This window comes from Physella acuta, unplaced genomic scaffold (genome assembly GCF_028476545.2).
Source record: "Physella acuta isolate Inbredline_101_S28 unplaced genomic scaffold, ASM2847654v3 ptg000131l, whole genome shotgun sequence".
Lineage (NCBI taxonomy): Eukaryota > Metazoa > Mollusca > Gastropoda > Physidae > Physella > Physella acuta.
This window is the reverse complement of record NW_026731650.1, coordinates 73807-217985: the sequence shown is the minus strand read 5'-3', so window position 1 is coordinate 217985 and position 144179 is coordinate 73807. Positions and strand designations below refer to the sequence as shown.

General features: G+C 38.1%; 7 protein-coding genes and 1 long non-coding RNA gene across 11 annotated transcripts; 4 read left to right on the top strand and 4 right to left on the bottom strand.

The window, feature by feature from the left end:
* Window positions 1-59381: 59381 nt before the first annotated feature.
* On the bottom strand, window positions 59382-70426 carry LOC131935102 (ATP-dependent DNA helicase Q5). Its single transcript, XM_059291419.1, has 14 exons — window positions 70401-70426; window positions 70113-70222; window positions 68927-69576; window positions 67975-68192; window positions 67553-67715; window positions 67247-67329; window positions 66607-66828; window positions 66170-66308; window positions 65851-65952; window positions 63645-64745; window positions 63006-63113; window positions 62146-62271; window positions 61389-61461; window positions 59382-60661 (listed from the first exon to the last, which is right to left on the bottom strand). Exons 2-14 carry the CDS (start codon window positions 70216-70218, stop codon window positions 60573-60575), a joined length of 3180 nt encoding a protein of 1059 aa, XP_059147402.1. The 5' UTR covers window positions 70219-70222; window positions 70401-70426; the 3' UTR covers window positions 59382-60572.
* Window positions 70427-70942: 516 nt separating this feature from the next.
* Window positions 70943-74581, top strand: LOC131935093 (uncharacterized). Its single transcript, XM_059291407.1, has 2 exons — window positions 70943-71115; window positions 72364-74581. Exons 1-2 carry the CDS (start codon window positions 71101-71103, stop codon window positions 73858-73860), a joined length of 1512 nt encoding a protein of 503 aa, XP_059147390.1. The 5' UTR covers window positions 70943-71100; the 3' UTR covers window positions 73861-74581.
* Window positions 74582-81795: 7214 nt separating this feature from the next.
* Window positions 81796-83940, bottom strand: LOC131935092 (mitochondrial import inner membrane translocase subunit Tim8). 4 transcript variants are annotated; one of them, XM_059291403.1, is made up of 3 exons: window positions 83900-83940; window positions 82547-82652; window positions 81796-82138 (listed from the first exon to the last, which is right to left on the bottom strand). In XM_059291403.1, the coding sequence occupies exons 2-3, from the start codon at window positions 82649-82651 to the stop codon at window positions 81968-81970; spliced, it is 276 nt and encodes a 91-aa protein (XP_059147386.1). In that variant the 5' UTR covers window position 82652; window positions 83900-83940; the 3' UTR covers window positions 81796-81967. The 4 variants fall into 4 exon arrangements, with proteins under 4 accessions (XP_059147386.1, XP_059147388.1, XP_059147385.1 ...); XM_059291405.1 differs by lacking the exon at window positions 83900-83940 and adding an exon at window positions 83618-83624; XM_059291402.1 differs by lacking the exon at window positions 83900-83940 and adding an exon at window positions 82877-82894.
* A 5629-nt stretch (window positions 83941-89569) lies between these two features.
* Window positions 89570-93248, top strand: LOC131935062 (uncharacterized). Its single transcript, XM_059291347.1, has 6 exons — window positions 89570-89678; window positions 91243-91345; window positions 91842-91876; window positions 92066-92223; window positions 92909-93142; window positions 93238-93248. Exons 2-6 carry the CDS (start codon window positions 91298-91300, stop codon window positions 93246-93248), a joined length of 486 nt encoding a protein of 161 aa, XP_059147330.1. The 5' UTR covers window positions 89570-89678; window positions 91243-91297.
* A 1186-nt stretch (window positions 93249-94434) lies between these two features.
* Window positions 94435-101530, top strand: LOC131935095 (uncharacterized). The gene is made up of 6 exons (XM_059291410.1): window positions 94435-94735; window positions 95764-95784; window positions 96944-97105; window positions 97279-97452; window positions 97841-98015; window positions 98449-101530. The coding sequence occupies exons 3-6, from the start codon at window positions 97039-97041 to the stop codon at window positions 98609-98611; spliced, it is 579 nt and encodes a 192-aa protein (XP_059147393.1). The 5' UTR covers window positions 94435-94735; window positions 95764-95784; window positions 96944-97038; the 3' UTR covers window positions 98612-101530.
* Window positions 101531-101628: 98 nt separating this feature from the next.
* On the bottom strand, window positions 101629-105822 carry LOC131935055 (protein lin-12). Its single transcript, XM_059291340.1, has 4 exons — window positions 105642-105822; window positions 103513-103665; window positions 103054-103191; window positions 101629-102812 (listed from the first exon to the last, which is right to left on the bottom strand). Exons 1-4 carry the CDS (start codon window positions 105712-105714, stop codon window positions 102754-102756), a joined length of 423 nt encoding a protein of 140 aa, XP_059147323.1. The 5' UTR covers window positions 105715-105822; the 3' UTR covers window positions 101629-102753.
* A 244-nt stretch (window positions 105823-106066) lies between these two features.
* LOC131935103 (uncharacterized) lies at window positions 106067-108489 on the top strand. The gene is made up of 3 exons (XR_009385902.1): window positions 106067-106276; window positions 107386-107530; window positions 108073-108489. It is a non-coding gene; the product is annotated as an uncharacterized LOC131935103 (long non-coding RNA).
* A 1950-nt stretch (window positions 108490-110439) lies between these two features.
* On the bottom strand, window positions 110440-115738 carry LOC131935101 (ankyrin repeat domain-containing protein 10). The gene is made up of 6 exons (XM_059291418.1): window positions 115346-115738; window positions 114151-114309; window positions 113044-113135; window positions 111767-112203; window positions 111421-111537; window positions 110440-110953 (listed from the first exon to the last, which is right to left on the bottom strand). Exons 1-6 carry the CDS (start codon window positions 115589-115591, stop codon window positions 110817-110819), a joined length of 1188 nt encoding a protein of 395 aa, XP_059147401.1. The 5' UTR covers window positions 115592-115738; the 3' UTR covers window positions 110440-110816.
* Window positions 115739-144179: the final 28441 nt, after the last annotated feature.

Here is a 144179-nt window from a genome sequence, read left to right as displayed (position 1 = left end):
GTTTATGTGGCAAGTTTAGTGTCAAGTATGTCATTGGTCTAAACATCAAGTTTAGTGTCAAGTATGTCATTGGTCTAAACAGTCGTATGTTTATGTGGCAAGTTTAGTGTCAAGTATGTCATTGGTCTAAACAGTCATATGTTTATGTGGAAGTTTAGTGTCAAGTATGTCATTGGTCTAAACAGTCGTATGTTTATGTGGCAAGTTTAGTGTCAAGTATGTCATTGGTCTAAACAGTCGTATGTTTATGTGGCAAGTTTAGTGTCAAGTATGTCATTGGTCTAAACATCAAGTTTAGTGTCAAGTATGTCATTGGTCTAAACAGTCATATGTTTAGTGTCAAGTATGTCATTGGTCTAAACAGTCATATGTTTATGTGGAAGTTTAGTGTCAAGTATGTCATTGGTCTAAACAGTCGTATGTTTATGTGGAAGTTTAGTGTCAAGTATGTCATTGGTCTAAACAGTCATATGTTTATGTGGAAGTTTAGTGTCAAGTATGTCATTGGTCTAAACATCAAGTTTAGTGTCAAGTATGTCATTGGTCTAAACATCAAGTTTAGTGTCAAGTATGTCATTGGTCTAAACAGTCATATGTTTATGTGGCAAGTTTAGTGTCGAGTATGTCATTGGTCTAAACAGTCATATGTTTATGTGGAAGTTTAGTGTCAAGTATGTCATTGGTCTAAACAGTCGTATGTTTATGTGGCAAGTTTAGTGTCAAGTATGTCATTGGTCTAAACAGTCGTATGTTTATGTGGCAAGTTTAGTGTCAAGTATGTCATTGGTGTAAACATCAAGTTTGGTGTCAAGTATGTCATTGGTCTAAACATCAAGTTTATTGTCACTGGTCTAAACATCAAGTATAGTGTCACTGGTCTAAACATCAAGTTTAGTGTCAAGTGTTGCTCACACTATCACAATGTCCATTAATGTGCTGACAAATCTATACGGGGTCGGTGTGGTCGAGCCAGTACAGCTCATAATCACAAAACCGAGTTCGAACCCTCGGGCAGTTGAGGCCCGGTAGCTAGGGAAAGAAACCCACCCAGAATTCGAAACTTCAAATTTAAAAAAAGGTTATGGAAGAAAATCCAGAAATAGCCTATATGTCGCATAACAAGTTAACATGTAATACTTAACTGTGTTGAAGTAAATCCAGTCCAACATAACAATAGGGCTGGTAAGTAGGTCACCAACCAGTTCTATGGCTCATGCAGGTTTTATTGAGTCGTAGAACTGGTTGGTGACCTACTTATCAGCCCTATTAAGAGCGAAAACGTTTGAACTTTGACCAGAAGCATGTTGACCTCTGGCTACCTATGTAACGTAACTGACCATATTCAAGATTTGTGGCCATAAAAAAATGTTCTGTTAAAGTACATGAAAATGGCAGATCAGAGCTGACAGTCACTCTACTTATGTACAAGGGCGGCAAGTCGCGTACCGCACAGGGCGCCAATTGAATTGCGACGCCCCCGTGTTCCGTGTTTTGAATGTTCAAGACTCACCTTCGTGCACTTAACATTTTTTTTTTTTTTCTTCGCGTGCTGACTGCAAAGTTTATTAATAGATTTTGTCTGCGACCATCTATAATGGGAATCTCAGCAAATTAGAATATAAACAACCTCCCTTCCCACATCACGCAAGCTCCCCCACATCCATCCAACCCCACACCCACCATCCAACCTACCCCCATTCCATACATACCTCCCAACCCCCTCCCACTCCTTCCGACCCCCCCCCCCCCTTCCCGCCAGGAAAACAAATGTACCCATGGCTTCCCCTTCTATCCGCTCCAGTTCCCTGTGATAAGAGCGTTGATTACGTCCCCTCCTGTGTTACGCAATGAGACAAGGGGGATAACAACCATGGGCGGCCACTACATGGTAGTCCACTATAAAGTAACATAACTCTCGTGGTAAGAAAACACTTGGTACAAAAGTCAATCTACTGTGTAGGTTGTTGTACTGAAGGTTTTTATGTGAGTGGTGTAGTAGTGGGACTTCTATGTGTGTGTGGTGGTGGGACTTCTATGTGTGTGAAGTGGTGGGATTTATGTGTGTGTAGTGGTGTACTGGTGGGATTTATATAGGTGTATGTGTGGAGAAATGGTGTGATTTATATATGAAGTTGTATTGTATTTTAAGCCCCCTCACCTATCCGGTGTAATTACCAATCACCTTGTCGCTTTTCATCACGTGACCACAACATTTGACCAAAAACATGCTCAGTGGTTAAAAATACCCCAGATTAACTCTCTTGAAGTTGCCTTCTATTGCCAACAATTCGACTCTTTCTCTAACCCTATCTCAACCCTATCCCAACCCTATCTCAGACCCTTTCCAACCCTATCCCTCCCTATCCCAACCCTATCCTAACCCTATCCGAACCCTATCCCAACCCTATCCCAACCCTATTCCAACCCTATCCCAACGCAATTTCAACCCTATCCCAACCCTATCCGAACTCTCCGAACCCTATCCTAACCCTATCCCGACCTTATTCCAACCCTATCCCAACCCAATCCCAACCCTATCTCAACCCTAATCCAACCCTATCCCAACCCTATCGAACCCCTATCCGACCCCTACATCAACCCTATCCCAACCCTATTCCAACCCTATCCCAACCCTATCCTAACACTACCTCAACAATTACATTTAACCCTTTGTAGACCACGTTCACAGGCCGGTAAATTAGACAAATGTCCGGACTAAAGTCCGTATATATGACGTCATGTATAAAGCCAGATAACAAAAAAAAACCATTAACCATTTTGTGGCCGGAAAACTTTCTAAAGATTTAAGGATCCTCCAGCCCACACACCTCCCACACCCACCCCCACACCCCATCATTTCCACATTTTAAAAATATTTTAAATGTGGTAAAAAAATTTTTACAAAATACTTTTTCATCCCGGATATTTCATTTTTTTAGTTTCGTTTTGTCTTTTGTCTTCCCCCCCCCCCCCTAAATGCATTTAAGCCATTTTAAATCTGTGAGATCTATCATCTCAATTTCATCACTTTCATCAGTTTCACTAGTTTTAAGGTGCTTGAGCACGTTCCGTAGCCGGTTCCGGTTTCATTAACCGGCTTCTACACACCCACGCTTCTCACACACACATTTTATATATATATATATATATATATATATATATATATATATATATATATATATATATATATATATATATATATATATATATATATTATACCTATACGTGTACGTGTACGTACGTTCACCCGTAAACTCGGTCCCCTATAAGCACGTCAGTCAGACATTTATTAGATCGTACTCACGATCAACGAGCGTGGGAGCCTCGCACCGCCCTCGCCCCACCTCACACACCACCCTCACCCCCACCCCGTCCATCAAATAAAATGTGTGCCACACGACAGAAATAGCAAAAGTGAAACTGGATTTAGAAGCGCCACTCACAACTGTCTTTGAACCACCTGTCTTTTTATACATGTCGAGGATATCGGCTTGTCTAGCACCCCCCCCCCCCCCACTCTCCACACCCCAATCTCACCCTGCCCCTTTTCTACAGGTAGGGCTTACATACCTCCCCCCCCCCCCCCCCATATTTTCTTCCAATTTAAATCTAACGAGTCTCTAGCAGGCCCCGAGTACCATTCAATGAACCGAGGTCTAATCGGATTAAATTCCACCTCCCTTACCTCCCCTGTATGTCAAGACAAGAGTTATCGCACCTGGTAGTCCCATACACTTTGAACTTCCCCGTACGATGGTAACCAAACCTTAAACCTAACAGCTCGGAATCTCGGCGGTGTATCTTATTTTATCATCCCCTTTAGCGCCACCCTGGTGTGTCCGTGGGGGGGGGGGGGGGGGGGAGGGGCTTGTGACCATCAGCTGACCTTGACATTGAGACTGTTTATCTGAGGTCAGAGAACCAATCACTTCCTCCCCCGGAGAAACACGGCGATGTACTCAACATAACAGAATTCTGTTTCTCCTGGGAAACAGTAATCATATCGATACTTTGATTCGCCCAAGCCTATATCGATGCTCGAATTCGCTCTAGCCTGGAACGATACTTAGCCCAGATCTTAACTTTTAACTATCGTAAATTGGGTTAGAAAAAATTAACACAAATTAGGCAAGAAAAAAAACTTACTTCACCTGTAAGGTTTAAGATGTTGAATGTCAGATGTCATTTTTCATGTCATTTATAACTTGCCAATCTTGGACACAATGACTTGTAAATTAACATGCTGTCTGTAGACAGCTAACCATCAATTACAGTGCTCAGGACAAAAATCCAACATCAAATACACGCCGACAAGCAAATAGCCGACGTAGTATAAAGACCGACAGACAAAAACAAAACTAGAATATTGACTGACGGATAAAACATCGACAAAAAATACAGGCCGACAGACAAAAGCCTCAGTGGAATAAATACCGACGGTCATAAGACCGACACAGAAGACAAGCCGACAACCATTAGTTTGCAGACAATCCCACTACATACCACCATCCAATATTTAACGTCTATGATATACAAGGCTATAAATTGTTAGTTTCATTTCTGAAAAAATGTAACTGTTAAATGAATATTGGCAATACTTCAAAGTTCCTACCATTAGCAACAAAGGTGACATGGTTTCAAACTAAGTCTCTCTGAAATCTCCAACAGTAGGGTAAAGGTAGCGCGCGCGTACCTGTGTAAAATCTAGATCAGGTCATTAATCTATAATATGCATAATCTTAAGCTTGATTATTTTTTTAAACCATAAGCCCCAACTACCCAGCCATTACAGATGGGGGGGGGGGGGGGAGAGGGGGTCATCATGTAGCAAACGCATCTAAAATAAAAACTTCAAAACTTCAAAAACAAATTTCTGATAGGATTAATATGTCTTCGTCATTGGGTATCGATTCCTTATTAAAAATATCGCGATAAGGAATCGACAGCTAACTAGAGTTTAAACAGACATCCTGAAGCGATGCGTCTATTTTCGATTCTCAAATAAATAACCTAACATTAATTAACACTAATTACCGCCTCGATAATCCTCCGTTTGCTATTTCATCCTATAATTTGTATTTTACATCTCCCGTTCCTGATCAAATTCAATACCGTTTATCTTTAGCATCGGGAAATCCCGCTCAGCCCAGCACAAAGCGGTGCGGGCTAATTAGGTGCACTCGACGTGGCCCGCGGCCCGCTTCGGCGGATATTGCGGTTGATTCTTGTCACGTGGCTCCCTCTAGGTTCACAAAAAATAAAATAAACAACGGATGGATGATTTCTTATTTCGGCTGACGGTTGGTGAAATGGCACGCCAAATCATAACAGACCCAGAGCTGTTATGTTATACATCCAAAGACCTCCTAGACATATCAGATTATATATATATATATATATATATATATATATATATATATATATATATATATATATATATATATATATATATATATATATATATATATATATATATATATATATATATATATATATATATATATAAAATCATATATAGTGTATATATTATTATATCATATACATTGATATTGTATATAAGTAGCCTATATATATATATATATATATATATATATATATATATATATATATATATATATATATATATATATATATATATATATATATATATATATATATATATATATATATATATATATATATATATATATATATATATATATATATATATATATATATATATATATATATACACCACACCTCCAGGTTTGATCCAGTCTAACATAAACACGTCATATCTATTTACGTCATATTTCTAATCAACCCAGGTGCAGTATGACAATGAAAAATCTTCACACAGAACTTTCTTGTTAGTTTATGCCCAGGGCATATCCGGGGGGCATCACCCCGGGCATAGGTGGGCATGTTTATAATAGAACCAAACGCCGCGTCACACAGGGGGTGGGGTGAGATAAGCTGCTAGACACGGGTACCACGTGTTGCTGTCGTCACCTCGATGTTCGCGGCTCGAGGTAATTAACGTTTGAATAACGTGCACTCCTTTCCATGACGTCATCAGTTTCGGGGTCTGTCTTCATAAAGAAACCAGACTGTTCTGATATCTAGATTTGTTATTCGTTTATTAAATAATAAATCAATGCATCATCATCATCATCGTCATCTTTTCGCATTCGTAACAATTATACATGGGGCAGTTGAAGTAGAGTTAATGTGTTTCAGCTACCCTGGCATACAAAGGTATAGTGTTGTCAGCACTAGGCCAAGCCACCTTAGTTTCCCCAAAAGTGAGTCAGGTACCCATCAGAGCTGGGTGGATTGAAGGAAGTCCCACGGACTCCAGTCCGGGATTCGAACACGAGACTTTCATACCAGCAGTCGTAAGCTCTACCACCCGACCACGCCATCCCCACGTATCACTCAAACAATAAAACCAACTGTCAAAATTACCCCTTTGTCTGATGTATATCTTATACTTTTTACCTTCCAAACAAATATATTCATCAATTAGATCAATACTGAACAAAGTAATACTCACATCACGTAATCTAGTTTAAACATCTCAGATATCAAAAGTGAGCTAAGTCGATATCCCTGTAATAGTTGACTTGAACATTGTTCACATAGACAAAAAACATTTCAGTCCATTCCGTCTTCAGGGTAGCCGGACATATAAAGTTTCAAACTACAGTCGAACAACAGATATGTTTAACTGCGAAGTAATACAGCGGTACTACAAGAGATATTACATTTTATTTACATCACGGAGATGCTTACACAGCGTATTTACATTCAGTGAGTTTCACATGTGTTTTGATAAGTCTACGGAAGAAAATATCAGAAGAAAAGAACATCGCCGCTGTACAACCGACTTTAATGTCCAGGTATCGCTCATACATCCATCGCACTTTTCCTTAGGTATCGTACTCATTATCGTATTCAGTATCGTATTCATTATCGTATTCAGTATCGTATTCAGTATCGTATTCAGTATCGTATTCAGTATCGCTCTTTTATACCCCCTCCGATCTCCCCCCCCCCCCCCATTCACATTGAACACCCTGCTACCAGAAAATTCAACATTTATCACTCTCACACACACACACACCCTTTGAACATAAAATTCAACATGTATTACTCTCTCTCTGTCTCTCTCTCTCTCACACACACACACACACACACTCACACTCACACACACACATACACTGTGAACAGTAAATTCAACATTCCTCACACACACACACACACACACATACACTGTGAACAGTAAATTCAACATTCCTCACACACACAAACACACAGCCTGTGCCCATATATTTAAAATGTTTACGGCCCAAGAATATCCACAAACAACTACAACAATGACGTGTACATTTTTGTTGTATTTCCAAACCGGCAATTCTAATAGAAGAATGTGCAGACAAAATATGCACTGTTATTGTTAATTAAACACATTTGTTGACCAAATGTTCAGAGCAAAAACAATCAGCTGTTAAAAAACATTTTAGAAAGCAGAAACCTGAAAACTATTTGAAAGCTGGCGTTTACTTTGTTTAGATTTCGCTTTAACTGGTTTAACATAAGGAATGGATCATAATTAAGTCGGTTTAAATTTAGGGATAGGTCAAACTAACTTTAACTGTGTTTAACTTATCAAATTTCCTTTAACTGTGTTTAACTTATCAAATTACGTTTAGCTGTGTTTAACTTATCAAATTACGTTTAAATGGGTTTAGCATAAGGGGCAAATCAAATTAAACCGACGCTTAAAAAATGAATCAGAACGAGAGCATTTAGCTATACGAAACACGGCAAGTTTTTAAGCTCAGCTGAACGACCCGAGCAAAAAAAAAACAAGGGCAAAAAATGACCAGTTTATCCCAATCACTCACCGCTGGGGCACGTGCACATAGATGATTGATGAGCAGTCATTTCACGCGAGAGACTTCACATTTACAAGCGGGAGGTTTGGCCGCTGTGTTTAGATTAATGTAAGGGTTAGTTAAAGGCACAATGGTGTGGACGTGTTAGGGTTATGGCCAGCATCTTGTTTAGGCTATAGATTAAAGGTGGGGGGGGGGATGGCTGCTTAGAGTGTAGGTCTTGTAAGAAGCGATAGTAGCTGTATAAAAGTCTTATATAAGGGTTAATTGTATTAATGTAAAGGTCTCATATAAGGGCTAATTGTATTTATGTAAAAGTCTTATTTACGGTTAGTTGAATTAACGTTAATGTCTTATGCGGAGGTATCCTATGAACTATAACATCTGTACACGGGGATTCACCTATTGGCACCAGGCAGAGAGATGCTACCTTACACATTACACGCTGTTTTATCCAGTTGAATGGACCGCTGATTGGTGTTAAATACTTGTTAAGTGCAGTATGTCAACACCATGCAGGGGGAGGGGGGTGTAGACATAAACTGAGAAAACCGGGGGGGGGGTGTAGACATAAACTGAGAAAACCGTTAATTTACCGCTAAGTGGTTTTTTTTTTCCGTTCTTGTCCAAGACACATGGGGCAGATAGAGTTAATCTGTTTCTGTGACCTCGGCATATGAAGGGATAGTTGGGTCAGCACTCTGCCCAGCCGCCTTAATTCTCCCTAACGTGGGTTAGGTACCCATCAGAGCTGGGTGGACTCAGTAACGTTGTACTGATTTGAACCTGGATTCGAACTCGAGAGTTTCGGGTTAGCAGTCTATTGCTAGGCCATGGTGTCCCATACCGCTAAGTATGGCATGCCATTATGATGACCCTAAAAGAGGTGGTTGGGGGTGTGATGCCCCGGGTTATTGCAATGGATGACACCCCACCTAGTAGCGCCACTGTGCATAAATGGGAAAAGTCTAACAAGAAGAATTCTGTATTCGTGTAATGGTCGTCTTACATATACGTGAAAATGTTGAGGAGTTAGCATAAGGTTTATGGCGGGATCAGGGTAGCCATCTTGAATTCTAGAAAAATCAAAACAAAAATTTGTATCATGGCAACCTACGTCATCAAAAAATGTAAGGGGAGAGTACCAAGAGAGTGTTTCCGGTGATGACTTGAATGTGTAGTCTGTAATGAGCACGAGTTGTCGTTACTGTGTCGTGGTTTGACGGGGGAGGTTTGGTTTAGGCTTTTGGTTTGGTCGTTAGGACGTGGTCGTTACAAGGGGTGGGGGTTAGTGCCAGAGGGACAATATAGAGAGGTGGGTGGATAGGGGATGGGAATTTTATTGGGAGCGGCGGGGGGGGGGGGGAGGTAAACGGACAATAGCTGACTGAGAAGTGGGTTAGAAATGGGGGAGGGTGAACAGCAGGGACAAACTTGTGAGTCGAGTGGAGTGGAGTGGGAAGGGTGAGGAGGGTGGTTGAGTGACATGCATGTAATGTGTGAGTACGGTGGGTGTATGATGGAGGTACGGTGGGGGTACATTGTAGGTAGGGTGTGGGTAGTGTGTGGGTACGATGCGGGTAAGGTATAAGTACGGTGGTGTAGCTACATAACTACATTAGCTGTATGGTGTAGTCCTGTAGCTACACTAGCTGTATGGATCTGTCTTTGGGTGAATGAGTCACGTGACACAGATCCTATAAGACAAAACACACAGCTGTTACTGGCGCGATTGATATCGGCGTTTGTTGGCTTATATCATGGGTTATCTACCCATCTGCTGGGCTTTGGGGGGGGGGGGGTAGTAGAAGGGATCTCTATATATGGTGGGTTGGGGGATCTCTATGGTGGGGAGGGAGGATATCAAAATATGGTGGGGAAGGGGAGGAGATCTAAACATATGGAGGGTGGGGGTGTATAAAGGGATCCCAAACTATGGTGAAGAAGGGTTTTAATATATGGTTGGTAGGGTGGGCTCATAGATAGGGTGTATAGATGTGTATAAAAGTTGCTGTCGCTTTACAGATGGATGTATCTATGAGCACGTGACCTAAGGAAAATGAGAGATGTACCAAGCATTTCTAAAACCACAGCTAACGATTTAGCCAGCACGACACAACGAACGGAACATAGACCCAAGAAATCAACTAGGATGTATTTTTGTTTCTTTTGCTTTTTTTTTTAAATTTCGGTAAATCCATTACATCACGTGACAGGAAAGATGTAGCACGTGATCAGTCGCAGCTTCCTGATTGGTGGAATCCCATGTAGTCTCGAGACGCCCTCGTTTTGAAATCCGACGTCTGCTGAATTTAAAATAAATCGGACAGCTACATCTTATCATGGCTCTAGTTGTTTTTTTTTTTGTTGTTTTGTTTTTTGTTTTGTTTTTTGTGTTGTTTTTTTTTGGGGGGGGGGGGGTGTTTTTGTTGTTGTTTTTTTTCCACATTTTTTTCACTTTTCTTTGATTTTGTCAAATTACTCTTACCACCACACAAAATACCCACACGAAAACCACCACACAAAATACCCACGCGAGAACCACCACACAATTTACTCACAAAAATACCACACACTAAAAACCCACATAAAAACGTAGCATAATAAATGAGAATGACTGAACATTTCTCATTTCCCCAGCTAGACCTAGTGTTTGACGGATTACACTGTTAGTTAAGACCAACAATTGAACTATATTTAGACAATCAGACGCCAAAATTAGATTTTGGGTCATTGACCTCTGGGTCGTTGACTTCAATGTTCCGATATATGTAATGCTGATTTAGGATACAGGATGGGATAAGTAAATAAAACTTTGGAGATTATCAATGGGATACAGCAGGGGTCTCCAAACTTTTCAGTCCGAGGGCCGCATTAACTATCAAATTTCACTTCGGGGCCGTTTCTTCCAGGAATGTCTTTGATTTTTCTAGACAAAATTCCTCAGCCATCACCAATAAACGTTTTTTCCGTGGACAAAAAGATCTCCGCGGGCCGGATGAGATGGGATATATAGGATGGAAATAACAAAGTGCAACCCATAAATATAACCCTTGGCTGCACTTAACAAACAACTAGACACATAGGATCAACGACAAATGCATGTGTCTCATTCAGACAAGTGTGTCATTCGTACGAGTGTCTTATATTATGTCATCACAATTCGCTTCGATTTATTTTCTGGTTACAGAAATATGGCAATGTAAAATCATAACTGATTCGAGTCTTATCCAATGATATCCAACTGAAGACAGATTTAGCCTGACAAGACCACCGCTAACGTTGTCTATGACGTCATCCTGACAATGGCACTGGAGACTCGATGACGACCAACGGTCCGATAATTAACCCCCTCTCCCCCCACCCACACCCCCACGTCCACCCTCACATTCCCCTGCCCCATTTCAGCTATTTCGCAGCCAAGCGTTGTTAAGCCTTACAACTAGCGTGACACCCGTTTTTAAAGGTAAATCTACACCGCTCCTAATTAACCCACTGCGGTCGTTTTTAAGAGGAGAATTTTTTTCCGGATATCCCCATAAAAATGATGCTCCTAGAATTTATCACGAAGTGATTCTTGGACAGGATCATATTGACATAAAATAATAAGCATCTATACTAATCTATTCAACGGGTGTATGTCATATTTGTATCGGGAGTGGGGGTGGGGTGGGAGTGGGGACAAGAGCCCGCCCCTAAAGTCAAGGTTGACAAACAACCCGCCCCTAAACCAACAACACGCCCCTTAAGTCAAGGTTGACAAACCAAGAACCCGCCCCCAATGACAACCCGCCCCTAATGACAACCCGCCCCCTATTCCCTACCCACACCTCGACTCACCTTGTATCCTAACCACGGTAATCCCTGCCAGCTAACTGTAAACCAGATCAGGCGATAATCCACCAGTCCAACCCACAGTTCAGTAACCGGAAGTTGCCACTTTAGGCGTCACGTGTCTATCGTCTGCTGTTTGTAGTCTGCTCTGATTAGATCAGTTGGCGCGCGCTAATTAATTAAACTACACCCCAGATGGTACTTAAAGTCTCGGTCCTAACGGGATTCGATCCATCAACCTCAGGCATTTGTCCAACGTTTTCTTCACAGTGCATGCTCAGAGTAAATGTACACAATTCTTGTACACTCATGTTAGCTGTACACTACATTCATGTTAGCTGTACACTACATTCATGTTGGCTGTACACTACACTCATGTTAGCTGTACACTACATTCATGTTGGCTGTACACTACATTCATGTTAGCTGTACACTACATTCATGTTGGCTGTACACTACATTCATGTTGGCTCTACACTACATTCATGTTAGCTGTACACTACATTCATGTTAGCTGTACACTACATTCATGTTAGCTGTACACTACATTCATGTTAGCTGTACACTACATTCATGTTAGCTGTACACTACATTCATGTTGGCTGTACACTACATTCATGTTAGCTGTACACTACATTCATGTTGGCTGTACACTACATTCATGTTAGCTGTACACTACATTCATGTTAGCTGTACACTACATTCATGTTGGCTGTACACTACATTCATGTTAGCTGTACACTACATTCATGTTAGCTGTAAACTACATTCATGTTAGCTGTACACTACATGCATGTTAGCTGTACACTACATTCATGTTGGCTGTACACTACATTCATGTTGGCTGTACACTACATTCATGTTAGCTGTACACTACATTCATGTTAGCTGTAAACTACATTCATGTTGGCTGTACACTACATTCATGTTAGCTGTACACTACATTCATGTTGGCTGTACATTACATTCATGTTAGCTGTACACTACATTCATGTTAGCTGTAAACTACATTCATGTTAGCTGTACACTACATTCATGTTAGCTGTAAACTACATTCATGTTAGCTGTACACTACATTCATGTTAGCTGTAAACTACATTCATGTTAGCTGTACACTACATTCATGTTAGCTGTAAACTACATTCATGTTAGCTGTACACTACATTCATGTTAGCTGTAAACTACATTCATGTTAGCTGTACACTACATTCATGTTGGCTGTACACTACATTCATGTTGGCTGTACACTACATTCATGTTAGCTGTACACTACATTCATGTTGGCTGTACACTACATATATGTTGGCTGTACACAGAGAGATAAAGAAAAAAAGAGTAAGAGCTAGGGATAGAGACAGAGAGAGAGAGAGGGAGCAACAAAAGAAAATGAGCGAGAGAGAGAGTAAAAGAGAGAGAGTGGCGGGTGAGAAAGAGAGCGAAAGAGAGCGAAAGAGAAGAACAAAGAAAGAGGGAGGGAAGGTACCAACATACAGAACTAAGTTATACAGATTTCGTGGCACTTTACCTTGCGACATTGTTAAGTTTAAACAAATGACGTCACTGTGAAATGACGTCACAACCACCATTGTTATGGACGCATAATGTTATTTTCCAGGGCCGCGCTACCTATAAGGCGAACTAGGCGGCAGTGGCGTAGCTACCGTAAAGCTAGCGTAAGAAAGGCACAGGGGCCCAAGGCACATAGGAGCCCTTTTCCCTCTTTAAAAAATTTAAACTTTTTCATTGGAAATTTAATTTTTTTTTTTTTTTTTTGTAGATAATTTTAAAAATAAAATGGAAATACAAATTCTGTTCTACTCTAGAAATATTTAAAAGTTCCAAAAAGGCGCCCAGTCCTTTCTTACTGTACAGACAATGGCATTCAGTATGGGGAGGGGGGAGGGGTCGAATAGGGCCCATCCCTAATAATAACACTACAGCCGTTGTCGCATTGTCGGGCAAGCCATTGAGAGAATTAGCCTATAAATGACCGACTTTTTTGTGAGATTTTACATGTATCGCAACAAACCTCAACTTACTAGGAAATTACCTACACCTTCCTCCTATCTGTCTGCCCTCCCTGAAATTCCATCTTACTAAGCATCCATAATAACAACCCAGCCATTAAAAAAAAAAATAACAACCACGGACAGTGTTTTAAAAACATGCGAAGTCTAACATTTTCATGATATTTTGTTTTTTTTATCTAATTTATCTTTAATTAATATGGCGCTACTAAAATTTTACGTTTTTGGTTTTCAACCAATCGCCAAGAAACTTTGTAAAGTTGTTGTGAATACTGCATGGTAGTGTTTTTTCCCCAGACATTTTCCTAGAAAGGTACCTGAAAGAAACTGACATTTGAGAAAGATTCTGGCATTCAATTTTTAATTTTATTTCTGTTGGCCCCAGCAGTAAGGCCGCGGCTATCTTAGCATCTGGGGTCCGTTGATTGGGTGTCCGATGCAGCGGGTCAGCGTTACTACTTAATTTGCGGGCAAATTACACAGGCGCATCAGACGGCGCCCCGGTAGTGTAAGCCGGTGCGCCCCGGGCTCCCCCATGAACACTACGGCGCCTATATTCGTTTTAATGAGCGTCATCCACTAGGAATACGGAGGGCTACACAAAAACGATTACTAAATCAAATGAAGGGTGTCCTCCAGCGCATCAGCAGTAGTAAAGGTTGGGCGCCCCGAGAAAGCCAGCGGCTACCTGAGTGCAAGGGATCTGTTGGTTGCGCGTCCTCCATGGGTACTACTTATTCAACTATCAAACTGCAACAGAGGCCTTTACGTTAGATGATTTAAACCGAACCAGGGGTTGCATCCGGTTACCTACGGTAGTGTAACCAGTAACCTTCGCGACGTCTGTAGGCGGTCGCCGAAAGGTATTCAACCTCCCTATTATAGAGGATGATTAACATGCACTCAACGCTTTCATACAGCCCGCCCAAGGAAGTGTGAACGGTAGTGTGGACAAATCCGCGCCCCAGCAACAAAGATCCGGAAAAAAATAGCAGAGGCGATTTTTTTTATATTTTAGATATTTTTAAGCAAACAAGGTCACACGACTAAAAATACAACATTTAGTAACGCGTTGATGAAACCCTTAAATATTGTTTGGGTACCCTGGTATGTGGGACTTGATAACTAGATAGCTGCCAAGCGGGTGGGTACGCTAGTTACGTAAATATATTCTTTAACATTCCACGGTGATCGGGAAGGAAATGTTTATACCTATGATAGAATTTTTAAGTGTCATGCTGTTAATTTGTTATGAAGCAAATTGTAGACATGCCCCTTGGGTTAGTAACTTGGCCATCCTAAGTAGAGATGATACAGAAGCAGCTATAACGGATCTCAAGGAACTTATTATTCATGTTGCAAAGTTAAAAGCATGAAAAAAAATACAACTATTTAAATAAATCTCTAGAAACAAAAACAAGTTAATAAAAAGTCTAGTGACAATTTAAGCGCAATTTCCTTAATTAATTTTTTGTGACCGAACGAAAGGATATTTTTGAAAACTTTCTTCGGCAATATTGTTCTAAATTATGGCAGGAATCGATTGGTAAATGTTTCAAGTCGCTAAGTGGTCTGGTTGTCGAGATATGGGCCAAAAACTGCATTTTTTCGAGGTTTTTTTTTTGGCTTTTCCGGGAAATCCAGGAAGGAATTCCGGGAATTTTTTTGGCCTATGTTCATCCTCGGAACTTGCTTAACACATTTGCTTTTGGAACTAGTCCTCGATATTGCTTCGTTGAGGAGGAGATACGACTTAAAGCTGCGCACATCCATCCATCCATCCAGAAATAACGAGTTAATAATCGCAATTGTCCAGTATGGAAATTGCGCTAAAAAATGTGTTTGGTAAGTGGCGTCACAATGTCGGGTGTTACCCGACGCGTTAACTAAAGGTGTCACCCCATCGTCCCCAACATTTTCGGTTGGGTGTCACCCCTCTCTCACTTATTTTTTTTATTTTTATAGCTGGATACAGCACAGTTTTGACAGTAAATTTTGCAAAGTGTTGTCATGGTGTCATCCGATGTGTAACCCCACTGGTCCCACCTTGTGACGCTACTGTGTTTGGTTAATTTAAAACAGAAAGTAACTGTAAGCCTGTAACATTTTACAAAACTACGGGGCTGTAGGCCTACTGAATCATATAGTATAAATACACAATCAGGACGTTTAAAATACATAATGTGCGGAATATTTATATTTTTGAAAACCCTCCATTAGTGTTTCTTCCAGACTTTTTCTCCGGGGGGAGGGGGGGAGTGGTACTTGATATTTTCGGGGGTAGGCGGTCAACATTTTCCGGGGGGGGGGGTGGCGGACACTGGTAAAAGTATATGTTTTCTATATAAATTCCCTCCCGAAGAGATGCCTGGAAGAAACTCTGCCCTCCATCTTAAGTAACATTTGATTTCTTCGTTTAACTCCATTGTAGCCTAACGACTGACAAAGGGGCCCACTGATAATTTTTGCATAGGGGCCCGAAAATCCTAGCTACGCCACTGCTAGGCGGTCGCCTAGGGCGCCATCCCTAGGGGGGGGGGGGCGCAAAGTGTTTAAAAGCTATTATCAAAAAGTACCTAATAATTAACTTTTATAAAGGAGGAACGATCTATTTCGGCACCCAGGACGAACTATCAATTTTGCACCCCCACCCCAAAATTTGGTCTATATATAGGCCTATATTTATTCGCGATGGTGAAAATGCAACAACATATCCCTAATTTGGAAAGGTCGGGGCGCTTTTTACCAGTCACTTTGCCTTTTTAATTAATTTGGTGTCACATAATTGATGTAGAAAACGATTAAATAAGTTCGTTATTTAAATTTCGATGTGTTCAAAGTATTGTAATTGTTTGGTAAGTTTTGATGCATCGTTTAGATTTGGGAGTAACGGCGGAAGGCTGTTGCTGATATGGTTTTGTAGGTATAAAGTATCGAAGTGTTAAAGTGTCATAGTTTTTATTCGGCTGTTTTGTAGTTGAAGGTCTAGTGGAATCTGATTGGTAATAGAGAAATGATAATGCAGGAGATGAAGTATCGTAGTTCTGGAGTTCTGGAGTATTGATTCTTGTGGTATTAAGGTATCGAATTATATTGACTGTTAAAGTGTAGTGGTAGTAGGTCCAGTGAAGTCGTTGTTTATTGGTAGTACCGTTTGTAGAGCTTGTTGAAGTTAAACGTGTTGGTGTCGTAGTTCTGGAGGATGTTCAAATTTAATTCAAATTTAAATTTAATTCAAATTTATTCAAACAACGGTTACAATTGTAGGCACAAAGGCCTTTTTTCACATTGGCCGTTTAAACAAATAAAACAATTCAATAACACATAGCAGTAACATAGCACTAAAAATGTGGAATAAAGAAACAATGGTACATAGCTATCATACAAAATGAGATAAAAAAAGAGAATATAATAGATGAATGAGAAATGTTACAATGAGTCAGTTAGGTCATTAAATAATTTTAGTTTTAGTTTAGATTTGAATATATTTTCAGATCTAGATAGCTTTATTTTATTAGGAAGATTGTTCCACAAATTAGAACCAGAGTAGGCGAAGCTATGTTTTTGGAAAAAGGTTGAATAAGGGAATGGTAAATTAAGACGACGATTTAATTTTATGTTAAAAGAAAATAGATCTGATAAGTAAGAGGGGGCTGTTTCGTGGAATATTTTATATAAGAAAATTGATTTAGTATATATTATCTTTTTATTTAATGGAAGTATTTTAGTTGTAAGAAAAGAATCCAGACTACTAGACAAGCCAGTAACCAGTTTTATAGCCCTTTTTTGTAAAGAAAGAAGAGGACGCTGCTTAGTTATAAAGCTGCCGCTCCACACTACAGAAGCATAATCCAACCTGGATTGAATAAAAGCCTCATAAAAAACCAGCCTGCTTCTATAGTTGAGAAAGTTTTTTATCCTTGCTAATTGAAAGGTTGTCTTTAATAAGGACATTCTTAGAAAATGAATATGGTCAGACCAAGTGAGGTTGTGATCTATAAACAATCCTAGGCATTTGTAACATATACTTCATGAACAGTGAGAAGCGGAATGATCAGCTCTGTCCTACCACGGTGAGCAGAATTACAAAATTTGTTAAGCTCCTCACTGATTGTGTAATCAGCATCTGTGTTGAGCGCTACAGATGATATAAAATGATTGTTAAAGTCATCAGCAGATATCTGGCAATGTCCAGCTGTATTACATGTGCGTTTTTTTCTAATTATTTGATTTATAGCAGTCCAGATAGATTTGGAATTAGGTTTGCCTGACAGCAGCTTATTAAAATACTCCTTCTTCGACCTACGCACGAGCAGTTTGACATAATTTCGCTGCCTACAAAAGTCCTCAGAAGTTCCTTAACGTTTAAGCCAGTCTCTTTTATTAATTGCAGATTCGATATTGTTGTTAAACCAAGAAGGTTTGTATGTAGTCTTAACCCTTTTAGAGATTTTAGGAATATGTTTGTCATATATAGTATAGAAAATACGCAGCCATTCAGAAATGGCAAGATCGGGACAATTATAATTGTATACATTGCAGAAGGGGGCAGCCAATAAATCCGAAAGAAAAAGATTTTCATTAAATTTTCTAAAAGAGCGATAACTTATAGTTATGTGTTGCCGCGAAGGTACACATAATCTTTTTGTCGAAAAAGTACAACAAACAGGGAAGTGGTCACTAACACCACAAGAGGGGACACAGACCTCTATTAGGTTGCAGTCAGGTGATGCGTATATGTGGTCAATTATTGTACTTGATTTATCATTTACCCTGGTAGCCGTGTGCACAAATTGTTTTAGATTCAGAGAATCAATAATATCTTGCCAATATCCTTGAGGTTTTAATAAATTTATATTAAAATCTCCCAATATGATATATTCATTGTTAGTAGATAAAACGGTATCCATCATGGAGCAAAAACGATCATACCAATCCATGTTTTCACAGGGATTTCTATAAAGGAAGCAAATTAAAATTGCCGGATGGTGTTTGCTTTTTTCGAGTTCAATCCAAATACATTCTATATTGTCCGTTGACAGATCCTTCCTGTACTTGAAACGAATTGAGGAGTGGACATAGACACAAAGGCCAGTTTCTTTGTGTAAGGATGGGTCTCGGCGTATTAGGTTATAATCAGAGACGGATATCTCAACATCATTTATAAAAGATTGTAATCGAGTTTCAGAGAAACCAAAGATATGGAAAGGATTGTTGGAATTGTTTAAAATTTTTAGAACTTCATGGTGTTTATTAAATATGTGGAAAATATTTAAATGGCCCAATTTTAGCCCACTTTGTGAGGGCCAGGATGATGAAAATAGACAATGCATAAAGATAATAAAATATCAATGAATAAGAGATGTTATAAACAAAAATCAATATAATGAACTAATTAAACAGAATCAATATAATTGTCTTACAAATACACGCTTTGTCATCCAATAAACAAACACTCGCTGCTCTTCACACTGCCTTATTATCTTTCTCTCTTTCTCTCTCTTTCTCTCTCTCTCACTCTCTCTCTCTCTCAAAATAAATACCTATATATAAATATATATATAAATATATATAAATATATATAAACAAATATTGCTATATAAATGTACAATAGTATCAGTACGTATTATAATTAAAATAGTACCGTGAGCTCAACTAGTAAATAGTAAGTGAAAAAAGTTAGGTTCCAGGAAGGCGCTTAAGCGACAACATTAGAGCTTGATGAAGCAACAAATGGCTAAAGCCCATTAAGTGATGTAAGCCTGGGCTAGAGTTCAATTGATCTGAAGATATTGTTGGAAGCAAATCAACAGTCGAAACCAAATCAGACCTTGTACCTTTTACGTTTGAAAGTTGCACATGGTCTTTATCTGTTAAGCTGACGGCTCTTTGGGGATACTTTATATTTTTAGCGAGAATGCTGCTTCCAATTTTAGTCAAATGAATACTGTCACTGTACAAGCGTTGTCTCGGGGCACCTGACTTCGCAGTGAAAAAAGGTGTATTGTTTATAAAACAGTATTTATAACTAATGCAGAAAGACTGTAAAAATCTATTATTTATATCTATCAAGTGCCTACCCTTGCCCCGACATGGGGGTACGATGGATGAAAATCGGATTGTTGCGTTGGGAAACTTGTGAGTGATACTTCTCACAATTTCTAGCATATTAGCTTGTGACAGTCTGACGTTAGATAGACTGTCGTTGACACCACAATGTAAGGTTACAGTTGTGGTATTAGAGTCACGTGATCGGCTACTAATAACGTCCCTAATTTTTTCAAAATTTGCCCCAGGCAGCGCTATTACCGATACACGCTCGTAATGATCCGTGGCCATTATATCAGGATGGAGACCTTTAAGTGTAGAGTCACCAAGGATCAGATGGTGTTTCGTTGTTTGGTTGGTGTAGGGGGCGGCGACATGTTGTGTGCTATCTCTATTAGTTATGTTTATGTATTGAAGTTTGATATGTGTTTTAAATGTAGTAGAGTATATCGAGTAGTCGAGTTTATCGTAAGTTAGATGATTTCAATTCAGTACGGAACACACTACAAAGAGAGGTAGGCGTTCTCTAGTTGAAAAATCTTTTTTTAGCAATCTATATTACCACTCTTAAAGTATTAATATATAATATTATATATGGTGGAATTTATAATTATGTCTAACCGTAAACTTTTTGTTTTTTCAAACTATATATTTTTTTAATATTTAATCAATAATTCCAGCAATGTCTAACAGTTAACCGTGTTTGATTTTTAGAAAGACGTCCCTTTATTTAGTGGATCCAAAATTATAAAGCAAAGCAACGGTAAATCAACGATATGTATTGTATGTCATCGAAATTGAATAGAAGTTTGTTATAATAAAGCTACCGTTTTTAGACTTTCAAACAAAGCCTACAGTTAAAGTATTCAATAAGTAAAATATATTATTTTCACAAGGTTAAATAGGTTAAAAAAAAAGGTTTATAATAACTATTAGGTAATGAAATTTAGAGTTTTATTGTGTTTTTCAAACATGCCTTAGTTACACTTGGTTATTTTAGCGATTCTTGTGAAAATTATTTCCCCTGAATAAAATTTTGGTATTTGCATTTTCAAACGGGAGATAATTCGTTGCTTAACTTTACATTCATTTCAAATTCCTGCACCTTAGGTTGACCGCTTACATATAAACTAGCCATCGGTACCCGTTTCACGTGAATTATAGGCCTATATATTTTTAATGTTATACATATTTGGAAATAATAAATTATAAAATAGTTATTGATCAAAATGCAACACTACACGTTGAGATATTAGTAACAAAACAAAAAAATAACTAAATAGCTAAAAATCCGGCACATTTAAAATAACAGACTACCAATACGTATTTGAAAAATTAAAAACCAAATTATGTATATATATAATTCTCTTTTTGGGAGACGTTAGAAAAAAAGTGGTTCACTCTAAATGTTTACAATCATAGAGCCGGGTTTAGTGACGGCTATTAGGGGCAGATAATTTAGTTTGAAACGATATTAAACTTAGAGGAGGTAACTAAGAGGAGGCTGCTTTCACAGGGGGGGCGTATAGGGTAGGGGTTGGGGAAAGGGGGGGGGGCTAGTGTTTTAAAGCAAATATTTTCAGTGGCAACATTGGTACTGTCGAATTCACAAATTATGAATTACTGAAAAGTAGAAAATAAAACAACTAAATAGCGGCAATGTCACTGTCCGCATGTGTCGCCAGTCTACGGTCCTCGGACCGCATCCGGCCCGCTTCTTCAATATTTCCAGCTCCACACCATTGCAGGTTTGTTTTTCGCGATGATTGGGAACACAGCATCACTCACGTTATAAGAATATTATATAACAATATTATATAACAATATTATATAACATTATTATATAACAATATTATATAACAATATTATATAACAATATTATATAACAATATTATATAACAATATTATATAACAATATTATATAACAATATTATATAACAATATTATATAACAATATTATATAACAATATTATATAACAATATTATATAACAATATTATATAACAATATTATATAACAATATTATATAACAATATTATATAACAATATTACATAACAATATTATATAACAATATTATATAACAATATTACATAACAATATTACATAACAATATTATATAACAATATTATATAACAATATTATATAGGCCTAACAATATTATATAACAATATTATATAACAATATTATATAACAATATTATATAACAATATTATATAACAATATTATATAACAGTATTATATAACAATATTATATGTCAATATTATATAACAATATTATGTAACAATATAATATAAAAATATAACGTGTGTTGACGAATTAATTAGCGAAGACATTTCGATGTTATACTTTCTGACCCCAGAGGTGCAAGTTCGTAAAATTGAAACGTAATCTTTTAGTTGTTTTTGGTTGATTCGCTCTTTTATTCACACCTATGAAGATCCCGCAAGCATCAAACACGCGTGAACGTGAGTTACTACACATGCAGCGAACAGAAGGCTATGGAAGCAAATCCAAAAAGAAAAGCAGGCTGAAATCGGAGTCCATGGCCTCAATGGCGCATAACCAGTTGACACGTACCGCTTAATTGTGTTGGAGGCGTGGTCGAGTCGGCAAAAGCTCATGGTTGATATATTCGAAAAAGTCTCGAGTTCAACCCTCTAGCGGATAAGGCTCGATCACTTCCAACACTAAAAATTAAGAACGAAGAAGAAGAGCCGGCTGCAAATGGGAGTGGTCAGTCGGGTACAAATGGGAGTGGTCAGCCGGGTACAAATGGGAGTGGTCAGCCGTCTACAAATGGGAGTGGTCAGCCGTCTACAAATGGGAGTGGTCAGCCGTCTACAAATGGGAGTGGTCAGTCGGGTACAAATGGTAGTGGTCAGCCGTCTACAAATGGGAGTGGTCAGCCGTCTACAAATGGGAGTGGTCAGCCGGGTACAAATAGGAGTGTGCGATTAACGATCGGACGATTGGAAGAGATATGCAAACAATGGCAACTGATACAAAGCTATACACGGGTATCACGTGATTGATGACGCGGTTCAAAAGCTTTTGCTCGTTAATTTATTCGTTGGCACCGAGATCTGGTTGAGAGATTTTTTAAACTTTTGACGTGACTCTCGAGGCAGCCAGCTGTTTTGATAAGATTAAAAGCTCTGAGACTCGGCGCAATCGTCATCTAGATACTGATCCTCGCTCGTGGTATTGGGACCTCAAAGAAAAAAAAATCTCAGGGGGTAAAGTGTTAGTGATATTTTAATTTCAAACTCGCATGAATTTAATCAATTTAAGTCTCAGTCCAGATCAGTATTGACATTAGAGGTCTTCTCTGAGGGTCTTATGTCGGTGGATGGGTCTTTTGTTGATGTATGGGTCTTTTGTTGATGTATGGGTCTTATGATGGTGTATGGGTCTTCTGTCGATATATGCTTCTGACGTTAGTGTATAGGTCATCTCATGGCGTCTTAGCCTTCTTATGCTAAAGTAATCACCTAGTCTCAACCCCTCCAAGGGTTTCTGTCGAGACCTAATCTCTAAGAGTCAATGACCTAAACTCCAAGAGTCAACGACCTAGCCTCAAGCCAACGTGTTTCCCAGAGTTCCCACTCAACCATGAAGTTTGATCACCTGGTAGGTCACGCCTCATTAGGTCACGCCCCATTAACTCCCAGCATTCCACCCCGATCACGTGACCAACGATGTATTAAAAAAACTGACACATGCATCTACCCGACGTTTGTTTACCTACATGGAAACCTTCGTGTTAATTACCTGGCCAATTTACCTGTGCATCCTGTCACCTGATGAACTACGTCATGTGACATCTTTTAAACCCCTAGACCCCCCCCCCTTCCCCCTCATTCCCATCCGCCGACTGTAATGGCTGACCCAGAACTGCTCGCTCCCAAATGCTTTTGCTTACAAGTGTGTTTTGCGAAACAAATTCACGTTGGTGTCATCCAATGCCATATGACATGCTGGTGTCATCTAATGCCAAATGACATGTTGGTCTCATCCAATGCCATCTGACATGCTGGTCTTATCCAATGACATATATGTTGGTGTAATGAAATGACATGTTGGTGTCATCCAATGCCTTATAACATGTTGGTGTCATACAATACCAAATGACATGTTGGTGTCATCCAATGCCATATGACATGCTTGTGTCATCTAATGCCAAATGACATGTTGGTGTCATCCAATGCCATATGACATGTTGGTCTCATCCAACGCTATATGACATGTTGGTGTCATCCAATGCCATATGACATGTTGGTTTAGTCACACATTTCGCTTTAGTCGAGATTCGTCTTGGCCATATTTATTAATCTTGGCCTCGATCCTTCTAGGTCAGTCTTGGCCATCAAACCTATAAATGGCCCTATACATAAATCTGGCCATCAAATATATACATGGCCATGTTTGGCCATCGAGCCAAATCCTGGCCATCGAGGCTGGTCACGTTTATCTCGCCTTAATTCGATACAAAAAAAAATTTAAAATCAATTAGCTTACCTCCCTTGCACCAAGATTCTATTTGCGTTCTCCAAGTCTCGTCTTCGAGAAGAGACCACCCCCCCCCCCCCCACCCTAAGTCCCCCCCCCCCCTCCCCTTACAGACCAGCTAAGACAAACTAGCCCGAAGTGGTGGCCCTTGTTATGCAAATTTGAGCCAAGTCTCGGATTAAAAAAGTAAATAAGGGAGAGAACCCGTAAACAAAGATTTAATCAAAGAAGTTGTTGGGAAGCGGAGGTGACAAGAAAATAGTCCGCCGTGATTGGAATACAAAAAAAGTAGTCCCGCGACTTTTAAGAAAATAGTCCCACGAATTTAGAGAAAATAGTCTCATAAATATTCAGAGAGAAGCGGGTTCAGTTTAGTTTGTTATTGTGAGCTGGTGATTTATTTTAATGGTGAACAGAAAATATACACAGCACGTAAGTTTAACTAAAACAACAACAGTGGTAATATAGAAGAAATAACACATTAGAGATGGCATTTCATGAAGTTAAGCCCGCGCTTACAGTGGACTTGTTTTTTCATAAACATTGCCTCCTCCCTCGTTGGAAACACGCTGATGCATATTTTTAGTGCAGTCAAGCGCATCACGTGACATATAAACATAAACTGGTAATAATACACTAGAAATACGAAAACGATAGGCTTGTGTTTAGTAAACAATAATAAATAAATTTATGGGAGACTAAGCTACCTACATAGAAACTAAGCGAGAAACACGGTCTATTCTATCTAGTTTAAGAGGTGACACACTAGAACACACGCACACACACACACTAGAACACACGCACACTAGAACACAGTGGTATCTACCAATATCTTAGAAAAAATCGGATGATTATAGAGACCGATGTCCGATAATAGCCAGTAAATAGGTGGGTTGGGTTGTTAGTAGTATTGTAATCTCGACTAATTTTATGGTTAGAAATTAGGGTTAAGCGTATGGTAGGACCAGGGTTGGGGTTAGGGACAGGGTTAGCATTGACATTAGCCAGCCAAGTGTGTATTTAGTTAACTACCAGTAACCTAACGCCCCTTTTTAAATGAGAATCCGTTATCGGACACCGGTAATAATATTCTCCCCAAAAATCCAAAGCAGACTAACCTGGTTGTAGAAAGAACCAGAAACATTTGGAGTGAGACGGCCCAGTTCAAACTTTCCCCGTCCTGACGTATCCGTACAAAGACTAGCACACACCGGACGACACAACGTGACGTCAAACAACAACTCACAACACGGTGAGCGAACACTCACGGACGGCTGAGTTAACTAGGACAACAACATGACACACTCACTGCTTCACAACACACCCGGTTCTGATAAAATTAAACCAAATAAAGACCAAATAAAGACCCCCCCCCCACTCAATAAAAACTACCATGATTATTTAGAGTAGGTCCCGTAATAGGGCTTGTGAGTCTGCGGTCTCGAAATCTACTAGCTGGCAAGTACGAGAACGAGAAGTTGTGACCTACTTACAAGCCCTATTACAATTGAGACGATCCTGGCTACGCCACTGATAAACATATAACAACAACATACATATATACAACACAAACATATAAATGACATTTATATATTTAGCTATATAGAGATATAAAACAACGACGTAAGCATATAAAACAACGACATAAATATATACAACCACGATATAGACATACAACAAGCAGATAAAACAACGAACCACACAAGTGGTTATTATTATTATTATTATTATTTTATCTCGCCGTGTTAAATATGACACGATAATCCCTTTAGTTCACGTGACACGGATTAACTTACCGGTTAATCCAATAAATACCAAATAAAACCCCAATCTTCAGTTTTTAATGCCTTCCCCCTCCCCACCCACCCCTCCCTGTAATTATACGACCTCTGAGCCATCTAAAACCCCCACGATATTTTTACTTTTTCGATGACGTCATACTAATTCCACCTTAATTACACGCTTTTAATTACAGCACGGTATTGACGGTGTCTAGCGGTTTAATTAAAATTATACACGTGTTTGCACATTGGGCGCAATTAATTAGCATTAAATTTGTTAACGATCATTAATGTTGGTGTCATTAAATGCCACATTACATTTCAGTGTCATTAAATGTCACATACCCCCCCCAACTTACCACACAAACCCCACCCCCACTTACCACACAGACCCCAACCCCCACTTACCACACAGACCCCCCCCCCCCCCCCCCCACTTACCACACAGACCCCCGCACATACCTCCCCTGTAAACATGAATGAAAACACACGGATATCAAGTAGGCAAGGGTTGATGAATTCGACGAATTTGATGAATTCGATGAATTTGATGAAATTGATGAATTTGATGAATTCGATGAATTTGATGAAATTGATGAAATTTGATCAGATTTATCGAGTTTTGATTATTCTAGATACTTTTAATGAGAAGCGTTGAGATTTTTTTTAATTTGATGAATATAATCAGATTTTATGAATTTAATTAGATTTGATGAATTTGGCAAGATTTGATGAATTTCATTAGATTTGATGAATTTGGCGAGATTTGATGAATTTAATTAGACTTGATTAATTTGGTGAGATTTGATGAGATCTGGTTAGACTTTCTAAAAAAAATTCCTGAGTTTTCATAATGATATAGTGAACGTCGGCTTAACGAATGCAATGACGCGACGTTTACGAATTTAATTATAATTCGCCGAAAATGCCAAAGTACAAAAAACTGCCAAAAGCTGGCGCAGTGTTTATCATAATTAACCAGGTTAATTTAATTAAACAAGTTTGTCAGTTGTTTCGATGAGAGCAGAAAATGGAGAAAAAAAATGTAACTTGCTGCGAAGTACGCATGCGCCAATAAACAGTAATGGCGTCGTTGTGGCAGGCTTAATTGCACGTGCAATTAAACGAGTGGTATGAATACATCTGAAAACAATTTGGTTTATCAGATTTTGTTTATCAGATTTACGCACAGGTAATACTGCTACGGACAAAAAATATTAACGCACTAATCTCAGCGCGCAATAAAATGTACTTTTTTATTGCGTCACCAAGCGGCCATTAATTCAAGGTTTATCAGCAGACGATCATCCTTAAAACATGGGTTGGGTTTTTTATCTGCTGCCACGTGAGTTTTGTCACGCTGGTCACGGCTTGCCACGCCCACCTCGTGATGGTCTCCGATGGAAAGGACCAATCAAATTAAAGCGTCTGCTGGGTTTTAATGTTGACTTCCGGTTTTTTTAAAATTGATTTGAAAACAGATCAGTTGGTGGTAGACTGGCTACTAAAGACGTCCATTTTGTTAATTTTTGCGATAAAAAAGCAGGCAATCTTATCAATAGTTGATTAAAAATCTTGACAAAAGCAAACTTACGATCGTGCCCATACCTAACAATCGTGCCCATAGCTAACAATCGTGCCCATAGCTAAAAATCGTGCCCATAGCTAACAATCACGCCCATACCTAACAATCGTGCCCATACCTAACAATCGTGCCCATAGCTAACAATCGTGCCCATAGCTAACAAACAATCGTGCCCATACCTAACAATCGTGCCCATAGCTAACAATCACACCCATAGCTAACAATCGTGCCCATAGCTAACAATCGTGCCCATAGCTAACAATCGTGCCCATAGATAACAATCGTGCCCATAGCTAACAATCGTGCCCATAGCTAAAAATCGTTCCCATAGTTAACAATCGCACCCATAGCTAACAAACAATCGTGCCCATACCTAACAATCGTGCCCATAGCTAACAATCACACCCATAGCTAACAATCGTGCCCATAGCTAACAATCGTGCCCATAGCTAACAATCGTGCCCATAGCTAACAATCGTGCCCATAGCTAACAATCGTGCCCATAGCTAAAAATCGTTCCCATAGTTAACAATCGCACCCATAGCTAACAAACAATCGTGCCCATACCTAACAATCGTGCCCATAGCTAACAAACAATCGTGCCCATACCTAACAATCGTGCCCATAGCTAACAAACAATCGTGCCCATACCTAACAATCGCACCCATAGCTAACAAACAATCGTGCCCATACCTAACAATCGCACCCATAGCTAACAAACAATCGTGCCCATACCTAACAATCGTGCCCATAGCTAACAAACAATCGTGCCCATACCTAACAATCGCACCCATAGCTAACAAACAATCGTGCCCATACCTAACAATCGTGCCCATACCTAACAATCGTGCCCATAGCTAACAATCACACCCATAGCTAACAATCGTGCCCATACCTAACAATCGTGCCCATAGCTAACAATCACGCCCATACCTAACAATCGTGCCCATAGCTAACAATCGTGCCCATAGCTAACAATCGTGCCCATAGCTAACAATCACGCCCATAGCTAACAATCGTGCCTATAATTAACAATCACGCCCATAGCTAACAATCACGCCCATAGCTAACAATCGTGCCTATAATTAACAATCACGCCCATAGCTAACAATCACGCCCATAGCTAACAATCGTGCCTATAATTAACAATCACGCCCATAGCTAACAATCACGCCCATAGCTAACAATCGTGCCTATAATTAACAATCACGCCCATAGCTAACAATCACGCCCATAGCTAACAATCGTGCCTATAATTAACAATCACGCCCATAGCTAACAATCACGCCCATAGCTAACAATCGTGCCTATAATTAACAATCACGCCCATAGCTAACAATCACGCCCATAGCTAACAATCGTGCCTATAATTAACAATCACGCCCATAGCTAACAATCACGCCCATAGCTAACAATCGTACCCATAGCTAACTAACAGCTCCCGTTACAGCTCCCGTTACAGCTCCAGATTAACGGTTATCTCTCCAGCTCCCGCAGTAGCGCGTACCTGGACAGTAGTGATATTGTCACGTGATTGTCACGTGATTGTCACGTGATTGTCACGTGATTGACAGCAGTGACAGGTCAAGGTCACATTATGTCGCCAGCTGGCTCAATACATTTTTTTAGACAAATTATGAGGCTTATAGGCTACCACCGCTACATACGCATATATATATATATATATATATATATATATATATATATATATATATATATATATATATAAACTAATGTGTCTGTATATATTAAGTATAGAATGAGCAAACAGTGTGTCTAAGACCTAGTCAGCCCACGTTAACGACAGTTTGTTTACCTCACGGACCAGGTTCCGCGCCAGCTCAGCGGGAGATTATGCACGCGCAACTGAGAAAAGAATTTTTTTTGTTTCCGTCGTTCGGATGCTTGGAGAGTTTCAAAATGGCGGACAGGCCCAGGAAATGAGGGGCGGGTCTGAATATTAGTTAATTATAATCGTCTGCTGGGTCTATTTTTAGCCTATCATCCTCCGCCATGCGGCGTGAGTGATTTATGGGCAGCGGGTGGGGGGGTGGGGGGGCGGATTCATGGGGTGCAGGATGATTAGGGGTGAAGAGTATGTGACGGGAGATGATACAGGGAGGGTGTTAGAAACAGGTATGAGGGAGGTGGTTTTATGGAGGTGGAGGAGGCTGGTGAACAGTACTTGGGAGGGGGAGGGGGAGGGAGGGGGAAGGGAGGGAGGCTGCTTGTAAATTAAAGAGAAGTATTTGATGGTGGTGGAAGGGTATTTTAATTAAAGCCAGTGTTAATTAGGCACTTTGTTGTTGTTTAATGAGTTAGCTTATATGATCGTTTTGTCGTGTTTTAAGTCCAAATTTAATTAGAAAACTTTGATGCAAAAATTACTGGTGGATATCATGGGACTTGTAGAGTGATAGAAATGGGAAAGTTCTGGATGGGATTTAGACTGGAATATGGGCAGGTCCAGACTAGTTCATGAAATTAACTTTAACAAAGTTAATCGGAAGGTACCAAATAAAGTTTGGTAAAGAACAGTTCAACTCATGTAAAGGCACCAAATAAAGAACAGTTCTACTAATATAAAGACACCAAATAAAGAACAGATCTACTACTGTGAAGGCACCAAACAAAGAACAGTTCTACTAATATAAAGACACCAAATAAAGAACAGATCTACTACTGTGAAGGCACCAAACAAAGAACAGTTCTACTAATATAAAGACACCAAATAAAGAACAGTTGTACTGATATAAAGAAACCAAACAAATAACAGTTCAACTGATGTAAAGGTACAAACAAAATTACACACTTGTGATATCCCAGTATGTGTGACGTTCATCTCTCCACCAAACTCAACAACAACAATGTAAAAAAAAAAAAAAATAAATAAAACCCTCTAGTTAACTGTAAGCAACACAAAAAAATAATTCACAAACAATAGCAGATGTAGATCTTTACCAGGTGATTCCCTCCTCTCCCCACCCCCACCATCACCATCCCAGTGGAGAGGAACAACAAACTATAACCATGAGGCAGCAACCAAGTTGAGAAAAGTAGGGGAGGTAATTGGTGTAGATTGTTGTCTCATAGCAACCAAGGGCGACAACAAACAAACACAAACAGCAACTGTTCGCAGGAAAGAAACAATTAAACGTGACTTAGATACTCTGCAACCTTCGAAACATTCTTCGTTTATAAAAATAAACACTTTGTTTCAGTCACCCCTCAGATGTGGTAGAGGGGGGGGGGGGGATGAAGACGACTGCCCTCTCTCACGGAGCATGTCCACTGAACCACCCCCTCCCCCCGCCCCCAAAGACAAAATAAAATATAAACTATATAATTTTAATATATTAACAAGAGCCCCGACCCTTTCCCCAAAGTTTTAAGTGCTCCCTTCACCTGAAGAAAAATATCAGAAAGTAACCCTGATTAAAAGACCTCAACAATGTCTTTAGCATTTCATTAAGTCGACATACAGGTGTAAAGTAATCTGCAACTGTATGTAAAGGTACGCGTATATCAGAGTGTAGAGTCACAACTTGATGGCTGTTCATTTATTGATGGTAAAAACCGAGGCCTGATGCCCATACATCTGCCCTAATGCCCGTGCATCTGCCCCACCACCGTAGTAGTGCTCTGTACTTAAAGCCAATCACTCAATGCCCCCTAGATGCCCATTTCTGCCCAGTGCCCTGCTGTTGTCTGGTGGCAGATCCAGAAGTAGCAGTCATTGGGTGGACAAGTGTGTGTGGGGAGGGGGTGTGTGGAGGTGGGAGGGAGGTGAAGGTGTGTGTTTGTGAATGTGAGTGAGTGAGTGAGCTATCCTTCTGTCGTACTAGTTGACGTGATCCTACACTACCTTAACCTCGGTGCACTCCTCCACCCACACTTCCTATCCCCCTCTCCCACCTCCCCACTCCCCCCCCACCCCAACCTCCCACACCTCAGTGCTTGAAAAAAGCCATCCTTTAAAAAAAAAGTCTCCACTAACCATGACCAAGGTAACACCAAAGTCTGTATGATGGTACAATTTCAGCCCAAACCTTCTGCCAAAGTCGTTCACCCCCCCCCCCCCCCCCCCCCACGGGTATCCCCCCCACCCCCCTCCTCCCAGTGCTCCAGAACTCCTTTAAAACAAATCACAACACGGGGAAAGTCTGGAAACAAGGGGGAGCACCCAACCCAAGAAATAAACAACTCTCGTAAACCAGGGGAGCCAACTGGCTACCAGAGCATGAATAATGAAAACGAAATCTGCAAACAATTTCTGAAAAATGGCAGCCATTGTCTGGATAACGCGGGGGATTAGCTCAGCGATTACGGATGTTGCGATAATCTGTGGCGATAATCTCGGGCATTGATTCATGTCAGTTATGGACTCGCAGGATTATAGGATTATGTCTGATTTAAGGGATTAATGGATAGGATCTGGTTGTGGGATAGCTGCAGCTTTTATGTCGTCATGTCCGGCTGATCGGCACGGTTGGGTTTAGTATTAGTGTCCCTATGTCCGTCCGTCTATCTGTCTGTCCGTCTGTCCGTCCGTTGTCCGTCCCTGTGTTTGTTCGTTCGTCCGTTGTCCGTCCGTCCATCCATCCGTCTGTCCCTCCGTCCGTCTTTCTGTCTGTCTGTCTGTCTGTCTGTCTGTCTGTCTGTCTGTCTGCATGTCCGTCTGTCCGTCTGTCCGTCTGTCCGTCTGTCCGTCTGTCCGTCCGTCCGTCCGTATGTCTGTCCGTCCGTCCATCTGACCTACCACCGTATCGATATCCGACCTTGACATTGTATGATTAAATGTCTGTAAACAAACCGTTGTCAACAAGCGAGTTTAAAAAATGAAAAAAAAAGCGAAACAAAAACAACGAAATAATTATTTTTTAAACCCGCCCCCCCCCCCACCCACCTCCACAGGATGGTGGTGAGATCGAGTGGGATGAGCCAAACAGGAAATTAATGAGATGTTTTCGGGATGAGAGGGTTCTGGTTACACTTCAACATCACGTGATCGTGACGTCATCAAACGCCCAACGAGCAGGCCGTGTTGGTGTGTCGTGTCTAGTGTGTCGTCTCTGTGTGTCCTATGTGTCCAGCCTGTGTCCAGTGTGTCTTCATTGTGTAGTGCAGGTCAAAATTGTGACGTATCACCATGATATAAGCACAATTTCACTACCACCATAGCATGTACACACTGTTGCTCCTACCATAACATGTACACAATGCCACCCATCGCGACATGTAGAAATGTACACATTGGCATGTACACTATGAACATCTTGTACACCCCTCGCCCCCCCCCCCCCCTCAGAAGCTGCTCATGGTGCCAAAAGTCGCCTGTTAAAATCCCATCTTCCCCCCACCCCCAAGAGTGCACTTTTCCGTGGGCAGCACGCATTGTCGTCATCCTCCCCCCCCCCCCACTTCCCTCCCTCGTAGATCATTACATTGTAATTATTTCCTTGATTCTCTCTACATGGCCGACGGAGTATTGTAGCCGTCCGACTAAACTACTCTAAACCTCCCAACAAACCATTAACCGAAATATATCTCTGACTTGTAAGGGTACAGACGTTTCAATCAAATGTTTTTGCACATACACAATAATCATGCCGCCCATATGCAACAATATTACCGCACATATCCCATAATAATGACGCACATATCCCATAATAATGACGCACATATCCCATAATAATGACGCACATATCTCTTTAAAATGGCGCACATATGCCATAATGATGTCGCATATATTTAATAATAATTGTGTACATATGCCACTGATATAGCGTCCAAACCCCATAAAGAGGTCGCCTACACCCCATAATAATGTCTCTCACATTATCAAGTCACCCACATCCCATATAGAGGTCCCTATATCCCAGAATGACATCGCCAATGCTAGTAACCCCATTTTTCCTTAGATGTCCCCCACAGTCGTACCCCTCCCACCCCTCACACACAAACATTCGCCTCCATCCCCACACCTCAAATTAAAAGTAAAACTGCCTGCACTCATATACCTGTAGCTGATACTCAGTGATACTCCTCCCTCCTCCCATCTCCCTCCCCACCCCCCTCCCATCTACACCCCCCTCCCCCCCCCCACCCCCCATTAAAAGTAAAACGACCTGTACTCCTGTATACCTGTAACTGAGACAATGATGTCACAGACCACCTGTCTCAAGTATCTCACCTGCGACAGGCACACCGCCCCCCCCTCAACACTACCTGTCTGACCTTGACTTTAACAGTCATGTGATTTCACCCCTATCCAATGTTCCAAAGATTTTATGACGTCACGAAGATGAAAAAAAACAGGAGTTAATTAAATTTCTCTCATTACCCTGTTTAAAATAAATAATGAAACAAAATGTGCGCCAAATGCATGGGATAATAATCAAACGAACTATTTAGCGAATGTAATATCTTAATATCTAAAACCTACAATTTGTTTTAAACAGAATTAGCTAATTATCAAAGTGGTACTTGCAGTTCTGTGTTAAGGGTAGTTAAAGGGAAGTGACTCTCTCCGAATTTTGCTTGAATCCCAATGTGCGTATCGATATCTTAACCAAGATTCCCGGAAAAATGCGAAACGCAAAGATGCTCAAACGGAAACATGCGCAACGGAAAAATGCGCAAATAGATAATCCGCAAATATAAACTTATTATACTATTACACTTTAATTTCGTTATATTTCGCGGAAAAGTTTTTATTATACTACAATGTAGATATGGTCATTCTGTGTTTGTGTCTATAAATGCTCGATTTGTGCGCAGTTTTCCGTTGCGCATCTTTCGGTCACCCGTATCCAAAACAAAATCAAATAAAAATAATTCTAAACGTAAGCTTTCAATAAGCCGAAATACGGTAAACTATAGACCAGTTTTTTTTTTTAAAATAACAAATAGTTATGGTGTTTTATCTTTAAATATTGTCATGGTGTTTTACCTAGGCATATTTTCTTGGTGATATAGCGTGAAAATTATCATTGTTAAATTGTCAGGGATTTGCTATTGTGTTTTAATTTGGTAAATTGTTACGATATTTCAGTTTGTTGTATTGCTATTGTGTTTTAATTTGGTAAATTGCTACGATATTTTCGTTTGCTAAATTACTATTGTATTATTGCTTGGCAAATGTATCCTATGCCGCATGATTCAATTTGGTAAGTGGACGAATCTTTGACTATAGAATGTGAAACCTTTAGATGAAAACATTTACTTTTACCATGAACGCCATGCGACCCCGCTTCAAAACGAAACAAAACACATTATCGCTCGTATCAAAATTGTGTGTTGGCTTACAATTACACCAATAGTGCAGCAATCTCGACATTTTTTATAACTTATTCTGGTTGCGTAGGTTTAGATGTTTTGTTAGTAAAGTAGGTTTAGACAGGTTTTTCTAGATCGGCACAAGTAGGTTTAGACAGGTTTTTCTAGATCGGCACAAGTAGGTTTAGACAGGTTTTTCTAGATCGGCACAAGTAGGTTTAGACAGGTTTTTCTAGATCGGCACAAGTAGGTTTAGACAGGTTTTTCTAGATCGGCACAAGTAGGTTTAGACAGGTTTTTCTAGATCGGCACAAGTAGGTTTAGACAGGTTTTTCTAGATCGGCACAAGTAGGTTTAGACAGGTTTTTCTAGATCGGCACAAGTAGGTTTAGACAGGTTTTTCTAGATCGGCACAAGTAGGTTTAGACAGGTTTTTCTAGATCGGCACAAGTAGGTTTAGACAGGTTTTTCTAGATCGGCACAAGTAGGTTTAGACAGGTTTTTCTAGATCGGCACAAGTAGGTTTAGACAGGTTTTTCTAGATCGGCACAAGTAGGTTTAGACAGGTTTTTCTAGATCGGCACAAGTAGGTTTAGACAGGTTTTTCTAGATCGGCACAAGTAGGTTTAGACAGGTTTTTCTAGATCGGCACAAGTAGGTTTAGACAGGTTTTTCTAGATCGGCACAAGTAGGTTTAGACAGGTTTTTCTAGATCGGCACAAGTAGGTTTAGACAGGTTTTTCTAGATCGGCACAAGTAGGTTTAAACAGGCTTTCCTGGGGCGGCACAATTAGGTTTAGACAGGTTTTTCTAGACCAGTACAAGTAGGTTTAGGAAAAAGGAATGTGGTTTTTTATAGTAATCAAAGTGCTAAACTTCCCTTCAAGAACATTTTTTATCCTAATGCGAGTCGAGTTTCTTTAGTTTTTATAAACACAATTTTTTAAAAAGTTTCTGGTGCTGATTGTATTTAGGTCACAATGCTAGTATGTGGTGGATTGTGTACCTCAGTTTTGATGCATTTCATCCTGACCGATTTCTTTCAAACTTTGCACGTGAATGCTCATATCGACTATAATATTTTATGATATACATTTTGATCTAATTAAAATCACAATTAACAGTTACTGTATAATATAAGACTACAGAAAAGTAACTAAAATGATTAATGGAACATTATGTAATTAGTATAATAATTATTTTCAAATCAATTAAATATCGTCTTGATATATTATTCCATTTTTATAATGTATAAGATCTATTTTCTAAAAGGAAGAAGATAAAAAGTATATAAACATACAAAAGAATAAACGTTTAATTCACTAAAATTAAGGAAATAAAATTTTTATGGTTATAGACTGTTATAGGTCTAGATCTAGAAGTAAAAGAGTTGATGCCTAAAATGTAGAACATAAATTTCTCTATAAACCTAAGCTTTTGGAAAGAAAATGAATGTTTCGTTTCTTTTTTTATTTTCAATGTTAGTGTATTTGAAAGATTAGTATCATACATGTTAGACTGTTTTTCCTCTTTGTGTGTTTCTTTGTATGAAGTTTTTGTATGGCGTGTGTTTTGTATGGCGTGTGTTTTGTATGGCGTGTGTTTTGTATGGCGTGTGTTTTGTGTGGCGTGTGTTTTGTATGGCGTGTGTTTTGTATGGCGTGTGTTTTGTATGGCGTGTGTTTTGTGTGGCGTGTTTTGTATGGCGTGTGTTTTGTATGGCGTGTGTTTTGTATGGTTTAGGTCAGGGGTCTCCAAACTACGGCCCGCGGGCCGGATGCGGCCCGCGAGGTAATTTTATCCGGCCCGCGACGATCTTTTTGTCCACTGAATAAATGTTTGTTGGCGATGGCTGATGAGCTTTGCACAGAAAATTAAAAATAATTTGAAAATGTAGTATTGGGTGCAAATGCAATTGCCCGCGGTGTTGCAGACATTGTGACTTAAATAGCGTAAAATTCAAGCACGTTTCGCCATTTTTCAATTGCAATGGATGAGTCGCTGGGCAGCTGCTCCACCTCTCAACTTCTTGTGTTCATTAGAGGTGTGGATGAAGACATGAACATAACACAAGAGCTGGCTTCCCTACATATAATGTATGACACTGTTACCGAAGAGGATATCTAACCATAGATAGTTCAGAGACAAACACAAAATCGCAAGATTTACCATTTTTCACATAAGCTAATTTTGCGAGAAAATTCTGAGCAGAGTATTAAAGTAAAGAAATAGGTGCCTTCCTGATTGTCTGATGAAGAGTGGGTATAGAAATTGGCCTCTGCTGCAGACATAACTAGTCATTTAAATTTTCTGAACCTAAAACGGCAAGAGAGTGAAATCTTGTGTCTAATCTATTCACCCACCTAAAGGCTTTTAGATACAAACTTGTCATGTTTTTGGAACAAGTACAGGCTAACAACTTGACACACTTTCAGCAGTGCAAGGGTGGGGGTGGACACTTGAAATCTCTATATATTTCTATATAAATTATATTTTGTTGGGGGGGGGGGGCACCACGACCATGAAAAGATGCCGTAAAGATACTCTGGCCCCCGAACTAATATTTGATAGTTAATGCGGCCCTCGGGCTGAAAAGTTTGGAGACCCCTGGTTTAGGTAAGGGTTGACTTCCAGACGAAGATAGATGCCGGCAGGATGTTATATGACCGGAGAGATGCAGGCAGAATGTCAGATGACCGATTGGAAATTCAATCCTCCGGTGCTAGAGATTGACACGTGACCCGTAGAGAGGTCAAACGGAGATTTGGGAAATTAAAGGGCTGGGTTCTGTGGCCACGGGGGAATTGGTGGATTGGTGTGGGTGATTGGTGGATTGGTGTGGGTGATTGGTGGATTGGTGTGGGTGATTGGTGGATTGGTGTGGGTGATTGGTGGATTGGCGTGGGTGATAGGTGGATTGGTGTGGGTGATTGGTGGATTGGTGTGGGTGATTGGTGGATTGGTGTGGGTGATTGGTGGATTGGTGTGGGTGATTGGTGGATTGGCGTGGGTGATTGGTGGATTGGTGTGGGTGATTGGTGGATTGGTGAGGTGATTGGTGGATTGTAAGTGATTGGTGGATCATGTGGATGATTGAATGATTTTTTGTTAATGATTGGAGATTGTTGTCTGAATGATTTGTGTATTTTTGTAAGTAGATGGGGATTAGAGTAGGAAGGACTTGTGGATTGTTGTGTGAATAATTGGTAATATGGTCGACTGAATTGTTAGATTGTTATATATCGGCCTGGAATATTGTAAACAGAAGGATTGTGGGATTGTGGGATTGATGTATGGACAATGTGATTAGCTCTGAACGACCTACAGCTAAGTACATAGAACACATCACGTGACACGGGCGGAAATGACGTGAGTTTCCAACATGGCTAATTGAGACGGCGCTGTGGGGAATTCATGGGGAGGTAATTGTTATGGTTATAGTCGGGTGGTGGAGTGTCGGGCACGTGAGGTTATTGTTATGGTTATAGTCGGGTGGTGGAGTGTCGGGCACGTGAGGTTATTGTTATGGTTATAGTCGGGTGGTGGAGTGTCGGGCACGTGAGGTTATTGTTATGGTTATAGTCGGGTGGTGGAGTGTCGGGCACGTGAGGTTATTGTCATGGTTATAGTCGGGTGGTGGAGTGTCGGGCACGTGAGGTTATTGTTATGGTTTATAGTCGGAGTGTCGGGCACGTGAGGTTATTGTTATGGTTATAGTCGGGTGGTGGAGTGTCGGGCACGTGAGGTTATTGTTATGGTTTATAGTCGGGTGGTGGAGTGTCGGGTACGTGAGGTAATTGTTATGGTTTATAGTCGGAGTGTCGGGCCTAATTGTGGGCACGTGAGGTTATTGTCGGAGTGTCGGGGCTAATTGTGGGCACGTGAGGTTATAGTCGGAGTGTCGGGGCTAATTGTGGGCACGCGCTGGTCATGACCCCGGCGTGTAGGTGATACGCACCAGACCAGGATGGGACGGTTCCTATAAACACACAGGTGTGTGAGAGTTTACCTGTAAGTATCAGGTGAACCAAGGAGGATACAATGTTTACAGTGAGTACATATAAATGTTTGCTCAGCACGTTAGCTAAACTGTGGGTAACCTGTCACTTACCTGTGATTGAGATCGTATGATACGTTCGTTGGGTGATACCGTCAGTAGAAACACTGACCATAAGTAGCACTGACCATAAGTAGCACTGACCATAAGTAGCACTGACCATAAGTAGCACTGACCATACGAACCACCGTACGATATGAAGCCATGACTATAAGATACTGACCATCTAACCAGTGAACCAATCGCGTAAACTGCAAAAACTGGGGCAGCTGACCAATGACCCATTGACCCACTGACCCATTCACTAACTGAACCTTTGTCCAACTGACCTAATAACCAACTGGCTCCTTGACAATGACCCATTGACCCACCGACCCATTGACTCACTGACCCACCGACCCATTGACCCACTGACCCATTGACATACTGACCCATTCACTAACTGAACCTTTGTCTAACTGACCTAATAACCATCTGGCTCCTTGACAATTGACCCACTGACCCACCGACCCACTAACCCATTGACCCATTGACATACTGACCCATTCACTAACTGAACCTTTGTCCAACTGACCTATTAACCATCTGGCCCCTTGACAATTGACCCACTGACCCACTGACCCTTTAACCAACTAACCAACTGACCAACTGACTCATCAATCAAACTATAAATTACATAACAGTGTTTTCTTTATTTTAAAGCTTTTCGCTCATAACATCAACACACCCTCCACCCAAACTTTGAAACATCAACAACTAAAACCACTTAAAACCACAACAAGTCCCGTCCGTTACAATCATCTCCACACCATCACCACCACCACCAACAACCACCATATCGATTACACATTTGTATACATAATCGTCCAACAAATTAATTTAACGATACAGCAAAAAAAAAAAAAAAAAACTTAATCACAAGGAATCGATTGTAAATCAACACGACTATAAAATAATCGATTGTTTTTACAAGGTGGATGTTTGCATTTAAGTGAGAAAATAAAACTAGGTATTATTTTTTAAAGGATTATTTAGAACCGTTGGTTATCAGAATTCATGTTTGACCGTCTCATCTGCATCCTGTCATGAAAATTTGACGATGAAATTAGCCTACTGTCATGACAACTTGACCATGCCATCATCGTCGTGTCGTGACAACTTGACCATGTCATTAGCGTCCTGTCATGAAAATTGGACAATGCCATTAGCCTACTGTCTTGACAAATTGACCATGTCATCAGCGTCTTGTCATGACAACTAAACTAGCGACAGCCTTGGTTAGGGCGTTTTATTAGAACATAGTGAGACTGTGAGACTATGTAAGTGTGCGACTGTGATTGTGTCAGTGTGTAAGAATGTGTGATTGTGTCAGTGTAAGCGTGTAAGAATGTGTGATTGTGTAAGTGTAAGCGCGAATATTTCTCGGCGTGTTTTCCCAACCGAGAGACGAGACCTAAGTCTCTGGGCGCCTTACAGCTCTTGGCATAATTAGAATGTAAAGCTCACAGACGGGGTTAAGCTTAGGGCATTCAAGACACTGGGCTGACCCAGTGTTTCTTCCAGGCATCTCTTCAGGGGGGGGGGGGGGCTTCCCCCCCCCTCCCGATAAAGTCTCGCCCCCCCCCCCCTCCTGAACGCAATGAAATTTATATAGAAAATATATACTTTTTTAAGTGTCCTTCCCTCCCCCCTTCCCCCCTCCCCCCCCCCCCCTCCCCGGAAATTTAGTCCGCCTCCCCGAAAATTTCAAAGAGATGGGTTTTTTGTGACATAAGACTTCGGTGGTTTTTATGACCACAGGTAGGGTGGTTTTTTTTTTTACTCCAGGCAAGAGTGGTTTTTTTATGACATAAGACTGTGATGGTATTTGTGACCTGATTCTAGAGTGGGTTTTTTAAGACTCATGACGGGTGGTTTTTGTGATCTACAACTCCGGTGGTTTGTGAGTTCCATTAACAAATTATGTGGTGGGACCTCTCTCTGTTGAAAAACCTATACAAACAGCTCCCTGTATGAAAGCTGTACGAACAGCTCCCTGTATGAAAGCTGTACCAGCAGCTCCCTGTATGAAAGCTGTACCAGCAGCTCCCTGTATGAAAGCTGTACCAGCAGCTCCCTGTATGAAAGCTGTACCAACAGCTCCCTGTATGAAAGCTGTACTAACAGCTCCCTGTATGAAAGCTGTAGGTACAGCTCCCTGTATGAAAGCTGTAGGTACAGCTGCCTGTAGAACAGCTACAGGCCCAGCTTTGTGCTAGCTGTAAGCCCCGCTCTTATTGTTTTGTTTACAAACTCCGTTTGTTCAACGATTCACACATAACAAATGGTCAGGCCATCTAGGCTATTTTTAGACACCTCATACACATTTAATGAGGTCAATTTGCAAACTTGAGACGGGACATGACGTCACGGATATCTCATTACAAATAAACTTTGTCTGGACGCTTCCATTTCTGACTTTTCTTGGCGAAATTTTTATTTTATACTGAGAAAATACCGTTATTACAGTGACTTCTTTATCAAAAACATTTTTTTTTAAATCAATCGACAAAATTCTCTTACATGTGTAATCATGATGTAATGGACTATACCGCGAAAGGTCAAGAGATGGATCACGATGAATGGGCAGGCTGTAATCTCTTCACTGTAATCTCTTCATCTAATACCCCGGTACGTGCCTTCAAGTGGATCTCACATTACTGGCCGCATCCATCGTCTCCTAAGGCTAAAGCCAGCCATATTTAATCACTCAGTCAGTTGCATGAAACTGCGCGCGCATATTTGACGTAATACGTCACGTTTTTCGTTGGCATATGCAAGAATGTGACGTAATACACACACTTGTCGCACACAATCTCGTGATATTAACAATTATTTCCGCAATCGTCTGGCAAATTCAGGGCGATAAATCAGAGCAATACATGCTTACTCCGAGACTGGTGGGGGGGGGGGGGGGGGGGGGGGGTGTCGTGATGACGGTGTGTGACGAGAAGGAAGGGAGAGGGGGGAGGTGGGGCGAGTTTAGATAATGTGAGATCAATTTTCATTTAAAAATGAAGTTTTTTTTAATTGTCATTTATTTTAACTTTTTTTTTAGAATTGCACCAACGACAATACAAATAGATCAGTTATATATTTAATGTTCACCGCTCAGTTAGTAAATTTGATGGAAATCATTATTCAAAATATAAAAAAGTATAATTTATAAATATAAATAACATAATATGTTATGTTAATTTATTATTATAAATATATAAGTTATAAATATAATGTCAAGTCATTATGCGGAGGGGGGGGGGGGAGACGACGGTGTGTGCGTCGATTGGAATAAATAAAATTACCTAGCCCCCACCCCCATTAAGGTGACGTCAGTTATGAACGACCCCTAGGTCACGAATATTGCTTAAAAACGCGGACACTTGCAGGGTGAATGTAAATGATTGTTAACGTCACGTGGAAAGGACGTTCAAAGTCTGATGTACTCCATTCTCAACCCCGCAACCTCCTCACCCCAACCCAAGTCTTTTAGCTCTTCCTTCTAGCTTCACTCATTCCCCCCCCCCCCCCACATACACACACCCACACACCATCAGAACATCTGTGAACCCCAAATAAGTAACCTACTGAACAAAATACCGTAATGTAACACTGATGTGACGAATTGTCACCTGTCATTATACGTTTGACACTGTCACTTACCAGTGACTAACCATGAGGCCGTCCCCCCACCACCCAAAAGATTTCATGCCCCCCCCCCCACACACACGTACACGAACTAATTAAAATGTAAGCGTTTATATGCGGTTCATTGATTCCCAGCTATACTTTCCAAACTCAGTTCCCGGTTTTTAGCTAAACTTATGTTCCCCAGCTATAGCCATATGTTCCCCATCTACAGCCATATGTTCCCCAACTACAGCCATATGTTCCCCAACTACAGCCATATGTTCCCCATCTACAGCCATATGTTTCACAGCTACAGCTATATGTTCCCCAACTACAGCTATATGTTCCCCAACTACAGCCATATGTTCCCCAACTACAGCCATATATCCCCAGCTACAGCCATATGTTCCCAGCTATATGTTCCCCAGCCATATGTTCCCCAACTACAGCTATATGTTCCCGATAGCAACTACTCACGTGCATAAATTAACATCCAAGTTCGAACAACCGTCGTGGCACCAGTTGCGGTTGACCCCCGACCCCTGTGTGACCAGGTACTTTTTCCCGTGGGGGGGTCAAGGAATGAAAGCAGGTACTCCTCGTGAACACAACATGGAGTGAAGTGACAGACGCTCACCCTCGGCGCCAGACAATAGCAGGGTGCGCGCGTGCGTGCGGCAGTGTAAGCAGGTGCCGCCAGTCCCCGGGCTTGTGTGAGCGAGAGTTCACGCTGGTCGGTGGGGGAGGGGGGTGGGGGGATACAGTTTAACTACAGCGAGGGATATGATTACCTCCCTAATCTATCGAGGTAATTACTTCCCCTTAAATAACAGAACTGAAAAATGATAACTTGGTAGGATATTTAGAGGAAGGGAGAGAGAGAGGGGGGGGGGGGGAATAGAGCGATTACGACAAGCTCATTTGCCTTAATGCTGTGGTGCTCCCAGGCAAGTAATCCTGTAGGGCTCTCCCATTGCTCACACACCAAGCATGGGCTCCCCACCCACTAGGCTCCCCACCCACTAGGCTCCCCACCCACTAGGCTCCCCACCCACTAGGCTCCCCACCCACTAGGCTCCCCACCCACTAGACTCCCCCACCCACTAGACTCCCCACCCACTATACTCCCCACCCACTAACCTCCCCCACCCACTAGACTCCCCACCTACTAGACTCCCCACCCACTAGGCTCCCCACCCACGACTACTGCTCCTGTCTAGAGCTTACTTGATATCACGTTACTGCACGTCATGTGACTGCAATATTGTTACCAACACTAAGAATTATATATATATATATATATATATATATATATATATATATATATATATATATATATATATATATATATATATATATGTATATATATATATATATATATATATATATATATATATATATATATATATATATATATATATATATATATTATCCTGCCTCCCTGCCTCCTTATAGGCCTATAACATCCTACCTACATATCATTTTGCATTCATATGTCATACTGCCTACATGCATATTATCCTGCATACGTATATTATTGCCTACATGCATATCACACTTCCTACATAACACCACCCTACGGTCCTACCTACATACAGCATCTTGCCTACACTAAACACACAAACCAGCTTCACTACTTCCTAAAACTCATAATGTTGACCAAAAAAGCGAAACTAAACTCAGCTAAGAACGGTTGTCGACATCTTGTGTAGAACAAGGGGATTAATTTGATCGTTACGGGGTTTTCTCCCTTTTTTGTTTTCACATTTAGCTACGATATACCGGAAATTGTGCTATTTATGCAAAAACTTTAATTTTTACATTGGCTAATAAATGCCATAGCAATTCTAAAAATAGAATCGTCTAAAAAGAAATAAAATAATGATATGTTAGCGTATTTTATAGCGGGTGGATGAAGGAATGCGGGGGGGGGGGGGGTATAAGGAGTTGGGGGGGGGGGGGAGGATTCAATCTAAAAAGCCTATCTGAACGTGTATCGTTGATGACCTTTAGACCTAGGAGTCAGTGTATCTGACGTCACCAAAATGGGCGACCAACGTTTTAACTGAATTTCCTTTCGTTTTTTGTTTTTATGGAACGAGGCCAGTTCTATCCCAGAAAAATGTATAATTATTCGAGCGTAGGCTCTAGTCTACTAGACTATATATTGTTGTATTAATTTTAGCTGGGGTGGCTTTTTTTCATAGCATGGACATGATAAGACGTCACAACATGGACATAATATGACGTCATACCGCGGACATAATATGACGTCATATCATTGTTTACGATTTTAAATAAATTAACAATAGCGGAAGTAACTTTTCTATTATTTTATTAAAACGTTTTTCTTAACTCAGCTTCGCGTTTGTTTGTTTGTTTGGTTGTTTGGATGTTTGTTGTTAAAATTGACATCGAAAATTAGCCCACTTCTGATTGCTCTAGAGACCTGAAATTTGGCATGCATGCTACTTTCGCCTAACAATTTCAGATGCAATCATAAAAACTAGCAATTAGTGACCGTAATTAGCTTAATTTAATTACGCCCCAAGGACCATAAAATTGAGGACATGATTTCTAAAGATACCGACAAGACTTGAGGCCTATTGACACAGTTACTTCGGCCCCAATCGATGTGAGCGCGCTGGCCGTGATCGTATAGTGGTTAGTACTTCGCGTTGTGGCCGCGACAACCCAGGTTCGAATCCTGGTCGCTCAAGATTTTTTTAGTCCGTGTATTTATAAACACTTTTTTAAAAACCACGTTTTTCATGTGTAGCAACGGACTAAAAAGGAGAAAATAAAATACTTAAAAAAAACTTTTTAAAAAACCACGTTTTTTATGTGTAGCAACGGACTAAAAAGGAGAACGGACACGGTAACACATTGTTAACGGTGACACGGTTGGTACGCTGGGCATGCTAAAATACACATAAACACGTTTTTCCTTAACTCAGCTTCGCGTTTATTTGTTTGTTTATGGGAGATTTGATCACGTGATTCGTGAGTAGATCTCCACGCCAGCAACGTAAATTACACCCTTTCTCTGTTTAAAGCGTATCGGTCGCTCAAGATTTTTTTAGTCCGTGTATTTAAAAACACTTAGTCAAGTCATACTTAATCAAGTGATTAGATAAAGTAGAAAATAAACTATATAAAAAACTTTTTAAAAACCACGTTTTTCATGTGTAGCAACGGACTAAAAAGGAGAAAATAAAATACTTAAAAAAAACTTTTTAAAAAACCACGTTTTTCTTGTGGACTAAAAAGTAGAAAATAACTATTTACATACATTTGATGACAAAAAACGTGGGTCGGGCAGATGGGTCGGGAAATTTGATGGTGAACGTACCCACGTTTTTTGTCATCAAATGTATGTAAATAGTTATTTTCTACTTTTTAGTCCACAAGAAAAACGTGGTTTTTTAAAAAGTTTTTTTTAAGTATTTTATTATTGTTTGCTGGCAAGTACGAAATCGAGAAATGGGTGACCTACTTACAAGCCCTATTCAGCTAATCGTCAGTTTTTTGGAATACCTACCTTTATTGTCTCTGGGTTGTAAAATTAGTCTAGTAAGGAATGGTTATGGTTTAAGTAAGTGTAATGGGTATTACAGGTTGTACGATGTTTTCTTTTTTTGTTGTAGTGTGGGGTGTGGGTTATTTTGTAGTGTGTTTTTTTTTTATTCAAAGAGTACTATATAATAAGATTAAATATTTAGATACTTGATTTAGTGTTTCCGTTTTAAAATTTTAAAATTATACTTAGATTTTTTTATCGAAAGACGCCTATAACATTTTTGTTTTCTTTTTTTTCCCCAGGCACTCCATCCCTTTCCGCCTCCATCCCTCTCCACCCCCACTTAGCCGCTCCTTGACGTCATACCCTCGGTGCATTTATTTTTAGAATCAAATCGGAAATCCCCGCTAGTCTTAAAGTAACTGCCTTATTTGCATAGATTGAGATTCAGGTCGTGAGATGGGCAGGCAAGCAGCTAGCTTTAATGGTCACTTTAATGGTCACTTTAATGGTCACTTATGGCGTGGGTTCAAGTCTTGTCTCACATCATTGGCTGGCCTGGAGCAGCCTATTTATAGCTCATTTCACGGTTCATTGCCCCGCGTGTTTTGCTGCCTCTGTTTAACGAAATCCAAATGGAAATTTGAAACAGATAAGGTCGTTGGGAGGGGGAGGGGCGAGGGGGGGGGGCGGATTTTTTTTCGGGGGGGGGGATTTTTTCGATGGGTTTCAGGGTGATAGGGTATCGTATCGACAAGATAAGGGTGTATTGCTTTTATAATGTATAGAGTATCGTTGTGATGAGAGGTATCGATGGGATGCGTATCGAGGTATCGTTTGAGTAAGTAGAAAACCTAGTGATTGGATGTTAGGTATCATTGGAGTTTAGGGGAGTATCGTAGGAACTAGAGGGTATTGATTGGGAAGGGGTATCGATACTTGACAGGATAGTTGTGGCGAAGGGGTTTCGTAGAGAAAGGGTGATGTAGATGGGGGGGGGGGGGGGATTGGCGTTGGCATTAGGGGCATTAACTCTTAATGGAAAATATCTATTGATGGGTAATGGGGTAAGGCTGCATTACTGGATTATGGGGTATCAGAAACAGGTTGAAAATCCTGCACAGAGTTCGCTATAGCTATCTTATTCCTGGCGTTTGGTTATCGTGATGGTCATGAATACGACTATGCGAGTTAACTATAACAAAAAATACAAGCGGAATGTGTGATTATCTCCCTGAGATTAGCTGCCATCACGGCATGACGTAAGAGCTGACAGCTCCATTAAGCTCAATCGTCTGCTGAATTTTACAGTGGAGCTGGTTGATAGTGGACTGAGAATTGTGTCACCAGACTTTAATATTAGGGAGGGGGCGAGGGGGGTGGGGGTGACGAGGGGGGGGAGGGGCGAGAAATAAGAGTTGTTTAAAAAGGGTAGGGGGAGATTAGGAGAAAAGATTAAAAGATTAAAAGAAAGAATGGCACCGTCGCTGGTGGAAAAAAAAAGAAAATGTCTTCAGAGTTGGGATATGACGTCAATAGGTGTTTTTTTTTCTAGAGGATGTGACGTCACCTGGGAAATGTGACGTAAATTGGATGGAGAAGCCTGCCGCACCTGTAGCGCTGGAATACTCAACCACGCTACACACACATTACACTCCACACACACATTGCGAGTGGGGGGGGGGGGGGGCAAAGAGCTAAGAGCTTCTACCCCCCCCCCCGCCACCCGTCGAAAATTTCATTTCAAGTCCCATGAGAAAAAGTTTGTCGGAAACACTGGCCAACACATTCAAGCAAAAGACCTACACACATCACCACAAACCACTAAACACCACCACCACCCACCACATACATCAACCAACCCCATCCCATGCCCTCCAACCACCTAGATCAACCAACCCCATCTCATGTCCTCCAACCAGATCAACCAACCCCATCCCATGTCCTCCAACCAGATCAACCAACCCCATCCCATGTCCTCCCACCAGATCAACCAACCCCATCCCATGCCCTCCAACCACCTAGATCAACCAACCCCATCTCATGTCCTCCAACCAGATCAACCAACCCCATCCCATGTCCTCCAACCAGATCAACCAACCCCATCCCATGTCCTCCCACCAGATCAACCAACCCCATCCCATGCCCTCCAACCAGATCAACCAACCCCATCCCATGCCCTCCAACCAGATCAACCAACCCCATCCCATGTCCTCCCACCAGATCAACCAACCCCATCCGATGCCCTCTAACCAGATCAACCAACCCTATCACATGCCCTCCAACCAGATCAACCAACCCCATCCCATGCCCTCCAACCAGATCAACCAACCTCATCCCTTTACTTACTCGTTGACACTTAAAAGAAAATTATTCGTTTAACCATTAACCCATTAATGACTAAATTAGAAAACAACCTTAACCCTCTGGCAAAAACGTGTTTTACATTGCAACCAATTCACCATCCCATAGAAAAAGTTTTTTGTTGTGGTTTTTTTTAAAGTAGAATATTTTGTTTTGTTTCTAATTATTGCAAACATTTTCTTCAAGGGAGTTCGTGTTTTTAATGAGCACGAAATGGACCGGGTTGTCTCCCGCTTTGAAGTTTAAATTCTCCCTTGTTCGGTGGAGGTTTGCCAAGCCCACAAGTGAATGGTTTCTAATGAAGGCTGCCCAGACAGCTAGGGGTGGGGTTGGGGGGGGGGGGGGAGGGGACTGATCGCTCAAACTACTCCCAAGCTTCATTTTGACGTCAAAAAGAACAAAGTCACACGTTTGTTTCGTTACAAATGATTTCAAATTTTTTATACACCGCGGCAAATTCATTAGTCTGGCCCAGAAAGTTTTTAAATATCTGGCAACAAATCCCGCGGTAATTGTTAATTAATTATTTTAAATGATGAGAGTCGGTGGTATTTTTTGAGAAGAAAGGGTAAGCTACTGCAATCTTAATTTGAAAAGTTAACGTTGCCGTTGTCAATGTAGTACTGGGGGTGGTTATAATTGTGTCTTATTTGTACTGACTGTCTCATGTGTCTTTAAGTTATATGTTGGGTGTGTCGTTATGTCTGTTGTCTTTCTTTATGTTAGCTGTCTGTTGTGTCTTTATGTCATATATCTCATGTGTCTTTATCTTAACTGTCTCATGTGTCATTATGACAGCTGTCTGTTGTGTCTTTAGTCCAGTTGTGTCGTGTGTCTTAATGTCTGCTGTCTTATTTGTCTTTATGTTGGCTGTCTGCTTTGTCTTAATGTCTTCTGTCTCGTGTCTCTTTATGTCAGCTGTCTCATGCGTCTTAATGTCTTCTGTCTCGTGTGTCTTAATGTCTTCTGTCTCGTGTCTCTGTATGTCAGCTGTCTCGTGTGTCTTAATGCTCTATTTTCAAATCTCGTTTCAGCGTGTTAATGCGGCCTTCTTGTAATTAGCAGTTAAAAAAAACTTGGAACAAAATCTTTTAAAAACCGCCCGTGCCTGGCCTAGATCACGTGATGCTTCAATGGCCCGGGTCACGAGCGGAAGGACATCTCCTGGACAACGCATGCGCAGTTACTGTTGCAGCAAATAAATTTTTCAGCGATTAATTGTGGGAGCGCACACCATTTCCAGCGCGAATGTTTATTTATAGCAGCTGCATGTAAAGAACAATTTGATTGGTCAGCTCCTAAGGATCGGGGATGTCACGTGTTCCAGGCGTTAGAAAATGTTGACTTCCGGTTTAGGACGTGACAGGACATGGGACAGGAGGAGTAGAGGACGCTGGTCAGGACAATGGTCATTATGAGAGTGGGTCAAGGTATTAGTGGAGCATAGCGAGCTACAGGACAAGTGTTACAGGTGGATACAAGTGGATAGAGATGGATACAAGTGGATAGAGATGGATACAAGTGGATAGAGATGGATACAAGTCAACAGAGATGGATAAAGTGGACAGAGATGGATAAAAGGTGATAGAGATGGATACAAGTGGATAGAGGTGGATAAAAGTAGATAGAGATGGATAAAGCGGATAGAGATGGATAAAAGGTGATAGAGATGGATACAAGTGGATAGAGATGGATAAAAGTGGATAAACGTGATAAAGATGGATAACGTGGATAGAGATGGATACAAGTGGATAGAGATGGATAAAGTAGATAGAGATGGATACAAGTGGATAGAGATGGATAAAGTGGATAGAGATGGATACAAGTGGATAGAGATGGATAAAGTAGATAGAGATGGATACAAGTGGATAGAGATGGATAAAGTGGATAGAGATGGATACAAGTGGATAGAGATGGATAGATGTGGATAGAGATGGATAGATGTGGATAAATGTGATAAAGATGAATACAAGTGAATAGAGATTGATACAAGTGGATAGAGATGGATACAAGTGGATAGAGATGGATAGATGTGGATAGAGATGAATAGATATGGATAAATGTGATAAAGATGGATACAAGTGAATAGAGATGGATACAAGTGGATAGAGATGAATACAAGTGGATAGAAATGGATAGAGATGGATAAAAGTGGATAGAGATGGATAAAAGTGGATAGAGATGGATACAATTGGATAGAGATGGATAGATGTGGATAAAAGTGGAAAGTGATGGATACAAGTGGATAAAGATGGATACAAGTGGATAGAAATGGATAGAGATGGATAAAAGTGATAAAGATGGATAAAAGTGAATAGAGATGGATACAATTGGGTAGAGGTGGATACAAGTGGATAGAGGTGGATATATGTGTCATGTGGACATTTTGAAATGCTCCTCTCCCCACCACCAGCCTGAGGTTGAAATAGAAAAAAATAAAGTAACATACGTAACATATACTTAAACGCGTGTACGACCCCGCGAAAGCTTCAAGTGCCACCCCCTCCCTCACACAGGATAAAAATGTCTGAAAGTAACCTTGGATACATGTGTCGCGTGGATAGGCGTGGATAGAGGTGTCAGACAAGATATGTACGTTTGTCTTGTGGTAAAGATGGATATTGGTGTGTGAAAGTTGTGTTGGTGTGGAACATCCATTAAATGGTGTCATGTCGAACAATGACGTCAAGTTGATTTCATTAGTACTGGTACTAGGTCATGACATTATGACCGTATGACAATAAGGCCGTATGACAATGACATTAAAAATGAAACAATATTGTTTTCAAACAGCATAAAAACGGTAGAAATTTTTTTTTTTTTTAGAAAATTATCCGAATAAAACAAATGTCTAGCTAAATAGCCGACATTGTCCTATTTGGCAACTCTGTATCTGGCCACATTCTTTATCTGCTGCATCCCGAGCCTAATTGGGAAAGTGCTTGCCGCATGTTTATGTTCGATAAAAATCGAAACGTCGGCTTGGAATCGATACTGCCAAACGTCTAAAATGTCGAAGAAGACATAAGGAAAAAAAAACATTCTTTAACGCTAATTGCCACAAAGAAGTATCGATTTCAATTCTCTTAACGTTATTGATATCTATATCGTCTTTTTAAAAGGATTACAACTAGGTATGAGCGGCTAGACAAACAAGACGATTCCCGGTGGATTCGATAATGCCCACGTGGATGCTGGCAATGTTTACCCAGGCTATCGTGATCTGGCCATCAGCCGGGGCATAAATAACATCCTGGCCCGGACCTAATGGGCCAGATTGGCCGGCACAAGCCAAACCAACACAAGACCAACGTCACACTGGACTGGCCACTCAGGGGGGGGGGGGGGTTGTTGTGCTGGTGGTATGAATAAAATAGGAAGATGTTGGGAGGGGGGGGGGGGGTGATGCACCTGTCTACTGTAATACGTAGTATGATCCTAACATTTCACCGCACGGCGGGGGGAAAATGGCGCAATTATTTCGTAGCTCGAGTCACGTGACTAACGAGAAATGATGGGATACACGTTGGTTTCAATTGTCGTCTGAGAGACAGAAGGGGGGGGGGGAGTACAGCAAGATGGCGGGTCTTCACTAACTCGATTTATTTGCGCGTGTAGCACATAGGGTCTCGTGACACGCGGTCTGAAAGTCAAATGTACGTCAATGAAAATACATCTAGGATGATAAATAAAGCTTTATAAATTAGCTTGTTGTAAATGTGCAACATCGTTTTATAGATTAGTAGCAGGCGCTAGGTTGTAAATGCCAACATGGTTTTATAAACTAAAAACGGGCCTATGTTGTAAATATGCAACATGTTTTTTTTTTACTGTGCACAGTTTTCCGTTGCGCATGTTCGGACACCTTGTAAAAAGGAAACAGATTTTTATACTATCTGGATGTCATCGCTCGCTCTACCACGTGACCAGACCGTCCCATCACCTTGGCTGCTTGAGATTATAAGTATACCCCACAGTAGTAGGACTGACGCACTACACTAAAGTAGGCAGAAACAATTATTTTTTTTTACAGAATTTGGCACCGAATAGCCAAGTCGACTGGTCAGACCTCATTACTCAAAAGCTGGCAAGCCACCATTACCCTCCGAGTAGCGTTGTCTTCCCTGCACCGAATCACCCGCTCGCGTGTTCCGAGGCTGTATCACGTTAGTATCCCAGCATTCCCCGCCCCCCCCCCCCCCCCAGTGGTGTAGCAGTATAAAATCAACTACTGCAACTGACGAACTACCCGTAAATTACCAGCCCGCTACACACCATCTCGGGAAGGGAATTTATTTGTGTGTACACAGCTGTAGTACTACTTGGCAAGTCACGTGGTATGTGACGCCACAGCGTATCTGGCAACCTGGAGCATGCTCCGCGCGTGACCTTAGCAGACGACATCGTATTTATGCTCAGTGCAAGACTCATCATACTATATCATCTGCTTGAAGTTACTATAGGAAAAAATTCACCATTGTTTTCCCACAGAAGAAAGCAAGAAATATATCAAAAAACACCGAAAGGTGTACACAAACTAAGTTTACCGTAACACAACCGGAGCAGTGATGTAATTACCGAAACATAGATAATGTTTATTTGACAGGTTGTCATGACAACCTCAGCTGCGATGTGATTCCTGCAGGTTGTTTATATGACAACCTGTCGGGTTGGTCATACATCTCTTGGATTGTCAGGTATAAGATTTTACCTTTCTTCACATCAATCACTTTCAACCAACAAAAATTGTCACCTACAGAAACCAATCAAGACAACGCCAATAATTAATATACTCTGGAACATGTATAAAAATGTAATTTTTTTGTTTTGTTTTTTGCGGGGGGGGGGGGGGGGGATGAAGATGAAATTTCTATTTTAAAAAAATAATTTTCTATTAATTATAGAACAAATCAAATATTCTCGAACTCATAACTAAAACAACTTCGTGTTTGCTATTTTTTCTTTATTTGTTGTGTTGACCTTGACCTCAAACTGACCTACATTGAATATTAAAGCGTATCGATACTTCTATAATATCCTCCAACCATTATCGCCAGATACAAGACGATAATTTAACAGCAACAACAAAAAGTGATGCATAATTATTGCCCGTTAATTTTATTATAGAGAAAATTAACAAGGATCTGAGTGATGGAAATATCTTGTAATATGGAAGCTACATTTAAAACAAATGGCGCCCCCCCCCCCCCCCCCCCCCCCCCCCCCCCCCATTGCCTAGCGGCACCTCATCTTCAGACAACCCTCACAAAAATAAAAAAAAGGATGAAATGGATGTTGACAGCATCTAATCAACTCGTGTTTTGGCGGGAAAACAAGGGGTGATAACTCTAATTTTGCTAACAACGATAAAAGTATTAAAACACGTATGCTGAAAGCTCGCTGGAGTACAGAAATATGGTATTAACACGAATTTATGTTATATTAAATTAATTGTTATAATATTTCAAGTAACACCTTTTTAAAAAAAAAGGCTAAGAAGTTAATTAGATCTAAATATTGTTAATTTATTAGGCTAATGTACGAAGGGGGTGGGGGAAGCTACAAGAATTCATAATTAGTGTTTCTTCCAGACTTTTTTCTCCGGGGAGGGGGGGGGGGGGGGGGCACTTGAAAAAAAAATTTCGGGGCCGAAGAGATGCCTGGAAGAAACTCTGTTCATATTCCCGGATGTTTATTTTCTGCGCATGCGCAAAATGCACAGATTCAATTGTCGCCGGGTGAAGCTAATTTATTTGGATTTGTAGGTTAGGTACAAGGTAAACCAACATCCCACAATAGAACTAATCTCTGGGTTAGACATGGGTTGGTGGATTTTATACGAGGTACCGACATCTAAACCAACATCCCACAATAGAACTAATCTCTGGGTTAGACATGGGTTGGTGGATTTTATCTGAGGTACTGACATCTAAACCAACAGCACTTAATAGAACTAATCTCTAGGCTGTTGTACATTTGAGCCCAAGATAAAAGATACATAGACACATATTTTCGATTTTCGCTCACTATTGTAGATTCTATATACTTTAAATAAGGACAAAATAATCACCCGGGGCTGAACCCCCCTCCTCCCGCCTTAGCAACGACACTGCCCTACAATCAATAACCAACAGATGAGCTCCATTAGCGTCCTAACGTTCCGAATCTACATCCGACAATAAAACTTTATTAGTTAGCCCTGCATACACTGTAGGTTACAACCGGAAGTGGTGTTATGTTTATAGACTAGCGGGTTTATTTTCTTGTTTTTTACTTTTGCCGTTCCGGCCAGGAATTGCTCTAGCTATATACTATGTAATATTGTTTCTTTCTTTAATTTTTTTTAATGCTATGTTATTGTTATGTCTTTACTACTTAATTTATTTTTTCTTAAAAAGTTGATATTATGTTTTTTAAAAACCGGCCAATCTGAAAAAAAGGCCTCCGTGCCTACTGTTGTTACGGTTATTGAATAAATGAATAAATATAGTCTATCACCACACCATACTATTGAAGAATTGTAAAAAAAAATATGTTAATGTTAATGACTGCGTAAAAATACTTGCTACTTATTAGCACGCTTATATATATATATATATATATATATATATATATATATATATATATATATATATATATATATATATATATATATATATATATAAAGAGATAGAGAGAGAGGGAGAGAGAGAGAGAGAACTGATTATGATAACAATGATTAAAATAAAAATACGTGAATGTTCTAAACTTGATGATATACGACACAGTTTATCACCATGGAAACATACATTTAAAAACGCTTCTATTTTCCAGCTACATGTAGCCCAATCTGCCAGATTTTATTTATGTAATTTGATTCTAAAAATAGCCCACCAAGCAGATCTCTAGATGTTTGAGTGGCCAACCTGTCATATTAATTTGTTCTCCAGAAGGGAATGAAAGGCCGTGTGTGGGTCATGTGACATGTGTGGGTACAGAGAAAAATATGCCTGATTGGATGCCTTGACAGCTTAATAAAACCAGGGAATCTTTATCTCCACAATGTTGTTTTAATTTTTTTTATAAGGAAGTTAAGTGAAACGAACGTCATGACTTCAGTGAGAAGTATTGACGGGTGTGCTGACGATAATTTTACCCACAGGTCGATAGCCGATTGTAACCTATACAGATGATAATGTATTTTTTAACCATCTTTAATTACTAGAGGGCCGATTTGGCTAATCACGGAGGCACTTGCATCCGTTTTATATGCATCCAAGCACTAGCACCCACTTGATAATTCATTCAACGACTAGCACCCACTTTATAATTCATTAAACGACTAGCATTCTCTTTATATATCGAGCTATTGTAGGAAAAAAGCCTTATGGTTTAGTGCAAATATCAAGAATTGGATGATGGTTTTCAGAATACTGTTAAGCTGCATACCATTGTAAAGGTAAAAGTAATGCGTTTAAAGAAAATCATTGAAAACATATGTTATGATGGCATTTTTAATAGAAGATATACCTTCGTTTCTTGATACATGCTGTTTTTGATGTTGTTTTTTGGCTCAATGTTGTTTTCTGTTATACCTCAGTAGATGCAGTTAATTTATTTCAGACCTGCGTCACGCGACAATAAATACATGCCAGTAAAGCTGACCACCCTTCTTGTCAGATCTAACGGTCAGCTGGCCGGTCAAGCCCTCGCAGTGAAACGGCTCTGGTAAGATTATGTAGGTACCTGCGTCTCATTGGTTGTTTCCATCCGTCATTTTTCTTAACCTCACCCAAGACATGCTACAAATAACAACTACCGCACATTACACTATAGCGAGGACGCAGGGACAAAACCTTCACAGGCACAACATACAGACGGCAGCGATGACGAGACAATCTGGAACGATTCCATCTTTTTCATCGCCCTGTCAACCTGGGCACCCGCTCCTCCGTCAGACGTGAGCCGAGCCAATGAAATGCAATTACTTCCCCTGATTCGGGATTGTCGTCCCTGGCCCTGGCGCCATTAGTTCCGCTGGTGTTGACCGGGAAGGGCCACTTCCGGTTCGCCCCAATTATGTCACCAAGTTCAAGCAGATATGAACGGGCTGCGACCAGTGAGGACGCCATCAGCATAGGAAACGGCTTTGGCTTTTCAAATAACCATTAATATGTGTAATAAACGAGACATTTATTCAGACGTGGTTAGCTTTTACCAACACCAACCATAAATACTTGCTTATTCTAGGTAAAACGATAAATACATTATTTTTAAAACAATGAATTGATCGAAACAATGTTTTTATATTGCACTGATAAAATGGAAAGATGATTTCAGCACTAGTAGTTAAATTTACCAGATTTTGTTGTAGTCTACACAATAAGGTTCCAAGAAGAGTTCCATCCCCTGAGGAGAAAGGGCCCATATGGCTTTTTTTTTCTTTAACAATCAATAGTCATGTCAGGGAATAGGTAGCTTCTGAGATTGGTGTGGGGTGTCAAAGAGTTCCTCCCCATTTATATCTACTATTTCACGTAAATAAAAGCTCCCAATCTCGCCAAAATGGAAAGCAGTGGCGTAGCTAGGGGAGGGTGGGTGGGGTGGCCGCCTCTGGGGCCGACTCTAAGGGAGCGCCAAAAGAGTTGAAAATTAATTTTAAAAGCTATTTATTGAATTATACACAAAGTTACGGAAAAAAGAACTACAAACTACACAGCTTTGCCACTGGTTTAACTGTTTTCTAAATAGATTTTGTGGCACTGAAATATAAAATGTTACGGGATAGTAACTGGTAAGAAGCGCCTCAAATTTTCCAACTGGGGGGGAGGGGGCGCTTTTTCACAGACAGGAGTATATATATATATATATATATATATATATATATATATATATATATATATATATATATATATATATATATGGGAGGGTGGAGGCGCAAAATTGATAGTCCGCCCCGGGCGCCGGAATAGTTAGCTACGCCTCTGATGGAAAGCCGGGGGCACATTTTATTTTTTCCATTGACTTTCCGTAACTGGTTTTTATTTTGGTGTCACTCTATGTAGAAATCAGTCCGAAAAAAACAACAACCGTATAGCAGTCTATTGTCTTAACTGTGTGTATACGGTAGTTAATTAATGTAATGCAGCCCAGGGTGAGCTTTTTATTTTTTTTCTACCCCTAGGGTCAGCCCCAATACCCCAGCTTAGCCTCTGGGGAGGGGGGAGACGACACTGGGATAGCAGTTGTTTTCGACATCTGAAAACGGTAAAAAAATTCCCTGTTGGGCCACATGTAATGCATTGTTCCTTAAGTCGCGGATATTGGATCACTATCTACCAGTTGAATGTTCACGGGATGCTGTCCCGCGGCTATTGACATTCAAAGAAACAGCTCCGTGACGTACGCTTAAGTCTAGCATTACCACTTGAAATATGGTTGCGGGGAAAGGGTTCTAGGTAGTAACAATTGTAGGGGACATAATAGTTCAAACTTGTGAAATTAATTCTAGATTGTCTCCCTTTACTAAATAACGCAAAGAGCGACAAAAATTTTTTTTTTAAAAAAGCAAAAATTTTAAAATTTTCAGACGTAAGGAAAAAGGAAAAAAAGCCAAAAAAAAAAACTTAAAATGTTTCAATTTTTTAATAAAATACAACAATGACAGGAACATGAAATAATACAGGAGTTGACGGCAAAATGTTTTTGTGTTGGTCCAATACATTGCACTTCTAGGAACACAGCAAAAGTACAGGTTCATTCTTACAGTAGGTTGGTAATACAGCAGTGGGACTATTACACAGTTCAGTGTGTAAGTGTAAGCAGAGTTACACAGTTCTATGTGTAAGCACAGACACACAGTTCCTAAGACAAAACTCCAAATCCCGTTTAAATTTTTAACACTTTTAGAAACATAAACTCTTGCCCTAAGCCCAACACCCCATTCAAATAAAATCAGCTTGTAAGTAGCAGCAATCAGGCTACTCTGGGTAGAACTAACCAAAGGTAGCACTAACCAAAGGTAGCACTAACCAAAAGTAGCACTAAAGGTAGCACTAACCACAGGTAGCACTAACCAAAGGTAGCACTAAAGGTAGCACTAACCAAAGGTAGCACTAACCAAAGGTAGCACTAACCAAAGGTAGCACTAACCACAGGTAGCACTAACCACAGGTAGCACTAACCAAAGGTAGCACTAACCACAGGTAGCACTAACCAAAGGTAGCACTAACCAAAGGTAGCACTAACCAAAGGTAGCACTAAAGGTAGCACTAACCACAGGTAGCACTAACCAAAGGTAGCACTAAAGGTAGCACTAACCAAAGGTAGCACTAACCACAGGTAGCACTAACCACAGGTAGCACTAACCACAGGTAGCACTAACCAAAGGTAGCACTAACCAAAGGTAGCACTAACCACAGGTAGCACTAACCAAAGGTAGCACTAACCAAAGGTAGCACTAACCAAAGGTAGCACTAACCAAAGGTAGCACTAACCAAAGGTAGCATAAACTTTGAACACTAGGGTAGCATTCCCACAGCTACCTCACAGCTAGCGTCTATGAAAGGTCAAGGCTGCAGGATGTGAAGCTACGTAGCCATGGCAATAGTCAAAACATCAGCATTGTCATGTCAGTGGGCAGGTCGCTGGGTTAAACCTCTGGTTAAACTAGTTAGAGGTGGGCTGGTTGTTGGGTTTAACAAATAAGAGGTGGGGGTCAGGTGGGTGGTACCAACTTCCCGTAAAACAAGAAGGGACATAAGAATAGGAATACAATCAACAAGGGGGGGGGGGGGGGGGGTAACAAAGACTAAATGTCTTATAAGGTTGAACAAAAAAATTTAATTGGGATTTCATTGAGTAAGAATAATTAAAATAATAATTTGATTAACAATTTTAGGAGCTGACTTCCCTACAAACTATATGTATATGAAAATTCGGTAATGTATAGAATAAAAATCTTTAGAATATTTCTTGTATTTTAATAATTTTACAAGGAGAAATGCTTTAATGATTACTCGAGAACACACATCCAAATCATAAAATCAGTGAATTTTAAGTCCCAGTTATAATCTATGGAAATGTCAGGAGTATGACAGATGACATTAGATTACACCTGAAATGTCAAGCTTTATTATGCAACAAATGCTCCTTAAGAGCACATTTCTTATTACGTTATTATTTGTCAACAGTTTTCATAGCAACACCAAAAAATTGGTTCTATTAAAAAAAGTTGCATCTCAAGAAGAATCTAGAATTGAATTTACTTTGGCAATATTATTTTTTTTTTGCATAGCCAAAAATTTATAAGAATCAACAACAATCACAACAGTGTCTTCAATACAAGTACAGCAAATATGGTCTTAAGACAGGTACAGTAACCACAACAAAGTCTTCAATACAAGTACAGCAAATATGGTGTAAGACCATATTTGCTGTACTTGTAGGTAAAACAAAATCTTAAAGGCAGCAAAAAAAAAAAATAATAATAATGTACAATCAAAGGGAGATAACAATGAAAATGTTGGACCACCAGAGGGCTTGTAATTCCTAGCATGTGGTCAGACAAAACACTCATAGTTAGTAATACTGGACGCCCCAACCTAATTAGGAAAGTAGACCTTGTATAATGGTCAGGTTCAATGACATAAACATTTTTAATTCCTATAGCACACAAACTTAAGATTTCCAAAAGCACAGACTTAAGATTCCAATAGCACAAACAGGCTTTAGATTCCTGTAGCACTATTAGCACACAGACCAACTTTCAAGTGTCTTGTAACATGGACATCTATTTCCAACACTTGATTCTACCAAAGGCTGATGTGTCGGACCAGAGTTTAAAGGATGGCTTAATCTGTTACCTACGACAACCCTTAAGGTCAGTCTGACCTACAGCCAGCCCTTAAGGTCAGTCTGACCTGTTACAGCCAGTCCTTAAGGTCAGTCTGACCTGTTACAGCCAGCCCTTAAGGTCAGTCTGACCTACAGCCAGCCCTTAAGGTCAGTCTGACCTACAGCCAGCCCTTAAGGTCAGTCTGACTTACAGCCAGCCCTTGAGGTCAGTCTGACCATTGACCTGCTTGTGTTCCTCCATGTACTCCCTGACCAGACGCTTGGCCTCCTCTTTCCCTGCAAGTAGACAAGTGGCAGGCACTGCTTACAGGGACTTAGACAAGTGGCAAGCACTGCTTACAGGGACTTAGACAAGTGGCAGGCACTGCTTACAGGGACTTAGACTTAGACAAGTGGCAGGCACTGCTTACAGGGACCAAATGATGCCAGGTACTGATTTAAACTAAGTGGACTCATAAAGCAATGTCTAGCTCATGACAGTATGGGAAACATGGTTAGGACAGGATTCAGCTAAATTAGCTTTCATTAATTTTTTTGTTTTTGCAAATAAATCAGTAATGTTTGTTAAATCCACCATCTAAAGTGAGTGGTAGTTTAAAATTTATAACTGCTGAACAACTCACCATTTGTGGGAAGTCCCTTGGTTGTCTCAATGTTTGTTAAATCCACTATCTAAAGTGAGTGGTAGTTTAAAATTTGTAACTGCTGAGTAACTCACCATTTGTGGGAAGTCCTTTGGTTGTCTCAATATTTGTCAAATCCACTATATAAAGTGAGTGGTAGTTTAAAATTTGTAACTGCTGAGTAACTCACCATTTGTGGGAAGTCCCTTGGTTGTCTCAATATTTGTCAAATCCACTATATAAAGTGAGAGGTAGTTTAAAATTTGTAACTGCTGAGTAACTCACCATTTGTGGGAAGTCCCTTGGTTGTCTCAATATTTGTCAAATCCACTATATAAAGTGAGTGGTAGTTTAAAATTTGTAACTGCTGAGTAACTCACCATTTGTGGGAAGTCCCTTGGTTGTCTCATGGACCTGCTGTGTGATGGCTTTAGCCACCATTTTAAACGTGTCCTGGTCAACATTTAAAAACAAAAAACACAATTTTTTAAAGCAACAATAGCAAGTACACAACATCAAGTATTCACCACTATCTAGCATCAACTGCTTTCTCTCTTGTTTAAGATACTAGTAATATATTTACACATATATCTAGACAGGTCAAGGAAAGGGAGACCACAAAACTATTGACTGGCGAGAACCATGATCAGAAATTTATTTTTTTCCCTACCCCATGTACAGTTTGCCAGCACCACAAATAAGCTAAAATACCAGCAGTATTAATGTGTGTTTTAGGTAAATTTGATATCCACCTTAGTGTTAGAATAAAATATGTCCCAAAGCAACTAAAGTTATTTGGTCCTAGAATTATCTCCCTTTTTTGTTATATGCTGTTGGGCTTTAGCCAAGGTAACAGTCAAGGGGAGGTAACTGATATTACTTTTCTATAAATAAACAAGTGTCTAGGAAAGTGCTATCAAGCTTTGGTCCTAATTGTCCCAAATGGAAGTCTGCTGGATCAACAAAGACAGTGAAACAGGCCCCAATTAAACATTTATCCTCTACTAATGCCAGGTTTGGTTACATTTTTTTTCAAAGGTCAGTTTCAAACCCCAAAAGCTAATACACAGTTGTAGCACTATGAGCAAGTACCTTGTGAACAAACCTCCCCAAACTGGTACCACAATGAGCACTTACCTTGTTAGCAAACCTCCCAGCCTTGTAGTATGGGGTAAGGTACTTGACCACGTTGTCAGCTATCACTTTCATCTGTTTGTTCTCCCTCATCTTCTTCTCCTCAGCCTCAGATACAGGGGGAGGTTTCTAAAAACAGTCAGAGTTGACATCAATAAGGGGAACTAATCCAGTGGGGGAGGTAATGGGGCAAGTAGGGAAGGTGATGGGGATAATAAGAGGAAATAATAGGGACAAGTAAGGGAAGTAATAGGGGCAAAAGGGGGAGGTAATGGGGACAATAAGGGGAAATAATAGGGACAAGTAAGGGAAGTAATAGGGGCAAAAGGGGGAGGTAATGGGGACAATAAGGGGAAATAATAGGGACAAGTAAGGGAAGTAATAGGGGCAAAAGGGGGAGGTAATGGGGACAATAAGGGGAAATAATAGGGACAAGTAAGGGAAGTAACAGGGGCAAAAGGGGGAGGTAATGGGGACAATAAGGGGAAATAATAGGGACAAGTAAGGGAAGTAATAGGGGCAAATGGGGAGGTAATGGGGACAAGTAGGGGAGGTAATGGGGACAAATAGGGGAGGTAATGGGGACAAATAGGAGAGGTAATGGGAACAGGTATGAGAAGGAAATACGGACAAGAAAAAGCGGTAACGGGGATCAGTTAGGATGTAATATAGACAGATTTTTTACTAAATCAATATCCAAAAAACAGAGTATCCTTGAATCACTTAGAAAGTGCAGAGGCTTTTATACTTCAAGAAGTAACTTTCTTTTACAAGTCACACAAAATGTATTGATAAATAAAGCATTAAATGATCAGATATTGAAAGACCAGCTTTGTATCAATCAACAAAGCCAATACCTTAACCTTGGTGGAGACTTCCTGCCTTTTCTTGCTGACCTCATGCTCACTGGGACCTTCTTGCCTGGGTTTTTTGCTGATGTAAGCATCCAGTGTGTGCTGCATGGCTAATTGCTGGGGGAGATGAGGAGGTAAAAAATTTTTTATTAATTGTACATTAGCAACAAAAATATGGATGAATGGATGGAATGAAAGTGCTTAAATTTTATCCATCTAGTTGAATTATTTTTATACTGACCTGGTTTACCACATATCTAAAATACTTTTAGCAAAAAAAAAAATTTAATAGACATAAGCTTAAACATTGAATATAAGAAATAAACTATATAAAATAGGGAACAAAGAAAATAATAGAGTGATATTTTCATCAATTCATTCTACTCTTACTACCTCTACTTGTTTTTTTTATAATATGTAACATTACTGGTACAACAAGAACAAATGACAAACCAAATGAGGAAAATACATTTACATAATCAAAGAAATGATAACAATGTTTTGTTAGATATCTCATAGATTCTTGCTATAATGTGGTTATTGTTAGATATCTCAGGGTTGAGGGATGTTTTAATTAGGCTTCAGAGAACGAGCTATAATTAGACTATCATGATATACTTAAAAAAGTGCATAAAAAATTTAACTTACTTCATCAGATATTTTTCTTTTCTTAGACTCAGCTTTTTGAGATGGCTGCTTGCTTCTACCTTCATTGGAAAAACCTTTATGTTTACTGGTGGAATGTTTAATACTGGCTTGTCTCCCTTCCTTCTTGGCCTCTGTACCGGTTCTTGACTGACTAGCTTCCCCTTTTGGCCCAGCTGAAGAGTGGCCCCCCTTGGGTGAGCTGGGCCCACCCTCACTAACCTTCTCAAAGAAACAAAGCACCTTGGGCTTGTGCTTGGCTGTGTTGGAATCCTGTGAGTGGCCAGGGGTCACTTGCGGGCTATCACAGTCCATGCTGTCATCCTGTGTGTCTATGACCAGAGAGTTCTTTGGCTCAGCTGGCGTTTTGGTGCCAGAGAAACCATTTTTGTCCCCAAATAAAATGGAGAAAATATTGTCCCGGATGGACTTGCCAGCACTGGGGGGTTTCTCTTCTTTAGCAGGGTTTTGAAAATCTGATAAAAACCCACCACCGGGAATTGCTGCAGCGTTCTGGAAGTCAGATAACAATCCATTGAGTGGATTTGTTGCGGAGTTCTGGGATTTGTAGACAGCTGAAGCAGTTTGAAAAGAGGGTGCTGTGGGTGGGGGGGCTGAAGGCGGGGATTTAGCTTGGCTCAACAAAACAGAACTGGCTGTCTGAAAGCCTAGACTGGATGGCGTGGGGGAGGGTCGACTGCTGCTCATCTGTGAGAACAGGTCGCTGGCCCGCACGAAGACATTGTCCGCAGCTCTGTCTGGCCTGCTGACCGGCTCACGTGTGTCAAGATCTGACCTCTCAGACTTCTCACTGCTGGTCAGTCTATCAATGCCATTTGACGGAACAGCCGACTCCCCCTTTTTAAAGCAAGCGTGAGCTTCGTTGTTCTGTGTGAGCTTGCGTATTTCTGAGACCAGTTTGGTGACAGAGGACTTGTACATGGGGGCCAACTTGCTGGCCAGGAATATCTGGTGCTCCAGGTCCAGGGCGTTGGTGCGGGGCTCGTAGTCTCTGGCTCGAATACGCTGGTCCTCCTCAGCGTAGACACGGATGAAATTTTCATACAGAGATTTCTCTATCATCTCAAAGCAATGTTCCCTGGTCTGAGGTAAAAGTGAAACACTGACAAAATTTAACAAACTCAATCAAATTTTGATATATTGTTTTATAATCGGCACCCTGGTACTTAAACTGATTTTAATACATCAATCAATATTTCCATTTGTTAATATTGAGTATTGAGAAATAAGCATGGATTCCTAAAATATTGTCTTTGAAGTTATTTAACAAAAAGCTTCATTTTTATTTCAATAGATTTTCTAATAATTTATTCATTTTAATTATAACATAAATGATAATATGATGAATTATCATTAGTATTTTGGAATAAGCTCAGTTTTTTCTGAAACTTGACAAAATATCATTAATATAGCACCAAGTATCAAAACTAAAATATCTACAGACATATTTTGATAAAGTTTACTACAGACATAGTTTTATAAAGTTTACTACAGACATATTGTGATAAAGTTTACTACAGACATTTGTGATAAAGTTTACTACAGACATATTGTGATAAAGTTTACTACAGACATATTGTGATAAAGTTTACTACAGACATATTGTGATAAAGTTTACTACAGACATATTGTGATAAAGTTTACTACAGACATATTGTGATAAAGTTTACTACAGACATATTGTGATAAAGTTTACTACAGACATATTGTGATAAAGTTTACTACAGACATATTGTGATAAAGTTTACTACAGACATATTGTGATAAAGTTTACTACAGACATATTGTGATAAAGTTTACTACAGACATATTGTGATAAAGTTTACTACAGACATATTGTGATAAAGTTTACTACAGACATATTGTGATAAAGTTTACTACAGACATATTGTGACAAAGTTTACTACAGACATATTGTGATAAAGTTTACTACAGACATATTGTGATAAAGTTTACTACAGCCGTAGTTTGATAAAGTTTACTACAGACATATTGTGATAAAGTTTACTACAGCCGTAGTTTGATAAAGTTTACTACAGACATATTGTGATAAAGTTTACTACAGCCGTAGTTTGATAAAGTTTACTACAGACATATTGTGATAAAGTTTACTACAGCCGTAGTTTGATAAAGTTTACTGCAGCCATATTGTGACAAAGTTTACTACCTATGGAAGTCCACAACTGACCTTCACAGTTAACTTGGTCACCCTCTGGCTACTGGCATCACGGAGTGGACAGTCTGCAGACGGGGGTTCAAAGTCATCTGACTTCTCTTCAGGAGCTGATTTCTGGTGGAGGAAAAACAGAATTGTATTAGTTTTATGAGAAACAGAGAACTGGACTAGTTACACAAGCAACAAAGACTGACCTGATGTTTACTAGTTCCACAAGAACATTAACTAGAAAGCAAGCTACCACGAACAGTTTACTGTACTTGAAATAACTTGACAGAAAATAACATGAAAGAGTAGATCTACTGTACAAAACATAAAATTGTGGACCTACATTAACAGCTTTCCTTTTTTCAAATTCTTTCATGATGATGGTGGTTCTCACTTTCTTCTGTTTCTCTGCCTGTTTCCTCTCTCTGTGGTACTCCCCCTCATCCTCACTTCCCTCCCCTGCCTCATACATGTCTGTTTCCCTGTTCAACATACACATACATAGTTTTATAATAGCTGGTATTTTAAAAGCTGATCTAAAAATGCTGCTGTTGTAAACAAATGTTGTACGTACAACACTTAGTTAAAAATTAAAGAAAAACAAGCTGTCAACAGGCCATATGGCGACAAAATATTGACACATAATACTTAACTGCACTGGAGGAAATTCCCTTCAATAACACAATCACGAATGAAAAAAATAAAGAGTTAAAAAGTTGAGTAACTTAACCCTTGAGGTGTGGTCTAAAGTTGACTGATGACAAGACCAAAAATGTTTACCTTTTAGCTCCCTTGCGCCCCCCTTCGTACATATCAGTGTCGTCCTCGTTGATTACCATCATAGCCCCGCCCAGAGCTGTCCTCATCTTGGTGTTGATGAGGCCGCGCTGCATGTTCAGGATGTCCATCTCAACCTTCTTGGGGTCGCAGCAAACATCGCAGGCACGCTCGCAGTTGGGCTTATCATCACCAAAATAACTAGCTATGGACCAGTGGCGACACCTTACGATACAGATAATAATATTGTTACTTCTACATTTTCTTTGTGAAAACTGTATATATAACTATACATTTTTAAAAAAAAATTATACATAGATCTTTATAGTTTTTGTGAAAACTTTATCTAAATATCTTTTGTTAAAATTATACACAGAGCTTTATATTTTCGTGAAAACTACACTTTACTATAGCTATATATCTTTTGTTAAAATTATACATAAATATACATATCTTTCACAAAGTGTGATGTACAACAAATCTATGTCTAAAAATATTTAACAACTGAATAAAATACTTAGACTTAGACAATAAATTCAAATAATTTTTCAAATTGTTAGATAAAATTTCATTGGAAATATTCTGAAATAATTTATAAAATGTGCTGATATCTGATCACAAAATGAAAGTGATGCCAACATACTGCAAGGTTTCACAGAAACTAACAAGGGCTGAAAAACTCTCTTCTGATGACTTAGCTTGAAGTTTTGCTAACTCAGCACTTTTCTGCACAAAGTAAAAAAAAAAAAAAATCATTCAGCATTAGACATGGGGCTAACTCTATAAACACTATTTTTAAATATTTCTTTCTTTGATTATAAATCATAATCATTGATTATTGTGACTGACAATGTTTAAATGACCTAACAATTACAAAATTTAAGAATTTAAAATCCCTTACAGTAATAGCATATGTTTAAATGCCCTGCAAAGACTGATGACAACTTACGTTTAGTCTATTGTTTTCAGTAGAAATGAGAAAAGCTACAGTGTCTTTCTCTCGATGCGAGTAGTAAAGCCGACAGAAGGAAGGTCGCCCATCCCTGCCGGCACGTCCAGACTCCTGGTAGTAGCCAGCCATTGACTTTGGCATTGTCCAGTGTGCAACAAACCTTGAAAACAAGCACAGCATTTAGGGCTCTGTGATTTACCACTCTCTATACATAGCAAGCAAATGTCAACAAACTTTGAAAACATTAAATTTAAGAGTAAAAAAAATATTTAAACTAATCTGTAGAAATTGATTACAGCCCTGCCTTAAAATCTAACACTATAAAATGATACTCATACTGACAACATTTATTTAGCAAGTTTAAAAAGTCCACACTCTATGACTATACACCATCTTTCCCCGGGTCATGTAATACCTACCTGACATTAGCTTTGTCCACTCCCATACCAAAGCTGATGGTGGCCGCTATAATGGGCACACGCCCCTCCATCCAATCATTCTGGGTCTCCTCCCTAAGTTTACCACCTAAGCCTGCATGATACGGCCTGGTAGGAAGTCCTTTTCTGCTCAAATGACTAGCAATTTCATCACAGCCATCGCGTGTTCTACAGTACACAATACCACATCCTTTGTCATTCTACACAAGGAGGCAGACAATGAAATGATGGATTCAATACAAACACTTAGTAATTAGGTAGAGTACACAGGACAAGTGCAAGAAGCAAAACAAATCTTAGGTAAGTAGTGGGAGAGTTAAAGAAATACAAATCATGAAAAAAGCAGGAAAGTTGGAGTTAAACTGGACATATATATTATATGGTGCATAACATGTTCAAACATAATACTTAATTATGCAGGAGAAAATCTTAATTACCTCCAATAATACAAATAAGAAAAAAAAATGAAAAAGAAAAGAAAAACAATCAAACACCAATGGAAGTCTGGACATTAACTAGTATAAACTTTATATGCCATTTTGCAGCAACCATGCAGGCTAATAGAACTCACATCAACATGTATATTTCTCAACAGCCATTGCACACATACAACTTAGGACTACCTGAATTCTTATCAGCATGTGTATTACTGAATGCAAATTTTAAAAATACCCATCAAAAGCAGGAAATGGTTTTCAGTAGAAAGTCCTTGACCTTAGTCAGCTGTCTGACAACAGTAGGAAGAGGTCAAGTTAGGATACAAAGTGGTCAAAGACTGGAATTGTAAGCTATGGTGGCCATAAATGATTATGATATTTAGTTTGTCATTGTGGTGGGGGGGGGGGGGGGGGGGGAGGTCCATTATACTACTAATATTCCAGCTCATCATACTTAGATAAACCAAACAATATGGAATATTAAAAGAAAAACATACCCATGTCTCTGAATCTTCCAAGGGACCACCCAAACACTTAAGAGCAAATTTACACAAATCCATGTACGGATCAGGTAAAAAGTCTTTCATACAAACTTCATAATAAAGATTGCTTCGGAAACTACTGGTTTTAAATTTAAGCACAGGTTCTTTAAGCTTGAGCTGGCTTGCTATATCCTTAACAACCTGTGGTGTGGCGGTTGCTGTCAATGCTATACACGGAATCCCAGGAATCCTTTTGCGGAATTCACCAAGTTTTAAGTAGTCTGGCCGAAAATCATGACCCCACTGAGAAACACAATGGGCTTCATCTATCACAAAATATGATATCCTCCCTTTAGAGAAAAGAGAGTCTACAATACTCTGGAACCCATCAGTGGCTGCTTGCTCCGGTGTGATATAGAGCAGTTTCACCTTGGAATGTTTGGACAGAAGTTCAGACACAACTTGTTTCCTTGCGCTGGCTGAAAGCTTAGAATTAATTGTCTCTGCTCTGATCCCTAAAGCCTCTAGGTGATCCAGCTGGTCATGCATAAGAGCAATAAGAGGGGAGACAACAATTGTGACACCGCATGCCAGAACAGCAGGGAGCTGGTAGCACAGTGACTTTCCTGCACCAGTTGGCATCGACACATACACATCATTTTTGCCTGCAAGTAACAATGATAATAAATACAAATAATTTATCAGAAAACTTGTAGGCTGTAAGTTGAACAATTGTACTTTGTTAGGCCTAAGTAATAGTACTAATCTAGTAAGTTACTTGGTTAGTTACTAGATCTAGATCTTGAATAGGTAACTGTTAAACTAGTAGATCAAAGTTAGTTGTCTGTCTAGATAGTCTAGTAAAATATATGAGCCAACCCGCTGACTAGCATACACCGTTGTTTAGTTGTTTTATATTCTACTTTTCAGTAATTCATAATTTGTGAATTGGACACTACCCTCCCTCTTCCCCCCCCCCCCCCCCCCCATGACAGATCTAGACTAGACTAGTTTCAGATATAGGCCTAGTTATTAGTATATTTATATTCAATATAATATATTGGCCTATCTACATTGAAACTAGTAGATCTAGATCTAGTAGTAGTAGATCTAAGGTCTAAGTCTAGTCTAGATCTACATTGTTTTTTAAATGAATGCTCACTGATTTATTAGTACAACCTGGCAATGTTGTGAAGCTTACCATTTACAACAGCTTTCACTGCTTCTTTCTGAGTAGTTGATTTAAAATCTTTGTGTTTGAAGACTTTGAGCAATATGCTCATAACATCTTTCTTGTCAAAGGACATTTGACTAATGGAAAAAAAATGAAATATTTATGTAATTAAAAATTATACATTGATAAGCCTCATTCTCATTAAATAGATCTAAAGATCTAGGCTATAAAAGTCCTTTCGCTTTCACACAAATGGGCTAAACGAAAAACTTGCAAATAACAAGAAAATCAATCAACAGTTGTCTATTTACATACTTCTGGTTCAAGCAGTACAAAATCGTTTTCTACATAGAAGAAATTATATTGGCCAGATTCAAGAAAAATAAACAGGTTAAAAATAAAATCCCCCAAGTGTTCAATACTTTTTGACATGGTTAATTTATGGATAGGGTTTTCTCTTAATTCATTATTTTAAATATAAAATAAACTTGAAATATAGAAATTTAAACACTGAGAAACATACTGCCCTATAAAAGCATAAAATGTAAGTGTAAGATCACACAGCCTTGTCTTTGGGCTACACTAACTTGTTTGCATCGATCTGCATTATATAGGAGAAAAATGGTTATTTTTAAGAAAGGTTAATTTCGTTAGTCATATTCTTTCGAAAACTTTTTATTTTAAAATGTATCAGCTTTTATTTTTAAAGATGTAGTGGAGCTTAAACTGAAAAGTAAAAGCAAATGAAATATCTTACAGATCTAGGTTAGGGCCTATATTGTTTTTGACTGCTGCAGTTTCGTAAAGGTTCAATTAAACTGCCGTCTATTGACACACTTATTATTACTTGGCGAAAATGGCAAACGCCCTTGTTGATTTTTTGTGAAAATCCACACAATTGTGGATTTTGTTTTTCTGATTTTCGATAATAGTCAAGTTTAATACAACTTAAAGTTCAATGGCTATACGCTTTTTGCAATTTCGGTAACACAATCTGTATCACGAAGGAGTAAACATGCGTTTCAAACAGGTGAGCAGTTTTAGGTACTCACGCAGTTACAGTAACTCATCATTTGACAGAGCCCCAAATCAGACAAAATGGAAGTTAACATTTGTTACCCATTGATAACTTTAGCATTGCCATAATAAGGATAATGACATTTAAGTATACTTAGTATAGTAAACCAATTGTAATGAATTATTATACCCAGCCTACATCAATTCTAGTCTAGATCTTCTGCTAAAATTAAGGCCCTTTCTATAGGCCTAGATCTAGGCCTAATATAATAATATTCTATTTCATTTAGAAATCTAGATTATTTTCAGGTATATAGGCCTAAATTTTAGAGAATCTAGATTAGATCTAGACTTCTATTACTAAGAAAAGGAGTGGTAGAATCTATTCTAGATCTCTAAAACTAGTATTCTTTTTCTAGTTGTTGCTTTTTAAATTTAATTGGCCTGATAAATTTTGCTCTATTTTTTTTAAGATTAGTACAATTTTTAAAAAATCTTTATTGATGCTCATTTTTCATAATCTCATGTTTAGTTATTAATAGTCTGCAAAAGACTATAATATAGATAAAGGTCTCTATCCTCAAAACTATCATCCCAATTCTCATTTTTGACAAAAATGTTGATTAGAAATGTACTGACCTGGTTAATTGTATTTGTAATTTATTATCAAGTTCAAGTTTGTACTAGATCTATGTTAAAATTAAGAAATGGTATAAATATAAAAATTAACCAGTCTGTTACAATTATTTCATAACTAAATAAACTTATTAAATTGCAATATCTAATCATTACAAGTTATCAAAACACCTAATCTAAGGCCCAAACTGATTAATTCAGTGTCGGAAATTATTCAAAAAAAAAGTTCTATTATAAAAAGTTCTTCAACTTTTCTCATCTTGGATCATACGGTGAATAAATGTGTACATTTTAGTTTTATTCTTAAACTATTTTTAAAATATGAATGCATAGAACAACTTAAAGAAAGAAGCTAATTCTGTTCTGTCTTTACACCATCTTGGAAATGACACAAACTTTCTTTAATTAATCTGTTGTATTTGGGGGTTTTGTTTTTTTTGTATGTTTTTTTTTTAATTGGGTATATCTAATCAATGTACCTAGTGTACTGAGCTGACAACTTATATGTATTAAGATATTTGTTTAGAAAATTTAACATTATTCCTAGCTAGCTAAATTCCTAAGTTTTAGAAGTTTTTTTGCTGGATCAATGTGACTATAATGATTTTGTTTCTTCTCAAATTAGACAAAGCCTCAACATGTTAAAAAGAAAGAGGGAGAAAGAGATCAGTCCAGTGGGTTGAGTAGTACGCACACTGAAATCCTTGCACACTGCAGCGATACAGAATGGGAAGGATATGACTGCATTGACGGAGATATGGATTCTGTGAAACTGAAGATGAACTTATTAGAAGACCATAACCCGAACATCCAGCTAAATGGACAGTCCGAAGAACCAGTGATGGACTTGCGTCCTATGCTGGAGCTATACAGTAATGACGAATGCAATGGGTCAGCTATTTGCCATGAGGACATGCTGGATGACCCACCAACTCCTGCGGCAGCAGAAAATGATGTTATAATCCAAGGGAGACGACCTATTTTCTCAGAGTCTGAGGAATCCAATATAGCAACCCAACTTAAACAATGGAAAGAACAGGGCATGAAGTACACAAGGCTTGATGTTGTCAAGATGGCTTCAGAGTATGCTGTGCATCTTGGGAAGCGTCCACAGGGGAGGCCACTCACTGTAAAATGGTTCCGAAGCTTTTTGACACGCCATCCAGAATGTTACATTAGGAAATCTAGAAAAACTAAAAACGAACGCCCAGAGAAGCAACACTTCAACCAGCTAGATATGATACTTACAACATACAACATGAAGGAGAGCCCACATTGTATCTTTAGCTTGGTAGAGCTGCCTCTGACAATGTTAAAGAATGGGGAGATTTCTATTCCAGAAGACCTTAGTCTTAACGGAGCAAGTATGAATGGAGGCAAACCACACAAAAAAATGACTTTTCTTGGCAAAGTACCATCCACAATTCTTTTTTGTGGCAGTGCTGCTGGCCAAGCCCTGCCTCCTTTTCTCATCTTTTCAGGCAAGACCTTGGATAAATCAATTTTGTCTGGCGTCACACCAGGTGCCGGCGGCATAGCTTGCCACTCTGGGCGCGCAACTCCCGAGGTTTTAATCTCGTTTCTCCGAGAGCACTTTTTGTCCCAAGCCCCTGGTCGTTCAGGAGACACGCTCATTCTCTTGTTGGACTCCAACCTTGGTCGCTGTTTGAACCAGGCAGTTATTGACCTGGGGTCAGCATTCAAGGTCGTGTTTGTGACAGCTCAAACCACTCTCAACCCCCAGCTCCATCCAATGGCCATAGGATGCTGCAACACATTTCAGCGAGAGCTGTGCTTTGAGCTGCAGAAACCACTCTATTCATCTGAGACAGCATCCATATCATCTTTCTCAATCTGTGAGTTCTTGTGCCGGCTCTACCACCGCAACATGTCGGCAGAAAATCTACACTCCACTTTCCGGAAAGCTGGCATCTTTCCTTTCAACCCCTCCATTTGCAGAAAGAGATACGGCTCCGCAGTCGTCCGGCCAGCTATTGCTTCTGGTCAGTCGAGTAAGTATAGAGAACCAGTGACCAGCGATCTCCAGCCGTACTTGAGGGCTTGTGAGGAGGAGGAGGACATGGATGGCCCTCCAGCAGACGACGACGCAGACCTTCAGTAAGGTTGAGAGCAGACTTGATGTTGTCGGTTCCGTTGTCTTTTGTGCACTTTTTACTTTTTTTAAAAATCTACTTGCAGAATTTTTTTCAAAATTGTTCATAAAACTTTTTTTTTTCAAAATGAAACTCATTTTTAACCCATAGCCAATTGACTTAAGTAATTATAATCTTGGCAACAATTTTGCTGTTTACAGTAAGAGCCAACCTTGTTTTTGGGATCTCAAATGCTCAATTTACACAACCCCTAATCTAGTCGTGTATCATTTTGGCGGCCTGTTTTTATTGTTTATTTTTATTTCACTGTTTTATCAATCACATAACCCTGCTCATTTGTGTGCAATTGTTTTAGTAGGACATCAACATACATTTACATGTCCAATACATTATTATTGTTTGAAATCCTATTCATAAAATGTCTCTAAAGATTGCTACTTTTAAAATGCATTAACACATTTAACTATTCAAGGCTTAATCTTTTTTACGAAACAAACTTTTCAGGGAATTATTTTTAAAAAAGCTATTGAAATTGTTTACCAAGACTTTAAAGGAACAATTAAGTTAATTTTTAAAATGTATCATGTACAACGAGTATAGATTTACATTTCACTTTTATTACATGTTAATTTGTATACAGTATTTCAATCTTTAAAAAGATTTTTCAATGATTCCCTTTGTCTATAAAAACCAGGTTAACTTCATCTAAGACAGTCAAAATGTTTATAATTAATTTTTTTAATAAAAACATTTTTTTTTATGTTAAAGTAATAACAAAATTCAGAATTATTTTCATCTTACCATACTAATTTGAATATCTCTGTTTAATTATTTGATTCTAAAAGTTTTCTATAATGAAGATAATAGGTTGAACTGTCTTTAAAGAATTTCAAAGGTTAAACTATCCCAAATGAAAATCAAGGGTTATACCATCTTTATTGAAGACCACCGTTTTAACTATGTTTAATGAAGATTACAGGTTAATCTTTAAATTCTGTCAGTTTACAGAGTATAACTGTCTTTAATGCAGATCACGGGATAAATTTACTTTAATGAAGATCACAGGTCAACCTTTCATTCTGCCAGTTTACAGAGTATAACTGTCTTTAATGTAGATCACATCATAAATTTACTTTATTGAAGATCACAGGTCAATCTTTCATTCTGTCAGTTTACAGAGTATAACTGTCTTTAATGCAGATCACGGGATAAATTTACTTTATTGAAGATCACAGGTCAATCTTTCATTCTGTCAGTTTACAGAGTATAACTGTCTTTAATGCAGATCACGGGATAAATTTACTTTAATGAAGATCACAGGTCAACCTTTCATTCTGTCAGTACAGTTTAAGATCAGACTTTTAATACTTTTTTCAATCCTACATGTTTCTTTTAATGTTTATTGTTTTGCCTTTGTTGACTATTTTATTTATTCTTTTAATGTTAACTGTTTCTAGTCATCTGAACATTATATTTTTATACAGCTGTTGTCCATGCTGAGCTTTGCCTGTTTTAATAAGCTTCAAGCTGAATACTGTTTCATTGATATGCTCACCTTCTTTTCTTTGTTATATTCTGAAATCCATGACACCTGTTGCACTTTAATTTTTTTTTTCTATCTTTCTGTTTAGAGATTTTAACCCAAGGCACATCCTAGTTGCATAACAGATAACCTTTTTTTGTATACAGACAATCTCCATTTAATCCTTGCCTGGTTGGATGCTGTTTTTATTGATTATTATGTCTTGTACTTAATAGGTCATTCAGAACTTGTTAACGTAGTTTTAAAAAAATATTTTATCCATTCATTGGGGCCTTGTTGAGTGCCGCTTGTCTCTTGCAAATCTAGACAATGGGTCGTAATTTTGTTCACCTTAAAGTTGTCATATAGTTTATCATTATGTAAAACTTGCTCAAAATGAATATAATGTTCACATATTTGTATTATAAACTATAAAACTAATATTTATAACGTGATGAAATTGTTTGTATGTGCTAACAGTTTTGCTAGAGGATAGGCTATTGTTCCGTCATTGACATGAATCCACTGATTTAGGCCAATCTGTTTTTAAGTTTAGCTCGCTTGTTTCTATTGGTAAAGGCATTCATTTAATTAAATACAGCAACATAATTTAGGTAGTCTTAGTCATTTTTAATGAATACTTGTCTTCTAAAAGTCTTTTTTTTTCCTATTTTTATACTGTTGCTATCTTATAATTTTATAAAGCTTCAAGAGATTTTGTTCAAACTTATACAATTTTCCCCTTATAAAATAATGATTAAAAAAATATAGCTTAGTATATAGTTTCATATATATTTTTATTTACTAGAAGTCTGTTTTTAATTTATTTGTTTCAAATCAACTGATTTTTTTTTTTAAATTCATTACTTTTGATGGTTTATAAATAATTTATCTAAAAATGTTTTTAGTAGTTAATGTTAGATTAGCTAACCATCAGAGCAGTAGAAATGTATTAAGTGCCATCAATGTTCAATTCTGCCTTGTGTAACTTTTTTTTTTTTGCCAAATCAAAAAACTTTTATCCAGTGCCTTGCCACAGAAGCCAAAATATATTTTTTCATTTAGTCAAAATATTACTATATTAGGAAAGATTCCTCCGGAGAGACGATATTTTATTATTGTATTATTGTTCTAATTCTTAGAAGATAATGATGGGAAAAGCTTTTGTGATTGTCTCCATAAAATTATTTGGGATAGTGCCTCATTTACACTATTGATTTCATTTTGTTAGGTTTTCTAGTCACAGGTTAATAATTAAAGCTCAACAAGTTTACATTACTATCTAGTCTAAATGTGTATTGAAGTTTATTGTCTTTTTTCAAAGCGTTTTTTTTATATTTCAGAATTTTCAATTTCTTGTTAACTATTTTTATTTTCTTTGACTGTCAGCTAATTTTTAGACACTCTGATTAACATTTTTACTGTGATAAACAATTGATTTTGATTTTTTTAAAATAACAGTTTCATGTTTAATAATATATGGTAATAGAGCAAGTGCAATTTTAACAGCAAAAATAATTTATGAATTATTTTATTTTTATCTTAATAAGGATAAAGTCTTAAAGTAGAAACTAAAATGGTATAAAAAGAATATTTTTATAAAGGTTGCATAATAAAAGTTAAACTAATTACAATAAAAAACTTGTATATGAAGTGATAAAATTTAAAGCTGTCTGACTTGTGATAGAGTGATTTAAGTTGCTTAACTCTAAAGGGAAGTGATTTACAGGGTTGATACTGAATTGTTGTTTTTTTTAACATTTAAAAAAATATATACTTTAAGTTTTCTATACTTATCTGTGAAAGACAAGCATAATAGCATATTTAGACTATTTACAAATGCTACTGTGTGTTACCAACTCTAGTCAAAGCTTATCTGTCAATGTGATGTTCTTTCATACTCTCTTGTTTGACTGTTGTGTTGATGGCAGCATCTCAATGCTAAATTCATGTACAGTACATCCGCTTGTATTTTTCTAATTACTTCTCTTTTATTACGGCTTTTCTTTTATGCAATTTTTGAGACGATGTATATGAAGTATAAATGGAATGTTGGCGATGTGTAGGAGAGGACATGGCCAGAGACATCTGTGATGTAGTCAGTCTCTAAACTAGCCATGTAATGAGGAGCCTCTGCTGCTGGATCAATGCCGAGATAAGACAAAAAAAACAGAAAGTGTTTGAAAGACAAATACAACTGACATTTTGACACAGACTTTTTATTTTGTACTGAAGAAAACTTTGTGTTGAAACACCATTTGTAATTGTCTGTACATTGTGAGGATACTAACATTTTCTGTTGTTGTTTTTTTTAATAAATATTTATAAGATTTAGCTCCTGGATGCTCCCATTTTTATCCATTCTTGAAAAGTATTGCAAGCAGCTATGGGGTTTATTTAGTTTTAAAACTAGTTTAATTCGATTTTTTTTCAGACACTGCTATTCTAATCGCAGTCTTTATGTAAAATTCAATGTAGTCTTTGTAAGTCAACATATAAAAACACACTTCTTTTAATTAAAAACAAACACTAATTTTAAAAGTTGCTTGATCCTTTCTTGCTAAGAGATTTGAAATGTGTTTTAAAAGGTTGTTTTAAATTTTATTACCAACGTATCCGCCATAACCAAGTGCCTAAAATTGTTTCACCATCAGGTGAGTTTAAATTTTGCTAAATCAGGTTCACGATTTATCAACCAAATGTGATTTTTTTTTTTAAAGCAGGTCTACTATCTGAACTAGCTAATCTTATGACTAACAGTCTAGTTAAAGAAAATAGGTGGTCATTGAAATACACACCCAACCGTACTTAACCCGTTATCCATATGTAAATTTCGTCATCATACCTGGACTCAGGTTTTTGAGCTTCAGTCACGGACTCTCTTCACCTCAAATTGTTGTCCAACAGTGTGTCTATCTCTAACTATGGTGCTACAAGCTTAATGTTATGGTAGTTATTGCATTGTTTTTTTCTTGTAACCATCATTTTCCTGTTTTGATATCGGTATTGTAAATAGATGTAAACTTACTACTCAAAGAATTTTATAATATTTTACAATTGATCTGAAAGAAATCCACCTGACTGGTTTGTGGATGTCTGTCTGTTTGGCTTGGACTTGTAGTATTTTTGATTAAGGGATTTATTTTTTCATGATTAACCCCTTAGCTGTGTGTATCTTAGGGGTGTAAATTTACAACTTTTTTTTATCATAGGTGTTGGTATTAAATTTATAATTTGAACAGAATTGTTTTCTAGAGTAAATTAAACTTCAGTTAACCTGGAGATTTATTTGTAGAAATCAAGTAACTTAGGAATAGTGTATGTGATTTCTTTTTTTTTAGCAGATGGTAAGAATTTATACAAACTCAGCCATTGTCTGTATTTTAACAAAACTAAATGGTATGTATAAGTGTGTCTGTGAAAATATATGCTCACATTTTTTTATTAATATCCTAGTCATTCATCAGTTTTTTAGCACTTTTTACCTTGTTGCATCCCCAGACCATGACTGTTTTTTTTGGCACATTTTCTAGTCATAGATATGTTGGCCAGATTTTTGTAACCAACAGTGCTCAATGTCTAAATAATTTTATTTTTGCCCAACCTTGTTTCTGTCACAATGCTTTCGCACCATGCTAGATGCATACATTTTATCATTAAAATAAACAATTTTGTTTTAAATTTTTTTTTAAATTGATGAACTCTGTAGAAACCAACAATTACCTAAAAATGGATTCCCAAATGTTTTTAATCCAGAGTTTGTCATTTGCTGGTTCATTGCTCATGTGTAACCTTTGTGTTATTGGGTGACAAGGTGTTGATGGTTACTGTGGATTATATCACTCAAATATTTGCCTGCACATTCTGCTTGTTTCAAACATTTTTTAATACGATTATTTATTTTCACATTTATTTTGCTCAGAGACCAATTTTTAAACTGATTTTTATTTTTGTTCTTTGTTTTAATCATACATTCATGCGTCTATGATTTATCTGTTTGAATTAATCCCAACCATTTCCTCTTACATGTGAGGAAACTATCTACAAATGGAAAATAATTTTTAAATGTTATTTCCATTTCTTTTTACTAATATAGTCATGTTTTTATTTTATTTTTAAATAGAGAGCTCAACATTAAAAGCTGCACAAACTTTTGTGTATGTTGAACTTATGTGACAGACACATGAATGTAGAAAGACATTGAAGTACTGTTTGAACCTACACACTGTCAGTTGTTTCTATATATTTTACCACCAGTTTACTAACGAAGGTTTGCATTAACCACCAGGTACCTGTTTCGCTCACACAGGTGACTTGTACACACAGGTGACTTGTACACACAGGTGACTTGCGCATCAGCCTTTAAATAGGAAAAAAAATGTTTTCAATTTACAGATAACACCCAATCAGTGCCTGATTAGTACATTTTTACTGTCAGCTTGTATTTTTTCTAGTCCATACTCAAACTAATGTTGATTCCGCTCACATGTCAAATTAAAGCAGAAATATTTTTATTAAAACTGAGTAATGTTAAGTCCAGAAATTAACTTAAAAATGGTTTGAAAGCAAAGAAAAGTACTTTTTGCAGGGAACTTAAAGATAAAATGTGACAAGTGCAATGATAAGAAAATTAATTTTAAATTATGAATTATTCAATGACAGTAATAAAAATGGCTTTTTAAAAAGTATTAAATCTTCTTATATGCTAGTCTTCAACTAGCTTATTATTGTTATTGAGATTTATTAAGAATCAGTTTAAAATGTATGCTCAATATAGATTTAACTATTTTAACTGTTGATTATTGTAGAATAATTGTTGTTCTCAGATATTTCATTTTCCATTGTGTAAAGCACTAAAAGTCTTTTGTAATTTATTTGAACTGCAAAGTATTAGTGGGGAAAAATTATTTTTTTTAATAAAATGTTACATCTTAGGCATAGTCAATAACCTTAGAATTATGTATTAAACAGAAACTGCAAGGAACATTACACATAATAAACACTGATTTATTTACTTTGGTTTTCAAATTTGAGCTATAAAATCAGTACGTTTTAGGAAAGAAAAATATCTTTAAGACCAAATTCAAATTTTCTGTCAATTATCTGTTGTTTTTATCATCACTGCTGTTTGATTGCAAATTAAATATGCATTGCAGATTTATTCAGGGTTATGCATATTTTAAAAGAATAAATAAGAAACTTAAGCAGTAGTTTGTTTTATTCACTGAGCGACAACTTAGTGTATCATTGTGGTATAGAAAGATATTTCATCAGCATAACAAAACATTTTCCTTTTGATTATCCACCTTGTGTTGAGTTAGAAACTCAGCTGTTATGTCACCCTTGGCTCTAGAAATGATTTCCCTCAAGTTTTTTTCAGGCAGGTCACTTTGTGGTTACTAAAGAGCTTGTAGTTTTATGTAATTGACTTAATTACCTACTAATCGCATGCATCAGTTGTATAACTTTTGTGAAGTTTGATGTGACCCAGATTTAGCATGTCCAAGTGCACATGCTCCATCTCAATTTGTGATGTTCATTTTTTTCTCCTTCACTGCCATTTCATATTGTATCATGTAACCATGACAATGGTTTTTTTTTTAAATACTTTTTGTTCTATTTTTTTTTTATATAAATGATAATGGAATTTAAAGGAAGGGGGTAGTAGATGTTGAAATAGTAAAACAAAATATATAATTTTTATCTACCATGTTCACAGTCAAAGTGTACTTAACTAATGCCATATTTTTCACTCTATTTATGTTGTCTTGGTATTTTGGTACGGATCTCAGATCTACTTGATTGTGTACCACTCTGTGGTTTTTGTATTGTCAGACTTGCGCCAAGCACTTTCTTACACCAATACCTTTGGCTAGAGGGGAGGCAGTAAATGTACTCTACAACCATTTTACTTCAATAATAAGTAGGAATTTCAGAGAAAAAACAAATGAAAATTGATTTTTTTTTATGCAAATTTTTTTTTTGGTGTCATATTTAATCACCATGATGGTTTAGGTTTTTTGGGATGGTTGTGGTCAGTTTAATGTTTCTCTAACAGAGCCAAGAGGTAGCTTACAAAACTCAATGTTTACTTAGTCCTGTTCTGTGAATGCTTCATGGTTGTCTGATGTCACATTCATGTATTCACAGCTCTTATTTCAATTAAACATTTAGAAAAACTTTTCACTCTCTTGTGTTTTTATTTGCAATTGGTTTGTAACCAGTTTTTTTGTCTAATTTGGGAGGCATTGAAAAGAAAATTGACGAAACCTACAATTGTGGTTAGCTTCATAAAAAGCTTAAACTTTTGACTGGTTGGGAACCAGGATAGGTGAAACTTGCTAACAGATTACAGGTCAGCTGTGTCAAGTCAAAAATAGGGATTTAACCTATTCAGACATCTTAAAACAGAAAGAGTAAAATCTACAACATAATAATCATTTTTATTATCTATTCAATGAATCATCCATTTATAACTGAATCTCAATCTGCAACAATCACTCAAATTCAGAATTACACAATTTTTCAGTTTTATTTGCTAAGAAATATCAGTTTTAAAAAAAGCTAATAAAATAATGAACACAGAATAAAGACTACATGTTTGCAGCTCCCTGCAAAAGCTTCTGAAACCTGGTAGCTATAGTTAGTGACGTGTCAATGAACCTCTCCACACAATTTGACACACAGTTTTCTGTCTTGCTGTCTAGTTTATCACGTGGCCTGTCTACACATTGCTCCCAACAGACATCTGCCAACTTGTGAACCTGAGAAAATATAACAACCATTCAATGAAATCAAAACAGCATAACCATTCAATGAAATCAAAACAGCATAACCATTCAATGAAATCAAAACAGCATAACCATTCAATGAAATCAAAACAAGATAACCATTCATTGAAATTTTTCTAAACTACCACTACCAGTGTAAGTTTAAATTTTTCAACAATTTTTTAAAGGAAAACAAAACTGCAAGTATATTAATTTTATGCACAAGTTAGAGATTTTTCAAAACTACCAGAAGGAAAGTTTAACATAATTCCCTATGGAATCTATGGGTTCTAATGAGGAAAAACAATATAGTGATGTTTACATAGCATTTTTCATAGGGGGGAGGGGTGAACATAATTTCTGTGATATTTCAGGTGTTTGTTTACTGATTTAACTTATTACCTGAGCTTGTAATTCTGCCTTTTGTGATTCAATCTGAATAAAGTTGGCAACTTCAGGATCCACTTCATCTTTATGGGGCAGAGAATCAAAGGATGACATTTTCATTCTGAAACCAAGATAAGTAAATGAGTCTAAATGACATTCAATACATGTATTTTCAATGTCAAAGAACAAACAATTTGGTTCACTGAGATGTGTTTAGATGGATTAAATAAAGTCATTTGCCTATAGTCTAAGTCTATAGGCCGAGTAAGACATTCTTTTTGTCTATTCTCAGTAGATGTACTATATAATATATCTTTTATTTTACTATTTTAAGTTTAACTTTACCCATACAAGTATAAGCCCATAATTAAATAACCCTGTTGGCCAGTGTAGCAGAAGTGGGGAGGGGGATTGCTGATAAGTATTTAAATTATTATTTGGACATTTTTAGAGTAGTGATAGATCTAGTATTAAAAACAGTAGTAGTAAAGTTCCCCTTTGTTTTAGAGTACTAATAGATCAGATCTAGGTATTAGTTAAAGCTCCCTGTTCTGTAACCTCACCATATGAAGGGATAGTGTGGTATTTTGGTAAGCACTTTGCCAGCAACCAATATTTTCCCTAATGTAAGTCAGGTAGGCCTACCCTCTGAATTAGGTTGGACTCTGAGATGTGCTAAGAAATAACTAAGAATCTAGCCAGGGACCCTTTAATAGTTAGTAATACTAAGTAGGCCTAAGTACAATATTAAATTATTAGCCTAATGAAAAGGTTAATAGACTAACTTTATTAATTTAATAAATAGTAATCGCACTAAAAAAAAGAGTACATTACAATTACTAGATTAGATCTAGTCTAGATCTAGATTATTTTAATATTTACCAGCCAAAGTCTACAAAAATATTAGGTAGATATCTCTAGAGTCTAGACAAACTAATAGATCTAGATCTAGGTCTAGTAATAGTAAATTTAGAATAGGCGTAATTTTAGTAAATTAATACATCACTATCAATATCAAATTAAATATCAATCAACTATCAACCAAGTAAAACTGATTCAAACTAAGAAAATAAGAAATAATCTTACGACTTATGACTTATGTATGACTTAGCCTATGTATGACTTAGCCGACTTAGATTAGCGCTTAGCAGTCACTAGCAGTTAGCCTGGGCTGTAGGCCTATTCAATTATTAATATTAGTCTTATCTTAAGTCTTAAGTTTTAAAAGTAAAAGGTAACGGTATGATGTATCGTATCCAGAGTAACTAAAAATCTAGACTGCTCTAGACTAGCGTTACGTCTAATTATTAAAAATAAAACTAAATGATGAGAAGTCAAATTTCCATTCACACATTTCACAAGGTCGACCTTTCAACTTTTATTACGATGCGGATGGGGCCTGAACTGCTAGTTTAGGAAGGATTAGATTTTAATTTTAGAAGCTGAGTTGTAGTGGAATATACTTCTATAGAAGTATAGCATAGATAGGCCTATGTCGTAATAAATATATATAATTTTGACAAACAAAATATAGATCTAGATCTACATACATTTTTTTTTACGTTGCTTAGCCTGACTTCTTAAGATTGTTTTGCGTCAGTCTTCTTCAATGTGTCTGTTATATTTTTAATCTACCAGATTTTTTTCCTCGGAGTTATCTTTTCTTAGGCTTGTCATGTATGGCTAGAATTAGGGTTAGCAAACAAATTGCCCTTTACTCCGGGAAAATGAATCTGTCAAATATACTGCCCTTACTAAATATTTAAAATGTCGGCCTAGATTTGAACAAAATAAATTAAAAACTAATGTCAACTATAGTCTAATATTTCTTTCAATGTTTCTTTTAACTGCCTGTTTCTCTGCATAAGGCTTTGATTCATAATTTTAGTATTGGCCCATAGATAGATCTAGATCTTTGCACTTTTTTTTTGTTGTAGCCATAGTTTCTTACGGGCATCTCCACGGGGGGGGGGGGGGGCACTGCCCACTCCCCCCCCCTCCCATCCCCGAAGCATGTCAACCGCCCTCCTCCCCGAACGAAATAGAATTTATAAACAAAATATATACTTCAACCCAGGGGCGTAGCGAGGGGGGGGGGCGGGGTGCGAACCGCACCGGGTGACACCATTTAGGGGGTGACACCAAGGCAAACAATAGCAAAATATATACAGAAAAATGATAATTTCACTTAATTAAATGATAAATCCCGGCACGAGTGGAGGGGTGGGGGGGGGGGGGGGGGTTGACACCATGACGTAAACCTGCTAATGATATAGAAAACATGCAACATCCAGCTGAATTTATAACTGAATATAGATTCAAATCACTAGTATTATCTGAGCACAGTTGAAAGCAATCACCGTGGGATTGACGGGGGGGGGGGGAGTTACATCAACTCAACGTTGCAATATATATGCCTGAGGAAAACGGGTTGGTTGAGAATCGTAATAAGCTTTGTTAATCCGTGTACGGGGTGGGGGGGGGGGGAATCAAATACTTCCAGAAGAAAAAAAATACTTGAATACATATACACATGCGTATACACATACTTACAAGCAAGTGTATTTGTAATATATATATATATATATATATATATATATATATATATATATATATATATATATATATATATATATATATTCCTTTCGGGGGGGTGGGGGGTGACACCATTAGGTGCCGCGCCGGGTTACACCCGCCCTCGCTACGCCACTTTATACTTCAACCAGTATTCACTCCCCTTGGAAATTGAATAATTACTAATGGTGTAGCCTATATAACTCTAATAAGCAATTAAATTACTCGGAAAAGCAGATTTTCCTATGAATGAAATAAAATGAGCTAGATTTCGTTGTGGCACATATATAGAACTATGCGTGAGTGTGTGTGAGTGCCTGTGTGTGTGTGTTTAAACGCAGACATAACGTAGTCTCGAGTTCGGATCCCGGGCTCGAGTCTGTATGTGCCTTCCCTGGGCCCATTCATCTCTGATGGGCACGCGACTCACGGTAGGGAAATAGAGGCCACAATATATGCCGAGGTCTGGCCCGTGTGTCTTGGACTCAAAAGGGATACGATAATTAGAGAGGGGAGGGTTCAACACCCGAAACACCTCCTGCCTACGCTACTGATAGAGAAACAAGCAGTGTTTCTTCCATACTTTTTTCTCCGGGGGGGGGGGGGGGGGCACTTGAAATTTTCGGGGGGGGGGGGGGGGCGGTAGACTTTCTTCGGGGGGGGGGACTGTTAAAAGTATATATTTTCTATATAAATTATATAAATTTCATTTCGTTCGGGGGGGGGGGGGATGCCTGGAAGAAACTCTGGTACAAACTTGAACATTCATCCTCATCTTTTCTCTTCTGTGCCCAAGACACATGGGGCCGCCACAAAAAGCTCTTCCCACCTTTGCTGGTCCCAGGCAATTTTTGTTGGCAGTCCCTTAAGACAGAGGCGTAGCGAGGGGGGGGGGGTGCATACCGCACCGGGTGACACCATTTAGGGGGTGTGACACCAAGGCAAAAAATAGCAAAATATATAGAAAAAAAATGATAATTCCACTTAATTAAGTGATTGATTCGAGTGGTAAATAGTGTTTTAAGAGGTGCAAATCGAAAGTTTGAAGGGAGGGGGGTGCAAATCAAAAGTTTGAGGGAGGGGGGGTGCAAATCGAAAATTGAAAGTTTGTCCCAGGGCGCCGGGAAGGGTAGCTACGCCTCTGGGGGGTGACACCATTAAGTGCCGCGCCGGGTGACACCCGACCTCGCTACGCCACTGCCTCAAGATAGTCCTGCCTTTGTCCGTTGTTTTTTTTTTTCTTCTGTGCACATCCACGTCGCCCTTGACCTTTCCCGTTTCATTTTACCTATGATGTAATCTGGATTCATCAGTCATAACATTATTGTCTTAAAATTGTCTTAAAATAAGTCGACAGAAAAGCACACAAATACCATCCGCTTGTGAGACTTACATACATCGCGTTTACCTTGCGACATGTATTCTATACATGTCCAGAGTAGGCTCCCCTATTTATGTTCTGATTAGATTAACTTATGGCGAAGTCCAGATTGAAGATTATAGTGTAAAACGGTTCTGAGGTCATCCATAAATGACGTCACGCTTTTTGACGATTTTTACCTCCCCTCTCCCCTCCGTCACGCATCGTCACAAAAAGCCAGAACCCCCCCCCCCCCTTCCTAAAATGACGTCACACCTCAGCCTACAACCTCACTCAAAATTGCAGTTGAATTTTTTTGCGCAATTTCCATACTGGAATTGCGATTATTTTTTTTTAAACATCGATATTTTTTTTAAAATCTTGTCTGAACTCTCTCAATATAGAGTATTTTAATCAATTCCTTTTGCAATTTATTAAAACAGTTTTCTAAAACGCGAAATAACGTCTAAAACTCGTTTTCTAACATTGCTTTTTTTATAATGCAAAAGTGTGACGTCGCACCATCTGAACCCCCCCCCCCCCTCATCACACACCGTCACAAAATTACGGACCCCCCCCTCCCCCTACGAGTGTTACGTCATTTATGGACGACCCCTCTACAAAATATTATTATTATTCTTTACAAGTTAGGCCTATTTTTAACAGATTTGTTGGTTTTATTTTTTTCATTCTTAAGGCCTACATTATAGTTTGATACACACATTATTTTACTTCCGTGTCTATTCAAACGTTTTTGCGATAGCAGTTTAAGAAGACATGCACAGGAACGCATTCAACTGAGACAAGTGGGGGAAAAAAATGACAGACGCAATTTAATGTTGAAACTGTCATGGACGCTAACCGGTCTTTCAGAAAATATGTCTATCAAACCGGAAATTTAAAGTGCACTCTCTGGTTTCAAATTAACAACGAGAAAAATGTCCGAAAGAAACCCCCTTCCCCCGAGAGCACGCCAACCCCTCTCCTCCGAACGAAAAAGTAAAAGTATTACATTTTTTTATAGAAAAAATCTGACACTGATGGTGGTGCCAACGCCAACTATTTTGTGATTTTACAAATAAAGTAGGAAAAAGAATAAAAACTGTAAGAATTATAGGACTACGGTCATTTTCGGAGAAGACAGGGAAGTAACTTCGTATTAAGGAGAAGAATGTGATTTTAGTGACGTTATAAGGGGGCAAGGTTAGTTGGCGTACGTAGATGCAAACATATGATAAATGGCGTCACTCTACCAGGCCGAGTAGATGGGGGCCTTCGTGTGACGAGGGAGTGGGTTTGTTAGAAAAAGTCAGAAACACTGCAGTCGGCTAAGTTATTTTATCGCTTTAGAATAGCCTAAATGTTTTGTTTCATGGGTCCAAGAAAGGGCAGATCAGGTTTAGTCTTCACTGTTCATTTCCATCGGCAGTCATCACCAGTGTTTCTCTCAGACTTTTTTCGTAAAAGTATTTTTTCTATATAAATCCTATTTCATTCGACGTCCCCCCCCCCTCCCCCTCGAAGAGATGCCTGTAAGAAACTCTGGTCATCACCCCCACCCACCAGAGGCGTAGCGACCCCTCCCGGCGCCCGGGGCGAACTTTCATTTTGGCGCCCCCATATATATATATATATATATATATATATATATATATATATATATATATATATATATATATATATATATATATATATATATATATATATATGTATGTATGTATATATGCGTGTGTGTTTGTGTGTGCGACAGTCTGGACAAAAATTAACAATTACGCTGATTGTCGTTCCCTAAAACTTCACTGGACGCCAATTAAATTCCCCTTAAGATGCCGAAACGAATAAAAAGTAGAAAATCAAAAGAGCTAGAACAGTGGGCTCCATCGAACTCGAGAGGTTCGGTAATTCCGTCTCAGGGCTTCCGCGGATGTCAAGACCAGAGTTTCTTCCAGGCATCTCGGGGGGGGGGGGGGGGTCGAACGAAAAAATTCTACCACCCCCCCCCCCCCCGAACGAAATGACATTTATATAATTTATATAGAAAATATATACCTTTAACAGTGTCCATCCCCCCCCCCTCCCCGAAGAAAGTCTACCCCCCCCCCGAAAATTTCAAGTGCCCCCCCCCCCGGAGAAAAAAGTCTGGAAGAAACACTGGTCAAGACACACACCCGACTCATAGGATTCACGATCGGATTTTGTCATTGTGGACGATACAACTATTAAGGAGGGTTCGGTGGTTGCGCATATGAAACTGGTTGGGTTCAGTACTCCAAAAAGTTAAGAACCACTGCTTTAGAGTTATTTTGTAGAAGGTGCAAGCCTTATTTGGTCTACTTTTGGTCGTGTCTTTAGAACAATTTCAATAATAGTAGGCCAATATTGCAATTTAGAATTATCAGTTAGGTTGAACAAAGTAATAATCAGTACAATATACTAATTTTCTTCTCTCTTAAAATTTTGGCAAAGAGTGTCGCTTCCCATCCACCCGCTCCGACAGTCTGCTAAATCTTTTTTATGTTACACAATCGTAAAATACCCTTTAGTTCAATGGGTTTCTTTTCTGGGTGATATCGGTTATTTATTCCTTAATCCGGTGTGAATTTTTCAGATTTTAGCCTTCGAAAAAGCGCCCCCCCCCCCCATCTAGTAAAGCTGGAAAGCCGTTTTTCCAGTCACTGTTTATTAAAGATATACGTTTTACAGTTACACAACCAAGGTAGAAAACAGTTAAATCAGTAAAGGCTCCCCGCCGTTAAATTTCTTTACTTTGACTGTTTATGATTCAAAATTGCAGCTTAAAATGAGCTTTTAATTTTTTTTTCTACCCCTTTTGGCGCCCCCCTAGGGTCGGCGCCCGGGGCGGCCGCCCTCCCCGCCCTCCCCTAGCTACGCCCCTGCCACCCACCACCAAATCTCTCATGATCCCGTACCACTATCATTATTATTATTAATATTATGATATGAATATAGAGGAGGGCCTGCTATTGATTGTATTATTTGTATGGCACGTTTTTAACCCCATCATACAATGGTGAATTACATCATAGTTGTATTTATAGCTTCGGTTTTTCCGTTAGGCTAAAAAAAAAATTAGGTTACGGAAAACGAGTTGTAAACAACCGAGCCACTTTACAACCAGCGATTCTGCACATAGTGTCACACATCGTGTTGTAAAACTATTTGTAGCCTGCTAGATCTAGATTTTCATATAATGTAAGTCATCTTCTTTTTAAAACGTCGCATTTGATTCTGTATAATAAACGAATAAGAATATGGAACATCGACATTGTCAATTAATTAAAGTTAGACGTCATTATTAATACTAAATAAATATTTATAGAAGAGAGACAAGATCTATTTTCAATTTTGTTAGTGGTAGACCTAGAGTAGATCTTTTTATTTTTAGTTCCCGGATGCGGTCTCTACTGACTTATTAGCTCGATGACTCAACATCTATAATTCTAAAAATCTTTGATGAAAGAAAATATTTAATAACAGCAAGAAAAAAAGAACAACAACAACAATACAAAAAAACAACAACAAAAAAAAACAATGAACAGATGATTATTATTTGTATTAGTCACTATTTAGATCTAGTGATGGATTAATTTTAACCGCATGCTCTTAGTCTAGACTCTAGAGTCTAGGCCACTCTGGGCTAATCCTTCTTTAGAAGTGGGTCAAAATTGAGTTACAAGATTACAAGATTTGCCACAAAACCACAAACAGACATTGTGAACTAAATAAAAACGTGTAAAAATGTTACAGCTATTCTTAGAGGCGTAGTGAGGGTGGGGGTGCGGACCGCACCGGGTGACACCATTTAGGGGGGGGGGGGGTGACACCAAGGCAAAAAATAGTAAAATATATAGAGAAAATTTGAGGGGGGGGGGGAAGGTGCAAATTGAAAGTTTGAGGGGGGGGTGCAAATCGAAAATTGAAAGTTTGTCCCCGGGAAGAGTTGCTACGCCTCTGGGGGGGTGACACCATTAAGTGCCGCACCCAGGTGACACCCGACCTCGCTACGCCACTGGCTATACTTATACTATATTATAGTACAAGCCATGGGCCTTTGGAAGTCATGTGAGTGGGGTCAGGGGGGGGGGGGCAATTTTAGGAAAACCAAAGATATAAACAAATCGGAAATTAATAGTGCCACCATTTATGGAGAACCTCTAATATAATAAATATTAGACCATGTGTAAGCCATAAGTGGATTTTAACTTTCAGTACTTCCGGGAGGGCTTGATGCATATATAGGCCCATGTATATATATATATATATATATATATATATATATATATATATATATATATATTTGTGTGTGATGTGTATGTGTGTGCAAGCCTACAGTAAAACCTTTCTTTCACATTACTAGCCTCTGCCAATTTTATGTACCTAAAATGATGAATTACCATTGCTCCACATAAGTTAACCAAATGACAATCTACTAAGTATTAAGAGTTTGTATTTGTGCGTTTTTCTGTTTGTACATTTTTTCAGTTGCACATTTTCCATTTCACTTTTTTCTGGTAACCAAAACTTGGTATTTATAAGCAAGACATCATCTCCCCTGTTGGTGAGCAATACTTCATTGTTTTGGGTTTTAAAGTTTGATTATAAAGTTATATAATACATCTAGCTGACAGGAGGAAAGCAGATGTCAGTTGCTATGGACACCAGATAATCAAGCTTGTAAACAAACAACCTTTTTGTTGATAATTAGTCCTGAGTCATTGTATACTTTTACTAAAATCTTGTCATTTTATACTTCCAGATTGTAGACAGGAAAACATAGAGTTAGAGAAACTGAAGCCAAACCGGAAAGCATAATGAATATACAATTAAACCTAGTTATATTATTTATTTTCCTAGCACAGGTATGTCATCCTACATTGTCTGCTTTTTTCTTTTAATACTCACAGTCTGTATGCTTGGAAGGGGAGACACTCTTCACAGGAAAATAGCCAAATATCAGTTGATGTTCCTATTTATAGAAATATTAATCAGATTGCTTTCCCCTTGGAAACACATGTTCAGGGGAATTAAGACATCGGATGTTGCTAAATAGTAAGGGAGATAAACTAAATAAAAAAATGAATGATTTAACCTGCTTAAGGGCACATGACGGAGAAGCTGCAGGCAGAGGCAGGATTTTTTTGGGGGACTGCCAGGAAAATTGCAGGTGACTGACAAAAGTGGAGGGCGCTTTCTGTGGCGGCATCATGTGTCTTGGGCAGAAAAGGGAAAAAATCACGAACCTGCTTAATATTCCAATGAAAACATTCAGGATGAGCTTAGTAATGCTGAAAAACTTTTCAAGTTCAATTTCTTTTTTCACTTGAGCCTTATAAAGTTGTAAATATCTCTTTTCAGTTTTTTGACATAACTTGCACCAGCTGTCCTAAATTGTAAGTTTTTTTGTTCTTTTTTATCATTGCATTGCTTTTTTTTCTATCTAACAATTGTATAACTCTGTACCTTAACGCTACTGTTGTTGTTATAGATCCCACATTTTTTATACATTTAAAAAAGGATCAGACCATCAATATGACCCACCTTTATTTACCTAATTATATCATTTTAATATTATTTTTTAGTACAATTGAGAACAATAGCACCGGGAAATGTATGGACTGTAAAATTTGTCAAAGCAACAACTCCATAACACAGCACAATGAATGCAAACAAAAACATCCTGAGGAAATAACAGGTCAAGGCTTTGCTTGGTGCACTGGCTTGGCTGACAAATCACCAAGTAAGTTGTATTTAAAAGCATCCAGCTATCTTAAGCCAGAATCACATTGTTTTACTTCATTATCCCTTTTATGTAGTTGTTTGAAATAACCCAATATTGCACCCCCCCCCCCCACCAAGTATATATTATTATGTTTCAAATAATATATTTCTATTGTAATTATTATCATTGCAGCACTCTTCTAATCTATGTTGTAAAAATTAGAGAAAGTTGAAAATGAGGGGGCCTCTACAACCCCCCCCCCCCCTCCCCTCCCCCATGTCTTGCTAACAAGATGGATCAGTCATTTAATAAATCATTGTATGCTGTATGTATGTACTGAGAGAAGAAATTTTTAAGGCAACATATAATACATATGCAGGGCTTATTGGGCCTATTATTAGCTGCCAGGTATTCCAGAGATAAACCGTATTCTGACTTAGTCCCCAATCCTAACCCTATCATTAAGCCTAAATCAATGAAAAAAATAACTGAGCATAATATTGTATTGACTTGCCTTTGATCAGGAAAGTAGCACATAACAGTGTCAGTCTATTTAATAGTTTCCCATATTTGATTTTTAATATTTTTTTTAAAGTTGTAACCTAATATCTGTATTCCCCAACATTTTCATCATTGAATGTTATAAATATTTTATTCTTCATCATGTTTATCTTTGAATGTTGAAAATATTTTTCTTTCCCAGATTGCTCAAAACTGATTGTTAAATATGGAAACGTCAATTGTAGCAACTATTTTTATGTGTATTCAACGTGCGAAGTCCTCTGTAATGCTGGGTACTCCATTGAGAACAAAATTGTAACAACCTGTCGTGACGATCTCCACTGGAACGTATCAGCTAGTGACTTGACTTGCATCAGGAAAGGTTGTGTTTTGTTAACAAATTTTAATTCTTTGCCAAAAGCTGGGATATGGGAAGGTGGGGGGGGGGGGGGGATGTATACGCGCTGTTCACGGGACAAACCTGTATTCACTGATCACCATATACATTTTTGAAGTATTCATAGGTTTCAGAAGAGGAATAAGAAGTAATTAATAGGCCTTTGTTAAATAAATATTTAAAAAAAAAATAAGCATATCATTATTAAAAGTTGTTCTTTAGACTTCTTTTTCAAAATGTAGAAAGATATATTGACACCCATAAAATTTTAAAGCCTTAATACAGACTTCCCATATAGGTAGATAAATTTTCCACATATTTATTTAATGTAACTTACTAATATGGGGTCATCCATAAATGACATCACACTCGTAGGGGGAGGGGGGGGGGGTCCGTAATTTTGTGACGGTGTGTGATGGGGGAGGTTTCAGATGGTGGGCTACAGGACATTACCCCCCTGGATATTTCCCCCCCCGGACATTTCCCCCCCCCCCCCCCCGTATTTACCCCCCGGAGCAATTACCCCCCTGTCAATTAACCCCTGTCAATTACCCCCCTGGGGAATTACCCCCCTCCCCCCCCCCTCAAGTTAAAATCCTAACTAACTAGAATTTTATACCTATATACTACTTTAATCCAAACCTTAAGAAAAAGACCAAAACCTAAGCATCCACCTTAGCCTAAAACTTCACACAAAACCAAAACCAAAGCTAGACACAACCCTAACCCTAAAACTACCTCTAACCCTAACCCTAGCCTTAACCCTAACCCTAACCCTAATCTTAACCCTAACCCTAACCCTAGCCCTAACCCTAACCCTAGCCCTAGCCCTAGCCCTAACCCTAAACCTAGCCCTAAACCTAACCCTAACCCTAACTCTAACCCTGTCCGGGGGGGGGGGGGGTAATGTCCTACTGGGCGGAGGGTAATTGACAGGGGGGAAATGCCCTGTTCCCCAGATGGTGTGACGTCACTTTTTTGCATTATAAAAAAGCAATGTTAGAAAATGAGTTTTAGCCGTTATTTCGTGTTTTTGAAAACGGTTTTAATAATTTTTTGTAGGAATTGATCAAAATACTCAATGTTGACAGAGTTCTAACAAGATTTTGGAAAAATATCGATGTTTTAAGAAAAATTCAACAGCCATTTTGAGGGGGGTTGTAGGCTGAGGTGTGACGTCATTTTAGGGGGGGGTCTGGCTTTTTGTGATGACACGTGAAGGAGGGGAGGGGGTAAAAATCATCAAAAAAAGCGTGACGTCATTTATGGATGACCCTTATATATATATATATATAATGTTTAAGTTTAATCTAAATTTATCACCTAACAGCCAAAATCTCCTTACAGTTGTGCCTGACCCGCCTACTATCTCGTCTTCTCATCAAACTGCACTTGTCAGAGAATATACTGATGTGACCTTGACCTGCAATAACAAAAGTGACCTTGTTGGTGATGTGTTCTACACGTGGACGTTTAAGAATGAGATTCTCAGTAACAGGCAGAAAACATTGACACTCAACCCAGTCAGGCTATCAGACGCAGGGTCATATTACTGTACAATTGTGGACAGGTTAGGCACCTCACGGCCAAGTATAGGATACTTGCTTGATGTGAGCAGTACATTTGATAAAGGTGGGGTTTTTTTTAGTTTAAATAATTCTAACTGAAATTATTATTTTAAAAAGAAATGACACAATTGATTTTTATTTTTATTATTAAAAATAAAAACAATATTTAAAAAAACCGGGAGTGATCTCCCCTAAACTTTCTCGAATATTCTTATATAAAATAACAGGGGATGGGAACTCGGGCTATAGACATGATTTTTAATCCATTTTAAATACTTAAAGTTTTAAAAATAGAATAAAATCTCGTAGACAAATTAATTGCACACCAAGTGAACGCGAATAAAAAAGCGCATAATAGTGCGCAATATTATTAGTACTTTTAAAATTTACATTAGTTTTTTGAGAAATCGGAAGTAGCGTAAATAAGTACTTCCGGTCAACGAAAAATTCTCAAAATTTGACAGAAGGTAGAGAATTAGATCTTTTACTTACATATCAAATTTCATTTATCTATCTGAAATAGTACTCAAGTTATAGGCTTTTGAAAAATTCAAAGTAGAAAAAGTACCACTTCCGGTTATCCGAAATCGCTCAAAAGTTGATACGGATCTACGATTTTGATAAAATACTTATATATGAAATTTCATCAACCTAGCTGTAACGGTACTCAAGTTATCGTGTTTACACACGGACACACACACACACAGACACACAGACATACGGACAGAATCGCAAAGCCCAGTTTTTCAGACTGGAATACGCATAAAACCTTTTAATTTTGATAAATCTGGATTGATAATTTTTGCCCGATTAAAATAAGTCCTCTATACTTCGGATGTGATGAAGGACTGAGGTGTAATACGGTGAAAATAGTTAAAATTTCAAGTGATTTTTGTGCACGATTACAATACTTTCTCTATACTTCGTATATACGAGAAAGTAAAAAAAGAAAAATGTCTTCACATAACAGTTTTTTGTGTGGTTTAAATCTATTTATCTGTTTAATTTAGTTGTCAGACTTTTATTAGAATTAATTTAGAATTTAAATGACTGGCACACCATTTATAAATTTTCAAAACTTATTTTTGACAGATGAGCTGTTTTGGAAAATTTGTAAGTATAACTAAATCTTTCTTAGTAAATAATTATTAACTAATGAAGTCAATTAGAAATAATCAAGACAGTATTCTCATAAAAAAAGTAAGCAGAAAAGTGCATGTAAATGTAAAATACCAGCTCACACCTACCTTCAACACCCTACCACCCCCACCCAGCCTTCACCACCCCTACGCCCAGCCCACACTTTACCACCCCTCCACCCAGCCCACCCTTCTCCCTTCTCCAGCCCCACCCATCTCAGCTGGCAATAATCACAACCAAACAAAAAAAGCAACCTAGCTGAACACAACTCAACAAATAATACAACACAATCTAATTCAATAGGATACTTTTAAATATTCTTAAAACTAATATGAAATGTAGTACCCATTACTTTTAAATATTCTTAAAACTAATATGAAATGTAGTGCCCATTACTTTTAAATATTCTTAAAACTAATATGAAATATAGTACCCATTACTTTTGCACATGTTTAACATGGAAAGCTCTCTATTAAAATAAGCTGTCAAGAAAGCACCTGCGCCCCTCCCCACCCTCCCCCACCCTCTCCTAACTCAAGGCCCATTGACTCATGTCCAGCCCCATTTGCTGACACACCCCTTTTCACAGGAACCAACCCATTTTCTCACAACATGATCAAATATTATTCTGTCCTATAGGATCCTCTACAAAACACTTTAGCTCAGATTGAAATTGTAATACATCTCTTTAATGCACCTTTTGTTTACTCTAATACTAGTTAATTAAATACTGTAAAAACTTTATCATTGGTTCCTGTGCTGATATAAGTAAATCATAATGATGTAAAAACTTCAAGAAATGACAAATCTTGTTGAAATCATTAAAATATGAGAAATATAGTCTTGTTCTTTTTGTCTTATCCCCTAATTAGAGATTACTGATTCTTTTGGATTATTTTTATTACTTATTCTAACAGAGACCTTAAAGACCTAATACACCATTTGTTTCGTAAAGATAAGACAAATGTTTGATTTTCTTATATGGAAAATATATGTAGAACCCTATGTTCATTTCTCAAACACTGTTTTTGGTTACATATTCTTTTTTTTGCCCGGTAAAAAACTAGTTCATACACTTTATTTAACATACTGAACTTTTGCTTATTAGGATTTATCTCATCCATCTTCACAGTTGCATCTATTGTAAGTGCCGTTTTAGTAACATTTGCCTTGTTGCTGATCATATTTTGCGGAAGAAAAATTAAGCACCATCTTCACTGTGTTTATATGAGATGTGTTGAGTGTAAAAGCAAGAAAGAAGTGACAATTGAATTGGGAGAAATTAGTTCAGTTGGTAAGTTTTCAAGTTACATTTCCATTGAATTCAGTTGGTGAGTTTTTAATTTGCATTTTGGTTGAATTCTGTTGGTAAGTTTTCAATTTGCATTTTGGTTGTTAACTGAAGTATTTTTTGTTTAAAATTATTCTGGTACAGTTAACATTTAAAACTTTTATCCCCCACTTTAGATAGTGTTAACAGTGAGAAGAGAGATCCGAACTCTTCCTGTATGGGTGCTTGTCCAGATCCACCTGATGACCCTAGACGTCCATTTCTGGAAGAACCAACTCACCCCTCATCTGAAACATATTTAAAAACCCCTTTTTACGTTCAACCAGATAACCCAAGCCCAGAAGAATTATGTATGTAGCATTTGATTTTTTTAAATTCATGTATGAAAAATGTAATTTATTAAGGTTTTATGTCAGTATTATTTTATTTTATAATGATAAATGTAGGCCCTACTTAACTTTTAATTTCCTAATGAAGTGCACACATTTTAGTTCACTTTGTTGAGTAGTTTTGTGTTTAACAACTTAAGAAAATGTGCATTCAGCTAAACCAAACATGAACAGGTTCTCAAAGATTCTTGAAATAAAAAATATCTTAGCCATGACGGCAAAAATAAATATGCAAATTTCAAATGAATTGTTTTTTTCACTATGATTGAACATTATTAAACTCATTTAAATTTAGCTTTTTGTTTTAATTAATCTTAAAATGTAATTGTTACCTTAATGGTATTCACAGTAGCCACAGCAAACAATGACCAAAAGGCACTTAGGAAACTACTTAATAATGCCGATATGTTGAAGGAGATAAAGAAATATCTGGACCAACAAGCAGACAGGAACAGAGACAAACCAACTTTTATTCAGTTAGCAGAGTTCATGAAGATGGATGATGATCGGATAAATAACCTAATGTATGCTATTATTTAGATAAATAATTTAAAAATTAAAAATTAATGATTAATTAATCATAATTAATAAGATCTTACTAATCAGCTAGAGATGAATCAGTTTGATCCAGAAGGTTTAAAAGTAATTATTGTTCTCTGTGATAAAACAATTTATTTATGTGTATATGTTAAGTAAATTAGACACAATTTAATTTATTTATAGTTCATAATTCATAATTTTAGTAATAGTAGACTGCTTTGGTCAGATGAAATAAATTTATTGAAAGTTTAATTCATAATTTTAGTAATAGTAGACAAAGTATTCTGCTTTATTGATTTTGTCAGTTGAAATAAGAGGGTCATTGAATTTATTTAAAGTTTAATTCATAATTTTAGAAATTGTAGACTGCTTTATTGATTTAGTTTGCGGTGGTAAGTGTGTTGTTTTTGTTTTCAGATATTGTTGCACACGAGAGGCTGGCAGTCCGACCGAAGAATTGTTGAGACTAATGTGCATGGCTGGACATGGAATCAACTATTTGTATTCATTTTTAGAAAAATACCCTTCCTTGCATGAACTTAAAGAATCTATAAACAGCTCATTTTTGCCACCAGAGTGACAAATTCTTTCTGAATATAGTTATTAGCTAAGGTTCGATAAGAGTGGCAGCACATCGTGCTAGATAAAGCACATGACAAAGTGGCTCATGACAAAGTGGCTCATTATAAAGCTGCACTGCCAATTAGGCTGTGATTTTCAAGGACCCAGCAACCATTTCTCTTTTGGTTGTTGTAAAACTGGCTTCAAGACCTTGCCAGATTTTTTCAACAATGCATGTAAACAAAATTGCTAAGTTGTTATAACTTCTTCAGGACATCATATCATACAGGAACGCAACAACCAATTATATTTGCTTGTAAAACTGGTTCAAAATCTCAGCCAAACTTTAAAATAAATGTAAGATATTAAATTGACCAGAGTTTATAAATGTCTAGAGCCCTACATGGATTTATCCAGCAATGTCTACATATCCATTGGATTAATTTTATAGACAAAGTCACACCATCATCTCAGCTCCTGTACCAGAATCCCATAATTCCTTGCAGGTCAATGACATTGTCAACAGACTTGATGCATTTCAAGGGTGCATAATTGTATGCTGAACTTTCAATTGATGAAAATTGATTTGTGATTATTTAAAAAATAAATAGCTATGAACTGAGTCTGACTCAACAAGTCAAGCAAGTAGCATTATACTTGGATAATTAAACATTCCACAGAGAGGTACTACCCTCATACTTGCCAAAGATCATTTTAATTACAGCCTATTAAAAAATTGGATAAAGCCAACTTGCTATGTTCAGTTGATTGTAATTGTTATGTATCTAATCAGTACCTGTTAAACATTTAGCCTATTTTGTCATCTCGCTACCCTCTAATGTGAAGAGCCAGTTGACACATATCACATGTAACCATATATATATATTTTTTAAATGATAACATTTTACTTATTTTTATTTTACTTAGCAGCTTTGTAAAAACTCAATTGTCTCAATTTGCTTAATTGTCTGTTTTTTTGACAATAATTAGGAAATTGTATATGACACTTACGTCCATAAGAAATAAAATTTGTTGTAGATAATATTTATATACACCTATTTTTGTAAAAAATATTTAAATATTTGATTTTGTACAATATACACAATATACTTAAATTTTGTGTATAAACAAATATATTATTACAAATAAAGCTAAGTGTTTTGAGAACAACAAATTTCTGTTCTCTATAGGGCTGGTAAGTAGGTCACCAACCACTTATATGGCTCATGCAGGTTTTATTGAGCCATAGAACTGGTTGGTGACCTACTTACCAGCCTTATAGTGAATAAATGTTATTTTGAATAATCTTGTTTACTTAATGCAAATCTGTAATGCAAACATATAAGTACATTTTGTTGTTAAATGTTTAAGCAGTTTAAACTATTTTTACATAACAGATTCTACTTTGTTTTACTCCCTTTAAAACATTGTTGAGAAAAAAAAAATGAAATAATTATGAATTTACTTAACTGTATTTCAAAAGGATTTTATTTAAAATTATCTAATTTTTGCATTAAAAAATAGCAGTCTGTGATGATGGACTAATCAAAACATTGTTCTTCTGCAGCTGATAGATAAACTTTAATTTACGTTAAATATCAAAAAGGGTGTTCCTAGGGAAGCGGGGTTTGAATCATTTTGTAATTGTGTTAAAAAGTGTTATTTTGAACATTAGAGAGAGAAATGCTGTACAACAATCAGGTGGTCAAGAGCAATGTCTATGTTTTACTGATGACCTTTTAACAGCAACATGAAATCTGTTGTCTTTGATTCTGAGACTTGGAGAGTTACACAAACAAATCACAATATGCCTTTTGTAAATTAATGCCTGTGTTATATGTTGAAAAATACCAACACCAAACTATGGAGAGAAAAAACAGGCAAGAAACAGAAAAGCTCAAAAGGAGATTAATCTCGCACACCTTGCAAAATCCAGCGAACCTTGCTAGACAGGCATTAGATTGGAATCCTTTAAGAAAGTGAGAAGTTAAGAGGAAGAATCACATGGAAAAATCAATTGTCTGAACCACAGGAATGATGATGATGATGAATTTTGTATAACAATTTTTTTAACTGATTGTTTTTGTGTGTGAAAATGACTGGTATGCAGCATAATTGTATGCACTAGGAAATGACGCAGCAATCATCATTTCCACCACAACTAAAGAGTTCCTATTGACCATATGTTGATGTAACACGCTGATTGGCTAGTATGTTGTTAACTGCTAGAAATGCTATAGTATATTGGACCGCATGTTGAAATGTAATCCTGCATTGTTGGATGCAAGAATTGGGTAAAAATGTACTATTTTTTTGTATTATCCAACTGCTAAGCCTCAACATAATTTATTAATATTTTTATATATATTTTACAAATATATATTTTACAAATAATGTAAACCTAAATTATTTTTTAAACTTTTTAACTATGTATAATGCTTTTACAAAAAAATAAGTTTTTTTATTCTATTTGTTGAACAATTCGTTTCGGTTAAACTTACCACACCTTGTAATAGCTCCAACACACTATGTCTGGAATTGAACATATTACAAAAATTCTGTGTCAGCCACATATTGGATATTTTACTGCTCTATTTTAAAATTTTCTATTCTGCATTATTAAATAGTCCCTTTTCCCAAACCACATTTATTTTTTTAAATGTAAGATGTGTATCTCATTTTTATGCAAAAAGTGTTTTTTTTTATATTTTTATAACAACTGTTAAATTACAGATTTTATTAAGCTTATTTATTTACGTTTTCAAAATTTGTAACAAAATGTTTACAGTACCTACAATGACCAGTAATGTTGAACTTTGTCTTAACTATTTGATATGTAAATTTTAGATAGTTAATGACCTACCAGTAATAAAAAATAATGCTTTATTTGATTGTTGGAGTCATTATAGGTGTAAGGAGATTCTTTTTAAAGCTTGTGTGATCAAATATTGATCCAAGGGGAATCCAAATAAATATAAACAGGCTCCATTATGTACAATTAAAAAAAAGGTTGAGACAAAAAAAAACCGCTGCATTTTAAAAGTTTTTATTTATGTAAAGTTACCACAAGTATATATTTTAATTAAGTGTTACAAAAATATCAAATTAAGTCTTTAAAAGCAAGCACTTCTGTTAAGTTTTATCTATTGATGTGCTTACACATGCACAATTTTACAATGAAGGTTTCAGCAAAAACTTTAAAAAAAAAAATTGGTTTAAATTTGGTTTCACTTTTATCACCTCAACACATCAATAATAGTTGATAATATAAATAACAATGTTAATTAAGTACAAGTGCTGGAATGATTATACTCTTTGATACAGTAATACAATGTGTACAAGTTTTATTTACAATAAAATAATCAGAAACAAATAAACTGATTAACATGGAATGGGGTAGCCAAGTAAACAAATCCACCAAAACTGTTTAAATCCAGATACTAAGTTGGGACTTTGAACACATCCTTGCAATGTTCTCATTGTGACATAGATCTAGTATTAGTTCACAAAGTAATTCATGCATGTACCTGTTTAGAACTGACAGACAGTAGAACAGAGGAAATAGAGCTCACTTGTTTGTAGAACTCTCAAACCCCAGGGATGTGCTACAGATTCCAAACTCAGAGGTGTACCCATGTGCTCTACTTCTCTGCCATGCCATTCCAGTGTCAGTTCATGGGATCTTCTAACACTGACATAGCTTCAGTTAAACTGAACAACACATAGGAATGTACACATCTACTTCCTATGAAGACATGCCCTGCATGGGTTCTCTTTAAAAAAAATATTTAAATAAGTTAAATGCTCATGTAACTTGTTATGGCCAATTATAGATTTAAAATAACATGACTATTAAAAAAGTGGATGTTTTAATAAAGGGTTTTACTGGTAGATATTTGTTTTTTAAATAGTAATTTTCTGACTAGGACTGGATACCAATTATTTATTGCAAGGTTTCGAACTAATCTTGGCAGTTATCAGTTACTTACATTTGCTAAAGCAAAGATTTAAGTATAAATATTTTCAGCAAATTGATATAAACCGGTATAAAATAAATGCAAGCATAACAATTTATATTTGATATAAGTATTATAAGGCACTAAGTATACAACATAGTTCTACATAGTTTAAGTAGGCAAGTTTAGTTGGCAAGTTTGCCCATCAAATTTTAAGGCATGGCAGAGTTTTGGGAGCTTTTGCTGACAAATCTTTTGGGCATCCTGTGGAGGTAATTATAAAATATTCAGTTCTAGATGTTAGAAAGTTATAAAAAAGGTTGTAACAAAATATTAAGTTTCCAATGTTAGAAATGCTGTTACAAAATACTAAGTTTTCTATGAGAAAAGGTATTTACAAAATAAACTTTGGATATTTTCAAATGACTTAGTGAGAGTTCTTTAAATTGAACTTTTTGAATCAAAATTAATGTGAGAATTAACAAAAAGGAGAAAGTCAACTTACTAATGTGGCATCTCTTCCCATAGAATCCAGTGTTGGAGCATTCACACTTATAGGTTCTTGTATGATTCTCCGTCATTATAGGGGAGCAGACGCCATTATTTTTGCAAGGCTTCATTCGCTCACAAATGTTACTCTTGCCTAAAACATATTTGAAATATTTTCATATTAATTTTTTCCACCCTTATTTTTATTAATGTTAAAATAATTTTCATTTAGTTAATGTATAAAAACTAATTTACAAAGAAAAAACTACTATTATATCTGGCAAAGAATATCAGTATGATAATGAACTTTCACTGGGTTAGGCCAAGTCTGTTTTTTTTTAAATTATTATAAACTGCAAACGTAAAGCTGTTATAACTGTGTTGATGACTTGAAGAGCAGTTAGACAAACCCCTGGTCAAGCCCCGATTCAACACGCCAGTTAGGAACTAGCTGCATATTTCATTATGATCTCACCATTAAAATCATTCATGCATTCTTTCAGATTGTCATAAGGAAAAGGATTTTCACATCCAACAGCTACTCCTTCAACGCAAGATCTTTTTTTATAGTCAACTTTGAACCCCTGGAATTTTCTACTGCATATGTAGTCCTGAATAGTCTCTGCAACTTCAAAAAAATTTAAACAATCACAATTACAGCAAAGAAATAGAATAAAAAAATTATTTAAAACAAACGGAAGCAAAAGAGAATATCTTTGGGAACATGTAGGTGAGAGGTGGTAGAGGAGATGCAGGCCACAGGCAAAGTCTGGCATGAGCTCAGGTGGCTTGCCAAGGACAGGGATATTTAAAGAATCAATAACATAAAACTTGCAAATGCAGAGAACATGAACAAATGTTTGCTTTGAGAATTTGTTTCAGTAAACCAATTTCCATGGTAAACTTTGCCATATTTTAATCAATTTTGCTAATATAAATATTATAAAAAATAATTGGCCTACTTAAAATGCATATGCGACATTTCTATTTTCTTTATGATTTATGCTAGCCAATCGAACTGCATTATGTTTATGTCTTCATTACCAGATGAATATGAGGAAAACCCTAAATGTTTTTGTCTTTAAAAAATCAATAAGTCATAAAACTTTAAAAGCCTGATCTACAATATCTATATTTATGTCAACATATGTTAGAACTTGACAGTGAATCAGTTTTAGTCTTAGATCTAGTATTTTCAGGGGTTTAGGCAAAATGTGAGGCGCAAATTGATGAGGCAGTGAAATGCGAGAAAATATTTGCGGAACAACAGATTAAGACACACTTTGTGAAACATTTATTTTGATTTCATGCTTTTGGCTGTTGTTTTCTTGGGATGTGCGAGAAGAAAAGTTATAAAATATAAACTAAACAAGTAGATTAAGTAGATCTATCAATCAAGAGTGTTGTATGCTTTTTTTTGTTTTTATTTTCTTGATCTAGATTCTAAAATCTAGGTCTAGATTTTATTTTAAATTAAAAAAAATTATGCCAAATCTAAACATTGTTGCTCCTATTTCCACTGATTTTTTAAAATATATAATGTGCCTTTCAAACATTTTGGAGGCTATTCATTCAGGGTTGGGTCCAATGGTTTGGCTGGGCAAGTCTTTAACTTTTATAAACTTTTAACTAGACTAGCTAGACCTAATCTAGATCTAATTTTTACATTATTATTAATAAATAATAAAATTAGGCCAGGCCCTAATTAAAAATTAAATTAATAATTTCAATAAGTAGGTAATAATTAATTTTTTAGCTAGCTGCCACAGCTGGGTTTTATGTTAGAGTGTTAGTAATACATTAACATACTAGTGACTTAAGTCTTAACTTAGTCTTATCTTAAGAGTAAGACTTAAGAAGACTTAAGGGGTCATCCATAAATGACGTCCTGCTTTTTTGACGATTTTTACCCCTCTCCTCCCCTCCATCACACATCGTTACAAAAAGCCAGATCCCCCCCCTTAAAATGGCCTAAAATGACATCACACCTCAGCCTACAACCCCCCCCTCAAAATTGAAGTTGAATTTTTTTTAAACATTGATATTTTTTTTTAAATCTTGTCTGAACTCTGTCAAAATGGAGTATTTTAATCAATTCCTATTAGGATTAGGCCTACAATTTATTAAAACAGTTTTCTAAAACACGAAATAACGTCTAAAATTCATTTTCTAACATTGCTTTTTTATAATGCAAAAGTGTGCCGTTGCAACATCTGAACCCCCCCCCCCCCCCTCCTCACAAAATTACGGACCCCCCTCCCCCCTATGAGTGTGATGTCATAATTTATGGATTATGGATGATCCCTAAGTGCCCTAAGACTGGCTAAGAGTAAGGAGACTTAAAACTTTTACAAAGTTTTTTAAGTTAAAAGTAAAAGAGTTAAAAGAGAGTTGAGTTTGAGTAGAGACAGTAGACTCAGTAGAGAGTCGACTAAGACCTGAGACGCATAAGGCCTAAGACTGGTCTGAGGCTAAGACTAAGTAAAGTTTAATTAAACTAAGAAGTTAAAGTTAAGACTAAGAGTAGTAAGTACTAGATCTAAGTAAAGTAGTAACTAAGAGTGAGCAGAGGCCTATCAAAAATATTAAAATAATTTAACCTACAGCAAGAGCTGATCAAAATAGAGGTTGCAAACACAAGTAAATGCATATTAGAGTTTCGCTTATAAAAGTTCATACTGGATTCTGACAATATTTCAAACAATTTTTTGGAATTCCTTAGACCACTAGTCACTAGACTTAGACTACGGATCTAGATCTACTGTCTCTACAGTAAACAATTTGTTTCCGTATTTGAAATCAATTTACCAACAACATTCAAACGACATTTATTGCTTAAAAATAATACTGTTTTGAAAAATCTCTAGAATCTAGCTATATTTTAAGTCGAAAATTTACAAGTATGAACTACGCAACGATTTTTTCAAAGATGGATTGATTTAGAGAGTTTATGTCTAAAGTTGCACGTAGTTTACGTTAGGCCTTTGCTTTCGTGCTTGTATAATTGATTTTAACAAACGGCCGTTACTCTGCTAGCCTAGTTGTCACATTGGTTTCTAAAAAGAAGAGCGTGTGTAGCGTAAGTTGACATTGGGTTAGCTAGAAGTAATTTTTAATAGAACAGCAATAGGGCCTAACTTATCTACCAAAATATCTAGATTCTAGTCTAGTTCATCACACATTGGCAAACTTGGGAATTTTTGGTGAAAAATCAAGGAAGCTTATTAAAAGAAGAAAAAGTAAGTAAAGTTAGTAAAGTATAAAAGACTATTAAAAGAAGATCTGGGGTTGAGGAGTAATGCGGTTATCCCGATTTTTTTGGACTTAGATCTAGAATCTAGATCTAGAATCTATATTGTGAATGGAGGCGAGCGAGTTGACGAGATTCCTTCTATAATGTTGTTGACATGGAGTAAAAACGTGCTTTTTAGATTTAGACCGTAAAAAAAAATAAAAAATAAAAACTTAGGCCCCTAAGCCTAAAATTAATTTAGAAATTTTATATTTTTAGAATAAATGCTATAAAAGTTGCAAATCCAGAGAACTTGAAAATAATTTGTTGAGTTTAAGGCTACATCTCTATTTATTTTCATCAAGCCTAAGTTTAAACCGGATGTTTCACTTTCGTAAGACAAATATTGATTGGCTGTACAGTAACTTAGTGATCGATAACTATTTGTTTACAAAACTTTGCAGATCAAGTTTTTAAATAACAATGCAAATTTAAAACCCCATGACCGAGTTTTCTATTTTTAGCTTACAATGTGTACAATAAAATCTATGCCGGCCTATCCAATAGCAGGATGCCATTGTTTATGTCGCCATTACACGTGAAAACCAAATAATTTTTGCTTTTTTTTTAAATTTTATTTAGTTACCGAAAATATTAAAAACATCAAATACGTCCAATCTTTAGTAAAGTCCAAAAATAACCAGAAAGACAGGATTTTATAACCATATTAATTGTAACTACGCCGTGCAAGATTTTTAAATTAATTTATGCACCTCTCAAATACCTTTGAGACTTTTCTCGCTCGTGTCCATTGTGGTTGATGCAATTTGTGCAGATGTTTTCCTTCACCTCTCATATGGCTACCCCTGCCCTTTTGGCTTTTAGTTTTACCTTTGGCGATGACCCCTATGAGGATGCCAGTCTGCATGGCCAGTCTCCACAAAGTTCAGTCTTGAGCCAGCAGCTCCCACATGCTGTTCTTTTGACTGTTGCCTTAACTCAGGATTTGGTCTCGTTAACACTTTACAATGAATTTACAGTTTAATTTACAGACACCTGTAATGAACTAATTTTAAAACCTAGGTCTACATGTTTGAGTTTATTAATTTTTTACAGATTTAGAAAATGTTTAGAGTGCAAAGGGCTGGCGGTGACGGTGAAGAAGAGAGGAGAAAAATGGAGGAAGAAACTAAACTAGCTCGATTGGTTACCTATAGGAATATAATAGCTTTTGGCATTTTCTGTGGTATAATCAGAGCAAGTAGGTTTAAACCTTTATCTTTATTTCTCAATAATAATCTTTTTAATGTTTTTCTTACCTTGCCATCTAAAGCTCAATTATTATTAAACATTTACTTTTAATGTACAACTATTTATGATTTAGAACTAGACTCTAAGTGCCTGTGAAGAATAAAAGGCATTCACTGTCCCAACATCTCCACTGATAGATTACTAAGAGAAATGCAAATAGAAGCCATTACAGAAATAAAAAAGATGGCGCTGGTTGGGTGCCGCACGTCTTGAGGATGAGTTCAGATGTTATTACAGTTACAGGAATAGCGCTTAGCTGGGCACCACAGGGGAGAAAAAAAAACAAGGCGGGCCAGTGAAGGCACACGGCAGAAAAACAACTGACAAAGGCATGACTATCTGGGGGAACTGCCAAGAAAATAGCCAGATACTGGCAAAAGTAAAGGGAGCTTTTTGTGGCGACCCCTCATATGTCTTGTGCACAGAAGGGAAAAGATGATGCTCAATAACGTGACATATTCTTTAATTTTTTTTTTTTTTTTTAAATTTCAGCCCCATGGGTCCTGAACAAGATGTAAGTTTCTTTGGATGTGAACATACTGAAGCTGCCAGTCCCCGTGTTTTGAAGTTGTTCCTGGCGCACTTTGCAAGAAAAAAAAACAATGATTGTAGATAACTTGGCATTTTAAAACGATTCTCTGTCTCTCAGTACTATTTCTTAGACTACAGCAAAAATGTTTTTAAAGTGATTAATTTTATACATAAGGTACATTTTGGTAATTTGATTATTTCACTGTAACTAACCATATAGTCATCAGATTTTTTTTTTAAGTTAATCATTAAATGAAGTTCATGAATATTTTATACAATGTGATAAATGATTAAGGTATCTGACCTTGTGACAAGGTAACATGACTTAACAGGAAGTTTGGCCTTGTACAAATAAACAAAAAAAAGCTCTCACAAATACACATTTTTTCCTTTCATTATTTGCTTATACTGGAATCTGTTTGTTGTCTTTGGCAATTAGTATTGTTTGTATTTGTATAGATTGTCAATGTTCTAGCTCGCATATTATTCTAGCAATGCAAATAAAAACAACAGTTCAACATAGTCTGGGCACAACATTTTAATATTTTTCATTATTTGAAAAGAACAAACTATATTCTGGTGAAACAAGATTAGCCTAACATGTTATTTTCAACTCTTTAGAAAATCAATGTTTTCATTTTTTTAATGCAATTATAAACTTTTCTATATTTAAAGTAAATAACAAAGATTGTTTATTAATCAAAGCACACAAATATCACTGTCCAATCAACATTTACACTAAAATGGTGTAAAAAAGTATACAATGTGGTCTTTACAGTGCTTGCTACTAAACACAAGGTAGATATTCTATTTAAATGTGTTTACATTTATGTAAAGCATCTCTGAGGCATACCTAGAAAAAAATAATTTAATGTAAATAAATTGGGTATAAACCACAAGAAAAGTGCAGGAGAGACAATATAGCACACAATAGAAGCAAACCAAAATAATATATTTCATAGGATATATATATTGAGACTATAGAGACAAATTTTGTAAGGCCTATTGTGCAGCAAACACCATAGCAAAGATGTGATCAAAGCAGTTGTGTCACATTTGATATAAAGTGGGGAACAGTGATAAATATGTATGCAATAGCACACAAGGAGTAACAAAACTATCAGTTAATCAGCACTTGATTCATTTGTTAAATTTCCTAACAGACAACCAATTTACCACGATTCATTTTTTTTAAAAAAAGATACCCGAACAAAAATCATAGGTGACTAATATACAAGATAAGTTTGAGAGATTCTTAAGTTTATGATCTATATATAATTTTAAAAATACTAAAATTGAGAAGCTTTGTAAAGATTTTTTGCAGCATATCAATCACAGAATTACCCTATTCAATGCTGTGTCCAATGTTTCGGGGGTATAATATCTGCATATCGTAAAAATTAAGCAGAAATTGTGAATAAAAATATATAAACATTCTAAAAGTGGTTTTCACTTTACTTTATAAAGAAAGATCTGCTTCCATCAGAAATATAGTCTTGAGGCCTCAAATGCAAAAAAAATATGTATGTACATAAAGTATCAATATGATAATAGACCACTCTAGCATTGACAGGCAAGTCTGTCTTTAAAAAATTAAAATGTCAGCAGTTCAAAGTCGCAAACAGTTTGAACAAATATATTAAATATGTCATTAAAAGATTTTGATATATAGCACCCTAAAGATTCAACATCAAATAAAATTATCATCAGCTTCATGCATATCCATCAACAGAAAATTAAAGTAACCTAGCAACCATCTGGTTTCTAATGTCAACAAAGGCTCTACATAAAAGTGAAATATGGAATAGTTTTTTTTTTTTACATCAACACGCACTAAAAGTAAAAAAACTGTACAATGGAAAAAAATGTACACAGCATAAACATTAAAATTTCTATGTACACATTTGTTTTTTAAAAAGTTAATGTCTTTTTTTAAAAAATGACATTCATTTACAAAAATTGATAAAAATTTGTAATGGCAAGCAAACATGTTATATTAGGTTTGAACAATATCAGAGATCAGATAAAAACTGACAACTTTTGATATTTGGGTATAACAGATATATTTAAAAATAAAGCTAGGAACACAATATATTGTTTACAGCAGGGGTCTCCAAACTACGGCCCGCGGGCCGGATGCGGCCCGCGGAGTCCTCTCATCCGGCCCGCGGAGACCTTTTTGTGCAACGGAAAAATCGTTTGTTGATGATGGATGAAAAACTTCGCCCAGAAAAATCAAAGACATGCCTGGAAGAAACTGGCCCCCGAACTGAAATTTGATAGTTAATGCGGCCCTCGGACTGAAAAGTTTGGAGACCCCTGGTTTACAGTATGGTCAAATAAACTGATAATGACCATCTGTCAACACTATGAACTTAAGTAATCTTGAACGAGGATAAATAATTATTTGTTTCAGAGAAAGAGTGGGGTAAAAAGGAGAACTTTCAAAGCACAGAAGGCTACATATTTTCCTTTAAACACACAACAGACCTTAAACCAGATTACACTTGTCTGTTATCAAACAATAGGCCAAACTGTCAAATCTGATAATTATTACAAGATTTCTTATGTGAAGTTTAAAAAGTGTAAACATTGGTGTTCTTAACAATATTCTATAATCTAATCTTTATTAAAAGTACACCCCTTCACAGGCTGGCTCAGAGGAGGAGTAGTCAGTTTTTTTAAAAAGTCTGGTTAGTTAAGGGTTAATGGAAAACACTGCTCATTGTGTTCATGAGGGTGCTATCGTAGCCCTGCTGTGCCAAGACTGATGCCTGATGCTCCATCATAGAAGACTGCTGTGTGACAGGACTGCCAGGCTTGATGGTAGTTGGAGGGGAATCTGAAAAACAAAACACCAATACTGTAGCAGTAGTTAAACACCAATATTGTAACAGTAGTAATAAATAGGATAACTGCAACTATCAAAAACAATCTATAATTTACCAAATCATCATAGGAAGTAATAATTAAACTTTTAAGAAGGCCTAATATTTTAATTTATAAAAATATATAACCTAATTAGGAGACACATAGATCATATTTTCCAGTTTGTGCCAAAGACAAATGGGGCAGATGAAGTAGAGTTCATCTGTTTAAACTACTTCTGAATACTGGGGATAGCGTGGTCAGCACTATGCCCAGCTGCCTTTGTTTCCCTGAGTCTGGTACCCATCAAAGCAGGGTGGACTCATGGGCATCATATGGACTTGAGCCTAGGATCCGAACTCAAGACTTTTGAGTTAACAGTCTAGTACTCTACCGCTATGCCATCCCAACATACACATACATACATAGATATAGACTTACCTGAGCAGATTTTTAACGGCTCAACTCTCATTGCAAGCACCCCGCTGTAGGACGATATGATGTTGTTGTTGCAAGCGTCTCCATATCTTTCTGCATGACTTTTCTGTGATGCAGGAACTAAAAAAACAAAGTCACAATGTAAGTTATTGTTTAGGCCTTGTATTTCAAGGAACAAAATTTATTTATTACAGTATGACATTCAAAACTAATCTGTACTTTATTCTCGTCATCACAGAAGATTGTAAATAGTAGTCACATTCAAATAAATGATGTACTCTGTAATGTAAACATGTGAGAACATTTTTTTTCTCTGCTCATCACAAATTAAATTAAGACAGGTACTTACCAAAACACCTGCGCTTCTGGATATGTGTAATGACATCTTCCTCATCATCAAATGACCTTTTCATTCCTCCAAAACATTTCCCTAACAAAGGCCCATCACTCTCAACAACTTGAGAACAATGCTCAGTCATTTCCTGTTCCCCCTCTTCCATAGCAGAGGAATCTGGTGCATCTCTGTTGGAAATCAGCTCACCATTCATAAAAATATTAGAGTCCGACATATCTTTCATTGTGTGGGAATTAAACATAGATGAGGAATGGAATATGTTGGGTGGGGAATGTGTCAAGCTTCCGTTGAGCTCAGAAATAGGCAGCGGCCATGAGTTGGAGCTGTTGAACTCTGCCTGTTCTAGCGCTCTCCTTAAAAGCTGTGCCAGCGCCGGGTGGTTAGACTGCTCCGCTACATCAGACGGGACAAGGCCTCTGTGGTTTTTCATGCTGGAGAGAACACAGAGAATCTTAATCAACAGGTAAATACACCATCTAGGTTTAATATACTTGAATGAGCAAGAGAAATAATTAATGGGAGACAACCAACAGTTGCTAACTGAAACAATTTCACACGTGAAAGTAAATGGCATGGCCAATTTAATCTTGCATAAATTAATTGTTAAAACTTCTGAAATAATGTAGTACTACAGATGTGACTAAAATACCAGAAAATTATAAATCAATTAACTAACATTAAAGAGCTGCTTCATGCATATTTAATTGATGTAGGTATTACTTTTCATTTAAATGTTAAATGCCAATGTGTCGCAGACACTATAAGCAGTTAGACCTCACTATTTAGAATCTTAATGTATCACAAGTTTAGATAATTAGAAACATACAATGGTGATTTTAAAGTAACAAAATAGAATTGTGTACTTTTAAAATGTAAATTGCTAGTCAGTATCAGTCAGTGATAAAATAACATTTTAAACCAAGTTGGCTACAGTTAAGAAAATTACTTCTAATAATATGTTATCAGCCACTTTATTTAAGCCTTTTATTTAAAGTTTAACACCCAGAAAGGTCTGGAGTTCAGATCTTGGTCCAGATCCAGGACTGTAGGACATCCCTGAGTACATCCAACTATGTTGGTTACCTGACTCACCATGGGGCAAGTAGTGGCAGATGGGCATAGTGCTGACAACACAGTCCCTTCATATGCCGAGGTCAAGAAACATGATAACTCTACTTCATCTGCCTATGGTTCTTTAGGTCTGAAAGGGGAGCTTTACTTTATTGTTCTAAGAAAGAAACTGAAAGTAAAATGCACTTAAATCAACTTACTCTAATGAAGCTCCATGGCTGACCAACAATGCCACACAGTCTGTGTTGCCAGCTTTGGCAGCCTTATGGAGAGGAGTCTCTCCCATAAAATCCTGGACAGGAAATAAAAATGTTTAGCATGATGATGATAGCTAACTAAATTTCCTTATAAAATAGATGTTAGTGTTTGGCTATGGCGTGATGGGGTAATTAATCAGATTGATTAATTATGATAGAACCAAGTCTAGAAGCATCTGTTGTTAATTGTGGCAAGCTGTAGACAGGTGTTAACAATATGTAGAAATAAAAATAGGATGACAAAGTTTCTATCACTTTTGAATATCACAAAGTGACACTTTAAACATTGAGTACAAAAGATATATATCCATTTCAGAAGAAATTCACCTGGCTTAACATAGTAAAAACTATAGAATAACCATAGATCCAGCCATAAATATTTATTGTGGCATTTATATATAACTGATTCAGCAGTTCAGGTGAGAACTAGTAATGAGTCCTTATTATATCACCATGGCTGATTGAAATGTCCATGACTCTCTAGTAAAAACAACTGTGTTCTTTAGTAAAGCTACAGAGGTCAACTAGAGAATAATAGAATAATTGATCCCATGAAACACCTAGCCCTAGCTGAATCTATCAATCATATTCCTTTAGTTAGACATCAGGGAACAGCGAATCACCTAGCTCTATTGCCCAACAATATGTTCCTTTAAATACCTGTTTCTTCCAACATTGTGAAACACCTAACTCTATTGCCCAACAGAATGTTCCTGTAGTAAATACCTGTTTCTGCCAACATTGTGAAACACCTAGCTATATTGTACAGCAGAATGTTCCTGTAGTAAATACCTGTTTCTGCCAACATTGTGAAACACCTAGCTCTATTGCCCAACAAAATGTTCCTGTAGTAAATATCTGTTTCTGCCAACATTGTAAAACACCAGCTCTATTGCCCAAGAGAATGTTCCTGTAGTAAATACCTGTTTCTGCCAACATTGTAAAACACCAGCTCTATTGCCCAAGAGAATGTTCCTGTAGTAAAAACCTGTTTCTGCCAACATAGTAAAACACCTAGCTCTATTGTCCAGCAGAACGAGAAGTAAATACCTGTTTGTTTCTGGCAGCACCACACTGCAGAAGGTACTTGAGACAGAGGACAGCGCCAGACTGTGCTGCTAGATGTAGAGGAGATGTGTGGGATCTGTGTGTGGGAATGTCCACACAACCACTGTGCTGTTTCACATGCAATTTCATCAAACAACTCAACTAGTGGGATGAAAAAATATGGCAAAAATAAATATTATGACCCCAAAGCAATTAATATAGTCATTTGGCATAATTTTTTATGTTTTACAGTGAGAGAGTACCGAGGAAGGAAGCAGAGGTATAACATTCATTCACTAAACCTAGCAATCAATGTTAGTAGGTCTTGGCCGGACAAGATAGCTTTGGGCCTAATAATTTAGGATAAGTAAATAACTACAATGTGATTCAACAAACACTGTAAGTGATTAAACTAAACTTTCAATCTAGTTCTATAAATATACACCACTTTAGACTCTGTGGTGGCAGTGTTAAGTTGCCACTTTGGACTTTAGCATATTGCAGTGTTAAGTTGATGCTATTTAAGTAAGGTCTTATAATCTTTTTTCCTTTTCTTTCGTTCCTTGCAGATCAAGTCAAGTCTTATACACATAGGCCGACCAATTTAGTATTTAGTAGTTTTTAGTGATAACTGACAGTTCAGTAGGTAGTCAGTTCTCGGGTGGAGATAAAGCCTGAGATGCCAAACAGACTTTAACAAGGCATTTTTATTTTCCTGTTTACAACTATATGCAGGGTAGGCTACCTTCTGGTAAAAAGTGCAGAAATGTCTGCGAAAACTTTCCAGAACCTGAATTCAAACACCCTTTTATTTTGATGGCAAGTGTTATTATCTGTAATGATCTGTAATCTGACATTTAATGTTTTTGCATTTGACCACTTTGTATTGTTGCCATTTTGCATTTTTTGCCTAAAACCCTCACCACTTAGCCGTGTTAGGCCACTCTTAGGCTAACTTAACTTGTTTAACTATCTCTATTATCAATTATCTAGTTAGTCTAGATTATGTTTAGATAAGAAGATCGACTTATTATTAGACATCAGATCCTAAATCTATCCAGTATTCAGATTTAAGTTTAAAATCATTAGATCTCTACTTTAAAAACTACTATGACTTAGTCTTTGTTGTTAATTTAAGTCAGAGATGCTGAGTTTTACTGAGTGTTACAAGTACAACCAGTGCCAGTGTGTTACTTACCTGTCCATAAAACGCGGCCCAGTGTGCTGGTGTCCAGCCGTTCAATGAATCTTCTTCAGAAATCAAAGCTCCAACACAAGCAGAAGATGCATCGCCGTTATTATTGTTATATAACAATGCACGACCAATAAGTGTGTCAAGCAGATGCCCGTCTCCGACATAACATGCGTAATGAAGAGGGGTCTGCATCAAAATTTGTTGACTTACTTCATCAAGCAGAAGTGGTGACTGCTTTTCGAAGTTCATTATTACAAAATAACTAACTCGAACTGAACGATTGGAGAATAATATCAAACGCTAAATCAGTCTATAGCTTAATGTTTAGCTAACTTTATTCAATCCAAATAGACTAAGCGTGACAACCACAATACCGGCTTCAAACTTCTTTGTTGTGTTTTGATTCTGGAGCATAAATACTAAATACCGAACTAACATTTGACACATGTGATATTCTAAGACGCAGATCTACAACATTAATAAAATTAAATGTAGTGAGATATATTTTATATAAGGTATTATTATAGATATATGATTCAGACGAATGTATACATTATAATCACACATAAAATTGTTGTTAAAGTCTGCATATTACTATGGCGCCACGTTTTTCGGCATATATCACATTTTACATCATATAACATTTTATTTAGTATTTTATTATCTGTTTCCTCACCAGATTTGATTAAGTCAGTTATTATAGTATCGAGTTACAACATAATGACAAACTATATATTTCTTAGAAATTAAATAAAATTTCCTAATGTGTTGCAATTTTAATTCCTACGCATTTCTGTGTATAGAAGGAAGGGTAGCGGATCCGGTCGTCAACCCTAGGGGTGGAGAAAAGGGTAGGAAAAATAAAAAGCTGTGTCAGAGTTAAGAGAATAGACATTCGCATTTTTGTACAGGTAGATTAACTATTTCCACATTAACTATATGGCAAAAAAATGTTATATGAAAATAATCAGTATAAAGCACACTTCTTTAAATTATTAAGATTGTATTATTAGAGTTTTTTAAAAAAGAATCTAGTAATGTTCAATATGCACGTACTTTTAAGAAATGCGGCAACTATATTTGATAGCAGACACGTCATGTTTTCATGAGCCAGCTCACATAATTTGAATTAGATCTAAATGCTATACATATCTACAAAATTAACCGGAGCCTGGTGTGGTTATCTCTTTTAAAATAATCTGCAACTATCTTTTAGGGGCTTTTTCGTCGAAAGCGTTATCAAATATAAATCTTTTACAAAACCAATTTTATTTTAATAACTATGTATAAATACAGCACTCATTTTGTCAATTTAATATCAGAAAACCACGTAGAGTATTTATGAATAGGCATGTTATGTTGTTAAAGTTTCGTGTTAAGATGGTGAATTTAAAACAATATATGAGAAGTACGTCCCCAAGATTATGGGATTTTCAACAAAATAAAATTTAAAGATAATTTATTACAATGTACTTTTTAAAAATATATTATTTACAGATTGTTCAATTTTATTTACGAAGCGACTGCTCGGAAAAAGGGAGATTTCGTAGTTTTTCGTCGTTTGTACAAAATTATTGGTATTTAGACAGCTCCGTTCACAACCATGTATGTCATAAATAAACAGGCCTAAACATTGACCTACTTTTCTTTAGGCCGGAAGATATTTTTGCCGCTTTACCTTAGCCTAGTATTTTTGTGCTATGACTGAGGTTGCCTTATTGGCTAATGTTTTCTAACTCTCTTTTTAGTTATCTTTTTTCATCTTTCAGAAAATATATAACATCTTTATACACAGTCGATCCAATGTCTAGAGTCTAGACAATCAAAGTGTAGCTGCGTTTATCATACAATAATTTTTTTTAAAAATCTTTCTTATAATATTCAGTTTTTAATAATTAAAAGCATAACATAAGCAAAATTTAATTAAAAAAAATAAAACACACCAAACAATCACAATACATTTATTCTACAACAAAAAAAACAAACTAATTTATTGATCTAAGAGCTTGATTTATAATAATTAGTATACAATCAATTCAATTAGACTGAACTGCATATGCTAGTGTTTTGTAACGCTAATCTTTGGCGACGAAATAAATATGACCTGACGATATTTTATTTTAAATTATTTATAGGCTTATTGTCTGAGTTTGGTTATAACATACGAAGGCATATAATTCGTGCCTGACGCATGTCATTACACGTGTTTATTGAACCATATACTACACAAAAACAGGGAAGTATTACTTGCTACACAGGGCGACGTGTTTGTATCAATCTAAAGGCTAAAAATATTAAATTATGTTTATTGTGGAAAACGTTTTAAAATTATTTGACCGAGTTTCGATTAATATACTTGGCTATCTTAATTTATGCCCGCGTCAGTGCTGTTAGTGCAAGGTTTTGTTTATAAGCACTTTTAATTTTACCTTCACACTAAAAAAAAAAAACAACACAGCAGCAACATCTAGATCTAGATCTATTATTATTGACTGCTTGGAACTTCTTGTTTTGCAGTTTTTTTATTTAACGTATGAGCTGATTTTAAATTAAATAAAACTTTTTATTCTGTTGTTATTGATTGTTTCTCACAAAACAAAAATCTAACATTCTTTTATTTCCTAACCAAATCTAAAAAAATAAATTAATTAATTAATGAGAAATAATGAATTTCAAATAGTTCACTTAAAGGGGAGGTAATATTGTCTTCTTAAAAAGTTACTCATTCGGATCTGGAGGTGTTTAAGGCAGATGAAGTAGAGTTTACCTATAGTGTACTCTCGGTAGTTCTGGGGATAGTGTGGTCAACCACCTTTAATTACTCTCACTAAAGTGATTCTGTTAGCCATTTGAATTGGATGAGCTCAGGGACATCCTACAGACATTTATATAATATAAGGTTATTTATATATAGCAGTCAATATAAACGACTTAAAGTGACTGTCATTTTGGGCGTAGACCCCTATTTGTGTGTGTTGGGGGGGGGGCGTCTTGCCAGAAATTAGTTTTGTCTGAAAGAACTCAATGCTGTACCTAGTGATGGGAAATGGGTGGGAGTGGACTCATTGACGTCGTTTTATTAATCTCACTGGGAAATAATTTGAATTAATATTTTTTTAAAGCTTTTAACAAATGTATATTTTTCTAGGCGAGAGAGCAGGGGAGTTTACATTTCTGCGTCTGGATTTTGTGACTTACTGACGCATGTGTGGGGAGGATGGGGTACACGACGAGCGGAGTCACACGTGATGGAGGATGCGTCAAAAAGGCAGGCGGAGACAGCTACGGAATGACGCACGTTTGGAACACATGTCCGCGTGTTTGGCTCTGTGTGGTGTAACTCGAGACTTTCGGGTTTGTAGTCATGGGCTCTATCAACCGACCCGTCGTTTCATATGGCCTTGTAGAACAAAGATTTGAACTGACTATTGTTAAATCATGCCAGGCTCAGGTAGAGGAGCAGAGGTGGATGATGGCAGAGAGTGGCAAGTTTAGATAATGGCAGATACAGATAGTGGCAGGATAAGACAGTGACGAGTAGTGTGGCAGGTGTAGACACAAGCAGGCCGTATTTCCGTATTTCTTTCAGGTATCTCTTCGGAGGGGTTCACACCCCCCCCCCCCCGAAGAAAGTCTACCCCCCCCCCAAACGAAATGGAATTTATATAGAAAATATATACTTTTACCAGTGTCCGCCTCCCGTTAAATTTATTCCGTCCGTCCCCCCCCCCCCCCTTTCCGGAGAAAAAATCTGGAAGAAACACTGCAGGCAGGTAGTGGCGCAGGTGTAAATAGTTACAGGTATATACAGGTATAGATAGTGGCAGGTTTAGACATTGGCCCGTCAAATGTGTAGATAGTGCTTAATTGGGTGCAGTGGCGTAGGCAGGGGGGGGGGGGTTAGGGGGATCATACCCCCCCATAGACCCCTCGGTATATATATATAAAAAGTATGTTGAGGGGGGGGGGTGCAAATCGAAAATTTGAGGGGGGGGGTACAAATCGAAAGTTTGAGGGGGGGGGGGGTGCAAATCGAAAGTTTAAGGGGGGTGGGGGGTGGTGCAAATCGAAAGTTTGAGAGGGGGGGTGCAAATCGAAAGTTTGAGGAGGGGGTGCAAATCGAAAGTTTGTCCCCGGGTAAGAATTGGAACCCCCCACCTTGAGACGATCCTGGCTACGCCACTGATTGGGTGGCATTATCATTCCCTCCTCCCTCCCTTTAATCAAATGTTTCAAAGTAACTAGAAGTCATAAGTGTTGGTTGTTCAAGGGAGAAAAACCTTGTATTTTTTATTACAGTCAGGAGTTTGTTGAGTTATCTCGCTTAAAAAAATAAATTCCAATGTGTCGTGGAAGAAAATTATGATCGATGGCTAATTGACTGGCGGTCACGTGACAAGTTCATCTGACACACTAACCGGACTGACAGATTAACAGTCGTCCGTCATGCTAGAGTGGTGGAATCTTGCAATAAATTTTTAACTAACTTAACTAGGTCTATTTCTGTCAGACTGGTAACAAACGTCTATTCCCGATTACAAGGCTTTTAAGTATAAAAATTCAGTCAACATTAGGCATAAGGAGTTACTTTCACGGGAACATTTTCAGTTTCTCATCTAACTCTCTAAATCATCATCATCATCATCATCATCATCATCATCATCATCATCATCATCATCATCATCATTATCATCATCATCATTTTCATTATCATCTTCACCACCACCTCCATCATCATCAGCATCTTTATCATCATCATCATCAGCAGCATCATTACCAACATCCTCATCAGCAGCATCATCATCATCATCATCATTACCATCATCATCATCATCATCATCATCATCATCATCATCAGCAGCAGCATCATTATCATCATCATCATCATCACCACCACCATCATCATCAGCATCTTTATCATCATCATCATTACCATCATAATCATCAGCAGCATCATTACCATCATCATCATCAGCAGCATCATTATCATCATCATCATCATCAGAATCATTATCATCATCATCATCACCACCACCATCATCAGCTGCATCATTATCATCATCATCACCATCATCATTATCTTTATCATCATCATCATTACCATTTATGTGGACCCTTGTGTGTTATAGGGATGCAAGCAGATATTGCCTGAACTCGATTTTCTGAGATTTCTTCAAGTTGGGTTCCCTCTGCTTCCGCTTCCTTGACAGCTGATCTTTTCCAGAATGTTCTTGGTCTACCTACTTTCCTTTTTCCCTGAAGTTTCAAGTCTTGAGCCTGTCTGGTGATGTTGCTAGTTGGTTTGCGCAAGGTGTACAATCCATCCCCATTTGGGTTTTTAAAATTCTTTGCCAATAGGATCTTGTCCAGTTATTCTCCACAGTTCGGTATTTGTAATTTTTTTTCAGGCCACCCGATGTTCAATTTGTGACGCAGGCATCCTTTAATAAAATTCTAAAATCTGTTGTCATTAGTTTGTGTTACCTCTCCCAGTCTCAGAACCATACTGGAGAACACATTTCACATTGCTGTTGAACAGTCGTGTTTTGTAAACATTGCTCTCGGTCCAGGTTATGCGAAGTGTGTTGATTACATACCTGACCTTGCTGGTGCGGTTTTTGATGTCCTCGTCTGCCCCCCCCCCCCCATCATTGCTTACTACACTTCCTATTATAATAATATGTGAAGCGGTCCAACTCCAAAATAGACATTTCTTAACTCTCTAAGTGCTTAAAGTAGATAATGAAACACACATAAAACATTTGTGATAGACAGCTTATAAATGCATTCAAACAACAAACTCTGTTTTATTTGCAATCGCAGTTTTTAGCAAAAGCATTAGTCGCTTTAAAAAATCTACGACACATTAATGCTCAACGCTTCCACAGTAGCCAAGTGGTTCTGAACCTTTTTGGAGGTACCGAACCCCACCCGACTCATATGTGCATTCACCAAACCCTTCATAATAGTTCTTTTGTCCGCTATGACAAAATGTGATCGTGAATCATATGAGTCGGTTACGTGTCTCCACCTACACCCAACCCCTGAGACTGACTCACCGAACCCCTGGGGTTCGATCAAAACCAGATTAAGAAACACTGCAACAGATAAAGAATATTGATACGTTTTAGTGCATCGCGTGAAAACCTTGTTGTGATAACGTTGTTTTTGAATAAAGCTACACTATCTTAGTCACGACAGTCAACTGTTTGTTAATACCACACTGGGGAAGGCCTGGGCCCTAATAACTATTTCAATACGCCGGTTCTTAGAATTTTTTCACGAGGACAATTATTTGATACTTCTTTTCAAAATGCAGAATCTATCATTTTCTTAGAACGCCAGAAAAGAACTCGCATTTTCTTTTTGTGTGCGCGCAGAAAGCCGAACGACTTACGGTGAAAATTAGATCAATCTGCAGACAATCGCTGCGTAGAATCGATAATCTACACGGAATAAAATTTCCCGTGAATCTATTTTTAGCAGCCCAGTTAACTCCCCTGATAAATTGGCAATTAAAATGTTTAACCTGTAAGGGACAGACGAAACAATTGTAGCGTTTGATTTTTATCACTGAGAGAAGCGGTAAACGAAAGGTGAACTGAGGAAGGTAGTCTAGGAACATGTAGTTTTTAGACAGGTAGTCTTTAGACAGGTAGTCTTTGGACAGGTAGTCTTTAGAGAGGTAGTCTTTAGAGAGGTAGTCTTTGGACAGGTAGTCTTTAGACAGGTAGTCTTTAGACAGGTAGTCTTTAGACAGGTAGTCTTTAGACAGGTAGTCTTTAGACAGGTAGTCTTTAGACAGGTAGTCTTTAGACAGGTAGTCTTTAGACAGGTAGTCTTTAAGCAGGTAGTCTTTAGACAGGTAGTCTTTAGGCAGGTAGTCTTTAGGCAAGTAGTCTTTAGACAGGTAGTCTTTAGGCAGGTAGTCTTTAGACAGGTAGTCTTTAGACAGGTAGTCTTTAGACAGGTAGTCTTTAGACAGGTAGTCTTTAGACAGGTAGTCTAGACAGGTAGTCTAGACAGGTAGTCTTTAGACAGGTAGTCTTTAGACAGGTAGTCTTTAGACAGGTAGTCTTTAGACAGGTAGTCTTTAGACAGGTAGTCTTTAGACAGGCAGTCTTTAGACAGGTAGTCTTTAGAGACAGTTAATCTTCAGAGACAGTGTCTTGGGCCAGGTAATGTCTTGGGCCATGTAATGTCTTGGGCCATGTAATGTCTTGGGCCATGTAATGTCTTGGGCCATGTAATGTCTTGGGCCATGTAATGTCTTGGGCCATGTAATATCTTGGGCCATGTAATGTCTTGGGCCATGTAATATCTTGGGCCATGTAATATCTTGGGCCATTTAATGTCTTGGGCCATGAAACATTTCGAGACAGGTGTTTAGCAATACCTCCAATATCCGGCAAGATATCCCCACCTGGCCAGGTAAGTCAACGATAAACTTCGACTCAATGGTTGCTAAGGTATTTTTATTGAGACAACAACTGCGGTTGCTAACGGGTGTATCAGTCATAAAGGGATCGTACGATTCACAAACTGACTAAATTATGATACTCCGGGTTTAAACTCGGCTACAAACTAGAATTAGTATCACTCGAGAGAATCGATCAGACTGATAATGATTGCACGATTGACGCCGCGCGCAAGCCACCCCCCCCCCCCCCCTGCAACAAAAAATCTAAAAATTTCCACACTGTCGAAATATAAAACGTCTTCTAGAACTATCTCACCGCTACCCGGAAATTCCAATGTCATCCGGATCTAGGTTAGCGTTGTACTTTCATACAGATGTAGGCAAGCGTTGTACTTTCATACAGATATATGCAAGTGTTATACTCTCGACTGGTCAGAAAAACATTCAATACTATATACCACTCAGCCAGTGGCGTAGGCAGGGGGGGTTAAGGGGGTCATAACCTCCCATAGACCCCTCGGTATATATAAAAAGTATAAGGGGGGGGGTGCAAACCGAAAGTTTGAGGGGGGTGCACATCGAAAGTTTGTCCCCGGGTAAAAATTGGACCCCCCCCCCCCCCCCTTGAGACGATCCTGGCTACGCCACTGCACTCAGCTAACATCCTTTGTCAGAAATTAAGGTCTTAAGTTCACCTTCCCCATTGCCGACAACTGATACCCACCCCTGTGTTTAAATGGTGAAAAGGGGATGAGGGGGTGTTGAGACTGATACACCTGTATAAATTGGCCCCCATCTTTTTAAAGTTCCAATAATTGAATGTTTTTAACCGTAGTATCGTATCTTTTCATAGACAGTCTCCATGTCTTTGTCAAGTAATACAATTTGTAGACAGAACAAGGTAACACTGGGGGAAATATCGTCCCACACTGCCAGTGTCACACATTGTCACTTCCTCCATATTTGTCACATGTCGCGAGCCATATCTTCGGGAGCCTTTTCTCAGTCATCGAGAGTCGATATTGAAAACGTACTTCAAAAACCAACTCTAAAATATTACAGCTCTGGTAGAATTCTAGACGCTTCTAGACAATTTTCATCCTAAGTATTGGCCAGAAACTTAGTTCCCCTGTCCCCACCCCCCTTCATCATATCCCCTCCCCCCACCCCCCAACAGTCTCGATTAGAGTCAGGATTAGAGTTAGGATTAGAGTTAGGATTAGAGTTAGGATTAGAGTCAGGATTAGAGTTAGGATTAGAGTTAGGATTAGAGTTAGGATTAGAGTTAGTAGAGTTAGGATTAGAGTTAGGATTACCTCCGCTTGCCCCCAACGCGTTGCTTTCTTTGGTCGCGGTCTGTGTATTCAGTCGCGCACGATGTTTGCGCACCCCGCGCACCCACACCCACGTGACTAAGTAGGTCAAGAAATGTAACAATCCTGTCAAACCACGTGACCGTGTTTACTGCCGGTGGGGACCGTAAATCTACGAGCGGGCTGCAGAGTTTATGATCGGGTCGATAAAAAAGTGGGACCATTTCTTACTGGCCAGGTGATAGCACCACGACAGGCCAAATATAATTTATACGCGGGTCATTATGCAGATTTCGTTGCACAAGTCACGTAATTATAGGAGGGAAAGATTTTTTTGATTATAGTCACGCGCGCTGGGTCAAGGTCATGCGGATGACGTCACTAATGAGATTGACACACAAAACATTTGATTGTGTAACAATGTCGAAGTGCATTAAGTGTCACAATTTCAGGAGGAGATTTTTTTCTGTTTGGTCTTTCTATACCCGGCCACTCCCACAATCAGAGATTCTTTCAGGCCCCCCCCCCCCCCCCCCCACCCCCGAACGAAATGAAATTTATATAATTTATATAGAAAATATATACTTTTAACAGTGTCCGCCCCCCGAAGAAAGTCTACCGCCCCTCCCCCCCCGAAAATTTCAAGTGCCCCCCCGGAGAAAAAAGTCTGGAAGAAACACTGGAGTAGAGTACATGATGATTCTTTACCTCGGCATATTAAGGATAGTGTTTCATCATTATGAATGAAGTTTTTAAAAAAATCCTGTTTATATAAAATGTATACTTAATTAAGCCAGTTTCCACCCACAGAAATGTTAGTGCGACTCCCCCTCCCCCGGAAATTAAAATTTTTAAATTCCCTCTACCCCGGAAATTAAAGTTTCAAATGCCCATCTCTCTTCTCGGAAAAAAGTCTAAAAGAAACACTATACGGCATCAACTAATTAAACCAGAACAATGGAATAGTCACACCCTCCCCCCCACCCCACCCCCGTGAGGCATGCATTACACATACATAAATTACTAAGTCATAAGCACGTGGCCAAAATCACGCGACACCAGGTGTGGCCAGATAAATCATGGCTTTTGTGGACACAAAACGATGACGTCATGGATTCATCAGAACAAGGGAGACGAGCCGGGCTGTAAACAACATTGTTCTCGGGCCTCTTTTTAACACCAGTACATCCAGTGGCGTAGGCATGGGGGGGTGTTATGGGGCTAACCGCTCCCTATACGGATCTTAAAATAGCCATCTCACGTTAACTTACAGCTACTGGGGACAACGCGATCGTGTGGCTTTTGACCCTTACTTTTTCAAAATTTTAAATGTAAAAGAAAAATATCTCGGCGCATGATTACCTTTTTGCTGCAGGGTTTGGAAACTTATTGTCTTAAAAAAAAATGACTTGTCAAAAATCTTGATAAAACTACGGCATGTTATGATAATAGATCCGCCTTTAGTTGATTGAAATATTCTTCAAGAATTTGCTCTAAAAAAGAATGAGAAGGTTGCGAGTGTGACAATATGTGATTGTGACATCGTGATAATTGATGATAGGAAGTGACATTTGGTGACAGTGTCAAAATGGGTGACAATGTTTTTTTTTTTCAATGACAGGGAATGGCGCTTTAAAAAATCAAAAGGTTATAGGGCAATATGGTACATTGCAGGGGCGTAGCGAGGGGGGGGGGGGCGGGCGGGGGGGGGGGACATATGTCCCCGGGCGCCGACCTTAGGGGGGGGGCGCCAAATTGAAAGTTTGAGGGGGGGTGCAAATGAAAAGTTCGAGGGGGGGGGGTGTGCAAATGAAAAGTTCGAGGGGGGGGGGGGGGTGCAAATCGAAAGTTTACTCCCGAGGGGGGCGCCAAATTGAAAGTATGTCCCCGGGCGCCGGGAAGGGTCGCTACGCCTCTGTGGTACATACCATGTTGACACGTAATATTTACTTGTGTTGGAGGAAATACCCTTCAATGTTACAATTAGAACGGAGCAGATTTTGTTAAGCTGAACTACATTGCTGGATCATGGAAGTTAAGTCCTGATAAAATAGTGATCTCATTTTCAACAAGACAAAATTAATTCAAGCAAACAAGGAAGATTTGTGGCCTTAAGCCCCTTCAAAATTTCCAAGATAAGCGCAATTATCGAAGAAAATCTAATGCTTAACTACATTGTTTCAACTAGTAAAAACATAATTAAAAACTCCTCCTCCTCCCCCCACCCGAGTCCTGATAAAAAAATGATCTCATTTTCTACAAGACAAAAATTAATTAAATCAAACATGAATGATTTGTCTCTTCAAAATTTCCCGGATAAGCACAATTAGATCTTTAAAAAATCTCGTTAGGCTTATTAAATTAACTACATTGTTGCGACACGCAGAAACAGAATTGAAAGGTTCTTCCGTGTTCCTAATAAAAATAGCGATCTGATTTCCTACGAAATTAAATTAATTAAATCAAACGTGGAAGATATTATGTGGCCTTAAGTCTCTTCAACATTTCCTGGATAAGAAGATATTCACCTTGTGTTATAAATAGTTATGATAATTCACGGGGGGGGGGATAGCTGAGGTATATGTGGGGTTGGGGGGGGTATGACGCATGACGGGACAAATCAATCGATTTGGTGATCAATGGTTCGATTGTAAGGCTGCTGTTTATGTCTCCAATGTACGCGAACTGTAATTTGGGTTGATCTAACGAGGCGCCACGTAGGTAGTGGACCAGTGGGGCGCCATGTGGGTAGTGGACCAGTTGGGCGCCATGTGGGTAGTGGACCAGTGGGGCGCCATGTGGGTAGTGGACCAGTGGGGCGCCATGTGGGTAGTGGACCAGTGGGGCGCCATGTGGGTAGTGGACCAGTGGGGCGCCATGTGGGTAGTGGACCAGTGGGGCGCCATGTGGGTAGTGGACCAGTGGGGCGCCATGTGGGTAGTGGACCAGTGGGGCGCCATGTGGGTAGTCGACCAGTGGGGCGCCATGTAGGTGGTGGGCCATTGGGGCTCCAGGATGTTAATGAACGAATACATGGCTGAAAGGAAACAACATCGGGACGTTTGAATGGTGTGTGTTTGTGTGTGTGTGTGCGTGCGTGTGTGTGTGTACACAGAAGTTCTATAATCGAGGATTTTACTTCCTGTCACATTATTATACAACAGGTTTTTATGGAGTTATTGATTTTCTTTTTTTTTTTTTTAAAACAGACTGTAGGTGGTTAATTGAAGAACGAGGACGGATCGTTAAATCAGCTTAGGACCTAGTCTACAGGTAACCTCTTGTAGATGATTATCCTATTTTTAAGTCAAGGTCTGCTACAAATGAGGAGTCAACTGCTTCAGTCTGTCTGGATGTCAGTAACTGTAACAAAAGGACCACAGCGTCACGTGACCATGAGTTGCTCAAGCGGCGCTACTCTGCGGTTCCAAACGTCACGAAACACACACAAGGTGTGGCGATGCGTGCGCAGGTCATCACGCGGGCTAAAAATAGCTGGGAATCAAGAGCACCTGCACCGGCAGTCAACTGTGAAACATCGGCTGATTCCGGTAAACTCCGGGCGCGCTCAGCGCTAGAATAAAAGAAAGTGGCTTCGGATTGGGTCAGGTAGGAGAGGCGTACGGCCTTCGATGAATGATTGATTCGGAAGTGAAAGGTATTTGATTGTTTGGTGTAAGGCTAGCACGAATTGAGAGAGAAAGAAGTGTCAGTTCTACAACACTGTAAGGGAACATTCAGAATAAAAATTTGTTTGGAGTGGGATTGGTTGCTTTCTTACATTGAAGTTTTAAAAAGGTAAGTTTATTTTTTGCAGTGTGTTTTAAATTTTGTTTTGTGCATATATTTATGTTAAAGTTCTAAACTGCGCGAGTTCCGTTATACGTTAAAGACTGTAGTGCGTCTCATGACTCTATAGGTATCTGACTCTACATGACTCCATGGGTACCTAACTCTATGGGTATCTGACTCTATGGGTACCTGACTCTACATGACTCTATAGGTACCTGACTCTATGGGTACCTGACTCTACATGACTCTATAGGTACCTGACTCTATGGATACCTGACTCTACATGACTCTATAGGTACCTGACTCTATGGGTACCTGACTCTACATGACTCTATAGGTACCTGACTCTATGGATACCTGACTCTACATGACTCTATAGGTACCTGACTCTATGGGTACCTGAATCTATAGGTACCTGACTCCACATGACTCTATAGGTATCTGACTCTACATGACTCTATGGGTACCTAACTCTATGGGTACCTGACTCTACATGACTCTATAGGTATCTGACTCTATGGGTACCTGAATCTATGGGTACCTGACTCTACATGACTCTATAGGTATCTGACTCTACATGACTCTATGGGTACCTGACTCTATGGGTACCTGACTCTATATGACTCTATAGGTACCTGACTCTATGGGTACCTGAATCTATGGGTACCTGACTCTATGGGTACCTAACTCTATGGGTCACGATCAGTTTATATCTCAAGGTCAATGAAACAGATAGACTCTACTCCATCTGCCGCGACATCATTTCCAGAATAGCATTTTACTTTCTCGTATGACGGCTAAAGCCAAGGTTAGGTTTAGCTTTGAGTTAGCTATACTGATCCGACTTGCGTACATTTATTTTAAACCCGAAGTGCGGGCCAAGTTTGTTATAACCATTTGTTCGGACATGAAACACAATGCAGTAAAAGTTGAATTAGGAGATCCGTTATTTCATTCAAGAATGTTTTTTATCCCTCTCTTCACCGTGGTGTAGGTGGTACATTCTTTGCCACATGCGTTCGACTTCGATATAATCCGATCCACCCCCTCCACCCCACCCCCCCCCACCCCCCCCCTCACCCAACCAAACAAACAAATTTGATACATTCTATTTTTAAACCCTGAACTTACTTTGCTACACACACATATATATATACACACACACACTCAAACACACACACACACTCAAACACACACACTTCCAGATGTCCCAGCATGTAGACAGGATATTCAGAACTTTTTAAAACTTTTTTTTTATCCAATGGAATCAGGGGAATGTACCCTTCCTGTCCCAACCTGCAGCTTCCAAAATATTTCCTTGTTGTTAGCTCACGTCTGCTTTGAACTTTTCCAGACAGGAAGCTGTTTTTTTTTAATACATGTTTCAGAGCGTTTTTTAGTCAAAAAAAACACCAAAAAAATAACAGTTTCGTAAAGAAATTTTTTTAATACGTATTTTAAAGAAAGTTTTTTTTTTTAATTATAGAAAGTTGTTTGTAAGAGGGTTTTTAAAGAAAGTTGTTTTTGAATACTTATTAAAAACATTGTTTTAAAAATACGTTTTTTAAAAACAAAGTTGCTTTTTAATACATTCTCTAATTTACTCCCTCATTTGCTTCTTTGTTCTTAATTTTTAGTGTTGGAAGGGATCCCCTCCAACACAATTAAGTACACGAGTTATGTACCAAGAACAAACTACAAAGCAGCAGTTGTTTAATTTATGAGTTTTCTTTCCTAGATGGGTTGTTATCCCCGCTATCGAGCCTCATCTGCTCGAGGTTCGAACTCGAGACTTTTCAGATTAGCAACCATGAGCTTTACCTACTCGACCACCTCATTATCTAATTTACCTATTCCTCATCAATATCTCATCTTCCTCATTTGATTAAAGACATAATTTATTTCTTAGTTGTGATTCTTGCAACTTCTTTACGACTCTCTTGTGACTCCTGTACGATTCATTCGTCTCTATTGTGACTCCATTATGACTCAGATGTCAAGTGTCTGACTCAGTACTGACTCTAGTATAACTCAACATTGCCTTTACCTTGACTCCACTGTACTTGACCAGAAATGCACTACTTGCTGTGATCCAATCACCATGTTTGAGTAGAGAGTCAAATCTCTGTTGCATACATCATTTGGAAACGTACATAACACCCCAACCCCGGGGACGGGCGAGCGGACCCAGGGGGGGGCGGTCGCTAGGAATGAACGGGAGAGTTAACAAGGGGCGGTAATTATTTTGTGTTTACACCACTGTCGATTAAAAAAGACCGCCGATGATTACGGGGAACTAACCCAGTTTGCGGGACGTGAAATGCACGCGCATGTGTCGTATTAGCTAATGAATTTTCGTGTATTCGCACGCATGTCCGCCATGGGAAAAATGGGGAAAACCACGTTTGCTGATGTCGGCTGGTTTGATGATTGGTTATGATGGGTTTCCCGGTTAAAAACAACCAATTCATGTTGAGCAACAGTAGCTTCCCTTTGGGAGCGGTTCATTTTGTGATATCAGGTTTTTATGGTGTGCGTAACGTGATAAAACGTTTCGACCATTGGTCTTTGTCAGCAGATGCTCAAAGAAAAAAAAATCAATTTCTGCACTGATTTTATTGTCGTTATTCGTGTAACAGCGTCACTGAACACCCCCCCACACACACACACACATACGTACACGCGCACATACACACATATGTAAACACGCATATACACAAATGACACGTGTGAAAACGACACAATCCTTACCCTGCACTGGCCAGTTCTTTAAACACGTTAACGACGATGACCGGAAAAAAAGCGCAACGGAAATGTTAACAATGTCAGATTGCGCATAAAAAATGCTTATAAGAATTTTCTGTACATCGATAATTTAAAAAAAAAAAACAACGTTAGCAAACGTTAGCAAAGAATTAACACATGTCAAATGTTGCATAACTAAAAAAATTCCACGATGTATTACCAAACGGGGAAATGTATTAGTATAGTTTGTAATTGCTCAATTTTTTGTTGCGCATTCTTCAATTTGCGCAATTTTCAGTTGCTCATATTCTCGTTGTGCAACTTATCTTACAGTAAATCTAAAATCATTAATTTCAAACAACAAAAGAAGCGAAATTTATTTTAAAAAATCTGAAGTTAACGTACTTGTTGACAAGTTCGGATTCAGCACATTTTTTTAGCGCAATTTCCATACTGGACAATTGCGATTATTAATTCGTTATTTCTGGATGGATGGATGGATGGATGGATGTGTGTCCGCAGCTTTAAGTCGTATCTCCTCCTCAACGAAGCAATATCGAGGACTAGTTCCAAAGCAAATATGTTAAGCAAGTTCCGAGGATGATTGTGGGCCAAAAAAATTCCCGGAATTCCTTCCTGGATTTCCCGGAAAAGCCAAAAAACCTCGAAAAAAAAATGCAGTTTTTGGCCCATATCTTGGCAACCAGACCACTTAGCGACTTGAAACATTTACCAATCGATTCCTGCCATAATTTAGAACAGTATTGCCGAAGAAAGTTTTCAAAAATATCCTTTCGTTCGGTCACAAAAAATTGCTGAATATATGATTTATCTCGATTTAAAATTGTTATGTATAACAAGGAAATTGCGCTTAAATTGTCACTAGACTTTTTATTAACTTGTTTCTTCTTCAAATCATTAAAAAAATATTACTACCTCCTTGCCAATAGGCATAAAAAGTCTATGTAATCATAATAAATTTTTGAAAAAAATCTTTTTAAAAATATGGCAAGCGATAAAATTATACTTACATTTGTAAAAATTAAAGCCGTTTGGGAACCATCGATTACACTCATTTTTATATTTTTGTATCAAATATAAGCCATTTGAATTGCCATTTTAAAATTATTTTATCAATTCAAATATTTTCAAAAACTGCCCTCAACCTCTCCTTAAAGTCAATCGGAATGGCGAGGGAGAGTAAAACAAATAAAAAGTCAGAACAATTGTTTTCTTTGATAAAAATTCACAATAGTGCTCTATGGTATTTAGCGTAGTATTGTATTTATATAATAACATCCCCAATCACCACAACACCCTGACTCTACTAATGATCCAAAATAATCCAAATAAAATATATATGTGTTTGCTAAATTACTATTATATTACTAGTAATTATTTCTTTCACTATTTCTAACCTTAATGAAACCGGAAGTAATTTTGTACTTGTTACACTAATGTTATAAAATATTCAATTTTGGTTGAAAAAAAATGATTTCTGGCAACAAAAATTTGGAACCATTTGGAACCAGCTTTTCAAGATAGGCTGACAAGCGTGTAAAGTGATATGTGCTCTGCATGCCAGGTGTTCTGCAGATTGGAATGTAAACAACAACTGCTTGAAATAGATCTAGCTGGTCTTGTTAACCCCCCCCCCCCCCACACCGGTTTTACAGGCACCAGCCGACACGGGTATCTGCCCACGCCATCACCACCACTACCACAATGACAGCAACCGTACTTTAGTTGGCTGGTTAGATATATCAAGTTTCAATGACGTCATTATCCTTTAATGCCATATCGCAGAGGAAATTAAGGCAGCTCACAGAATATTTTTTAGCGCAATTTCCATTCTGGAGAATTGCGTTTATTAACTCGTCTTTTCTGGGAATGAATGGATGAATGGATGGATGGATGTGTGTCCGCAGCTTTAAGTCGTATCTCCTCCTCAACGAAGCAATATCGATGACTAGTTTCAAAAGCAATTATGTTAAGCAAGTTACGAGGATGAACATAGGCCATAAAAATTCCGGGTTTCTTTCATGGATTTCCCGGAAGCCAAAAAACCTCGAAAAAATGTAGTTTTTGGCCCATAACTCGGCAACCAGACCACTTAGCGACTTGAAACATGTACCAATCGATTCCTGCCATAATTTAGAACAATATTGCCGAAGAAAGTTTTCAAAAATATCCTTTCGTTGGTCACAAAAATTTTTTTGAATTAATTAAAATTTGGACCGAATTAGTAGGCATTTTATGCAACCACACCACACGCGTCATCACGTTCAATAGCTGCGCCATCACGTTCAATGGCTGCGACATCACGTTCAGTAGCTAGGCGCGCAATGGTTTTTAGTCATGTTACTCTATTGTAAATAAAACATGTAAAATACTGAAACAAAAATTAATAAAAAACGTTTTAATAACTAACCAATGGTTTTACTAACCCTGCTCTTGATTTACGCTACGACAGAGCTATTTTTAGATAACACAAGGAAATTGCGCTAAAATTGTCAATAGACTTTTTTTAATTACTTGTTTTAGTATTTGAAGGCGTGTGTGGTATGTGTGAGTTGGGGTGTGTGTATGTGGGGGAGGGGGGGTCGGGAGTTGGGTTTTTTATTACTTTCTCAAACCACACAAGAAATAACCTTTTGAACTTGGAAAATGTGTGTGCTTTTATGTTCGATCGATGCTATTGTGTTTAAGTTGTTATTGTATTTAAAGCTGCTATTGTGTTTAACGCTGTTATTGTGTTAAAACGCTGCTATTGTTTTTAATTCCGATCACCGGAAATGATGTTTCTGACAGGTGAGTGATACGGTCTGTAGCCAAACAGTTCCTCTGTTTGCCACTACCCCCTGCTGGGTCGTGGGAGGGTGGGGAGGGAAGGGTGGAAGGGCGGGAGGGATGGGATGGGTAAGAAGGTGAGGGTAGTAATAAGGGGGGGGGGGTGGGTGGGTTTGTTTGGTGTAAACTGAATGTACTTTAAAATGTGGAGCTATAGGTATCAAAATTAAACAAAAATAATTCTTAGTATGTTAAAAAAAAAGAAAATACGAAGCAGCGATCAAGTTTTTTGGTCTAATGAAAAACAGCGATTATCTTACATTATTCTGGCATAATTTAATTGTAATACATCAGATCGATGGTTAGTCTGTATGTTTTTTGGTCATGATTGAAAAACGGGTATGTGTTGGTCAGTATTAGAAAATGTGTATGTGTTAGTATTTAAAAATGTGTATGTGTTATTCAGTATTCAAAAATGTGTCATGGTCAGTATTGAATCTAGTTTGTGATATAGTGGTCAGTAACAAAACCACAGGTTAACCAGTTAGCCACCATATCTTGTGATTAGCCGGCTAATTATTACATATCTTACGGCAAGCTAGTTGCTTACATACAGTGTAAGCACATTTAGCTGCTGACATAAGCGACTGAAACTTACAGACAGTCTTGCAACAAGCTGACTCTCCAGGCTTGAGATCAATACCTCACATTATCTCACCATAGTTTACAATACCTCACATCTCACCATAGTTTACAGCTACTTACAAATCATTGAAACATCTTCTGCCATTTTAAAAAAAATTAAATTTACTTTTGCAAGATCGTTTTGCTATATAACGACACCTCCCCCCTCCCATTAGTTTTTCTACGAAATAAGTGCATCTTTAGCCCAGCTAATGTCATTTCGTGAATAATTTATTTTGAATAGAGAGAACTACCGCTTTTCATAAAATAAAAAAAAGAATAGTCTCTGTATTTGTTTCATAACGCCGTTCATTATGTTTCATCATGTCTCATTTTGCCTCATTATACACGATTTCGCCACACAAACCAACATACCATTTGTATTTGCTTTATACCCAGTCCTCTTTCTTACCCCCCCCCCCCTCCCCAACTGACGTCTCTAAACACCACGAGCCAATGGACGCGATGTTTTAAACGATCCAATCAGGCACATTCGCTTACCGCGAGATGACAAAATCAACCAGAACACCCCATCAAAATCACGACTACTTGACGGAAACTTCCGTAATTGACTGGTTTAACGTTGGGCGGTTCTACGTCATGCCCAGAAGTATTCGACGTAGGCTTTCTCATGTCATGGAATCGAATACGTCCAGTATAAACTAAGCTTATGTCACAGAAATTGTTAAATAACAGAAAAAAACACTGATTCGGAAATTTATATTTTACATTTACCTTTAACAACATCAAATTGTTCTTTTACGACATTACTTTTTTATGAATTCAAGATATTTATTTGTTGATGTAAATTTATGACCGGCTTTTTTTAATTAATCGGCTCCTTTTTGTTGTAATTTTACGACATTGGTTTCCTGTTAAAATTAGTAGTATGTTGCAATTTGAGGACATAAATTAACTTTCTGTTATTTCTGTTTTACGACATTAGATAGCTGCTACACCCAGCAACTAAATGTCAAATCAAACGACCACGTTTCTGTCATTTACTTCAAAACTGATTAACTCTTTAAAAAATAATTTTTAGTCTTTAACTATCTGTTGAAAATGGTTTTACAGAAAGACTAGCTGAAGACGACGTTTTCAAAACCGTTGAAAAAAAGACAAAAACAAAAACCCACTAACTACTAAGATATTCGATCAGCGATCATCTAGAAATTCCGCCATCGTCACCCTTGTTAAATATATAGAGTGAACGCTGCCAATATTTTTGTTATTTTTAATCGTCCGATTCATCCCGCGCATGCTCAGTAACGAGCAAACCTCGCGCTACTTGGGTTTGTTTTGGTTTTTGACTAGAATAACTAGAGATAATGATTTGTTTATTTTAGGTCAATAATTGAACACAGGACTGAATCAGTTTAATTAATTAGGCGATTATTTTAATTTTTATGCCGGGAAGGTTGAAGAGTGGGGATTTTATTAGAGATTTTCTTGAGATAGATTGGGACCTTTGGGAGACTGGAAGATTGGGACCAATGTGGGACTGGAAGATTGGGACCATTGTGGGACTAATAGAGTGGGACCGTTGTGGGACTGAAAGATTGGGACCAATGTGGGACTGGAAGATTGGGACCATTGTGGGACTAATAGAGTGGGACCGTTGTGGGACTGAAAGATTGGGACCATTGTGGGACTGAAAGATTGGATCCATTGTGGGACCATTGTGGGACTGGAAGATTGGGACCATTGTGGGACTGGAAGATTGGGACCATTGTGGGACTGGAAGATTGGGACCATTGTGGGACTAAACAATTGGGACCATTGTGGGACTAAACAATTGGGACCATTGTGGGACTGGAAGATTGGGACCATTGCGGGACTGGAAGATTGGGACCATTGTGGGACTGGAAGATTGGGACCATTGTGGGACTAAACAATTGGGACCATTGTGGGACTGGAAGATTGGGACCATTGTGGGACTGGAAGATTGGGACCATTGTGGGACTGGAAGATTGGGACCATTGTGGGACTGGAAGATTGGGACCATTGTGGGACTGGAAGATTGGGACCATTGTGGGACTAAACAATTGGGACCATTGTGGGACTGGAAGATTGGGACCATTGTGGGACTGGAAGATTGGGACCATTGTGGGACTAAACAATTGGGACCATTGTGGGACTGGAAGATTGAGACCATTGTGGGACTGGAAGATTGGGACCATTGTGGGACTTAACAATTGGGACCATTGTGGGACTGGAAGATTGGGACCATTGTGGGACTGGAAGATTGGGACCATTGTGGGACTAAACAATTGGGACCATGGTGGGACTGAAAGATTGGGACCATTGTGGGACTGAAAGATTGGGACCATTGTGGGACCATTGTGGGACTGGAAGATTGGGACCATTGTGGGACTGGAAGATTGGGACCATTGTGGGACTGGAAGATTGGGACCATTGTGGGACTAAACAATTGGGACCATTGTGGGACTGGAAGATTGGGACCATTATGGGACTGGAAGATTGGGACCATTGTGGGACTAAACAATTGGGACCATTGTGGGACTAAACAATTAGGACCATTGTGGGACTGGAAGATTGGGACCATTGTGGGACTGGAAGATTGGGACCATTGTGGGACTGGAAGATTGGGACCATTGTGGGACTAAACAATTGGGACCATTGTGGGACTGGAAGATTGGGACCATTGTGGGACTGGAAGATTGGGACCATTGTAGGACTGGAAGATTGGGACCATTGTGGGACTGGAAGATTGGGACCATTGTGGGACTAAACAATTGGGACCATTGTGGGACTGGAAGATTGGGACCATTGTGGGACTGGAAGATTGGGACCATTGTGGGACTAAACGATTGGGACCATTGTGGGACTGGAAGATTGAGACCATTGTGGGACTGGAAGATTGGGACCATTGTGGGACTAAACAATTGGGACCATTGTGGGACTGGAAGATTGGGACCATTGTGGGACTGGAAGATTGGAACCATTGTGGGACTAAACAATTGGGACCATTGTGGGACTGGAAGATTGAGACCATTGTGGGACTGGAAGATTGGGACCATTGTGGGACTTAACAATTGGGACCATTGTGGGACTGGAAGATTGGGACCATTGTGGGACTGGAAGATTGGGACCATTGTGGGACTAAACAATTGGGACCATGGTGGGACTGAAAGATTGGGACCATTGTGGGACTGAAAGATTGGGACCATTGTGGGACCATTGTGGGACTGGAAGATTGGGACCATTGTGGGACTGGAAGATTGGGACCATTGTGGGACTGGAAGATTGGGACCATTGTGGGACTAAACAATTGGGACCATTGTGGGACTGGAAGATTGGGACCATTATGGGACTGGAAGATTGGGACCATTGTGGGACTAAACAATTGGGACCATAGTGGGACTAAACAATTGGGACCATTGTGGGACTGGAAGATTGGGACCATTGTGGGACTGGAAGATTGGGACCATTGTGGGACTGGAAGATTGGGACCATTGTGGGACTAAACAATTGGGACCATTGTGGGACTGGAAGATTGGGATCATTGTGGGACTGGAAGATTGGGACCATTGTGGGACTGGAAGATTGGGACCATTGTGGGACTGGAAGATTGGGACCATTGTGGGACTAAACAATTGGGACCATTGTGGGACTGGAAGATTGGGACCATTGTGGGACTGGAAGATTGGGACCATTGTGGGACTAAACGATTGGGACCATTGTGGGACTGGAAGATTGAGACCATTGTGGGACTGGAAGATTGGGACCATTGTGGGACTAAACAATTGGGACCATTGTGGGACTGGAAGATTGGGACCATTGTGGGACTGGAAGATTGGAACCATTGTGGGACTAAACAATTGGGACCATTGTGGGACTGGAAGATTGGGACCATTGTGGGACTGGAAGATTGGGACCTTGACTGCTGGATGTGGTCACATTGAGAGCAGGCTCATAAAATTATACCTGAATATTTATGATTCAGGTCATAAGATAAAAAGATAAATTAATTCAAAATTATATCAGTTAACGGCCTTGATTTTTCCCAATGACTTTTTCCTGTGACTTTATTTTCCTGCCTGGTGGTTTTTATTTCTTTGACTTTTTTTCCTGTGACTTTATTGGTCGTTATTTTTTCCTGTGACTTTATTGGTCGTTATTTTTTCCTGTGACTTTATTGGTCGTTATTTTTTCCTGTGACTTTTTCACTGTGTTTTCCCCCTGGTTTTATACCCTGATAATTTGAATCGTAATTGCTAATTCCCCTTTCTCTTCCCTTTCCCCAAGACACCCATACCATGAAATATTACACGAACGTGGAGTCTGACACTTAAAATATTGTGATGTATCGATACCATCCACACGTAATATGTCTATTTATGGCCTAGTTAAAACGGTATCGATCCACACCACGGTAATCGCTGTGAAAAGTCCATGTTGTGTTTGCATGTTGTACGTGACTTCTGCAAGGGTGAGGACACGGTCCAAGGTTAAGGTCGTGTCTTTCTACTGTCACAATCTGATCATTAAGGCCAGAACTCATCACGGCAAATCTTGGGTTTAAAAGTACCAACAGTAAAATTGTACTTACAGTAACATTGTACTAACAGTAACATTGTACTAACAGTAACATTGTACCAACAGTAACATTGTACTAACAGTAAGATTGTACTAGCCGTTGTCGAGTATTAAAAGTGTTCTGGCAATTATTGGCGAATCTAGGTGGAGTTGCGAGAGGGGGGTAGTTGCCCCTGTTAACTGTAGACGTGACGTGGCAGATGTCACCCGTTTGTCTCATTAAACTCCAGATATCGAACCACGTATTTAGAAATAGATCTCAGGTAATAATTTCCACCTCCACCCCACCCCCTACAAATTACATCATCGCTCCACTCTTCCCCCCCCCCCCCCACACACACACACACTTCCCACACCATTAACCTTGAGGCTCGGGGGGGGGGGGCGATGCTGTTCATAGCGTAATCGATGTATCAGGAAAGGATTCAGAAAGAAGTCAATACTAGAATATCATGTGACGTCAGACTTCAGGGCACTGTGTGACGTATGACGTGTGGACACTGTGACGTATGACGTGTGGACACTATGTGACGTATGACGTGTGGACACTGTGTGACGTAAGACATGTGCACGCCTTACGTCCAGACACTGGTTGACGTCAGATGCTCGACACTAAGGCATGACGTCGCGACATTGTGTGTGCCCTGGGATCAATGTGCCCGGCATCAATGTGCCCGGCATCAATGTGCCCATGCCCCATGTGTTCTGTGTTCTGGCAATTATATTTTTCACAGCCAGCTGGCTCCATCTGTACGTCAGAACAAAATTCGTTTACGCTTTGAGTTAGGTTAATCAAACTTTACAAGCCTGACCACACCTTGATTTACTCAGCCCAATCACCCCCCACCCCCCCCCCCACCCCCCAGATCTACCGGAGATGATACAGAATTCATGCAGAAATTGGACTCAGGGGCGGTAATGCTAGCGGAAGGGAAACACGTTCTGATTGGATTGTGATTGTGACGTCAGAAGTAGCCAGTGTACTTTAGAATTGTTAGCTGCCAACGCTACTGCTGTTGTCCGCTCCTGTTTGGGTAATGTCATGAAACAACAATGGTGGATGGGTTTGGTGGAGCGGTGTGGTCGAGGTATAGAGCTCACACCTATGTAAGCCTCTGACTTGGGTTTGACGAGTGTACCCGAGTCTATCTCACCTAGGAATAAGACGGTTGGGCCTTCAAACTTCTTTTGTACGCATGTCTCAGAAACAGATGAACTCTACTTGATCTATGAAATGTTCTTGAAACTTTGTTTACAACTATGTATACATTACTTGCGACGATACCTTACTTTCAACGATACTTTATTTACAAAGATAAGGCTTACTTTACTTTCTACATTACATTGTTTGCTGTAGTATTTTACTTATAAAATGACTTTATTTGCTACGATATTTTCTTGCAACGATGTTTTAATTACGATACCGCTTTTCTTACTAACCTACTTTATTAACTGGCATAAAGAAATTATCACGATACTTACTACGATACTTTACTAGTTAAGATACTTGACTTACTACAATACTTTACTTACTACAATACTTTACTTGCTACGATACTTTACTTGCTACCATACTTTGCTTGCTACCATACTTTACTTGCTACTACAATTTGCTTGTTACGATTGCTACGATAATTTACTTGCTACTATACTTTACTTACTTCGATACTTTACTTACTACGATACTCTACTTCACTATGTACAGTCGATATATTTGTGACAGATTCTGTGCTAGATTTAAATTAAAAAAAAAAACGGGAAACCCCCATTCAGTCCGAGCAGCTAATTAGAGAATGTAAATTGTGTAAAAACGACAAGTATGAATGTGCTCCAACACAGCTTAAAGACAAACATGGAAGACGAAGTTGGGGGGGGGGGGGAGGTATTGGGGGTCGTGCACGTATTATGTAACTCGGGGGAGTGGGGTGGTGTAGTGTAAACGTGTACAATACTGCCTTTAATTTTCTGTTTAATTATTTCTTTAGCCGCTTATCAATGTTGGATGATATAGGCTGAGACGTTTAAAAATCAATTTAAGACTTTACTACTGTTTTAGATACAGATACGTCACGTGATTTTTCTCATACAGGCTATTCACAAGACTATACGTCTGTAAACACTATTGGCACAACAGTACGTCTGTAAATACTATTGATAGAACTATGTACTTGTGAACGCTGTTATCTCGTATTTACACTTTTAAGACTATTGACACACCTGTATATTTGTAAACACTATTGCCACAACGGTACACTTGTAATGTGAACTTCACTGACACAACTATACACCAAAGATCGCTATTGGTACAACTGTGCACTTGTAACCACTACTGATACAACTGTGTACTTGTCAATGCTATTGACACATGCTAATCGGGACAGTCAAAAGTCGTCTCAATACAAGTCGTGAGAATAGCAATCCCAGTTAAACCGGCTTTACTGCTAGCCGGTTTAACCGGCATTACTACCAGCCGGTCATGCGAAACTATGTTGACAACAAGCGACAAGACGCCCCCCCCCCACCCCACACCAGACCACGTCATACAAGTCGTGTGTCATGCCGGCAGTTTTAAAAAAATGTCGATTTGAAAAATGCCAATTTAAAAAAAATAATTAAAAATTAGGTTGTCTGGTCGTTTTAAGGTCGATATCTCAGGGGGTTTACATTGCTGAACATCCACCCCTCCCCACAATCCAACTCCCATAACCCTCACCCCCACAACCCCCACCCCCAGACACCCATATCTCATGCTCCAACCATATTTGCCGCCCGCGAGTTAACAAAGGGGGGGGGGGGGACTTTGTTAATTAAACGCTTGCAGTAAGACATATAATTATAATGTAATTAACTAGGTGCTTGTGTAACTAAAATGCAATTAATTAGGTGTTGTGTAATTAGAATAATTATCTAGGTGCATGTTTTATATAATTAACATGTACTTAACTAGGTGTTGTGTCATATAATCAGAACTAATTATCTAGGTGCATGTTGTATGTAATTAGAATGTAATTCATTAGGTTCTTGTGTAATGTAATTATAATGTAATTAGCTTGGTGCTTAAAGTGTGTAGTATGTAATAACCAGATGTATGTGTTATGTAAGCAGAACGTAATTAGCTAGAAGCTAGTGTTATGTAAGTAATATGTAAATAACATGCTGCTTGTGTTGTGTAATCTATAAATAGAACTAGTCAAGTCACGTGACCACATTTAGTTTGTCCTGAGGCTCTGTTGGGGTGTAGTACTTGAGTACTTGAGAGTACACCGAATCTCCCCCCCCCCCATTCTAGCATCTAATCAACAGTTCAACTGCCTACATATTATTAATTACTTAATCAATAAATTAATGAGTGAACAGAGGTAGTCGCCCCCTTAAATTTGTCAATTCTTCAGCCATTTTTTTTTTTGCTCCACTTAATGTTCCTGACTGTGTTAAGGTACGGTAATTCCCTTAATGTACATTGTTAAAACACAAGACAAATTACTAATCGATTTAATTAGTTTTATAGCTGATTTAATGTTTGGAGAATCTCTCTCTGACATTAATTTTTTTTTACCGTTCTTTTGTTTTAAATTACATTTGAGTAGATAACATTCTATATCTAATTTAAGTTAAATATTTCAATTTTTTTTCTAATTAGTTCATTAGCACCAAACAATTTACAAGCTTTGCGTGATACATGGGGAATACTCTTTACCGGGTTCAAAGACAATTTAAAATTGCTTCATTAACTAAGTGATAATCACTGCAATAAACTTACCAGAATTGTGATTAAGATTTAAACGCGTGTATGTATGAACGCATAAACAGGTATTTCAACGCATCGGTTTTCAAGATGGATGGCGCCAGGGAGTCGTGAAAGTACACACATGTATATAGACATACACAGAATAACAAAATATAAACATATATTTAAACGCATACTCATAGACAAGATCCAGGGTAGGGGGAAAAAGTTAGCATGAATTAACTTTGAAATAAGAATGTACAAAATGTTCACCAAATGTTCGTCAAATCCTACATTTAAGTTATGACGCCAGATACCAGATTTAAAATAATCTTCGCGATATTTTAATCATCCATAGTTCGGATTTCGGTTCCGACTTGTGATTGTAGGACGCCCCTGAGTCAACTCAGCTTTGATAGGTACTTGGCTTGTGTTAGAGAAAGTAAATGCGGTTAGGCATAGTGATGACCACACTATCCCTTCATAGGCCGAGGTCAAGAAACATATACACTCTACTTCATCTGCCAAATGGATGGCTAGATCTAAAGAGGAACTTTACTTACTTTAAATTATATATATATATATATATATATATATATATATATATATATATATATATATATATATATATATATATATATATATATATATATATATATATAATATGTGTGTCTGTGCGAGCGGGAGTATATAAAGGCAGTGCGTAGGGGAGGCTCTATAAAGTATTTCCGTGTTTACTACAACCCCGCTACTGCTGCTCAACGTGTGAATAAAACATGAACGTACATCCTGACATACCGGCGCCATCTTGGTGACCATTTGACCTAGTTCCCAGCTTGTCTAAACTTCCGCCCCCAGCGTGTTTTGAACCCCCGACCTCTGCTCAAACCACGGCAGTATAAAACAAAAGGTGAGGTCTCACCTCGCACGTGCAGTAACAATACCGCCACCTGCCAGACTCCAGCCTCGCTTTCAAAATAGCTATCTATTTATAGAACGTTGATCTGCTAGTGTGTGAGTCGGATTGAGGCTGACCTTGACCGAGTAAACGAATTTTTGGGACTTGGGGTAATCAAAGTAAACAATAGGCCTGCGCCTGTTTAATTTCAAGAAAATTATTCGCTACTTGCTACTTGGTAGCCTGGCTATGTGTGGCTACTTGTATCTTGATTGAGTGGCTACAGATGACTGAGGTAGCCATATGACATACATCTATGTCAGCAAATACACAGCGGGCTACATTTTCAAAGAACACAGAAACATTCAAATATTATCATGTTTGAATTGTGCCTTCAGTCTGAAACAGAAAACTACAATGTATTCAGCTGGCTGTATACATTTGTTTAGCAACAAATCTAGGGAACAAATCTCAGGGAACACATGTGTTCGGTAAACTGTAAACACTTGTTTGACAACAAATCCAGGAAACAAGTTGACAACTTTATATTTGTACATGTGTACCAATGGATATTTGTAGGCTACACGTGTACACGTGAATCTGTGGATGTTCTGTATATAATTATGTGTATATATGTTTGTTGTGTATATATGTATGTAGTATATATGTATGTTGTGTATATGTATGTTGTGTATATATATATGTTGTGTATATATGTATGTTGTGTATATATATGTTGTGTGTATATGTATGTTGTGTATATGTGAGCAAATGTATATGACGTAGGTAAAAGTCACCCCAATTTTTACAGCTGTTTGGGGTGTGTGTGTGTGTGGGGGGGGGGGGGGTTGATATATTCGAGTGGAATCTAGAGGGGCGGGGGGGGGGGGGGGGTAAGGTCACAAGAC

Bases quoted from the DNA above. Each gene is read 5' to 3' on its own strand.
- LOC131935102 (XM_059291419.1), bottom strand. From the start codon at position 70,218: ATGTCCTTTGACAAGAAAGATGTTATGAGCATATTGCTCAAAGTCTTC. The intron at 66,309-66,606 runs GTAAACATTTTT...TATGTTGAACAG, and splicing joins GGGCGCAAGGGAGCTAAAAG to GGAAACAGACATGTATGAGG. The intron at 60,662-61,388 runs GTGAGTTACTCA...GTCTACTTGCAG, and splicing joins CAAGGGACTTCCCACAAATG to GGAAAGAGGAGGCCAAGCGT.
- LOC131935092 (XM_059291403.1), bottom strand. From the start codon at position 82,651: ATGAAAATGTCATCCTTTGATTCTCTGCCCCATAAAGATGAAGTGGAT. The intron at 82,139-82,546 runs GTAATAAGTTAA...ATATTTTCTCAG, and splicing joins AGGCAGAATTACAAGCTCAG to GTTCACAAGTTGGCAGATGT.
- LOC131935062 (XM_059291347.1), top strand. From the start codon at position 91,298: ATGAATATACAATTAAACCTAGTTATATTATTTATTTTCCTAGCACAG. The intron at 91,346-91,841 runs GTATGTCATCCT...ATCTCTTTTCAG, and splicing joins TATTTATTTTCCTAGCACAG to TTTTTTGACATAACTTGCAC. The intron at 92,224-92,908 runs GTAAGTTGTATT...TTTCTTTCCCAG, and splicing joins CTTGGCTGACAAATCACCAA to ATTGCTCAAAACTGATTGTT.
- LOC131935095 (XM_059291410.1), top strand. From the start codon at position 97,039: ATGAGATGTGTTGAGTGTAAAAGCAAGAAAGAAGTGACAATTGAATTG. The intron at 97,453-97,840 runs GTATGTAGCATT...TGGTATTCACAG, and splicing joins CCCAAGCCCAGAAGAATTAT to TAGCCACAGCAAACAATGAC. The intron at 98,016-98,448 runs GTATGCTATTAT...TTTTGTTTTCAG, and splicing joins GATCGGATAAATAACCTAAT to ATATTGTTGCACACGAGAGG.
- LOC131935055 (XM_059291340.1), bottom strand. From the start codon at position 105,714: ATGAACTTTTATAAGCGAAACTCTAATATGCATTTACTTGTGTTTGCA. The intron at 103,666-105,641 runs GTAGGTTAAATT...ATTTTTTTGAAG, and splicing joins TATTTTGATCAGCTCTTGCT to TTGCAGAGACTATTCAGGAC. The intron at 102,813-103,053 runs GTAAGTTGACTT...TTACCTCCACAG, and splicing joins TGGGAAGAGATGCCACATTA to GATGCCCAAAAGATTTGTCA.
- LOC131935101 (XM_059291418.1), bottom strand. From the start codon at position 115,591: ATGAACTTCGAAAAGCAGTCACCACTTCTGCTTGATGAAGTAAGTCAA. The intron at 114,310-115,345 runs GTAAGTAACACA...TCATCCCACTAG, and splicing joins GGGCCGCGTTTTATGGACAG to TTGAGTTGTTTGATGAAATT. The intron at 112,204-113,043 runs GTAAGTTGATTT...TGTTCTCTCCAG, and splicing joins AGCCATGGAGCTTCATTAGA to CATGAAAAACCACAGAGGCC.